We start from the raw sequence: 144,179 nt of genomic DNA on the forward strand, positions 1-144,179 counted from the left end.
TTGATCCCTCGACCGCCACACCTATGCAGTGGAACCCCACTTCCCCACCATGTACCAACCACCAAGACCATACCACACAGCAACTGTCAAACGACCCTGCACTAATTCATGACATACATCCTACAACATTACAGGAAGGCAATATGGACGGAATTCTACCCCCAGCGAGAATAACGAAAGGACGACTCCCTGCCCGCTTCAAGGACTTTGTCATGAGCTAAAGACATTCTACAGATATAGTTTGCAAATCTGATTGAGATCTGAGGGGGCCTTTGTTATATAACAGATCTCACTCAATTACGGTATGATCCGCTCGGCTAAAAAGTGCAATTACGGGCGCATTTCACCGGACATTAAAAATTTCAATCATGCACACAATGTCGATTACGCCTATGCACGCTATGCAAAGAACAAAAGCAAAACTGCATTATCCAGGCAGACGTAGTAGGCGGCATACCATGTGATCAGAAGATGCGACTTACTGGCCAATCAGAAACACAAAAAATCTAACATTTTTTTGATCCAATTTGAGCCAAAGTGTGATTATAACCCCTTTATCAACCACGAGGCAGTCTTACCGTTCTTGGGGATCATCTCGACAATGCTGTCGCCGCCATCGACCTACTGCGTATACTTTGCTGCCATCGTCGACATTGACCTACCTCATATACTTCGCCGCCAACCCCAACATCAACTGCCTGTGCATCCTTCACTGCCGTCGCCGATATTGACCAGACTCATTGCTACTAATGACGACAACATCAACAATATTAAGAATACATCGCTGGCGACAACAACATCAATGTACTGTGAATACCATCGTTGTCATCGTGACCAACCTCCTGTGTATACATTGCCACCAATGCCAACAACGTCATTAACTTACTGCAAGTAACTCACCGAGATTCAACCAAACTCAGTGCTGATAATGACGTCACCTTGCCACTATAAATCTCTGATTTGGTGAGAATAAAATATATATATATGTTTTATTCTATATATATATATTTATTAAAATAAAATATATATATATATATTTAATTTTATTCAGTCATTTGTATTTTTCCTGCAACCATATGCTTATTTATAACAAGATCGTAAAACCATGCGTAATCACTTAAAAAAGTAGACACTCTCTAAAATACAAAGAATTTAACTCCCATAGAAAAATTTGGTTAATTGCTCTGAAACACTAGAATACCTCGGAAATAGCTCATTTTACATTAAATTTATGTTTAGAAATGGTCTCCTACTCTCAATTCTCAAAGAAATAGTTTTATATTTAATTTCTCTATGTTCATCAGTATTACATTTTCATGACAAAACTGTTTTTATTTCATTTGGAAACATTTTTCCTGCATTTTTGTAAATATTACATTATGAAATTATTGGTACACGTTTTCTTTTGTTTTTTTCTCACCAATTTGCTATTATAAATTTATAATAAGGTATTATTAAATCTCTGCACCCTATGTGAATTCACCAAAAAAAGAAAAAATGTGATTCCCCAATTTGTAAGCAATTACATGTAAACAGCTTGAAAAACTTAGTGGTAAAAACTAAACATCAGTTTCACATATAAATATAAGTTAAAATAATCCTGGTTTCGGAACAGTGTTGTAAGGATATGTAAACAATTTTGTTTATTTTAAATCTTTGTCATGTACCTGATCAAACTTTAGTAAAATGTATGTCATTGTTAAATCATATAAAAACATGCCACTTTCCTACTTCTACCTATAAGTTTGGGTGATAATATGAAAAATTTTCAAGTCGTGCTTAAAGTTAGTGGTAAAAATTTAGTTAACACCCCCCAAAAAATTTAGTTAACACCCAAAAAATTTAGAATAGCAGGAAATGGGGATCAGATTAATATGTGTAACTAATCATCCCCCTCTCGTTTCTTTTTTCAATGTGTTCATGCATAATTTCCTAAAAAAAAGTAGTATCTCATTCTTTTCAAAGGATACTTTTAAATGTAGATATAATTGCTTTTTTAATCTGACAAAATTCTAAATTGTTTCCCTTTCTGTATTGTATCCAAGAATTTGATAAACTCAAAGTGAGATATTCATCTCCATTTTTAACTTGTGCCAAAACTGAAAAATACAACAAAATATTATTTCGGATATCAGACACTGATTAAAATCAGAGTGATGGCAGCAAAATAAAAAGCAAAACTTGTTTTAGCATTATAAATCTCATAACATTAATAATGATCTCTCTGAGAGGCTCATATAGAAGTTTAGCAAATGGGTACAAAAAGAAATTTGAATATTTTAAAAGATTTGATAAGGGAGTAGGCAAATGAACTCTAGAATATTTACTTTGTTTGCCATAATTTACTATTTAAAAAAAATTACATTTAAGTTTGAGAGTTTAATATTAAATTTGGGAATTTATCTCACTTAGCTAAAAGAAATGTTATATACTCTTAAAAATGCTACTAGTTGGCAGATCGGCATTGTCTGATCATACAATATGCTTAAACATGATATTTTAATTTATGCAGATTGTGTATATATTATTATAGAGTCAATCCTCTATTGATTATTATAGATTACGAGGAATAATTTGCCCGGTGGACTAATTTGCAAAAAAAAAAAAATTTTTTAAATAAAAAAAATAATGATAATGTCGTTCATCAAATTCCACCTGTGTTTGTTTACAATATCACGTCAACTGATATTTGGGCTTGATGATGAATGCCCTGGAAAAGTCACTTCTGATTAATATTCAGTTTTAAAATATGCAAACAAAGAAATGATTTGTGGTGATTTACAATGGTACCTCTTCTTTTATCATAAATTGAACTCATTAATAAGATAAAAATAAAATAAAATGGTGAGGTACATCCGGGCTTGAACAGGGTATCATTCGATGTATAGTCGAATGCTCTACTGCTAAGCTATATCTACATCTTTATATATAAAAGTCAAAAGCGGCGCTCGCATTTTTGTATCTCCAGCAAAGGCTTTTTTTGCTGGAGTTCTCCTGGGGTGGGGGAGTACTATTTCTTATATACTCCCTATATCATAATCTCTATATAAATAAAATGAACTCATTTTTTCCCGTCTGATTTTGACATTAATAGGATTAAAAATCAAGATATTTCATGCAAATATAATATGCACAAACGACAGAACAATATCTGAGGTGTGTTATAGGCTTATTATTTCTCAAATTCCTCAATACTTTTTCTGCTGAGAAGTCACGGCCAAAATCGGTTAAGATCAATGGAAGTGGTAAAATATTTTCTCTCTAATAAATTCCTCCTCCCCCTGCCACCACTTAACACCGTTTGGGGATCGTTCACAAGGAACAGTTGAGAAGAGAACACCGGTTTGGCTTCGTAGTTCTTTCATGTGAAGTTATTTAAAATCACTAAACTAAGCTGCAGTGCTCTGTGGCGTAGTGGTTAGCGTGCTGGACAATTCACATTATATTTTCACGTTCGCGCCGACCTACCGTAGTCGTTTTTTTTTTTTTTTTTTTTTTTTTTCCTAAACAACTGGAATGGACTTTTCTTGGTGGCCGAACTGTTAACGTTGCAGATGTTTTTTTTTCACACTTTATTTTCCTACTTTTACTCATGACTCTGGGTTTGATCCTTCCTACTTACCTACCATAACATTTTTTAAAACTCCCCCCCCCCGTCCCGGAAACAAACACTCGGGCAACACCGGGTACCCCCGCTAGTATTATATAAAATTCGCACTATTTTGTTGCGTTGCCTGTTTGTTCGGCTTTTTAGTATAAATAAAGTGAAACTAATGGAGCAAAGTCATTCCTCGGCTTTCCTGCCGGAACATCCAGAAAGCAATATCAGGTTTGATCAATGCAGTGAAATCCATCATATAAGACAATTGCTATTCATTTGGACACTCCCCTTTTTTATGTGGAGCTGGTTTTCCCCTAACATCCAAAGTTAAGTGCGGGATTTCATTTCCCCTACGGCGTGATGTTTGACTTCATTAAATTTACACACCTGTCACATCCGCAAATTTATCAACAATTTTTAAATACAACACTTTCAAATATTCTTTAAAAAGACTTTCAAATATTCTTAAAAAAAAATTTCAAATATTCTTTAAAAAGACTTTCAAATATTCTTTAAAGAGATTTTTGGCTTACCAAACAGATAATGTCAAGAATTGTAAGTGTCAACTGAAGTAAAGGAATAAATTGTAAGATGGTCAGCATCATAAAATTTGGAATATAGACTTTTGTCATTTATTCATTATATGCTCTGTAATTACATTGAGCTTCTTCAATAAGGATTGGAATATATATATAAAAAATATAAGTGTGTAAAGAATATTTCCACTGAAATATATATATATATATATTATTAAGGAAATTAACAATTAAATTAAATTATTATTATTACTATTATTATTATTATTGTTATACTGGCCTTCCTTGAACAGAGGAATTTACACTGATTAGCACTATAAATAGCGCTAGTAATTCCAACACTGGTGAGAGAGATGCGACTGCACTTCAACTGCTAGCCGAGTGCCCAGCAGATATACACGCTTTCCTATCTTTGTACATTATTGTTAATACACTTGTTCCTTAACCAAACCTCGACTTGATTGTTCTTATTTTCACTGTTGTTCAACGACACAACAGATTGGCGACAAGCAATCGAAACGGCCATCACTGCAGAGAATTACTAAAAGTGATTGAAATAAAGATTCGTAAAATCTTTACGGCAAAACACCTTCATCATTTCAACAGATATTTGGATACGCAAGGATTAACAGCGAATTAATTACTACAATAGTAATTTGGTGACAGGAAAAAACTTGCTACCAAAATCTACAGCGATAAACGCGAATATTGTCAATTATTTAATAATTGAACACGCTTACCAAGTGTTTTAGAAAGGGAAAAAGGGTTTATTTTTTCTTCACCAGAAGCCATTTTTCCTACGGTAAGAATTTTCTTCTGCAAAGTTAAATGTCCAAAACTAACTAGCAAATACTGTGAAAGCTTATCATTATTTTAATAACATCTGGTATTTAAAAAAAAAAAACATGAGAAAAAGAGACAGACCGTGAAAAATAATTATTCGCATATGTCATTTATGCTTAGCAAACACATAAAGAATCAAGTCATTTTTTTCAAAAGGCAAAGAGGGTAAAAAAACAAAAAAAGCGACAGATTTTATTTTTGCTACGTAAAAACGCATGCAAATAAAAAAATGTTCAACAAATTAAGTTACAAAAGGACTGCTAAACTGTTGTTCTTCAAACAAAAGAATTGGGAAAGAAAACTTGGTTGATTTTTTTTTTACTAAGGAATATTTATTCAATACAAGCATAAATTGTAAACTGAATTCGTATGATGGATGCGAAATTTAAAGATTCACTGTTGGAACTGTTTCAATTCCAGGCAGAGCAAAATCTTGCGTTGCAAAAGCAGTAAATTCAACAACAAGTAGAAAGAGAAGAGAGATTTAAACAAGCATTTGAAAAAAAAATGCTTCAACAACAGAAATGCTTCGAGAAAATATTGATGAAAACACAGGAAGAACAAAAAAAATTTAGGAGACGACAAAACTTTAACTAAAGCGGATGATAATCATAACACATTTTCTCAAACAACTGTGTGGGCCGCTATTGAAAATTTCAATTATAATCCAGAAGATGATGCCACTTTCGTCCAGTACTATAGATGATATGAGGATATTTTTATATTGGAGTGTAGTACCTGGTCAGACACAAAAAAAGTTAGGCTTTTTCTAAGGAAATTGGGAACAGCCGAAAATACAAAGTTTGTGGATTTTATTCTCTCAAAACAGACCAGTGAGTTGAGCTTCCAAGAAACAGTAATGCTACTTACAGAACTGTTTTCTGCAAAAATGTATCTTTTCCATCGGCAATATAAATGTATGAATGTTTTAAATGAACTCGAAAACGAACCGAATTTAAAACTACAAAACTTAGCGGAAGACTGAACAGTTTAATGTGTTGAAACAGGACAGTTGTGACATAGAGGAAAGCGGAGTGTCGCATATTAAAAAGATCCATCAAAAGAAAAATTCGACTTCAAAAAATAACCAGAAAAAGAAACAGAGATTCACCTGGACCATGTTGGAGGTGTGGAAATAAACATTGGTACAATAAGTGTCCCTACAAATTCAAACAACATAGGCATGGAAGAGGCTTGGGAGACCCACTATGATTAAATCACATGAAATGGCGAGAAGCATTAGTGGTGAAAAAATTACCTTTGAAGAATTATTGACGAATATTTTTTCCAGAACAGGGCCGAAAAAGCAAGAATTTTGTCATGCGAAAATCAAACAACATCTTTGGAACTGATCTGTTCGAAAAGTTTAGACTATGGGATCTGCCTTTAAGCTCATTTTGCCAAAAAGTTGAGGATTCGAATGTGGAGGCAGAAAAACTTAAGAGGGAATTAAAAGAGAATTTCCCAGACATATTTTCAGGCGGTTTGGGAAGGTGTACAAAAGCGGTAGCAAAATTTGACATAAAAGTAAATGAACAGCTAGTGTTTAGAAAGAAAAGAAATGTTCCATAGGCCGCTATAGAACAGATAGACAGTGAATTAGAAAAACTCGAAAACATGGGTGTCATCGGAAAAATTGATCACAGTGAGTAGGCTGCACCAACAGTTTACATAAAAAAGAAGAGTAAGGAGATTCGGGTTTGCGCTGACTTCATGACAGGCTTAAACAGGGCATTACAAGATCACCATTATCCTCTTCCAAACCCTGAAGAGATATTTGCGAAACTGAGTGGAGGGAAATATTTTTCTAAAGTCGACTTCAGTGACACGTACTTACAAGTTCCAGTCAATGAGGAGTGTTCACAGCTGCTATGCATTAATACCCATAAGGGACTGTACAAGTTTAACAGACTTCCGTTTGGGGTCAAAGTCGCCCTTGCGATTTTTCAGCAAATTATGGACATTATGGGTTGGATTTCGCAGTAGAGTACCTGGACGATGTGTTAATTAAAAGCGCTGGCAAAGAACAACACAAAGCTCATGTAAACCAAGTATTCAAAAGGATCCAGGATTATGGATTTAAAGTAAAACCGGAAAAACGTACATTTTTCATGGAGAAAATAAAATACTTGGGCAAATCATTGATAAACATAGAAGAAAGCCGGTACCAGGTAGATCGAGTGCAATAAAGAATATGCCTGTTCCAGAAAATATTGCGTCTTTACAAAGTTTCTTAGGTTTGGCAAATTACTATAATGTATTTGTGCCAAATATGCATAAACTCAGGTCGCCTTTAAATGAACTGTTAAGGAAAGACAAAAAATGGGTCTGGACGCAAGAGTGCGAAGAAATATTTTGGGAAATTAAAGAGACTTTAATGTCTGACTTGTTTCTGGCACATTATAATCCCAAGCGTGAAATTATAGTTGCAAGCGATGCCAGCTCCTATGGCATAGGAGCATGCATTTTACACAAAATGGATGATGGAAAAGTGAAACCCATAGCACATTTATCCCGATCACTTTTGCCAGCCGAAAGGAACTACTCACAAATTGAAAAAGAGGCGCTAGGCATTATATTCGCGGTAAAGAAATTTTATTGTTTCCTGCATGGTAGGCAATTTCTCTTACAAACAGACCACAAACCATTATTAACGATTTTCGGATCGAAAAAGGGACTACCACAACATACGGCGAATAGACTCCAAAGATGGGGTACCATACTTCTGAATTACAATTTTCAAATGGAGTATGTACCATCTAAAAAATTTGGTCATGTACACGGGTTATCAAGGCTAATACTTAAGCAGACAGAACCATTGGAGAATATTGTAATAGCAGCCATTCAAGCGGAAGTTGAAGTAAAAGATACGTTATGTGACACAATAAGAGAACTTCCAGTAACGCTTGATGAAATTAAGAGTAAGGCAGAGGTGAACGAATTTATTATACGCACGAAAGAAAGGATCAACAATAATGAACTGGATGAAGAAATTTATTCAATTTGCGATAACATCCTGTTATATAGTGACAGGGTCGTAATTCCTGTGACATTACAGAAAAGAATGCTCAAGGAATTCCATGTAGGACATCCAGATATATCAAGAAGGAAAAGCCTTATGCGCTCTTTCGTTTATTGGTCAAACATGGATAAGGATATAGAAGGAAAAATCAGGGAGTGTAGAGGATGCGCATTAGCTATGAAAGCTCCTCCGACTCAGTTCGGATCGTGGGCCAGACCGACCTTGGTCTAGGATTCATTTAGATTTTGCAGAACCGCTAGATGGGTTCTACTATTTCATTGTTGTAGACAGCCTATCTAAATGGCCAGAAGTATTAAAATGTAAGAATCCCACATCCGAGGTAATTATCAACTTCCTGTATGAACTATTCGCTAGGTTTGGAGTAGTAGACTACATTGTTACAGACAATGGAACACAATTTACATCTACTGAATTTAAACATTTTTGTGAGGATCATCTAATCGAGCATATAACCATTCCGCCATACTACACAAGAAGTAATGGACAAGCAGAGAAATTTGTTGACACATTAAAGAGAGCTCTGAAAAAAGCTAGTGGGTTGCCAATGGATAAGTCAATCGAACAGTTTTTACAAGTCTACAGAGTCACTTCGAATGCAAACATCGAAATGTCGAAGATACCTGCTGAGGTTATGTTCGGACGCAAGATTAGATCGATTTTTCACAAGTTGTTACCAAACCAGGATAGGCCAAACATAAAAAAAACTGATAACAAAAAAACACTATAAAGTTGACAAAAGAGTCTTCTACAAGATTCACAAAAATAATAAGACTTTCTGGGAGTCCGGCATTGTTGAGAAACAAATAGGCAACATGGTCTACATGATTAACGGACCAGACTTTGTACACAAATGTCACTAACGAAATTCGGAAAAGATACTCTAACAGTGAGGTGACCAGATCGCCCGAGGAGGACATCATGGACACAGTGTTTGATATTTTTCAGGTGCCATACCAGAGACAGCTCCGGAGAGCAGAAGATCAAACAGAAAACGGAAATCAACAGAATTGATTAGGGTGAACCCAAAACAAAAAGTTATTAATCCCAGACGGGATATTTTCAAAGGGGGGGGGGGTTATACCGGCCTTCCTTGAACAGAGGAATTTACACCGATTAGCACTATAAATAGCGCTAGTAATTCCAACACTGGTGAGAGAGATGTGACTGCACTTCAACTGCTAGCCAAGTGCCCAGCAGATATACACGCTTTCCTATCTTTGTACATTATTGTTAATACACTTGTTCCTTAACCGAACCTCGACTTGATTGTTCTTATTTTCACTGTTGTTCCATGACACAACAATTAAATATACTTTTATTTGTTTACATAAAGTATTTGTTTCATGAGCATGTTTCAGTCAGTTACAAATAACTAGTGACCTCTTTAGGTGATATTGCTTATAGAAAAGTGAAGTCCATATGATTACGGACTTCACTTTTGTATAAGGAAGTTTACAAATAAAAGTATATTTTGCCCTACTTCAGTAATGAGCACTCTTGCATTAACCTCATTAAAACTTCATTTGTTGCTTCACTTCTGGAAAATATTAGAATTATGCATATTATTATTACTTTACTTATTAATATTATCTTTAATTCACAGTTCCGAAATCGTGTTCGATTCTATACTAGGTCTACATAGTAATTGATCATCACTCGTCATATATGCTGCTTCTTTGAGTCATCTTACTCTTCACCGTTTTCTTCATATAATTTTTACTTTGTCTCATAAATGTAGATGGTTTCCCTTTTTCCTTCATATATGGTCAGCCATACCCTACTTTTCAATCTCTTCACATATTACAGCTTTTTTATGTTCTTCTAACATTACTGACATATTTTGGTGGAGGGTTTCTCTTAAGCTGTCATTTCCTCTTGATATGCATCACTATTACTAAAAATTGATTTTGCTCGGTGTTGTAGGTAATGGGCGATTCCTTTCTTTACATTATATGGATGGTAAGAGTTGAAGTTTAGATACTGTCCAGTGAAAGTTGGCTTTCGATATGTAGATGCAGATTCCCAAGTTCAATAGAAACATTTCTGAGTTTGACAAGATACATCTGAAAAAGGTCAGTTACATCGACCGAAACGTTGTGAAAATAACACTGAAGATGAGATTAGTAGTCCAAAGAATCAAAATAATAATTTTACTGTTTTTGTTTTTTTTTTCAATATTGCAAATAAAGTTTTAAAGGACACTTAAATAAAGAGGTTTTCGGAAGTATCTTTAAATGTTTCCAAATTTCTTTCAATTTTTCCTCAAGTTCAGTTTTCAACAACCGCAGTAGATTGCTCAGGTTTTCATTTATTATTTTTCAAAAAACAAATATAAATAATAAATATTTGATTAATTATTTAAAGACAATATATTTTTAAAATTGCATGAAAATAAACATATTTATTAAAAAAAAACAATAATAAAAATAGAACAAATGTTTATTTGCAGTATTAAAAAAACATTAATAAAACAATAAAATCATCTATTATATTTATTTGCAATATATACATAAATAAACGTAAATATTATATTTAAAGTCAATAGTGAACAGAAACAAGTTGAGACTGTTAGGAATGAGGACGATAATCAGTAAGTAACCATGGTGTTCGACTTTTCAATCTTCATAATTGAAGAGTACAAGAAGTTATTCTTCAATATTACCTACGAGTTCAATCATACACTTAAAACGCAAACAAATCGACCCCCTTCCCAGTCACCCCCCCCTAAAAAAAAAAAAAACAGACAACCAATTTAAATAAATCCAGAAGGGAGATTAGTCCAAGTTTTACTATTTTTGTGTTTTAAATTCAAAACAAAAATTTACATTTTCTCATAAGTTATTGGTGATCAATCCCTGTCACAACAACAGGCAACAGCTGGTGAAGAAGATGACAGATCATCCAAATCACCATTATTGTAGGCGCAATCACAAAGGAACATAAGACAAGTAATAATTCAAATCAGCCAAGAATGAGTGATAATGCTACTGAGTTATTGTTTGTTAAAAAGTCATGCTCATGCAAAACATCAACATCACTCTCCAACAACATTTCCGCAACCAAACATTTCTAGACATTCATTCATCAAGTATAAAAATGTCCAGAAATTTGACCACCACTATCATCACTAACAAATCTATGAAAGAAGACACAAAAAGTCTAAAATGAATACAATTGCATATGGCACTATTAAATTACTAAACAACTCAACGTTCGCTAATCAACATCTGCAACATAAGTATCAACTCAAATACACGTCAACACCTGCACAGACCCACTTGTACTCGTCTCTTTAAATCTGCCGATTTGCTTGTAAACCTTGTACTCCAACAACGATGGAGGTCCGCTTGCACACCAGCTTGCACTTCAGCCAGAGCGCACCACTGAGTCTGACAATTGAACACAACAAGTGCAGATGCACTAATCTCTTCAAGTTTGCAAACAATATGCACCAATGACAGTGACGACTCAGACACATTATGCTGATGCACATTATGGATTTCAACAATGATGAAAACTCGCACTACTGACTTCAAATGAACATTAACTTGCATCCTGATTTCATCAAGTACAGAAACACATGTAATACTCCTTCCACAGTTTTATTGGATACACTTTCAACTCATCTACACATTTTATTATCCCCACAACATTTTTAATTGATATAATTAATTATGCTGGCCATTGTTTATGACTCAAAAAATTAAATGTTGTCATATCTTCTCTGTTTATGACTTGGCATGCCTAATAAAACAGAATGTTTAATCCTTCAATGTCTTGTGTGACAGAAACAAACATGGTTTATTTCTCTCTGCAGATTTTGTCACTCCAGGTGATAAAGCAAATCTTGTCAAAGCATTGTTTTGTTTCCAGTGATGTCATTTCCACTCTCCCAGCCTTTCCAGTTACTTTTTTTGTAGCTTTCCAGTGTAATAAAACGATCTCTATTTCTACATTATATTCACCTCTGTTTGTTTTTTCTTCTTTGCCTTGCACTATTTTTTGTCTGTCTTTTTCTTAGTTGTAAGAACAATCATCATTGATTGATCCCTGCAACAGGATTATCATGTTGCAATAATGCATAAATACTAAAAGAAAACACAAAGGAAAAACATTAGTCTTTTTTTTCAACTTGTTTTGCTCATGTTTCATGTTGATGATTAAACTTTCTAATACTTATTGTTTTTAATGCTTCATTTTTTTTTTTCACTAAAACCTGATTTTAAATAAAAATGAATTGTTCAGAAACAATGAAACTGCTTCACTGTAAATAATAATCAACCATAAAGTAAAAGAGAACTTGAATGTCTACTAAATACTATCCTTGTATATCTAACGTCTCTCTATACAGAGATTTATCAGACGCTCTGACATGAGAATACTTTTCATTGGAAGTAAACTCAGACCAAATATTCAATACTGGATGGCTTTCCTCAAGTATGTTTCTCAGTTTGCGAACAGGGACACTTCCTCTATTTATAAGTGGCAGCTTCTAATACCAGTTAAAGTTGTGTAGCCATGGATAATGAGGAACAAACTAACTAATGAAAAACGAGTAAAAATAAACGTACTGGCAATCTGTTAGGCGGGAAGAGGTAAGTAATGGTGTAAACTTTCTCTCCATTGGATGTGACATGATACTCATGGCAGAGGCTAACCAGGGTCAGACATCACGCCTTGATAAAAAAAAGCTCTGACCCCCTATCACCACCAATTCTAGTAACCGAAAAACACAACATTAGAGAATTAAAAACCCACTCATGGTCAGTTGCAGTAGCAAAAATATTGGAGATTCAAAGCAGGAAGCTTTAAAAATAGATAAAATCATCGGTTGAATGCCAGAAGTTGAATGTGGATACCTGTTAAAGTTCATCCTCTACTCTGATGGACACTTCTTAATTTTCATCAACTCTGGACTTTCACAATTTATGATAATGGCAACAAATCCAATGCTAGCTTCCAAAATTCGTTTAATGATTGTACCACCTAATACCAGTGAAGGATCTGTTCTGTTAAGAAGCTATAAATATTAGGAAGAAGAAAAATTTGGATACTCTAACATTCTTAGAAATCTGGATTGGCAATTAAGTGTGAAGGGAAAATTTGAGATCATGCTAAGTGATGGTTGAATTCAGAGGTGAAGAGTGAATGTTTTTTGCCTGGGTTAATGGGTAAGTAGATAAAGCAGGGAGTGCGCTGAGCAAAGAGTTTTTTTTTTATTTTAACGTCACACTGTAAAATTATTACTAAATAATTTCTGGATGTTGTTGCCCTTTTATATACTTGGTAAATTCAAATCAGCTCACAAAAACACAACTCAAGCAGAGACACCTTTGACTGAGTTAAAATATAAAATATTATTGTTTTTATTTTTACCAAAAGTTGTGTATGCAGCCATACATACACACAAACCATTTTATACAATTTTTATTTCAACATCGCAAAATGGGTCTAGCGTTTAGAATTTATGTATTTGACATTGTTTTAAAACGTTCACAAATTAATTGAAAAATAAAAAAAATTGTGAAATAGAATCAAAGAGCAAATGTTGAGGTTTTAAAATTTGTTGCAAGAGAATGGTGGTGTTTATGATAAAATAAATAAAAATGGAATTGGCTCATTACTAAAGATTTTCTCTTCACAAAATAGGAAAGAAAGAAAAACTGAAAAAATAGAGAATAAATCAAAATTATAATTTAACAAAACAATCATTTATTCTTGAATTCACACAATAAAATCATATAAAAATTCTGTGGGGTGGAGGGTGGAGTAAAAGAAAAGAGTTCAACTGCATAATTATAGTAGGAATTGTTAGGTTGCTTGTATCTTACTTTACCAACATAACACAAAAAATAAATATTAGTTCAACTCGGAAACATACGAGACAAGGGAGACAACCGTGCATACAATTCAAATTTTAATCTTGCTGGGGTGTTTTATGAAGATTAAAATATTAATGCAACAATCTCTCAGATTGTCAGTCAATCTGTGAAATGTTCTAATTCTTTAATCCATTCAGTTATAAACGTTTCTTTGTCACCATTTTCACCAACACTCAGATGCTCCTCATTCACAAGATTGGGTGCATTATCTGTTTTACAAAGGACTTCAGACACCAGCTTACTTCACTGAGACTAACAGATTCTTTGCTACCTGATCAAGTTGTTTTTGGATGACTAATATATAAAAAGCTTCCTGTTTATCTTGGCACTCTGTGAAGATCCATCTTCTAAAAGTCATCAGATATGGCATCTGAACTGCAAACAATATCCAGATCCAAAGGTTTTCTCAGCTGTGGAAAAGAGATTGAACCTACCTTCGATTGCTTATTTTTAACTGATAAAGACATGACCACATTAGAATTTGAAAAAAAAAAAAATGTTATTGCAAACATGATTTTTCTTCAGCTGCTTCCATGTTTATAAAAACATGAGATCTTTTGAAATTTTTGTCAGAAATAAAAATATCAAATCAATCAGTTTTCTGTGGAGAAAGTGCTATTAATGTAAGATGATACTGACTTTAATCCTCAAGTTCAAAAATGTTGTGCTTGTATCAGACTTGGCTCTATCATAATGAGAAATAAATCGACTGAATGATCCTTATAAGGAATATCAACTCCTAAATAAATTGTTTCGATCATTTATTAATCACAGATCCATGTTTTTATGCTGTAAAGCTTTTGTTGGTTGGCATACACTAAGATGATTCTATTAAACGTTGTATAACGTCGAAATATTGATCTTCTGGGCAATGGAAAATTTCCAAGAAGTCAGTTTTCATTTTTCTGAAAATAAATTAAATAAATTCAGAATTTAATACGTGAATTAAAATTAAAAACAATTTTTGTCATACAGCAAATGTATACTAAGAGAAAATGGTGGTAAAATATAAGTTTATGCATTGAATGATATTCAGGTAGAACAAGTTATAACTTTTAACCAACATTTACATATTTTGGAATTAATTAGTTTTAAGACAATTTTTAAAGTTACTATTCATTCCTTATGTTAAAAAATTATTCAAGAAAAATTTGATAACTTTTTATATTTTCTCATTTTAAATTTAATAGCGGTAAATCGCAATGGATAGCTGTTTCTATATAATTAGGTCATTTCTAGGATACATCTGAGAAGTTTGAAATTTTAATGGATTCAACACAAATTACGGTACTTGTACAGTTTAGTCAAGACAATAAAAAATGAAAATATCGAAAAAAGGTTATATTCCATGTATCTGTTATGGAATGAAGTTCCCCGAAAAATAATTTCACTTAATTTCATCAAGTATTTTATTTTTACAGTGAAAAAACAATTTGTTATGATACCGAGCAAAAGGTTCGATTTTTAGGAAGAAAAACTAGAATTAAAGATGGAGTGGGAGTATCGGCGCTTTACATGGAGTTATCTCCTCATGGCATGTTCAGCAAATTTCACAATGGCTGACTTCAATGCGCTTTCATAAGAACGTGATTTTCCGCTGTAAAAAAAAAAAAAACTACTCGATCAAATTAAATGAAATTTTTCTTTCGGAGATCTTCAGTCTAAAACAGATACGTACAATATAACCTTTTTTTTTTTTTTTTTTCGATATTTTCATTTTTAATGTTTTGACTAAACTGTACAAGTACCCAAATTACAGATCATTCCTGTTGAAAGAAATCTATTTCCTTTAATGATCTGAATACAGATGATACTTTTCATTAAAAGATCATAACATATACGAGAAAACTAAAAAAACGAAATTCTTTAAACAATATTAGCATCACTATAGACATTAACTAAAACATCCTAAATTTCCTAGATATGTTAGATCATGATAATACTTTCTTGCCATTCAATAAACTCAATCAAACTCTGTATTATGTGTACAGCAAATCTAATGGTCTCAATTCTATCATTAAATCAATTATTTCTAGAAACTAGAAGTTACAATGCTATGAATTTGGTATATACAAATGAAGTGAAATTTGATAAAGTAAAATAGTTAATATTATCTTTCATAATATGTTGTAGAAAATAAGATAGATTGGATACTAATAATCATATTGCACTATTAACTAATAACATGAACATACAGTTTCTAAAAATAAAAACATACTAAACAAGAAAAAATGATTTAAGGTTAAATAACAAATAAACAGTGATGATACAGAAAAATAGAAGAAATGCTAATTTTCAATTAATGTTCAAACAAATATCCACAGAGAATTTTAAATAATTGAAAATAACTTCCAACCCATTGATACAGTAAAGTCATAAATTATATTATTATATATATGATCTTTTATTCTACAGTTCGATATTTAGGCTAAAACATAATTACATCTAATTACAATTAGATTAAAAAATTTCAAAACAAATAAAGTCTCTATAACAGCAGATGCATCAAATAATTGCAGTTGTAAGACTAAAAGTAATTGCCCTCTAAATAATAATTACATAAAATATGACACAATGCACATGTGTATTGTTAAATCCAGTAATAATAATTATATTAATAACTAGCTGTACCCGCCTGGCCACGCGTTGCCATGGCTGAGTCTGGTTGACGCAAGTATTAGATTGATTTGTATCGCACAGACACACGCACACACACCAATGCACACACACACCCACACACAACCAAACAAACAGGTACACGCACACAGACATGCACAAACACGTACACACATACACACTTTGCAAATAGTTAGGAATAGACAGTTTAAAGGCTTCAAAATCACACAATAGGATATTTTGAAGTAGATGAACTGTCAATTTCTGGTTATGATTAAATGCTAGAGTCAAGCAAATATAGGCCACTGTGTAAGTTTTCAGCAAAATCCGGGTCTCAGCTATATTATTCGTTTAGAAAGAATTTTAGTCAAATAGTCAATTATAGACAGTTTAAAGGCTTCAAAAGTATACATAAGGAGATTTTTGTAGTAAATAAACTGTGAGTTTCTGGTTAGTTGAAATCCGGATTTTGGCCATATTATTCGCTTAATCCATTTTATTTATTTATTTTTTTATTTAGCGTAAAAAGAAAGAATTTCCGTCAAACAGTGAGAAATAGACTGTTTAAAAGCTTCCAAAACATACATAAGGAGATTTTTTAAGTAAGTAAACTGTCAATTTCTGGTTCATGAAAATCCTGGTGCTGACTGTATTAATCGCTTAATCCGTTTTATTTGTTTTTTATTTATTGTAATTAACGAAAGTACTAAAACAAAAATAAATATTAGAGTCAAGCAATATGTAAGTTTTCTGCAAAATCTAGGTTGCATCTATATTATTTGCTTAATCCATTGGATCTTTTTTTTTATTTAGCATAAAAAGAAAGAATTTTAGTCAAATAGTAAGTTATAGACAGTTTAAAGGCTTCAAAAGCATACATAAGGAGATTTTTTAAGAAAATAAACCATCAGTTTCTGGTGTGTCAAATTCCGGGTCTTGGCTATATTAATTGATTAGTCTGTTTTATTTTTTTTTTATTTTATAGAAAGAATTTTAGTAAATCTTACTTTAAAAAAAAGAAAGATTCATGCAGCTGAATAAAAAAAAAGATGAAATTGATTATCAGCATGTGCAAATGTGTCAGAAAACAGGATTTTATAAGTGACACCATATTTGAAAATTTCTGGAGTGTTTGTTTTTGTAATAAGATTAAGATTCTGGAATGAACAAATTGTCAGCTCTCAGCCAATGAGATTTGGCAGAATGTGAGAAGGTAGAATTTATCATTTTTTAATTTGGAAATGGAAAAATCATGGTATGTCTATAAGTATAGGATCCAGTTAATAAGAGTGCAACCCCAGATCTGTCAAAACTGCAGAATTCCTTCCGGTGATGAGTGGGGGTCTGTAGGAGGACTTGTTATTTAGAGGGAAAAACAGGAACTATTTTCTCTAAAGATGGTTGTGATTATGATGATGTTGCTCCTATGCTCCTACGATGGAATGTAGGATTTTATTATAACGACTAAATGTGTATAAAATGGCGTTCTAAAGTTACATAAGATAGTGACTAATACTCTAGACATAATAAATTTGTATGTGGTATCTGTTGTTGCAAAACTATGTTAATTTGGTCTAGTGGGGAATTTCTGCAATCAACATATTATATATAGGAGGTAACAATATGCTCTGGAAACTAAAAGGTTTCAAAGTGAATGCTACAACACAAAAATGATGATTAGTAGTTGTAGTATTGGAAACCCCCAGAAAAAAGCTCTGTTTACGGAAAGGGAATTAGGTGCAACTCATTTTTTTTTTCTAGATATAATGATTATCATCGCTCCAAATTTGGCAATTTTGTTTTTTGACATTTAAACAAAAGTGTGCTTCATCACTGAAGAAAATTTTAAAAGGAAATTGTAGATCAATGGCAATGTTTCCTTGAACCTATTCACCAAATGTTCGGCATAAACGAAGACTATTTGGCTTTACCTCCTGCACAAGTTTCAATCTTTACACCAAATTTTTCATTAAGTAAAACAAAAGTTTAATTATTGAACATGTTGATGAATCGACACATTTGCAGCATCAAAATTATGCTGTACAGCAGCAATCATTTGTTTGTGCATTGAATGACATCTTTGATGAATAGGTTTCATCGTTTAGAGTAAACATAGTGCAAAAAACAATTCACAGTTTCTCTAATTAATCGGTTGATGTTGCTCGAACTGAACCGTGATTTTCTAAATAAATTTGCACAATTTGGAAATGCTGCTCGGATATCAGTCTTATGATGAATTTCTAAGTCAAGCTAAACTCCAAATAACTGATAGTTCCCAAGTCTGAAAATAAAGAAAATAGAGTTATCAATTTAAAGTTTGACGCTTTATATATAAGGACTTATTTTATCATCTGACGAACTGGAGCTTCTATTTTTCTTTTGGAAACTAAATTTATCTAGATAGCTCTATGTTGGAATTTTCAAAGTGAAATTTCAATAAATAATTAAAATAATTAAAACTGTATAATATTACAAGTAGCATATCAAATTCTTTGTGTAGGCATGACTTGCCATCTTGAATTGACATTTTGTTTTTGAGAAATTAATTATATATTAAAAATAATATAATAATTATATATAAAGTTAATTTTAGCCTGGAATTTATTTATTTTTTTAATTTTATTTAAGCAAATATTTAAAATTCATGAACAAACCTTTTGGAATCCAACTTCTGTTGCAATTCTCTGGATTTTGCAGCTGCAACTTTGAGTATGTTAGGTGTTATTCCTGCTAAACTTGCAACGTTGAGTCCATAACTGTTACTGGCCTTTCCAGATACCAATTGATAGAGAAATGTGACATCCTCATAATCACTAGAACCTGTATGATAATGATACATACTTTATTATTTCAATCATTCATCGTCATTTAAGACAAAGCTTTTTTCCTTTCCTTTAATAACAATTAAAAGAAACCATCTCAACCACCGATTGTCTAATGACTAATAACACTACCTGAAAATTTATCATTCAAATTCCACAGGTAACATGAATTGGAGCAAATATATAGAAGACATTACCAAGGCTGCTGCAAAGAAGGTGAGATCCTTCTACTGTGCTAGAAAACTACTCACACCAGACAATATTCTGATCTACCGCAAATCAAAAGAATTTTTGATTGATTAAAAGAAAGAAACACCAAGTTCGACATTTGTGTATTTTCTTCCTTTGATTATTGAGTGACTGAGGGCACCAGACATAAAAAATAATCATGCCTGATGGAAGGGGAGCTAGAAGTGGGATGTTAAAAGCATTCAAGGTGTTAAGAATGAAAGAGAATATTAAAAAATAAAAAAAGAAAGAGCATTAAAGTTAAAAAAAAAAATGAAGAAAAAACAGAAAAGAAAAACAGAAAAGAAAAACAGAAAAAAAAAGAAGTCTTCAAATTGGTAGAGAAAGCAGAACGGAAAAATAAAAAAATAAAAGAAAATATTATGGAAATGATTTGTGTTGTTTTTTAGTGGGGAAGTTTTGTACTTGTTAACTTGGGTCAAGATGGATACAAATATTTACAAATACACATTGGTCTTTATTATAGAGTGAAGGATAATATAAAAAAGGATTTTTTCTTTTCATTGTAAAAACATAATTTTAGGAAAAATTTGTCAAGCAAAAAGGATGAATAAAATGTTTGCTGACTCACCGTCATTGTCTTCGTTAATCAAAAAAGCCATGTGGTAATTGCCGACTAACTCTGGGTACAGATGCTGGAAGTGACTCAAAATCTGGTAATGAGTGACAAACAAAGTGATACACTTTGTCTGATCACAAAAAGAACAAAGACATATTTTTGAAAAAGAATCGCAAAAGGCAGGCATTTCTGTTTTGCTGGGCATTTTGGCTATGATCCCAGCATAGTATCTGTGTTATGTTGTGGCAGACAATGCCAAAGATCTGAACAATTATTATTATTGATTTGTTAACTGTTATATAGAAAAAGATATGAACAGAAAATGTTTTGAAAGAAAGGAATGTTTATCTAAAATATTTATGTTAAAATCTAAAAGGAAGCCATGTTTATTGAACCTGTCCCGAATTAATGACTCTTACCTTGTCCATATTATGTGAACTCTTTGATTATGTGCAAACATGCACATACACACCCACAACAAACATTTATAATCACTAGATATGAGCATCGGTTTCATACATACATATATTTATATAGACTAGATGTGCATCAACGCATACACACTAGTTATATACAACTCCACAATACAACATTTCCTCTTCATTTTGGTTAGGTTGTTTTATGGCATATCAACACTTTTTGGGTTATTTAATGTTGAATTCAAAAATTTTGGAAAAAAATGTTTTTATGCTTCAAATTCTTTATATCTTTAAATATTTATTCATAATGATTGGTTTGCTTTATAATGTATAGAGAAATTGTTGTTTTTGTTTTTTACTTTGCAGAACATGATTGAGTTTTGCAAAGGGAAAGGAAAAAAACAATAGCATGATGTTTAGTGTATTTTAAATCGGAAAGCTGATATCTTCAGACATGGTAGCACTAGAATCCTCATTTAGGATTTCAGGTCAAAGGTTATTTTATTTTCCTAATTTTGATGCACTTTTACTTTATCATGTTTACTCCTTTTTTGCCGAAAGTGAGAAACATTGAATTATTTAGGTTTACACTTGTTGTTGTGGTGCCCACCTTACTGAATGAACTTTTCCTATTATGATAAGGACTGGGAGAATATGCCTCTTTATATTATGCACAAGTCATGCACACTTGGCAGTTGGACTGATGTATAGTCACACTCTTCATTTGTTGTATTTGCTTTTCTGTTCAATATATTTTGTTTCCATTAAATACCGAGTTGTGTCTTTCTTATGAATCCACGACACTGGTGACAAGGAATATTAATGAATTGGAACCTTTTGCCACTGACAACACTTATGTATATAAATATATGTACATGTATAAAAAACAATTAGGGGTGATAAGTACATTTAATTAATTGCAAATTATTTAATTAAAGAAAAACTGACTATTTTCTTTTAGCCGAGAGGAAATAGAGGTTTTTGAGTGAGAAAAATTGACTTAAAAACTAATCCATTTTTTGTCAATAATTAATAATTGAAAAGTTACTTGCCTCTTGAAGAAAGAATTTTAAGGTGGCATCAGCAATAGCAAGACCATCATGGGTGCTGGTGCCACGACCAAGTTCATCAAATATCACTAACGACTGCTCCGTTGCATTGTGTATAATCTCTGCTGCCTCTTGCAGTTCGACCATGAATGTGCTTCGTCCTTTGAAGATATCATCTGCAGCTCCCATCCTGAAATGACAGCAAAAAAATGATGAAAAGATAAAGACTGAAAGTCTTTTTGTTTTTATATTTTCGTTCAAAAGACGTAATGTTTTCATAACAAATGAAAAGAAGAAAGTTCAATGATGAAAAATGAATAACATTAAACTAATCTACACAATCAGACAAAGTGGTATACATACAGTGCATGGTCTTTTCACACACACGCGTGTGCTGTTTTTGTGTGCATTTAACAAATGCAACCTCACTGCACATGCTCGTTATTGCCAGTGAGCAATCAAGAACACAAATCAATTAGTAAAGTCTTTTTTACATATGATTTGGTCTTCATTCTTTGATCAGCGCTTCCCATGCGGCCATGTCTTGCATCGTTGATCGTTGAGTGGTTTGATTTCTGTTACTTGAGATGAATAAACTGCATGCACATGTTGCAATTTACAGGTTTTTATTGAGAGAGATAAGTTCTTTCAAAGGAGAGGAGAGTTCAGTAAAATTATTTCTTATTTTAAAAAAGGTAGTCTAAGATTATTTCTTCCTTACAATGTATAAACTACCATTAATTCTTTCTTATTAAACTTAAGAATTTGTTGACAGATGGGGTTGACCGAGATTCACCCAGATTTTTACATTTTTCTTCACCATCTAAAACCTGCATGTGTTTTGTCTACAGAGCTAACTCAATAACTTTATTTCCTGACTTGGGAATACACTGAGTATATTTCGCTCACTGCCAGGCTGTACTGAAAATGCACCTCAATGACATCCTCTCAAAATTTATACTAGTTGACTCAATCTCTACCTGTCAGCATAGGGCCACAATATATAATACTGGTAGTGCTGTCACAGACAGAAAGCCATTAAGCTGATGTGGCAGATGTGAAGAGGAGATCTCTTTCCATTGAATCATCAAAGAAAATGGTTGATAGCCACTTTCTGAGGAGAGAAATCATAATCTAGGTCCTTACCAAAATGGCTTGCAGAGTATTAGAATCTTGAGGTGACTTATTGTTGCTCAAGTTTCACGCAAAGTCAATCGTTATTATTAGTGAGAACTCAATGATTAATAGCTATGACAAAGTGATTAGCAACAGTTATTGAAAGTAATGAAGAGTGCTGAAAATCTACGGAGACTGGTTGTAACTCAGACTCCTGGGAACACCATCTGTTTTTAACAGTGAGTGATCACTTAGTAATGACCTGTGAGTAAATAATAATAGTTTCAGGTTGATATTATTTCCTATTTCTTTAGCTATGAAATATTATATCAACATATCCATGGCTAGATGGAGACAAAGCTTCACGGAGAGCATTCTTCCACAAATAAACATCCTCATCTGCATCTCTCCCTCATATGCTGCAGATAGCCACCTGTTAATATATCTAACTGTAATTTTTATCTTGCTTACCGTGTATAAATGGCATCAAAAATTCCTAATCTTCCTGAGTGAGCTGGAATGTAAGATCCAATTTGAGCCATAATTACAATCAATGCTGCCTGACGAATATAAGAGCTCTTTCCTCCCATGTTTGGACCAGTAATTAGCATCACCCGTTGTTCATCAATCTGAAAGGAAAAACAATGGAATGTTATTTAAATACTTTTCAATTATGCTATCATGAAATATAATCATTTGTAATTTGGAACATTCGTAGCTTTTGAAATAAATTCTAGCCAAAAAAGAAATTGGTGTTTAGAAAAGTACAGTAAGCAAAATAAACAAAGAAATGACAACTATATATATATATATATATATATATATATATATATATATACTGTGTACTTTGTCTTATGGCAGTCATCTGCACCAACAAGGATTAGCAGTAATAGCAAAAAGTGTGGTTGGTTCTACACAAAGCCTTCATCACTATAAACAAATAATCTGTGTAGATTTCTGAACAAATTAGTTGTGGCAGAACCTCATATTGAAATCGACAGAGAAAGAGCCCACTATATATATATATATATATATATATATATATATATATATATATATATATATATATATATATATATTTATATCTATATCTATCTATCTATATCTATATCTATCTATCTATATCTATATATCTATAAAAACAGAGATGTGTGTGCCACAGACGATTTCTGATTGGTTAATCCAATAATCACATCTCCTAAAAAACTATGGTTCGTAGGCTCTTAACTTTACCATAAAATATTATGGCTTTATTTATTGTCCATCTTGGAAGGGTTTAATTTTTTCCTAACTTGCGATTTACAAATTACAAAAATACGAAACTAACTTACAATCTAACAATCGAACCTCCGACATCACGGCCGCCATTATGAAACTAAACTAAAAAAAAAAAAAACGCGCGTTCACTCGTGGTCTTTACATTTCGGGTTTGGGTACTTGTGCAGTTTTCCATTGACATTAAAAAATGGAAATATTTTTTAAAAAAATATATTGTACGTACTCGTCATGGGATAAAGTTTTCCTACAGAAAAAATCACGTAATTTCATCAAGTAGTTATTTTTTTATAGCGAAAAAAGAAAAAAATCAACGCTACAAGCGAAATTAAACAGAAAGTTCAAGTAGGGGGATTTCCCTTTTTTTTTATAGCGAGGCCAAATTTCGCGAATTTGGCCTTTTTTTAAAGCAGTTTGGCCTTCAAAATTTCTGTTTGGCCATTTTCTTCACCGATGAAATAAAAAAAGCAAATAAAAACAACGCAATAAAACTTTTAAAAATACGGCACACTTTTGTTGTTCTTGTTTGTTTTTTTTGGTAATTTTCCTTATTTTTTTATTTTTTCAAGATAATACTATTAAATGGACACTATTATGCCAAATTAGCCCCCCCCCCAAAAAAAAATGCACAAAAATTCGAGATTTAAGGTTTTGACGAGATAATTTAGCGAATTGTCCGGACTATTGCGAGATAACCATCCATTAGTTTTTCCTGAAATTTTGCCACAAATTGTATTTCATTACATAGATGTGCATAGTAACAACATTTTTTTGCCGAAAATTCCCGTTGCATCTCCAGATTTCATCGGTGAAGAAAAAGGCCAAACAGAAATTTTGAAGGCCAAACTGCTTAAAAAAAAGGCCAAATTCGCGAAATTTGGCCTCGCTATCAAAAAAAAGGGAACTCCCCCTACTTGAACTTTCTGTTTGGTTAAGAATCAAGATGGCTGAATTATTAATTACTCGCTTATAAGACTATCATTACACACAAAAAAAATATAGATTTATTTTTGGGTAAAGTTCCCCCGGGTTTTCCTTTCACTTGAGTAAATAATGGTCTTTTGTTATATATATGGCGTACTATTATCCTTATATATATGATGTTTATGTTTATAACAACATCTTAATACGGCGCTGCTGATCCATAGTCGTTTCGACTGACGGATGCCACACACATGTTATATATATATATATATATATATATATATATATATATATATATATATATAAAGTGTCTGTGTGTGTCTGTGTGTCTGTGTGCATTTCCCTACGCTAAAACTCTGTCAATTTTAAGCCTAGAGATTCGAAATTTGATATACAGGGTACTGAGATTTGGGAAAATCGATGTGATAGGTTTTCGACAGAAATTTGGCGATTAAGTGGTCAATATTCAACGATTTGACCTTTGAGAACTCTACCAAACTCCTCCTACAATTTTGGGTCTAAACAGTAAACACGTGATATTTTAGATATAGATTCCTTGGACATGGATCTAACTTATTAACTTTACTTGATCCCTAAATAATAAATGTTAAGAGGTCATAATAGGGGTCAAAGTTTTAAAAAATTGACCGTTTTTTTTTTTTTCTCAGCATTAACCTCAAAACACCTGGGCAACGCCGGGCACCGATTGCTAGTATATATATATAATGCAGTTTCAATTTATGCCAGTACCAGCAAATTCATAGCTTCTCCAAAATGCATTCATTGAAACTCCATGGATTAATTTTTAATTCTTGATTTTATATATATATATATATATAAAATCAAGAAGAATTAAGTTTACAAGCCAAAAGCTTGTGTAAACTTAAAGAGAATATAAATATTAATTTTTATATACTAATTCCAAATAAATAAAAAAACTCAATAAAGACCAAAATAGAAAATAAAGCTTGTCATAAAAGAACACAATTAAAGACTGTAAATTATATTTTACCAGAATTTATTGTTCAATGGGATACTAAAAGGGAAATATAAAGATTTCCTTAATCCATGGAGTTTCAAAGAATGCATTCTTTTCATCAGAGGAACGATAACAAATAATTATTATGGAGAAGCTATGAATTTGCTGGTACTGGCATAAATTGAAACTGCATTATATATATATATATATATATATATATATATATATGTGTGTGTGTGTGGATGAGCGCCTATATGCATTCACTGCACAGGTCATATTCATCCGCTTGTTGTGCTGGTCTGAAGTCAGTGTTAAATTTTTACACAAGTCATAGTGTCAATTGTGTGGTCTCTGTTAGTGCTGCAACTACAGTTTAAAACAAGTAACAAACATTTTATTTTGAAGGCTATTACAATGATACTCGTTTTCCTTCAACTGAACAACAGAATTGTAATCTCTTGCTTGGATAAACACACGAATTTCAACTGACTGTGAGATGCCCAGAACCCCCCTCCCTTGCGTATCTGTTTGGAGATATACAGATATTCAGGTCTTTTCTGATAGACCACTATTATCAACTCAAAAAAGAAGATAACCTGCTGCCACTCTATGGACATAAAAAAACTACTATTTCAGAAGTCCTTTATCTAGTTGGACATTATTTTTTCCAAAGACTGTGTATTCAGTATGATCACTCATTTAAAGAGAAACTAATTTTTTCAAGAAGTCAAATTCTGCGTGATTAAAACTCCAAACCAAACCTAATTTCAATTTCTTGTGTGGTTTCTGGTCCTTTGGTAAAGTATTTCTCATCTGCAGCGTATCATATGCATTACAAACATTAGAAACCACTAAACATGCAGCCAAGTGCATGTTTACAAAAGTTTAATATTTTGATAGATGTTATTGTTATCATATTTGGAATGCTTGTTTCTATTTCACAATATTGTAGTGTGTCCACTAAACAAGGAGACAAGTTATACAGCCAGATTGTCCATAGCTAACTAACAAACATAACAGACTTTTTATATAATGAACATAACCATGATTCATTTGGTCACAACCACAACCATTATTTGAATTCATTTGAAAATTCATAAACTGCAACATATTTGCCAGATATTCTTCTTACATCACTAAAATAATCAATCTCTTTGCTTCTATATTATCCTTATAAATCACAGAAACTTGTTATTTTGCTAATTTACATGTTTACTGTAACATACCATGTAAATTCAATGGCAAAATAAAGCAATTAAGAAGCAATGCTGAAAAAAGAGAATCACTTTCTCTAAATGCTTACAGAGATATTGAAAATATAAAAAAATGGTTGAATTGATGACATGTGAAAAAAGTAGATTGCTAAGTGAGGGATGTTTAATTACAAATTACAGCTAATTTTATCTTTTATATTTTTAACCATAACTAAATCCCAGAACTAAAGAATATTTTAGTATGTATTTTGTGTAATTAAAGTATATATAAAAAAAGATCTTTAGGAAATAAAAGACTATTCACTCAGCTTTATAATAAACTAGCAGGGATACCCAGTGTTGTCCAGGGCCATTATAAAACCAAAATAGATGTAGTGTGTGTAACATTTGTGCCTCCAAAGCAAATGCAGCAATGCAACCCACCTTCTTTAGAAAAGAAATTTTGTTTCTTATGTAATTTCAGGATATTATGAATACTGGGTAACACCAACAAAACGAAAGAGAAATTTTGTTATTCTGGGCAACACTGTGTTTAGGGTTACTACTTCCTCTATCTAGAATATTGAGTACTTATAAAATAAACACTACTAACCCTTCTCCCATAGAAGAGGAAGCTAATGTTTAAACTTCAATCTGAAAAAATGTTAACTGAATGATAACATAAAACAATCATGTTTACTTGATAACAATTTTTTATTATATAAAGGGCAAATGTGTGTGTTTGTATGTCCATTAAAAAATTTTGTCATGCGCATCAGACAGGCATGAATGCGGCATCGTTAGAAAGAGTAATCTCTTGGACAAAAAATATTGAAGAACTTGAAAATATTGTCCATTGTTTTGTGTAGGAATATCCTTTTCTTTGAAGAGGGGTAGATAAAAATCTTGCTTTTGCCATGATTTGCAAACTGTGCATGCGCTAACTGTCCTTATTTTGTGATGTTAACACATCTGCATAATCATGCGCACATTGGTAAAAGTGCTTGGTTACTAAGTTCAATTATTAAAGTTTGTGTCTGGCACGCATCATTTTTTTTACTTACAAAATTTTGCCTTCTGGCTGATTGTACTTGACTAGCATTTAAAAAAAAAATTTTTACGACCAGGCAATTTTTTTGTCCCAGTCAACACCACCACCACCCCTATGCTATCACAATTATTTTGACCAGTCAACACCACCACCATCCCTATGCTATCACAATTTTTGTTGACCAGTCAACACCACCACAACCACCCCTATGCTATCACAATTTTTTTGACCTTCAACACCACCACAACCACCCCTATGCTATCACAAGTTTTTTTGACCAGTCATCACCACCACCACCCCTATGCTATCACAATTTTTTTGGACCAGTCAACACTACCACCACCCCTATGCTATCACAATTTTTTTTGACCAGTCAACACCACCACCACCCCTATGCTATCACAATTTTTATTGACCAGTCAACACCACCACCACCCCTATGCTATCACAATTTTTTTTGACCAGTCAATACCACCACCCCTATGCTATCACAATTTTTTTTGACCGTCAACACCACCACCACCCCTATGCTATCACAATTTTTTTTGACCAGTCAACACCACCACCACCCCTATGCTATCACAAGTTTTTTTGACCGTCAACACCACCACCACCCCTATGCTATCACAATTTTTTTTGACCAGTCAACACCACAACCACCCCTATGCTATCACAATTTTTTTTTACCGTCAACACCACCACCACCCCTATGCTATCACAATTTTTTTTGAACAGTCAACACCACCACCACCCCTATGCTATCACAATTTTTTTTGACCGTCAACACCACCACCGTCCATGTTGTCACAATTTTTGTCCAACCAGTCAACCTCTGTCACAAGGTCATTCCAATATTTTACATCCACACAATTTGCTTTATCAATCCTGTGCACATATCCATATCATGTAGACTTATTATTATTATTATTATTATTATTATTATGATTATTATTATTATTATGATTATGATGATTATGATGATGCTTCGTGTGACTTTTTACTACTTTTCAAGTGAAACATCCATGTCATATTATAGCCACAAATAGCACAATTTTTTTTATTGCATTTTCACCCTAAACAAGGCACAGTGCCACTTTGATGTAGGGGGCTACTATCTGGGACATAATTGCAGGGACATTATGACGGGAGTTGGGCAGCAAGATGACTGTTTACATTACACTTGAACTTCTGCATGTCAGTACAGTTGGGGAAACAAGAACCCTAAAGGAAGTTCCAAAGTCTAGCAGTTGTGGGGAAGAAACTATTAGAGTAGAAGGCTTTCTGACATTTGGGGATCTCTACGGTGTAGGGGTGGGATTTTGCTGCTAGTCGGATTTGTCAGGGGTAATTACATCAAGGGGGTACAAGGGCTTGTAGTTTGTCGGAACATCTACCATCAAAATACTTGTAAGATAGGCAGAGGGATGCAACAGTTCTGGCTTCTAATGCTTAAAGATAAATCCTCTTTTGATTAAAATCCAGAAATGTATTTTGCATAGCCATGAGTATCGGTTCATTTTTTTGTATTAATTTGAATTAGAAGAAATTTTTCCCATTTTAGTGGTGACAGAATTCAATTGCAGGAAATTAGACAAAAAAACAACAAAGAAAAACAATAAAAACATGATCGTTTAGGCCTGTTTAGCACATGGCTCCTTATTTCTTTCTTAAGGAAATCTTCCTCATATAAAAATCTGTAATGTATTTTAAATGATTATGTGCGACATTCCTCTCGGTGGATAAGTATCACAAATCCAATATCTTCATTGAAGAGAATTGCTTGTAACTTGCAAAGGTGTCACATTACATAAAACAGAAAATTGACCCTTCCTATCATTTAACAGCCATTGCATTATTTGGAACATTTTTCTCAAAAACAAACTTTTCTACAGCAGGTTAAAACAAAATGAAGACACAAAGAAAAAGGACTTCACTTTTATTGATGTCTCTCACACTCATTTATCTGTGTACAGTGAACTCCTTGCCAGAGCTCCACTAAGGGAGCAAATAACAGGATGTCCTCAATATCTGCTATATCAATCATTTTCAGATCTGCTCATTGTATTTATCAAAATCTGTTTTTGCTTCATTTAGATCATTCAGACTACTATTCTCATCTTGGTTGTTATTTTCAAAACATTTCAGTCGATGTAACCTTAGACCTTCTTATTGTGACAATAACAACCAACGTGGAAATAGTCTGAATAATCCAAATTATAAATCATCTAAAAAAAATCCAGAAACGAAATAACATCTGTTTTTGTTTTCATACGTTTTTCTAAAAACAACAAAACACAATTTTATACTAATTTTCATAAATTATAAACTATCAAAAGAATCTGCTTTGAATTCCAAATGTGATCCAGATTTGCATTCCAATTGCTAACCTATATTTGTATAACCCACTTCCATAACAAAGACAACCATCATCATGATCTTAATAATCACTATTGTCATTTTTTTTCTTCTCTACCTCCACACAACTAATCTTGTTAAAATTATCTCTCCCTATCATGAATTTTTTTTCAAATGTGTGTAGAATAGAAAAACGAAATAATTTCATGGGAACAGACTTATAGGAAGCATAAATGAACCACACTTACTTTTAAGTGAGTGTCGTTCGGAACATACTGTTGACTTCCATGAAGCAACATGTGTACAATGGGATTCCTGCCTTGTTCAACGTTCAAACCAGTTTCCTTAGCAACCAATTCTGGCCTACAATTAAAAAACAAACTAAGTAAACAATGGACGAAATAAATAAAGAGAAATTTATGCAATAAAAAAAAGTACTTCCTCAAAAATGAAAACATTAGATTCTGATTATTTACTGAAATAAGAAAGAAAGCAAATTTATGCCAATTAATGAATAACTCCCATCCCTGACAAACAAATAAACAAGTTGTCTACTTCATGATTGGATGAACATCCTAATTTTTTACCTAGTCTCAAATTGACAAGATGATTCAGATATTAGCTGTATCTACCCCAGCATTGCTGGGATACTTTTTTCTTTCATTTTTGGTTTATGCAGTGTATTTTTTTTAAATAAATTATTATTTTGGCACTTACACTCATATAAAATACTGCACTTTATAAAATATTTATTACTTTATACTTTAAATATTACACCAAAATTTAAGGAAAATTTCGAAGGATTATAAAGCAATTCATTCTTATTGGTTCAACTATTAAAAAAAGCTTAAAATGACTGACTTGCTTACACAGAAACTGAAATAGTTTCTGATGGATTTAATTTTGTAATTATTTTTTAGATAGGATTTTGTAAAATTTTATTTTAGTAATTTACATTATTACATTTTGGATTTCAATAAATAATTGATTAATAAGAAATAATGTGTAAGTCACAAAGGGGTGATAAGTGGTCACACAATTTTATTAATATAGAAATCATTTATCTATGAGGAACTAAACTTTATCTTCATCCATAAGGAGTTACTTCCCTCTGATTGAAACAAAAGAATAATTTGGGGGGGGGGGGGAATTGTGCATGTCCATTAAAAAACAAAACTACAGAAAAATCTTTATAATATATGCATCTTGTCATGGAACGAAAATGCCATGCTCCAAAATACATAAATTGATCAAATAAATGTATTTTAACTAAGAAAATCAGGTTTTTAGCAAATTTTAGTGATTTTAATAGTACATTGTAGTCATTACAAGGCTAATTTTGATTTCTAATTTCTGAAGAGGTTGTTAAGGGGAAGTAACTAGTAATGAATTTTACCTTTACAGGAATATGCCAGAGCAATATACACCAATTTTGTTTCCTCCTAAAATTTGATTTTTTTAAAATTTGTTGAACACTGGACTTGCACACACACACACACACACACACACACACACACACACACACACACACACACACACACACACACACACACACACACAAAAAATGAGATTTAAAAAGCAAAATATTAAAAGAAACTGCAAGTAAATTCACTGGCAGATAATTCTGAGTTGGTACAACTAATTCTACAAAAACTGAAATAGTTTTTATTCATAAGATAATTTCCATTAAAATCAGAATTTCTCATGATATAAAATGAAAGTAACAACTGAATTGTTTCTTTCAGAACATTTTTATTTACAAAAATAACAAAAGACACCTGTAAATAATGACTTTCCAAATTAAATTTGAGCAAATAAAACTTTATTTAAAGAAAATTAGTTATTTTTTTTTCAACTATTAACAAGTGATTAAAATGGTTGACTTCTTTACTAAATAATCAAAATGCATTCTAGCAGATTTTGTAATTAGATTTTTTTCTCATGATTTTTCAAATTTTATTTTATTTTGCGCTATTCTATTCTTAATTTCAATAAATAATTGATCGATAGTAAAAAAATTATCAAAGTTACATTGAGACAAGAAATATATATACACAAAGACAAAGATATTACATTTTTTCTGTTTTAAACAGTAATAAAAAAGTGACAAGAAGTTGTTGTACCTGACATAATCTCCATTTTGTGCAGCTTTTGCTAATGAGAAAAGACAATCAAGCGTGGCAAGAAGATGGACGGCTTTTTTATAAGGTTGGTATTTCAACTGAAATGAACTGAAGGCAAAAAAAACAAAAACGATTCAAGCAAAATAAAAAACATGCTTCAGAAAGAATAAAATGTTATGCTTTTTATTTTTATTTTTTGCTAATAATTATCCTTCACAACAACAGATAATGAAATGTATGGATAGTTGAAGAAGAATACTTTGAGAGGATTGAAAATGATTAGCATCAACAAAGTTTGATTACTTATGGTGACAATTTATATTAAAAAATTGTTGACATTGGATTTGAAGACAGCCATGTTGTAGTCTGCAAGGAAACAGTCATGTGGTAACATGTTCCACAGATAGGAAGCCTTTGGAAAGAAACTTTTTTATGGAAATTTTGCTTGGCTTTAGGCACATGGAGGAAGAAAGGAAAGTGCTTTGCAATTGTGGTAAGAAAACGAGTTCTTGCTGTAAATGTCTTACAAGGAGGAATCAGAGATTGGTGCTCAGTTAAACCCATTCACTGGAACTAATGATAAAGTAATGTTTCTTCTGTGGGGAAGGGGGTTATAAAGAAGAGGACAGATCAGCCTTGTTATATTTCTAAGTCAATTGTGTAGTCTGCCAAGACAGTATGAACATTGGATTATTATATGATTGTTATTATTATTTGTTTTTTTACAATATTTTCAAATAACATTTCTTTTTCAAGTAAATTGAAGACGGCCTTTTTTATTGTTTCATCTTCCTGTCTCAATATCTGTTTTTACTGGATATTTGGTGTAACATATTCTATTACCATCACATTCTTAAGGTTGATTTTTAAGTTGATTCTTTTTTTATAGCTTTTATCTGTTGTTTATTTATTTCATTAACTAGCTGTACCCGGCCACGCGTTGCTGTGGCTCAGTTTGTTAAAATGGAGCACATGTGAAAGTAGAGAAAAGTTTGATTCTTTTTTTCAAGAGAATGTACAAATTATTTTTTTTTTTAACAGATGTTAAGAAAATAAACAGAAAAATACTTCCGTCATTAATTATGCAAAAAAATAAATAAAATGTTGATTTAGTGTTTCAATATTATGCTTATAAATTACGATAAAACTTGCTGAGTATGCGCTGTTTTACGGTTGTTGTAAAAATGGAATGGAAACTTAAATTTCGCTTCGTTTGAATCTTTCTTAATTTTTTAATTGTGCCCCCACCCCCAAACGAATATAATCAAAACAGTAACATTCAACAATTGTACTTTATGTATATAAAACACAAAATATTTATTAAAAAAAAAATTTAAAAAAAAAAGTTAATAACGAAAGGGAAATAATTCCATTTTTAAATGAAAAAGTCAGTTTGGTATATCTTTTTGTTATTTTTTACATAAGTCCAGCTTACCATTCACATTGGAAATGTCGACATTTATAGGTTGTCGGGTACATTTACAATGAATAAACACTCCAATCTAGTAGATGTATCAGAATTTTTGTAGGAATTTTTTACACCCCTATCATGAAACTGCGAATAAAATATAAAAATCTCGTAATTTCTCTTTTAAAAGTGGGTTGTTTATTTTCTTTATGGATTATACTTCCAAAATAAACTATTAAAGTTGTTTAAAAAGTAATAGAAATAATTTTTTTTATTTTTTAAAAAACAGTAATGAATTTTAGAAACTCATTATTTTTCAATTTTTAAATTTTAAAAATCTATCAAAATTTTTCTATTGATTCTATTTTTACGATATTTTCAGGGTCAATGTGAAATTTTATGCTCTTTCCAATAAACCGAATATAATATTTTAGACAAACGTTTTTTTTTTTAATTCACGGTACCCCCCATTTTCAAGTGTCTAGTTAAAAGTAAATAATTAATTTACTCACCAAAGTTTTATATATCACAAATTGAAAAGAAAAGGTCAATAAGTAATATATTCAAATTTAAAACAAAAAAAGTAGTGTTTTTTAGAAATTTACCTGTAAAGTTCGAAGTTTAAAACCTTTTTTTTTTAAACCACGTTGTTTGTTTTTTCTTTTGTTTTTTTTTATGAAACCTTGGTCCTTGCTCCTTTAATTGAAAAAAAAATTAGGGCTTCAATTACATTTTTCGAGTAGTTATAAGCTTGGAAACACAGGGGGTAGAATAATTCACGCCTCCCATTTTGAAATGTCTATTGAAAAGTAAATAATTTATTCACCAAAGTTTTATATATCACAAAGTGAAGAGAAAAGGTCAGTAAATAATATATGCAAATTTAAAACAAAAAAAGTAGTGTTTTTTAGAAATTTACCTGTAAAGTCCGAAGTTAAAACCTTTTTTTTTAAAAAACATGTTGTTTGTTTTGTTTTTTTTTTGTTTTTTGTTTTTTGTTTTTTGTTTTAATGAAACCTTGGTCCTTGCTCCTTTAATTGGAAAAAAAATTAGGGCTTGAGTTACATTTTTCGAGGAGTTATAAGCTTGGAAAGACGGGGTGGAATTATTCACTATTTTTCACGAAATTTCTGACACACCTACCAATCTACCCATGTTAAGAACGGCTTTCGGAATAGACACCCCTAACCTTGCCAGAATACCCGAAAAGCTATAAAAGTTGACGTGTCGAATGTGAACGATGAGTTGGACGCAATGTAAAAATGTACCGAATTTAAAAGGGAACGAAATTCAAATTTCCGTTCCATTTTTACAACCGTAAAGCAGAGCATTCTATGCAAATTTTACCTAACTTACTGTATTATTGCTATTTTTTTTAAGCAAAAAAAAAAAAAAAAATATTTAGGTTTGGCTATAAATTCCTAAACTCATTTCACCCTAAATAATTTAGGTGACTGAAATAGGAATCTAATTGAATCTTTAATTTCCTGAATAGTATGCGAGAATTCATTTTTCTTCGAGTTATATCGAATTCATTAATACAGACTTTATGAGCTTTTTTCGTAATGTTACTGTAAAAAATTTTTTTTTTGTTACAAATTACGATGCTTTATTTATATAAAAAAAGCAAAAATAAATTCTTGCGTTTTTTATTTACTACTGAAAACCATAACTTTAGTAAAGGTATTTTTTGTTTAAACAAAATAAAACATTTTCACTAAGAGTTAAGTAAAAATAATTAGTTCATTATATTCTGCGATCATTATTTGAAAAATACTGCAATTTTCATTAAAATTCATTAATTTCCTGATTTTTTGTGTGTACCTACCATTTTTCAATGAATATTTGATAGGAAAGCGACCACGTGTGGATAATTTAAATTAAATTTCAATCACATGGTTACATTATCAATAATCATGTGATTAAACCCATTGAAAATTTACCGATATTGTAAACACATTCTGTTTACATTAAGCTTGTAGTGTTTTTTTAGTGATGCAATGTTGGCAACTGAGATTTAAAAAAACCCACGAGATCAGGAGAAAGAAATGTCCAGAAAATTGCTAGATTTTTAACTTTTATCGTCTTAAATTTTCAAAAATCGCTAATCCCCCCCCCCCCCCCAACTCCATATTTTAACTTCCTAGCATAAAAAAAATAGTATATTAAATATATAAAATGTTCCGTGTTTTCTCACTATATGTTTCTGGAATTATATTGAAGCGGTTAGCTCCCCAGAAGGCTTACATATTTTATCAGCTAGTTTTGCCTGTTTTTTTCAGAGAGGGTATTTTTTTTTTTTTGCAGGAAACAAATCATAAACTCAAACTTTTTATAATAAAAGTTAAATTGAAATATACTGCAAATTAAACATCACAATAATGGTGCAACATATTTTGAAATTAGAAAAATAAAAAACAAAAAAACTTTGGTTTAGCATATTAAAAGTATTTAGGTTGGTAGATAATTAAATTCTACTGTATTGGTATAAGTTTTTTTTTTGTTTTTTTTTCTGTTGTTTCTTGCTTTTTACAATTTTCCACTAAATACTTCTAAATAAAGCAGGGTTGCTTAGATCTTATTTTAAACTAAATTTCGGAGGTTGGAATGCCCCTCCCACCTAAAATATACTTGGAAAAATCGATTTTATAGCGAGATTTAAGAATGGTTAGCCGAAAAAAGGTGAAAAACAAAACAAATAATCAATAAATAATTGTTACCAAAGGCAATAAATGCTACTTTTTTTTTACTTACATGAATGAGTTTATTTTATGTTTTAAAGTATTTTCAAGTGCTTTTCTTTATTTTTTAATCTAAAATTGCGGGTGTGTGGGTGCCAAATATCTCCAGATTTTTTAGAATTCCCTGCTAGACTGCAAACGAAATCTCCAGATCTAGCAGGAAAACCGCTAAATTGTAACACTGGTCACGTGACAGGAAGCGGTAATAAATAATTGTCCCTAAATAAAAAAAAATGGCCTATCGGTACAAAGAAAAACACCTATTTATCATAGAAAAATTAAGTATAATGTTATAATTAAAAAGAAATATATAAAAACACACATGGATATAGTAAACATATTATACCAAAACGTGGAAGCCATCCGTCCAGTGGTTTTTTAGACTATTAATTGCGAACGAACCAAGAGTTACATTTTTATATATATAGATTAGAGACATTTTAAAAATTAACATTATTGTATTAAAAAAATTTAACAATGTATAAATTAAAAATAAAACCTGATAATACAGACGTTAAGTAGTTCTTATATTTTTTAACAATATTTATCAGTTTCCTGTCTTTAAAGTAGTGTTTTAACAATGGATGAAAGACAGGAAAACAAAATCAACTTTCATAAAAACACAATATTGATACTGCATTCTTAACAAGCTATCCAGTTACAACAGACACAGGGGAAAAAAAAAATGAATAATTGTAGTGTAAACACGTATAATTGTTTATCTGAAAACCCAACAAGATACTGAATTTTTTTTTTATTAAAGGTTAAGACTGATTAGAGGAGTAAAAGAAAAATGTCACCTTTCATTAATATTATCAAAAAGAAACTAAAGCAAACTAAATTCATGCAAAGAAAATCATGTCAGAAAAAAGCTAGTTAGAATCAAGTATTGATTTCTCCAATGCATTGCTATTTAAGTCTAACTTTGAAAATCTAGACAATTTCATATATAGAATAAGTTAAGATAAAGCATACAGTTACATAGGAACTTTATTACATGATCAAGTCAATAAGGGTTACAGAATGAGGAATAAGGGAGAAACTTCTTTGTAACGTGATTGTTACGCTTAAACCATGTTCGTTACAGTTCAAATCTTCTTCAGACCCCCATGCCATTTGTCAAAAAGGAAAAAACAAACAAAAATAAATAAATTTGACTCTGCTTTTCTTTCTTTCTTAACACAAGTTGTTTATTACTGTTTTTCTTTCTCTCCGTCTCAACACCAGTTTAAAAAGTCTCTTGCTGCCACTGCAAAACCAAATATCCATCTCTTATGGCATGTGTTTTTCTGCTCAACTACACGCCGACCATAGACAGCCATTTCTTGTCTTTGAGTTTATACGTTCATCTTTTTCAACCTCACTTTTTCTTCTCCCGACCACGTGTTGTCCCTTTTTTTCTCTTTCCTGCCAATTTGCATATGTGCATTTTTTGACTGCTGCTAATATCCTCACAAGCCAGCTATCTTACAGCTCCTGTTGATACTTTCCCATTTGCTCATATGCGTTGTTACATCTTTAGGCCATGGCATTTTGAAGTTAAATGCTTCTCTTCAGAAAAGAAAAAGCTGGCATTATACAACACGATAGACATAGAGAGAACCTACCTCAGAAACGGGTGAGAATCTCTCGGCAGTAGGCTGAAAGACAGAAAAAAAAAAGAGGCCCAAGATGGCGGCTGTTGTCTTTTAAAGCCTCCGGTCATGCGTAGATCTCTAGCAGTCTCGTGTGGTATATGCAAATTGGGTGTGCCCGAAACATTATAAAAGGCGAGTCGCTGGGAGGAGTGGGAGAAGCGTTTAAGACATGTGAATAGAGAACGTCGACGTGTATCTCATGTTGTGAACAACAAACTCTACTTGACTCAACTTGTGACTAGCGAACCTCTGCTTGACGTTTTAGTCAAAAAGTTTTGTTGCTTTGCGTTAGACAAAGACTTCTGATACATGCTATTTCGGCTGTATTCTAATCGTGGCTTTAAGACAGTTTGACCTCCAACTCATCCCCGAGTTTAGTGGCGCAGCAATGGACGTTCCAATAGTAGAATGGCTAGAGGATGTAGAATTAACATGTGAGCTGTGCAAGGTAACTAAGGTGGAGTGAGTACTGCCGTTGCGGCTGAAGGGTGCGGCTCGTGAAACGTATCGGCAACTCTTGGACGACCAACAGAGTGACCTCGAGGAAATCAAACGTGCCCTTGTAAAGGCTTACGGGACGGATTCGTTTGCAGCATTGAAACAGTTCACCGCCCGCCGCCTTCGGCCAGGAGAGACCGTAAATGAGTTTTTGACAGATTTGCAGCAGCTAGCATGCCTGGTAGGTGAAATGCCACCAGAGTGTTGGATAAAGGGAGCCTTCATGAATGGATTGCCATGCAAAGGGACTTTTGCACATAAGGCAGGCAACATCTGCATATATTGATGAGGTGTACGTGAATGAAGGGGTTGTATCCGCGACACGTGTAGAGGAGGATCTCCGCAACTTTGGACTTCTCAGTAAGGAGCCAGAGAGACTACAGGCACGGGTGCTTGGTTTACAGGTCCAGGGAGAAGACGGCGTCCTCCATTGGAAACCGGGAAATGAAGTCCCAGACATGCCCCGTGATGTCATGCGAAGAAACATATTTTCTTGGTGCAGAAAATTGGTTGGACATCTCCCTGTGGGTGGCTGGCTTCGTGTTGCGGTGGTGTTCATAAAGAGGAGAGTGTCTGAGGTCACCACTGGATAGGATGATGTGGTACACGATGCCCCTCTCAACACAATGCTGAAGGAAGTCCTCACCAGAGGGCACAAGGAGGACCCTGCACGGGGCAGATGGTGCGTCGACACCTGGGACCTGAGTGTGTGGGTTGATGCGAGCTCTCTTGCCACAGGTGTATCAATAGTCCATGATGGGGCTGTGGTGGAAGATGCCTGCTGGTTACGCCCAGAACAGGACTCCCAGCATATAAACCTGGCAGAGCTTGATGCCGTCATCAAAGGGATAAACTTGGTGATCCTCTGGAAGTTGACTACTCTGCGGCTGTTTACTGAGTCTTGAACCCATACAACCGGCCTGTGCCGCAGCTGCGTGTTCTGCTCAGTTTGATCGAATCAAGGAAGTCCACCACTCAAGTGGACATCCAGGGATCAAACGAACCTAAGTTGGATGTTCCTGAAGTACGAAAAGCAGTCGTTAAAAGAGTGGTTGAGAGCTGCGTGGCTTGCCAATCCATCGACCCGTCATCGGTTTGCTGGGAAAAAGGAAAACTGGACATAAAGAGCCACCGGAGCCGGCTGGCGATAGATGTTACTCACCACAATGGCGAGGATTACCTAATGTTTATTGACTGCAGCCCATCTAGGTTTGTGATATGGTGGCCGCCCCGCCGGCAAGATACAGCAGCAGTCATCCATCAGCTAAATGGCATCTTCCTTGAACGTGGCCCCCCACCAACGGAGATAATAATTGACAACGGCATCACTTTCACCAGCGAACAATTCAGAAAGTTTGCCGATGGGTGGGAAGTACATCTGTGGTTCTGATGTGCCTACGTACCGAACGGGAATGGGATTATTGAGCGGAACCATAGGACTGTCAAAACTATCACTGCCAGAATGAGCTATGCGGTGTCTGAAGCAGTTTATTTATACAACGTGACCCCAAAGGACGCTGTATCAGCCTCTACAGTGCCGGTCGACACATTGTACAGGTATCACGTTAGGGGGAAGAGCATAGAAACGAACCCAGTACCTGACACAAAAGTAACTGGAGGGAGGCTGGATCAAGAACCCACACGGCAAATATACGACTCAGTATGGACGTGAACACATCATTGAAGTGATCAGCAAGCAAGCAGTGTGTGTCGACGAGGTATCCCGTCACATTAAGGACTTACGGCCGACAACACAATCATGGCTACCTGTGAACAACTGGAGCGAGTCTGACTCAGAGTCAGGGACCAATGAGACATCACTCTGGTTCACAGCAGCTCCCTCAGAAAGTGACTCTGATATCAGTAGCGTCCCAGCGGAAGCAGTATTCTTAAACCCTAGTCCACGGACAAGAGCTTAAGTGAAGAAGAGGCATGCATTGTTCCCCTTCGGAGAAGCACTCGGCAACGGCGATCACCACTCCATTGCCATTTCTGTGATCATGAGATCAGGAGGGAGTGTGATAGACATAGAGAGGACCTACCTCAGAAACGGGCGAGAATCTCTTGGCAGTAGGCTGAAAGACAGAAAAAGAAAAGAAAAAAAAGAGGCCCAAGATGGCGACTGTTGTCTTTTAAAGCCTCCGGTCAAGCGTAGATCTCTAGCAGTCTCGTGTGGTATATGCAAATTGGGTGTGCCCGAAACATTATAAAAGTCGAGTCGCTGGGAGGAGTGGGAGAAGCGTTTAAGACATGAGAATAGAGAACGTCGACGTGTATCTCGTGTTGTGAACAACAAACTCTACTCGACTCAACTTGTGACTAGCGAACCTCTGCTTGACGTTTTAACCAAAAAGTTTTGTTGCTTTGCGTTAGACAAAGACTTCCGATACATACAAAAATTAAGGTAAAAAGACAACACCAACTTTGAAAACATTCAGATTGGAAATGGAAAAATCTTTTAGATTAGAACTGAAAAAAAATTATTTTATAGGTAGGCGATATGGTGGGGGTAAAAGAAAGAAGGGGCAGAAGAGAACAATAAATGCTAAAAGAAGATACAAGATAATATATAAGAAAATTAAATACTAATATATAAGAAAATTAAATACTAACTAATAAAAATATTTTAAAATTCTTAAAACCCTAAAAAAATTCTTTAAATATATATATATATATATATATATATATATAAGTGATCTTGTGTGTGTATGGAATGGTCTCTACCAAAGATTTGAAACTTGATATATAGGGGATTTGGATCTGTGAAACAAATACAATTTGGTTTTCAACTGGTAAAAATGGCAGCTAAGGAATCAAAATTGAAAAATTGGAACTTGGCAAGCATAAGTTGATTTAATGTGCTCCTCTATGTATGCACAAATATACATTTATACATTAAACTACATTAATTTTTGAAGTTTTCATATCCATCTGTCACTGGGTCATATTGTAGTGAATACTACTGGAGTGCTAAATGTTTTGGTTTTGATTCTAGCTGATTGCACCCAAGACATATTTTTTGTTTTTTAAACTTTTGAAATCACTACTATATATTGGGTACAATATAATAATCAGTAGAGAATTGGCTTTGTAATATCAAATCTGCATAAATTAAATATCATATGTAACCGGGCAATGTCAGGCAGCATGCTAGAATATATATAGGTATGGAATGGAAAAACAATATAATGTAAAAAAAAATAATAATAATAATCAGAACAAAAAAAATTAACACAGCAGCATGATTCGATTAAATATTTTTCATCCATGTTTTCAAAAATGCATGTTAAAATAACAGAATCAATATTTATACATTTATGAATGTGAAATATAAACGCAATGCAATATGGTAAGAGGTAGTAATTATTAAACCTGAAATATACATTATTTTTGTGAATTTTTCACATATATGCATTTGTTAGTGAAATATATAACTCAATTAACCAGAAAAAAAGTAGTTATCTATGAACTGGAAAGTTCTTATACAAAGGAGATAATAGCCAATATGGAATGTAACTTACGACATTACCTTATTACAATCTTCTTTCATCTTGTAAGATATGGGATAAATATAACAATGATGAAAAAAAAACCCAGAAAAGACAACTTATATAAATCAACAAAACTTACTCTAAAAATTGAGTCCAAGCCGAATTAGAAGCCATTTCTAATTGTTCCTTTCTTTGATTCAACAATTTTATTTTCTCTTCAATAAATGGAGAATGAAAACGAGATACAGTTTTTGTACTGAAAAGAAAGAAAAACAAAGAAAACTATTAACTAAGTGCATATATATATATATATATATATATATATAGCCAGTAGAGTTAGTTTCCTAGAAGTATCTCCAATGAAACAACATGCGTCTACCAAAAAGTACTCAATGAGTAAACAGAGCAGGTATATTAAATTTATTTATACAAACATGACTGTCACACTGATCACAATCTTATTGTCATCATCAACAACAATGGGAGCGTTGTAAACAAACGTTTTCTTTAAAATTTTGAAATGTTTACAATGGATCGGTGATAAAAAATTTGTCTTTGTTGGATATATCAAAATATTACATAAAAATAAACACATGCAATTTACGGCTATATGGTGACCATACACAACGAAAGGAATGTCAGCCAGTTAGAGTATTATACATTACATCAGCATGAATAAATGTCTATGAGATAGGTTACATTACATTTTTATTTCCAAATCCATGATTCGTCAGTCCAGCATCTGGTGGCTAGTGGTGACCTGACCTCTGTGTTTGAAAGTATCTTTCGACAAGTTAGTACTTTTGTGAGAAGGTCACTCAAGAAAACCTGCGGTTGGTACAGTTATCTTGCACTTGCTTGTCATTGGATTTTGACTGTCGATGCTCAGAGAGTGATACATGTGTCGAACAAGCATTTATCATTGAAATCATTTTGTACAGATATCTCTTCTTTACAAGTCCTGTGGTGATAGAAGCGAGGCGATGTGTACAGGCCTAACAAGTTGGAAGTACGACATCACAAATCTGCACATAGGTGGCTTAAAGTCTATCTTAACATCACTGTTAGTTTTGAGGGACGAGATTTGGTGGGGCTTTTTGCGACTGAGCAGCTCTTTTAAGGGACAGCGCTGCTCACCCAAATCATGGGAGAAGTCTAGAAAAGGTGACCTAAAGATTCCTATTTTTAGCTGGTCAGTTACCTGCGGCTGACGGGTGTTCATTTATGCGGGGAAAACAAAAGAAAAAACAATGTGATTTATTCTAAAAAGAAAACTAAATTGAATATTGCTACCTGGAATGTAAGAGCACTTCTTGATATGAAAGATTGGTTAATCCAGAGCAAAGAACAGCTATTGTTGCCAGAGAATTAGCTAGATACAATGTGGATATTGCTGCTCTATCTGAAACCCGTTTTAGTGATGAAGATCAACTTATGAAAAAGGTGCAGGGTTTACTTTTTTCTGGAAAGGCAAATCTAAGAGAGTAAAAAGGGAAGGTGTTGGTTTTGCTATCAGGACAAAGATCACATCTCAGAACAACCTTGTGGAATTAGTGATCGAATCATATTACTGAGGGTATCTTTACCTTGTCATCGTTACATGTCAGTTATCTCAGTATATGCTCCTACTTTGGATAGTAGGAAGGGTTTTATCAAGATCTAGGGAATTGGATCAAAGGGATAATTTTGTTGCTTGGAGACTTTAATGCATGGGTTGGAAGTGACCACAACACCTGGAGTGTATTAGGAATATATGACTGTGCTAAGGCAAATTATAATGGGATTCTTCCTTTGCAGCTGTGCACTGAATATAATCTTGCAGGATGTAACACCTTTTACCAACAAAACCCCATTCACAAGGTAACTTGGATACACCCTAGATCAAAACATGGTCTTATTCTTGATTATATCATCATACACAAGTGTGATCTTAAGGATATGTGTACTGTAAGAGTTATGTGGGGTGCAGACTGTGACACTGATCACAATCTTATTTGTGCAAAACTTAAGGTCAGAGCCAACGGAGTAAAAGTGCCTAAACACATTGACGTCTCCAACTTACAAAATAAGGAAGCATGTGAAACTTTTATGATCTCATTTGACAGATTTTGGGACCAATGGGACACTTGTCATTCGAGATGAGAGAATGCCAATGGCACTATACAAGTATTTTCATTCCCAGTTAAGATTATCTATTTTGGATTCTTTACATTCAAAATAATAAGTTGTGGCTAAGGTTTGTTTATTAACAGACACATGTTAGAGTTTTGGAAATAGAAGACCTTCATTCGCATATCTATTCTAAAACTAGGGTACTTGGATTACTCAACATTATCATAGAGTTTATGTTCATGTTTGACATCCATAAAAAAGAAATACAATGTTTTACATTATTTCATTTTTAGCTTAACAATAATAGAAATATTAATAAGAGGTTCAGAACTTGGAGTTGTAGTACATCAGAATGGATGTTAGAGAAACACTGAGTGTGTACTTGGATCGTTAACAAGTATGAATTTATCAAAATTTATTTCAGTTAATATCACTCTACTTACCCATTAATTTGCAATCAACGCCAAAAATTGACATAATAGCTTACTTAAATGTAAAAGAATACTAAAAGATAAGAATATTATTGACTGGTCAAAAATGGGGAGAATTTCTTATTTAATCCTGTACAATGCTATATCTTCTTGCTAGTTAAAAATAAACCTGCTGTCTAATTTTACCGTTCTGATGAGGTAAGTAAAAAAAAAAAAGACTTCTATTAAATTATGTCATCTTGAAACTGGGAGGAAGGAGAAAGATGTTTTCAAAATGAAGTAAATTCATCAGAATTTGAAAATGTCTTTTTACCTGCTGATTTTGATCCAATCCGATGGAACTTGACTCATCAAATTATTTTTTATTTCGATAAGAAACTAAAAAAAAGAAAGAAAAAAGAAGTTCAAGATGAACAATAATTTTATAAACAATTAAAGAATTACATATGGATACAATTTTTTTATGTTTTATGCTACAATAAGGTTTGCGAATGTTAAATTTTTTTTTTTTTAAATATAAAACATGTCCATCCAGACAGATTTAAGTTTTGTTTGATGGTAAATACTGACACCAAGAACTAGATTTCTAACTTGTATCAGTTTTGGGGATAATTGCAATTAACAATTCAGAGTTTTTCTTTTAAACTAAAAAGTTCCAACAAATGTTGTTGTTGTTATTGAACATCATTCATTTCAAACGAATCAGATGATTATTGTTGGCATTCATTTCCGCTATATCTTTCTAGTTAAAATTATTTCTAGAAAGACATTGAGTACTTATGAGAGGGACCATGTATTAAAGTTGTTGGAAAATAGTTGGATCATTTTACTGTTCCAGATGCAATCCTTTACCTATTTAAGATTCAGATAAGCCCTAAGATGGAATACGGCTCCCACGTTTGGGGAGATGCTGCTCAAAGCATTCTTTCTTGCCTTTAAACAAAAATCGACTTTAACATAAAATGTTTGTTTTAAACAGCTTCTCTACTCTATCATTATTTATCAACTTGATATCATTATCTAACAACTTGATATCATTATTTATCAACTTGATATCATTATCTAGCAATTTGATATCATTATCTAACAACTTGATATCATTATCTAGCAATTTGATATCATTATTTATCAACTTGATATCATTATCTAACAACTTCATATCATTATCTAGCAATTTGATATCATTATTTATCAACTTGATATCATTATCTAGCAACTTGATATCATTATTTATCAACTTAGTATCATTATTTATCAACTTGATATCATTATCTAACAACTTGATATCATTATTTATCAACTTGATATCATTATTTATCAACTTGATATCATTATCTAGCAATTTGATATCATTATCTAACAACTTGATATCATTATTTATCAACTTGATATCATTATCTAGCAATTTGATATCATTATCTAACAATTTGATATCATTATCTAGCAACTTGATATCATTATCTAGCAACTTGATATCATTATCTAGCAACTTGATATCATTATCTAGCAATTTGATATCATTTATCAACTTGATATCATTATCTAGCAATTTGATATCATTATTTATCAACTTGATATCATTATCTAGCAATTTGATATCATTATCTAGCAACTTGATATCATTATCTAGCAATTTGATATCATTATTTATCAACTTGATATCATTATCTAGCAACTCAACCAATTCCCGATGTGAGAAATTCTTTTTTAAGTTCCTTCGAATTTCCATGAACAGAGTTTCTTTTCAAAAACTTCTCATCTGTGTAACATGTTGCTACAAGAATGCTTTCCTGAGGACTACAACATGGTCATCTTCGAATCCAATGTGAATAAACGCTTTGCATAAACTGTCCTAAAAAATCATCAAATGTTATTCATTCAATTCATCATTTTCAATCCTTTCATAGTATTCATCATCATTCAACTGACAATTTATCCTTCTTATTAAATCTTATCCTTTGTAAGTAGGACTTCATAGTAAATAAAAAAAGAATTACCAGATTTAGAGAAGAGTGAGCAACTTTTGCCAAATCCCATTTTATATCTTGAAATTAATGCAGCATTACATCTAAATAGTGCAAATAATTGAATTCAATGTTTTTGGATCACACGTGCAGATGTCGAAAATTGTTGTTAAGTGTGCATGTATCAATTTTGTCTGAGAATGCTAAAATAATCCTCTATTTGTACCCGATACATCACAGTTGTTGATGTGTCCTCTTGATTGCCTGATGTAGCCCTCTCTTTGTCATACTTTTATGAGCCTTCCATGCTGGCTTTGGACAAGTTTAAAAAGAATGCATTTTTTCATGTTTCCTACCACTAGACGATTGCCTTATGAAGCTAATTGATTCCCCTGTTTCAAACTTTACCTGTATTACAGTTTTATCGATCATTTCCTCATTACCTTGATGTGAGAAATTCATAAACGAAAACTCAAACATTGAAAAGAACAGTTGTCTTACTAGACATTCTAGACAGACAAAACTTTGTTCATTCATTTTTTTTCTTAAAATATTCCATATTTATATTTTGTGTATCATAAATTTTTTGTGTCTCCTCCTTCTCCCAAATTTAAAATAATTTCATCTTGTGGCAAATATCTCATGCCCTTAGTTGAAAAATCTTAATCTACAGCAACCTTTTGAAAAGAAAGAGCCACTTGGCTATGCAGTTTTTTGTGAAGAGCAATGATATTAAATATGATGCAAATAAACTTTCTTTAGCTCAAACTGTTCTGTCCAAAAGTTTATCTTTTTTGAAGGTTTAAACAAAAAATAAGGAATTTAATCGGATTTTATTTCAATAATTTATCTTATTGTGTTACAGGAATAATAGTAAAAGAACAACTATATTTAATAACTAGGACAACAGCATATTCTTTTCATTGTTTTTACACTAAAGTATATATCCGACACAGAAACAATTACTTAACCGAGAACCACATCACTTTTTCTTAAATAACCTTTTTTTATATAAAAAGTTTCTAGTATCCAATAGCAAATACCATTTGTAGGGAAAAGAAAAATACTTCTCACATTTGTTACTAGTGATAAAAACAGGATAAAAATATTAAAATATTTAAGAATACGTGCTGGTTATCATTGATATTATCAAACCACATTTTTTGTGCCTGTGTGGTGATATTATTGATGCAGATAAATTCCTTTCTAGGATTAGCTGGTAATAAGTACCCTGCGTAGCCATATGGCGTTTTTGCGCGTTCTGCTTTCATGTATGTCGTGATTGCTTTGTGGTCCCCGGCTTCCAATAGCCCTTTTTTTAACTCTTTGAATGTATAGAGTTCCGCTGGGTGCCTGCCATGAAAAGACACAATATGAAAGTGCTGTCTGCCTTGTATTTTCGTGCATCCGCTATCATATATAACAATGCAGGGGTGTCCGTTTAATATATTCATGAACTGCTTGTTATTGTTATCTGGGTTTGAGTTCTAGGTTTGGTGCATCCCAGTGGTACTCATCCTGATATCTGAACCAGTATACCCAGTTATATTCTTTTAACATTGTGTCTTGTAATGCTGTTTGATACGCCTGATTGAACTGGTGGTACTTTGGTTCTTTGCTGCTGTTATCGAATCTGAATGTTGCTAATTTGGTTGTCATTTTGCCTGACGTGGAGTTGTCTGGCTGTTGCATGTATTTGGTGCTGGTTGAAGATTTGCTTGGTTTATATGGAATTTTTCTGTTGGCATTGACATCATAAAGGTTAAGTGGTTCTTGAACTGTCCATTTACATCCTGTTAATCCGTTAATGTATGCAATGTCATTTTGTCTAGCATAATACCAGCATCCTTTTGGAAGTGATTTGTTGTTGCATGCACTCATCATTTGACTGTTGTTCCTGTTAAGTGTCGGTTAGGTTGGGTTAATAGGTTAATCGGCATTCGTTCATCTTTCATTGACATTGTTTAAGTGCGGTACTTGAGCATGTTATTATTGTTTGCGGATGTTCAAATTGTTCATATAGTAAGTGCACATCCATTTCATACGTGATATTGAAAGTGAAGAAGTTTGGCCTTGATCCTTCAGCTTCTATTACCATGGGTGCGTGTAGTAGAAGGAGAGGTGGGGGTTCCTCTGAGGTGAAGATTTCGTTGTTTAGTATGTTTCTTCCGCCCACCATTGTTATTTCTGTTGTTTTTTTTACCTGGACCTCCATCCAGTTTCCAAGTAAGTGAGGCATTTGAAGTCAGGTCAGACCGTTCAATGAGATGTATGTCCATGTCATGTTTTCGCATTACTTTTCTTGTGTCCTCGTGATTTGTTCATATCAATCTTCCCAATTAGTGTATAGTTGTTCAGATCTAGTTGATATATCTAGACTGCCATCCCAAGAGATTTCTAAGTGGTTGTCGCCCGACGTTCCGGCTGATCTTAATGTTGCGTTGTTCACTATGACTCCTTTGTTCACGTATGTATTCACTAGAGGTTTGTATTGCAGACTTTTATTTTTCCATTCAAAAGTATATAATCACCTTGTCGTAATTCATGGAAGTTTGGACTCATCCACATTCTTCTCCAATCGTGTAGTTCTTTTGCGTCTGAAGTCTTCTTTTCCGGGTGATATATCTTTATTGAATGTCTTTTTCTAGTTCAGCTGGCATCCAGTAACGGTAAGTGTATGTTGGTAATTTGGCTGCTTCATAATCTACTGGTTCGCATTCTACCCAGTTTCTGTTTGGTATATGTGATATCTCTAATAAGTTTCTGAATCCTACATATTTTCCGTAGTCTTCGTATAGATAGAATGGTGACGGTATGTGTCTGGTTTTTCCTTTGCTGTCTGTTATTTCTTGACATACTATGTCATCGATGAATACTCGTATTGCTTCTACTCTGTATGCTGCTGCCATTGTGAATGCCACCTTTGATTCTATTTGTTTTATTCATGTTGTTAAGTGGTATGGTATCATATGATGTCGGAATAATAGTATTTGGTTCCAATTTGTTTGATTATTTCGTTGTGTAATTTTTTTAGGTGCTTCAAATTGTATTGCTTGATCATTCATATTGTCCGATTTGAGTATGTTTCGAAATCTGTTTCTGAAGGTATATTTATTTGGTTTTAATAGTCCCCGATCGCTGTTGCATTGAACATTCCACCTCCTCCTGATGCTGTATCCTCTGAAACTGTTTATGCTTCCATCGTCGGTATATCATTTTCCATCTTCTTTTGCTAGCAGGCTCAGTGTTACTAGTATTTCTGCTCGTACTTGATTCTTCTCTAGGTCTTTTAGTTTTACGAAAGTACTTGTTGAGACCGAGTAGTTGCTTTCCACATATTGTTCCAGTTGCCAGGTTGCCAAGTATGTATTGCTTATGTATTGCTCCTTTTATGAATTTGTCGTCAGCGTCTCATGTACTTATGTTTGGGTCGGCGTATCCGTAATCGTGTATTTTAGCTATTTCATCGAGTTTGTTGACTGGTTTGGTGTCTTTTTTCTTTTCTAGATCCATTACTGGGCTGAGGAAATTGTAACCAGGTAATGTCCAGTCTGTTGGTTTAGTTAATTTCTTCTCCTGGGTTGTGCTTTCATTCATTGCGGTTGACATTATGCATGTATATGAATCACCGGTCCTTATATAAGCACTATCTTCCACAGACGATTTCGCCTGTCCAATCAAATGAGTACATGTCACAACCTGACTCCGCCCAAATTGAATTGAATTGTATGTCAGATTGTGACGTGTACTCATTTGACTGGACAGGCGAAATTGTCTGTGGAAGATAGTGCTTATATAAGGACTGGTGATTCATATTATTCGAATTAAAATCTTAAAATAAAGGTAATGGTGTCATAAAAACCAGCTTAACCTCACAGCAAACATATTTGCTATTCACTAATCAGACACAAAAAAGTATAAGAAAATAAAATACTAAATTCAGTAAAGAACAGTAATATGGGTGTAGAATTGATTATGAGATTTGTAAGTTTAACTTTGAATGTATTGATGTTTTATAGATCCAGTGGCAAATATCTTTTCCAGGCAATTTTTCATTTGTTTCAATTTATTTCTGAAGCAGCAAAATCTTTGTTGCTGACCTTTAATGGATTAGCCTGACTCAAATAATTGCATTTTTATTCAGTAGCAATTGGATAGTTAGAATCCAGCTGTTAAGTTGATGGGCGGGAAGAAAACTACATGACGGTCAGATATGGCCTGCAGTCCAGGAGTTGTCAATCTACATTAGTATTTAACTGGTGAATTGCACTCACCAACTTACAAAATTGCAAGGTAAAAGATTCGATGGCTTGATAAACAAAAAGGGCTGCCTATGCAATGATAAATACAAACTTGGTAGATTGATAACTCTTGATGTGAGTAAGGTGCATGAAACCGAACAACTGATCACATTCTTGAAAAGTATGCTCCGTATGTCATATGAAACATACATCTATTATATGGAAAAATGCGCGCATGAAAAGTAATATTCTTAAGATTTTATTAAACCTGGAAAAGTAAAGGACAAGAAATTCAACCTGGAAATGTAAAGAACAAGATATTCTAGTAAAGTAAAAAATAAGAATTTTTAAGACTTAAAATATTGCAGCTAAAAATAAAATTTGAATATTGATAAATATTTTATTTATTATTTGCATATGTTGTTGTTTATTGTTGAGTTAGAAAGGGTGTCAGTCGCTGGATTGAACTTATTTCCCCCCTATTATTTGCATATATTTATGTAGTGAAAATTGTTTGAATAAAATTAATTCATTAGTTAGTTAGTTAGTAGATGGAATTAATAATTTTATAATTTACATAAAAATTAATAATTTTATTATATCATAATTAGGATCATTTAATTCTTTCTAACTCAACAATAAACAACAACATATGCAAATAATAAATAAAATATTTATCAATATTCAAATTTTATTTTTAGCTGCAATATTTTAAGTCTTAAAAATTCTTATTTTTTACTTTACTAGAATATCTTGTTCTTTACTTTTCCAGGTTGAATTTCTTGTCCTTTACTTTTCCAGGTTTAATAAAATCTTAAGAATATTACTTTTCATGCGCGCATTTTTCCATATAATCCATGATTTTTCCAGGCATTGCTATTGTATTAATATATAAATTTATAATATTTATTAATGATTGTCAAAAAAAATTAGCTCTCAAACACACATTTATGCAATATTTATCATTCAATCGCAGTAGTTCCGAGCCAGGGTCTCTACCGAGACTGCGGTTCATGAATTCGTGATCTGTATAGAGCGTAAACTAACAAAAAAGAAGATGGCACTCGGTGTCTTTTTAGATATCGTTGGAGCTTTTGACAACATACCCTTCAGTAGTATGTTCAAGTCGCTACGAGAACTCAATGTACCACCAGTACTCATCCGATGGATTGAGTATATGGTGAGGCAAAGATCAGTTCAAGTAGAACTACTGAGGGTAACTGTTAAAAGGGAAGTAGTTAAATGAAACCCCCAAAGTGGGATTTTATCACCTTTACTATGGAACTGTATCCTGAATCCTCTTTTAAAGGAGTTTAAAAATAGGAATATTCATGCCCAGGCTGATGCTGATGACATCGCAGTGCTGGTCGCGGGTTCAAAAGCATCATTGGTCAGACGTATTGCCAAAATGGGACTACATTTTTCATCAAATGCGATAACGAAATATTTGAGTTAATTCAAAGAATATGTATATCATAGAATTCACTAATATTTTTAATCGATAAATTCACCATTTTTTGCTATAAAATCATAAGGAGAGTTAAAAAAAATTAGTCATTAAAAAAAAGTTCGGTTTTTTAATTTAAAAAAAATAACGATACACGGGATTGAACCTAAAATCTTTCCACCAACCCCGGTACTCTAACCATTACGCTAACATGTCATATTGGCAAAATCGCAGTAAAAATATTTATATACAAAAAAAGTTATGCAAAATAAAAAAAGCGTTAGTCACTTATGTACTTACTCTCCTGCTTGTGAACCCACATATTTTGTTGTAACTTTTTTTCTACTGAACCAATTTTCGAAATTTTTTTTTACAAAATGTAGCTAATGAGGTGTTCCATCCAAGTATATAACCTGTCTGAAATTTATTGCGAACGGAATTAGTGGTGGGGGTTTGAATGTGTCTCGATTCATTCAATTTCAGACTTAAGCATATATTCAACCACTACCGTGGTTGAATGATACAGAGCTTGATTCATTACACTTGAATGGTTTTAAAACTCCCCATTGCAAGCTGTGAACCTCATAAGTTTTCATTTAATGAGATTTTTTCAGAATATCAAAGCGCAAAAACAAAATAAACTTGGCTAATTTTGATCTTTTTTTAAATTCAAATAAAATTTTCTAATATAAACAAGCTTGAGACAGACTCGATGTGTAGTAAACTGCAAGCTGAATGCGCACAACAGAATCCGAGAAAAGAGGGGGGGGGCGAACGACAGGCATAGAAAAAGAACAGTTGTGAACAGAAGAGAAATAGCAGACGACCGAGAAAAGAGGGGGGGGGCGAACGACAGGCATAGAAAGAAGACCAGTTGTGAAAAAAAAAAGAGAAAAAAAAAATAAAACAAAAGAAATGTAGATAGGGCAAGAATGCAGGGATACTTCTTTTGGTCAAGAAAGCTGTAAACACTAATTGACCATGACAGCCCGCTGAGCGCGTGGGTGGCGGAAGATACCAATGAAATCCCAATTAACAAAGCGACTATTGTTGACTGCCCTGGGCGATAAGTGACCCCTATTGAAAAGACACGTGGCCTTTGTGGAATTGGATTCAGCGGCTTTTATGTTCTCTCAAAAATAATTAAGTAAGACATTTCTGTTTTTACGACATGTCAAGTTCCATTAGGCCCGCGCCGGCCGAGATTGAGAACGCCCGAATGCCAACAGAGGAAGAAAGATAGCTCCTTTTTTGGGTATAGGCCGCCTGGCGAAGATTTGAGTGACAGCGGTTCCAACATCCTGATTGGCTAAAGGGCCGAATGAGAGAAAAAGAAGAAGATTTAGCTCCCGCCCCCACAATATAAGCAGCGAGCTTTGAGAGACTGAAACTCAGAGACCGACAGACACGGAGTGACATCTGCTCCCCTGAGCTCGAACGAGAGAAAAAGCACCTCATCGATTGACCTGCCACATATTTTAGTCTTTATCGAAAACGAAAGAACTTTGCAGTTAACAAACGGCCAGTCCCTAACTTAACAGCGAATTACGATTGTACCCGTAATTGAAATACAAGGAATTTTGAACAAAAGAAGACAACTATTGACTTGGTCTTTTCAACTGTTTTGCATGAAGAGTCTCTTTCAGGTACGGGCCGCTGACATACTCATCAGAAGACACGAGGAACAATCGGGGAACATCCACCACTAGGCGACACGCGGGTGACGTAAGTGTCACAAGCTAACTAGTGGCTTTTTAGCAATCAGAAAATTGGTAGCATCATGGCAGTCCTATTGGTCTTTAGAATCAAGTACAATACAAAAATTGTTCTTCTTTTATGGTCATTTCAGGTACAACTTACCTCAACTCCTGAAACTGTGGCATATGTAAATGACGGCCTTTTCAGAATCTGCTCAATTGTCTTTCTGTATTCGTCAATTTCTTTTCTGATAATTTTTATTGCTGACTTTTGTTCAACAATAGCAGGAAACTGTGACTCGTTTACAAAAAGATTACTTTTATCATTTGACCTTAAAATCACAAAAAGAAAAATCATGTTTACACAAAAATATTACAATAATCATCATCAGTCAAAATGAATGCAAAGCAAGAAAATAAAGGAAAAACAATTTCTCAAATACCAAGCAAAACTTGTAATAACTATTATATGACAACTATAGGTCTGGTCAAAAGTGTATTTAGGTTTACATTGAAAATAGTAATCAGTTAGTAATCTAGTATCCAAGTTTCTTTTTTTAAACTTTTATCTTGGAAGACAGATGGACACCATTTACAATTCAGTTTTCCCGGTTTTTTTTTTGTTCTTCTTATAAAATCAATCAATTAAGTCATCATCATAGTGATAATGATGTTATAGCAGAAGTTTCTGCCTCTCCTTTTCTTTACTTCTCTAAGAAATAAGATGTCAACAATATGACTTGTTTAATGGCGTCATGTTCTTTAAAGAGCTTTGAACCCAACCAGCTCATCAGCTAAAGAGAAGGATTTCCATCCATTATGTCATGTTCTAACACATTAACTATAATTCTAATCTTTTAACATCTAATGGAATTTTCCATTTTTCTGCTTAATCTAACCTGATGTGGAAAATTCCATTTTCAACACTATTTTTAAAAACCTGGATAACCTTGCTAGAAAGAAATAATAAAATAAAATAATAAAACCAGTAAATTTTTTCAGACGATTTCTGCAAGATAATTTCAATTATCACTTGTTGGGTCATCTTTATGCATTTCAGGGGGAAAATTGACAGGAAAATAAATTATCACTCAAAATAGTTATAAAAAATGGTTAAATTGGCAAATAATTTTGACTACTATTCTAATCTTGGACAACATTTTGGCGAATGTAAACTTGGGAATTTTCTTATTAAATTTGGAAATCTTTATTTTGAACTTAGGAACCTGTTCAATAACAAAATCCACAAGTTCAAAAAGATGTACCCGAAGCAGATTAAAGGTTGTGTCATGGTGCTGGGCAAAACTAGGTACACTTAGAAATAGCATTTTCTGCCACCATAGGAAAAAAGTATTGGTGTCACATAAGTAAAAAAAAAAAAAGAACAAACATGCGGACACGATTTAGTTTGATTGATGTGTGTGCGTGGGCATGCCCCTGTTCGATAAAAACCATGGGCAACTTGAAAAAGAAAAAAGATTTTGTCACTTCTTGAATTGTTTTCAATGGTAATATATGCTAGTCGGATAACATGGCTGAAACGAACAGAGATAACAGAATGACCATGTATGTAATCCTGAAGAAGTTGGCTCCCTAAGTGGATGACACAAAGCCATCAGATTGGGGTACTGAAACGATGGAAAGAGGAGGGAGAGACATGGAACAATATCTTCAATCAAAATAGATTAAAGGAATGGATTCGTTGTACTTTGAAATGATAAACCCGACTCCCCATGAGGATTATCGAACATCCGTGATTGTCGGATTTTTATTGTTTTGAACCAGGAATCCTGTTGGACTGATTTTACAAGGTGGACCAGATTTACCCGAAAAGGCATAAGGTCTGATGCCTTCTATGAACTATATATATATATATATATATATATATATATATATATATATGTAATGGATAAATGTCTCCTATGTAGATTTATATGATGTATCCAATCAAACAGGTTTATGCCTTGTTATTCTTTGTTATGTATTTTTATCTTTAAAAAAAAAAAGATAATCCTGTATTATATTGCCTATTAAACAGATTTAAATAACTTTTAAATTAATATATTCATGCAGTACGGTTGATCCACATGTTGTATTCCTCCTTGTAACTAGGCTCAGTAAGAAATTCTTCCAACTGAGGAAGTCATTGATTGTCTGTTTCCTTCTTGTGACTTTAAACCTCAATGGGCCTTCCAATGAGCTTTAGCCTGAGGGGTCCTCTTGTGAATTTAAGCCCCAGTGGACTTTCCGATGAACTTTAGTTGCTGATGGACCTTTCTGATACTGAAAATTCTGAAGGACACTCTTCTATCATATTCATTTCAGTATCATATGAGGATCTTCCCCTACCCCCCATGGGTCTGACATTTGATGAGATACAGTTGGGTGGCGTGTTTCCGATGGTGGACTCCCCTGCCCTTGATCAAGCTGGAGCAGAGAGAAACTAACCCTAAATCCAAGTGCTAGTTCTGAAGTTAATCCAAATACTTGAAACCGGATCGGAGATATAATAGTTGCATAAGTTGAAGCATGAATATAACAACCAAGATGAGAATAGTCATCCGAATAATCCAAATTATTAACGCTCATCCAAACGAGATGTGGATTATCTGCAAAAAAATATTTGTACATTTCATTCATAAAAATTAAAAATGGTGTATGAAATTTAAGTGCTTCATAAATTTATGATTAAATAAAAACTTACTTCATGGCTTCAAGTGAGAGGGCTTTGCTAAAGACATGGATGTCGCAAAGCAATTCTGGAATTTCCTCCAGGATTTCTTTAATTATTTGACTTTTGACATCTTTTATAAACATTTCTTTCTGAATGTGAAATTCTTCTGAAATCTTCTGTAAAGAACGGCTAATCGATACAAATTCCAAAGGCGTGCACTGTAAAATGGATGAAGATGAAATGTCAGATAAAAAGAAAAAAAGATGACTAAGCATTTCTTAATGTCAACAAATAATAAGTAACAAAATCCATTGTCTTTAATCCTCTCATAATGTTTCAAGTAACTATAATTCTACCTCATTATCGCTTCTCCTAAAGTGGCTCTCAGCTTTGATAAGTGATAGCTTTTCAGTTAAAAAAAAAAAAATAAATAAATAAAAAATATTTTGTTTTAGATGCAGACACCTTGAGTCAACAAGTATACTTTGTTTGGAACTAAAAAAAAAATATTGGGTTGGGGCGTAAGTTGTGTGTGATTTTTTCAATTAAAAAATATTTGGGAAGCAAACCATTTGGCAAATTTGTTAGAACGGCAATTCCTTATTGTTATTCTAATATTTAAGTACATTTATGATTCTTGTTAATTTCATTACTTTTGCTGCTATTTCAGAACCCTAAAAGAGGATGTCAAGAAAACAAAATTTTTGACACCATTTGCTTTTTTGCTTATAATGAAGTTATGGCGATGATACAATGTCACCAAGTTCATTTATTTTCACAATTGAGTTTGATGAAGCATGATTCACAAAAAAGTCAAACAAGACGACCAGAGAATCAATAGAAGAGATGAATTGCAATCACAAAACTGCAGCAAATTATATTTATTCAAAGTTCAGAAATTTGGTTCATGGGTATCACATGCTGAATGACTATAACAAGAATCAACATGTAATAATTTCAACCACTTTGTTGGCTCAACATTGATACCAGCTGAGATTCTGTATCTAGCCAGCCATTATTTTGAAAAAAAAACTCATAAGCACAGCAAGGAACTTTATATCTGTAGAACTATTACTTTGTTTTTAGGCTTCATCTCTCATCATGAACTCTCGTTTAAAGAGACAATACGTTTTCTCAAGGGGAAATCAAGTTCTCAACATCAATACCATCATAAGCAACGTTTCCTTTATCACAACGTATGAACCCATGTCTGTATGCATCAGCTATACTGGTTATGATCATCTGCTTGTTGTATTGGTTCAAAGTCATGGTATCAATGTGACCTCAATCAGTGCCTGAACAGATAAATTCTCCCTTCAAATAAAATCACAACTCCTGTTTAAAACAAGTAAAAATGCTTATTTTCTTTGGATGTTACAATGATACTCGCTTTCCTCTACTGACCAAAAAATGAGAATTTTTAGCCCAAACAAATCAAAATGGAAGTCAAAACAAACATCAACAGACCATCTGTTTCTGAGTCACAAAAAAAAAAAAAGAAGCTAAGAAAACCAAACTGGCTGTGTAGCTAAGAATACCAACTAACTGAATCCTTTACCGTCTTCTGGAATATATATATATATATATATATATATATATATATATATATATATATATATATATCACTAGCAGGACCTGTGGAAATTCCACGGAATGAGAAATATATTTAATCAACAAATATTATTTGGTAAAGCCGATATTTTTTTGGATAGTGCAAAATTTTCTGCGTTGCTTCTTCACAGGATGTCTGCTTTTTGCATGCATTACATTTAACCTGTAACCACCTCATGCATGGTTACAAATGATATCTCAAGCAAAACAAAGCTTCATCCTTGAACAACTATGTTGTATGCATAGTGAAACTGGAAAATCATAGTTCATTATGAATTGCTTGAACGAAACCAAACGGAAAATACTGTTTTATATTCAACAATTCTCTGTGAAGCATAAAGATTCCATGCTTTGAGAATTTTTTTCCATGGCGCTGTTCTTTTCAGGCAAATCTATTTAGAAACACTTTTTAGTGTTTTTACTCTCGCAAAACACACAAAGCTGACTTCTATTGGGTAATACTAGAGATTTCATATATTCTGCTGACATTGTTTGACCTGTTCACAGTACTTGGTTTTATTCCTCTTTTTCACTTGGACCTTTGATAACTAGCATGGCCAAACAGAAGAAGACAGCAGAGATGGTGCAACCTGTAATAACAACTTTTCTCAGAGTTTGCCATTCTTACATTGTTATTCTTGAAATTACTTTCACCCCGAAATTATCATCATAGTCTATGATCAGGTTGTATACTAATAGACGCATATGTTACCTTTAAGTTTTCTTCCTCTAGTTTATGAGGCATGGACCTGTAGGTATTCGTGAGATATAATTGCAGTACCATCAAGTGTCCTCTGCTTTCTTTCACATCTGTCAGTAATTGAATCAAAACTCCAGAATGTTCAAAGTAGCCAAGCACATGAGCAACCATTTTGGATGGAAATATATCAATGTAGCCATTTATGAGTATATATTTTGAATGGCATCTTGATGAGAAATGGAAAAATATGTTGGTATTCAACAGGAAATTTTGATATTTCCTCCCTTGTAATCCATTCTCTTCTCGTCTATCTCAACTGATCAATTGTAAATATGGCCGTGCATTCATTCATCACCATGATTGTCTGACACATTGTTTTGGATCAAAGTTGCTCATCGATCTGTAACTGCAACAAATAATTCTCATACCAAGCGAAACCACAAGTCCAGCTTATAAATAAATAATCAATATCTATTATTTTTTGAAGATTACAACTACTACCCAGATATTTCATTGAATGACAGACTTGCTCGGTCAGACCAAAATATGACTCATTAACGTGGTTCTTTACTAAGAGTTTTAATGGAAGCCACCTGGCATGGAGTGGCATACTTGCTCAACTGCTTGATCGCTTTCCCAAAAACCAACTGCCCTCTCTCCAATGTTCAACTCTAAATCCCACTCTTGCTGCTCACCTTTTGTTGATGGTTATTGTTCAGCTGCCTAAAGGAAACATTCACTGAAAATAACATCTAGCCTATCTCTGGACATTGTTTCTCTCACAAAGCTGATCTAAGTGGCTCTTGAAGATCTTATTTTTTTCAAACAAAAGGAATATCTGACTCTGGTCAGAGATATTTTCAGTTTACTGTGCCCCCCTTCTGCCTTTGATCAAGTATCCAACAACTACATGTCATTTGTATGCAAAACATGCAGGACATGTTTACACAATGACCCCCCCCCCGCCTCCCTCCAGATGCCTCTTAATATTGACCACAATCTATGGAGGATGCGTGTAAACAATGTATGGTGCCTCACTTGGGTCGGATGCTGAAGTAGATCTAATTGCTTTCATTCCCTGAATGTTTTCCAGATTTGCATGTCCATGTCAAATGTGAATACTGATGCCTACCGAGATATCAATAGATCATTTATACCCAATTTGATGCAGTTTTTGAGATGTAAATTTCTTATTAAGAACATTCCAGATGACCACTCTTCTTATCCTCTAGCAGAGTTTTCAAAGCCAAAAGTGTTGGATAAGAAGTTAGAACACTTTTTTCATCACTTTTGTCCTCCTTCCATGCCACATACATAAAAAAATAAAAATAGAGAAAAACTGTATAATGTATGTACCCATGACGGAAAAAAAAAATCATATTCCAAAAATTACGTAAATTGATCAAGTAGTTTTATTTTTGTAAAGAAAATAATTTTTAAGTGATTAATGGAAAGTCATAGGGATTACAATATAAACTCACAAGTTTGGATTTGAGTTAACTTCCTTTGTAGATTGTTTTCAAAATGGTAGGCAAGAGATCCACTATTCAGTTACTGATAAAATTTGATTTTCTTATTTAAAAATAAAAGTACTTGGTAAATTTACATAATTTTTGGAATATGATATTTTTGTTTCATGACAGATGCATGCATCATAGAGAGTTTTACTTTTATTTTTTAAATATAGAAGAAATTCTGGACAAAAACTGACAGAATTTCTACAATGCTTTCCACTTACCTTTTTATAAAGAATTCTTACAAGTCCTTTTTCAAGGTCTGGCAACTTTACCAAACTTGCCTTCATCGCCGAGAAACAATCACAATGATTTGACAATACTTCGTCGATGGCGTCTTGTCTGTCTTCAATAAGACTAAAAGAAAGAAAAAATATATGAAGGAAAATCGCTTTTTTTTTTTTAAGTCGATGCGTTTTATGTGGTTGAATCATCATTTTCTGTACATATAAAATACAAAATTTATCCATTTTTTTTCTGGCCTGATTACTTTTTATACAATTGTTGGTGAGAAAACGCGAGACATCTGAATGATTTTGATCAGCCATTGTAGTTATTTAATCGGCTGTGCATTCTTATGAAAGATGCTGAGTTGATGTTTGTTATTTGTTATTTTTTCAGATCTCTTCATAGCAAAAGTTGGAAGTATTTGACAAAAACCCATGCACCGATAAATCCTTTTTCACAGAGTCTACAACTCAAACAAATGATGCAACTCAAAGTTTGAGGCATGATTTAAAAAAATTTCTTTGGTCCGGTTTTTACTTCTTTCTTTTTTTTTCAGAACAATGTATATATATATATATCTCAAAATGTTGTCTCTAAATCTTATTAATAATATTAATAAATATGTAATTTGTCTATGTGCCACAAAAGCATTTGGATATATATCATGTTCTCTGTGATAGACCACAAATCTATAGAAATTAATTCAATTGAGTCATTCTCTGACAGTAGTTGTAGATGAAATATTGACAAATTCTAAGCTTCTGTTACTTTGTCATCTTTTTTCTAATGGCTGGTTATATATATGGATTGTCACATCTGTATTTCAGTGATCTAATGAGTACCAATGTGTCAGCATAATAATGTCATAGAAATTAAATAGATAATGAGTAAAAAATTATTCATTATCTGTTGTTGTTGTTGTTGGCTTCTTTCAAAGAGTTGCTTAAAATTGTATTTTTTGTTTATTATGTTTATCATAAAATTAAATATTTTAACCTACTATTATGATGATGTTTTACATAATTCCTGTAATGGGTTGGGAAAAATGAACAAGACCATACTTTCATAATATACATTTTTAAACTAAAATAAAATTGTTGCTGTTCAATGATATACTTCAAATGTGTTCCCCAACATTTTTGATTTTGGCTGTAATGGCATTCTTTAATTCAAGAATAGTTTGAGGATTGTTTTGGTACATTTTAACTTGAAATAATCTCACAACAGAAAAAATGTCTAAGAAAACCTTTTATTAAGATGAGGCAAAAAGAAAAATGTTTTTATTAAAATGTGCAAAAAATGATGAAAAAACTAAAACATCATTTTTACCTGATATTTAATAAAGGATGTCCGATCCATGAATGCAACATCCTTTTGCCAAAACTGGTTGTGGTGTGATCAAGTACCCAGAACAAACTGCCTTTTGTCTTGTGAGTGGTTAAATTTTGAAATAATTCCAGGTTCTGCACTGTTTTGGCAGGAAGTTTCAAATAAGAAGATTCCAAAGAGAAAGGCTTGAAACAACTGTGAAAAGAAAATGATTTAAAAAGCTTGAATTAATTCTTTGCATTTTGGAGACAAATCATTTTATGTTGATTTACTCACTTGGTGTTTTAAGAAATTTTCTGCATTTTGAAGTGACATCCATTGTAGACATGATGTATGTTAGATACTTGATAATAAATATTCAAAACAAGAACTTGTCTTCTTACCCCAACTGAAAAGAACTTTCTTTTCTCTATGTACATATCATCAGGAAGAATTTCCATGAACAGAGTTTTTTTTCCAAGAACTTACAAAATGCTTCTAAGCAGACTACAATATGATTGCATGTAAATCTAATGTCAATAAATACTTGTCATAAACCCTAATATTATTTGGATTATTCAGATTACTATTTTAATTTTGGCCGTTATAGTCACAATGTTTTGACCAATGTGACTTCCTTCAAGTTCACTATTTTTAAAACTTGGTAGCCTTCTAGTGAAATTTGGGAATCTATATGGAATTCAGCAGAATAAAAACAATGTACTCCTATGGATTAAATTAGTGGTTCAGTTCGAAATTCCCTGTAGAAGTTTCTCAAGTTCGAAAAAAAAAAAAAATTCTTGAAGAAATTGGAGAAATTTCCTTGAACACCTGAAACATAAGAACTAAGATGGAAATGGTGATTTGAATAAAATGAAGCTCAATTATTTTCTAAAGCTGTGTCATTCTATTTTATAAATGACAAAAGATTCATGAATGAGAAGATATTGAACATACAAATGTTAGCATATAACTTTTACACTTACATATTTATTGTTATAATTTGGAAATATGATAATCTATTGACCATTTATGATGTCCTTGGAGTGCAGCAGGATTGAATGTGTAAAAATAATGTAAAAACTGGTATTTTCTACATAAGGTTAGAGTACCTATTTACTATGCCTCCCCACGGGACAGAGTTAGACACCAGGGTCGTTTTTTAACGTGGAGAAAAGGTACAAAAATAAAAATTGTCTCAGTCGTGAACGATTTCTCCTCCACCGAAAGAGAACAAGAAATAGAAGTGCAGCATCTGCCGGAACAGATACTACACTTTGATCTTGTCCCGAGGGCCAAGAAAAAGAAATGAAAACTCTCATCAGAAGTTAAAGATTAGAAAAAAATGTGTGTCAGTATATGATGTCCAAAATGAGCTATAGAGAAGAAGAAAGATCTTCCTCCTTGGCAGGTTAATTGATTGGCTTCAGAAGCCTTTTTTGAAACTTCTCTCTGGAGATAGGTGATAGGAAGCTTCCATAATGTTTAACTTTGCTCTGAACAAATAAAATATTAAGTATTTCTTTTTATTATAAAAACAAAGAAAAACATCTTCACTACAACTATGACAACAACTTAATAACAGTAAAGAAAAGAAAGAGAGAGATATCATTACACATTGAGTCAGCTACTTACAATTATAAGCAAACTACAGGCAATGAGTTGGGGGAGGGTAGAAAAGATTTCTGATCACGTGTTACAAATGAATTATTAGTGTCATGTAAGGTTACATGAGAAGTATGTAACAACAATTAAAACTAAAGGTCAATACGTGAATGGTGAAATTGATGAATTTTTAGTTCAAGGTCCAAAACTGCCATGAATATCTAAAAACAAACAAAAAAAAAATTTCAAAGTAAATTGAATTCCTTCTTTGATGCATCTTGGATATCATTCGAACTGAGGTAAATATTAATTGACTCACCTGGTTATTTGAAGAATAGTCTGCAATTTAAAGTCAGATAGGTATCCAATCAGTGCTGACAGACAGCAGATGACAGCAGGAGGAAGACTGATTACTTCCTGGAGGTGATTGACTCCATCTGCAGATTTAGAAAATGAAATCATAGTAGTTGACAAGAACATTTGCATTATAATAAAATCACAGAATTGAAAAAAAATTGCTCTGTTTCTCTAACTGTACCAACATTCAGAAATTTAAATGTAATGTGAACAAACATCTTGTTGTTCAACTTCCCACTCAGTTTGTGTCTTTGCATTTTTGCCCCTATCACAGTAGCCCCTATCACAGTAGCCTCTTACATTTCAATGATAATATTCCTTGTTTGTGGTGAAAAGTAAGAAAAAATAAATTAAAATATCCATTGACAGAACAAAGATTCTTTATAAAAAGATTCGTGTTCACAAATCAAAGCAACTTTTTTGAAGCAATTAAGATTTCTGCATTCAATTTTTTATTGTTTATTGATTTCCACGTGGACATTTTGGCAGAGATTCTTATTTTAGAATAAATAAATGAGTTAATCTGGTGTGGCCTATTCGTAAGTCTCTGTGAAATCTCTTCTCTTCAAGTAAGGATCAATTTTTTTGTTTAGTAAAATTTCTATAAACATTTATCAAACACAAATTTTAATAAAGAAAGTTCTAATCTGCTTCCCTTAAAAAAAAAGAACAAGATGGCAATATTTCTTTTCCTTTTCTTAAACCTACCTAGATCATACTTGTTTTAACATCTGAAAAACGTTAAATATTTAACCAATTACAAGCAATTATTTATTAATAGTTAGTTATTTAGTTATTTATTAAATATTTAACCAATCGCAGCTAGTTATCCTGAAAGACGTTTTACTTTGTAGAGATTTGATTTGAATGCATTAAAATTTATGTATATATTCATGGAAGTAAATGAGGGAAGATACTTTACAAACTTTAAAAAGGTTGCAGTAATAAAAATATATAAATAGCAAAATTTTGATCTGAGTATTTAAAAATAGTATTAAATATGGTATTTACTACTTAGGACTAAAAGAGGCAAAAGCAATGGAAAGTTTCATTAGAATTGAAAAATTAGAATCTGGGTATTGCATTACAGACAGGAAAAAGAAAAGAAAAAGTTCTTTCATTTTTGGATCATGAATTGAAACTAATCAGTTATTTTTGCAGAGCTCTGAAATACCCCACACTACACGTTTTCAATCGATTCACTTTTTTAATAAATTTTTTAAATTGATATCTGGTTTTCAGATTAAAGATGTATAGAAATGGCATGAAACACTTTTAACTTGGAAACAATAAAAAAAAATGCTTTGTATTTAAGCAGGAGGTTTTCAAATTTTTTCAAAGTTAAAAATGTTTCAGATATAAATTTTAATTTGTAAATGTTTTTTCTTCTTCACTGCCATCACCATTTTTTTTATAATCTTATTTTCTTTGCTCATGGGTTTAACATTTAAGAGTAAATTATGTGTGGATATGCTTTTAACATCCATTTTACAGATACCTTTTGTTTCTTGATTGCCATAAAACGTAGTCATATTCTCAAATGCTGTTTGGTAAACAAACTTTTCATCGTTCAAATTTTCTATTCGCATCCGATCATCATCTGAAAAACTAGATCAAAAACAGTTTGAGTTTTTCACAGAACTGAATAATTTTAGAGTGAAATTCATAAAACAAAATATGGTAAAAATTGGTATTTATTTCTAATAATATATCATGCCCTGTTTTGTTGACACTGTTTGCATGAATAATACCCTTAAATAAACAATTAATTTGAATCACAAAGCTGGAATAAAAACATAAAAATTTGCACAAGATTCAAACTTGTGCTACCTAAAAATGGACCATCCGTCGAGATAAGTTATACGTACAAATTTAACTTTTTACTGATTGTTGGGTTTGTTAGTGAAGTGTTTAAAGACATATCCATGAAGTGATCCCTCTTTTTTGATTCACAGAGCATATTCAATCAAATAATAGATTGCAAAGAAAATAAGCATTAATATTTTTTTTTTGTATTAGAAAATATAGTTGGTTTGCCAGGTTAACGATATATTTAAGCTATTTGATGTTGAAGCACAATTGTAACTGATTCATTGGACACCATTTGTTATTTTGACCATTTTTGCAGAAAAATGGTGTGTTATCATATTCCCTATAGTGTGTGCGTGCTCAGATAAACACAAAAGATCCGAGGATTTGAAGTCATCATTGCTGATGCCATATTCTATAGTGGCATCCATTACACCAATCACACATATTGATTCTGGATTATTTAAAGTCAGAATATAAAAAATTGTTGTAGACAACTGCGAGAAATGTTTTTAGGATTAATAGAAAGAACAGATTATTAAGGAAAGAAGACATGGAAAATAAAAATATAACATTATTCATTTTATTAAAATTAAGATTCATATCATTTTGTGTGTGTATCAATTGCTGTGTTTGTGCAAGTTACAATGTGTGTAGGTGTGTGTTATCTTTGTCATTGTGTGGTTGTGGTGTTAGCATACGTGTGCATGTGACTATTGTAATTTGGATCATTTTGGTCTGTTATGATTTTGGTTTCACAACTGTATCGTGTCTTTGCATCCTTTGAATTGAACTCTGGTCAACATATTCAAAATAAAATTAATTTCATAACATTTCATTTTAAAATTAATAAAACAAAAAAGTTTTAATCTGATCATTTTAATACTTTTCATTAAAAATACTAAAATACTTTTCTCACTTCCCTATATATCAACAATTTTTTCTTCCATCCTTTTTCTAAATGCATCCCTCTTGTAGCATATTTCATACTTTCTTTTATGATCCACATGGATGTGTTGGACAAGAAGTTGGACAAGTAGGTGGCTGCTTCTGCATGCTGAGAGTGACAATTTCTTCTGTTCATAAATTATTGTAAAGAAAATTGTTATACACTTTTCCTTATGCAATGAATTATTCTGAGGAACATATTAATGATGCTGATGATAGCCTTGAATGAGTATGATAGAGTAACGGTACAGTTGAACCGTTTCCGTTACATCAAAACCAGTTACCCAACTTGTAATTACCTATCACATTATTCACTTTTATATTTGCAGATTGGTCATTCAAATTATTATTAAGTATGTGAGACCACTTGTCCTCTGCCCGACAGCGCCGCCGACCTCAACATTGTTTCCATAGTCTTCTTTTCTTATGGTTGTGTCATCGTCTCTTACGCATTGGCGGTTGCCAAGAAGGTATGCATGGGTTCACAAGTATATATAAACAATGCAAAACTCAACTCCAAAGGAAAGCGCAAATTCCGACACATTCTGAATATATCCGTTGCACTCTAGGTACACACCTAGCGTGACACCATCATGGGAAACTACCATCTAAGTGCTAAGCTACATCTACTGTTGAGGTTGTGTTTGTCAGTTGCTGTCAGTTTATCTTAATCTCCTGAAGCTCTTCTAACCTGGTCAAACCCATGATTTGACTTCGACTGTGTCAATGTTACAACTATCCTCAAGTGTGTCCCACTGGTCACTCCTAACAGCCATCAACCAGACACTGTCATCAAATCATTACAAAAAACACTAGACTCCACAAATCGCTCCCCACTGCCATAAAACTCCTCGCCAGTTCTAAATGTATCTCACAACCATTTTGTTCCCATAATTTGTCACACCTTAATTACAACCGCACGTTAGCCCTCCTTGTTCTATCTCGATAAACCCATTTCCATCTTATATATTTGTTTGCCCCATTATCCCACATTCCCCCCAAAATTGAGAGTGGGGTGGGGGTGTCTATAGTATCACAAATACCTTCAGATAAAATTGCAAAATCTATGAACATGGAACAGCAGTTGTGCTTATTAAAGTAATACATTTCAAAAGTTTATTGAACTGCATACAATAATTTTCATTAAAATTGTTTTAAAAGAAAGGAAGACATTAACAATGCTAAGAATTTTCTTACAAGAAAAGTGAACCTCACCTGATTGAAGTTAAATGTCGAAAAAGATCTTCCGTTGGTTTGGATAGAGTAACAGGTCGAATCACCTCCACTGGTCGGAGGTGGGTAATCCTTGTCTCAAGTCCGCTACGTGTGATATTATCATCAAAAGAATCATAAGTCACTTCTCCCGTTGCTGGTTGGATTGCCTGTAAAAATAGTGAATATTATCTGTATTATACCTGGTGTTTTCCGGGAGTTTTTAAAATTTTTGTTTTGCATTTTTTAAAATGAGATTTTGAAAATAAAATTGAAGTCTTATGATATTGCTTGGTCATTAAATTATTAATTGAACCAAATTGTTAGAAAACTATAATTTTGTTAAAGTAATGTTGTTTATTATTATAATAAGCTTCCAAAATGTTCAATATTTTAATACATAAAGATTTGCTAAGAATTTTAAAGCTAGAAATAATTTTCTATTCAGGTGCTTTTTTACATATTTTTAAAAATTAAATTTCAACCCCAAACAAGGCACAATGCCACTTTGATGTAGGGGACTATTTGGGAAATAAATTGCAGGGATGCTATGTAGGGAGTTGAGCAGCAAGATGTCTGTTTACATTACACTTGAACTTCTGCATATCAGTACAATCAGGGAAACAGGAAGGGAATTACAAAGTCTAGCAATTCTGGGGAATAAACTATTAGAGTAGAAGGCTTTCTGACATCTGGGGATCTCGACTTAGTAAGCAAGTAGGAAGTAGGTAATTAAAAGTAAGTAGGAAGTAGGTAATTAAAAGTAAGTAGGAAGTAGGTAATTAAAAGTAAAAGGCTTTCTTTCCATGAAAGTTTCGACTACACGTTGTGCTCAGTTAGGTTTCTATTTGTTTTCAACCTATGGTCAGCACTTCAGCAGGGGATGAGTGCGTGTCTTTTTTGTGGATTTTTGGAAATTTATATTTTATTTTTATTTAATATATCTTAGCAGAAAATAAAGATGGGAAGTTAAAATTAAGTACATTATGCAACAACTTTACAATAATGGTCTAAAACAACTGGAAATTTAGTATGAACATGTGATCCCGACAGTGGTACATGGTAGTATCAATACATGAATTAATTTGTGTAGACCAATATATAAAATGCATTGTGTGTGTGTGTGTGTGTGTGTGTGTGTGTGTGTGTGTGTGTGTGTGTGTGTGTGTGTGTGTGTGTGTGTGTGTGTGTGTGTACACACACATATATATGCTGTTTTGTTGTACCAGAGTAATGACTAGACAAGCAATACTTTGGTAAAACTTGTAAACTATCATCAAATTTTGAACCACATTCTTTATTGAAACCCTGCTGTTTGCATTTCATTCTCCAAAGCTTAAAACAATCTTTCAGCTATTTTGTTAAATTGTCTTTGCTCTGGATCGACTTCATAACTTGAAGATAATTCACATACTTTAACCAATGTCCTAGTTTTCTCAGCCATCTCTCTCTCATATATATATATATATATATATAGTAAGTTAAGAATTCTGATAAGAGAGATAAATCAAAGCACTTCATAAAAGAACTGAGCACTCTTGGCAGCTAATAATGCATTTATATTATCCTTGTCTCATAGCTTGTGCTAATGGTGCAGTGAGTAAGAAGTTCAACTGCTGATAAATCGACCAGGTTTCAATCTCAGCTTGAAGTACTTTGGTACAGCAAAACAGTCTATATATGTACACACACACACACACATAATGTACTTTATATATAGGTCTACACAAATCAATTCATGAGTTGGTACTACCATGTACTCTGTCGGGATAACATGTTCATACTAAATTTAAAATTGTCAAAAAAAAATAAATAATCAGATGTCGAGGGTTCAGAGTCAAGCTCAAAACAATAGATATCATATGGCTATTCATTTTGTATTACCTAAAAGCAAATATCCATACCAGATGGCTAAGATGACTGTATGTAGCAGTGATTCAGTTTTCTGATCTATCACCAGGCAGTTCTAGATAAATCGACAGAGAAATATTGTGTAATGGTGGCTTCTGTTATTAACATGGGTTTGACTTCTACTTTACTTCTTTACAGGCATTTTGTATTTTATTTGCCACAACTGACACTATTTTTGTAATTCATGCAAATTGTTTGAAATAAAAAAATTAAAATTAACATTCGTTTTAAATCATATCTGCAATTTTAATTGTTTGAAAAAGAAAAGTAAAAAAAGTAGGATTGCATTTAAAAAAGATTTTTTTATTTACCACAACTCCAATATGGATGAGGTTCTTTTCTTTGACTTTGACCTGTTCAGGTAATTCACAAACACACATCAAATATTGAGAACAATCAACAGAATTGCTACCAAAATTCTCTTCATGGTCCAGAATATCTAACAACAAAAGAGGGACAAAAGTAAGGAAGATATGATGTATAATATAACTACAATATTATTATACTAGCAGTACCCGCTAACTGATGTTGCCTAGTAAAGCATCCCCCCCCCTTGAATAAATTAAATTACGGTTGTTGTTGTTGCTGCTGCTGCCCAACCCTCTACCTCCTCATGTTCCTCATGGCTTTCAGAAGACCCCCCCCCCAATTCCTCGTGTTGTGTATAATACGTGAGCGTTCGTTTTTATTTAAAATCTGGAATAAGAAAATTACAGCTGGCATCCAGTGAGAAAGGGTGGAATTAGCATTGGGAGAAATCATTATTTTCTGAATCTGCAAATCAAAAGTGAACATTATTTCTATGAGTTTATGATTCAGTTAATAAGGGTGACGGGACAATACAAGTGTGTAATTTTACGCAGTGTAGAGTGGGGGTGGTGAGAACAGTTATGAATTAAAGGGAAAAATAGGAACTACTCCCTCTAATGGTATTGGCGATAGTGATGATTTCTCTCACTAGGATGAATTGTATGATTTTATCATAAGGCCTAAATCTGTCTGTAATGAAGTTGTAAAGTTACTTAATGTAGTGGCTAATATTCTAGGCACAATAAATTTGTATGTGGCATTTGTTGTTGCAAACCTACGGTAATTTGGTCCAGAGACAGATTTCTGCAATCAAAATATTATTTATATACAGGATTATAATCTGACGCTGCCTAGGAGTTTTTGTTTTCATTTTTGTTTTTTTAAGCTATGCTATTATATATATATATATATATATATTGTTCTGTCTTCAGACCGAGCTCTTTTTTAACAAGGGACACACGCTTTAAGAGCACCGGTGCCTCGTGCCTCGTTCTCATTCATCTCTGTGCGAGCTTTTTCTTATATAGTTTTCTTTCTTATTTCTTCCCTTCCTGATCTTTCTTTATTGAAAAAACTTAACTGTTTAGGCATTCAAAAAAAAAAAAAAAAGGGATATAAGGTAAAGGAAAAGACTCCATGTCGCCATCTTTCGAGAACTCCGAGTTCCCACGCGATCTCGTCTTAGTCTCGTTTTGCGATTCTGTCCTTCCTCCTTTTTAACCGCGGAATTTGAAACAATACGCACGGACTTTAATCGACTCCATGAACTGGGCTTCCCCCGTTCTAAACCATGAGGTACGTTCAGAACATCCTATTATTCCTTTACCTGCCTATTCCTTCTATGAAGAACTTGAAACCCTATTCCTGTTTAATTAATCTAGTGTGTGACTTCTATATTCAATTTGGAGAAATTCTAATTTATTCTCTCCTTCTTCGCTCGCACAGAACTTATATCTTTTCTCAGACTTCTATTTCTATTCTTTATTTCGTGGGCATTTGTGTAGTTTAGGCACCGTACTAGAATAACAACTTTTGTAGAAAAAGAAAAGACATTTTCTAACCACTCCATACTTTCACCTAACGATTTAATAAAAAAAAAAGACATTTTCTAACCACTCCATATTTTCACCTAACGATTTAATAAAAAAAAAAAAGAAAAGACATTTTTAGCTGCTCCAGACTTTCACCTAACAATTTAATGGAGAAAAGACACTTTTCTAACTGTTATGGACTTTCACGTTGATTGAAAAAGATAAGATATCCCAGAATCTATTAATTTGGAAGCCTGTCCAAAACAATTATTTTCATGTATTATTTCCCTTTGTTTAATTATGTTTTCTCCTTTTAAGTATTTGTTTTGTTTTTGTTTCAGATTTTTTTACCTAATTAATAAAACGTTTTCAACGTAACAGTTGTTTTCGTTATGTTAATTTGAGTTTATCTGTCTTCCCAACGCACGCTTTCTGAAGTTTGACTGCTGGATGGTATTGTAGGTACCTGAAAGCAAGATTCTGAGGAATAACTGCCGCGAGTTCCAGAACATATATATATATATATATATATATATACACTGACATGACATAAAAGAATAGACACTAAGATAAATATATTTCCTAAGATTAATACGTATGCTTATTTATATTTACGGATAAGAACAGTGCTGAAATAACTTAGAATATCACATCTAATAACATTGAAGTATGCCACAAACTAAAGGAACATGAGAATTTCTACAAGGACGAATTGTGGATCAACATGAAGGAGGTTTTAGTCAATGCAAAATATCAGGAAATCTTTCAATACTACTATTTACTGTTAAAAGTGTGATCGTACAATTCACAAGAGAGGACAAAGAGTACACAAAATCTCATCCAGGTCGTCCTTAGCTCTCTGAAAGAACCTTGCATCTTGTGAAAAGAAATGTTGAAGAGAATCCTCAGTGCAAAGTCTCTGACACTGCAACACAAGCTGGTGTCAGTCCCAGAACAGCTATCAGGTATCTTCCCAAGCTGGGCTACAATGTTAGAGCTGCAAGAAGGAAACCTCTTCTTTGTCCTGCCAATATCAAGCGCAGAAAAGATTGGTCCTGGGAGATGGTGGACAGACCTATAATCTTTTGGACCAATGATTTGCACGGTTTTTATGGGTGTCTATTCTTTTCTGTTGTCTGTGTATGCATATATATATATATATATATATGTTAGAGTAGTGAGACAGCACTACTGCCAAAGGAAAAGTAAGACGTCTCCTTTCCTCCGAGAGACCCTTGAGCATGGTTGATCAGGGTAACATGAGGTCATAGAAAGCAGGTGACTGATGTTATATGAAAGCAAACAGAAATAATTCTGTTCATGGTTGTATTTCGTTGTGCTGAGCAGGATACCTCTGCATACAATGGCCAGAACAATCACGCAGTATAGGAATTGTTTGGACAGAAAGAAACTGCAACCTACTGTCTGTACAACTGTAAAGAAAGCTATGGCAATATATCAAACTCTTTATTCGAGAAACAGCGTGAATAGGGTTCTGAATTAGAACACCTCGCACGGTAATGATTATTATTATAGACAGGTGGCACCTGATCGTCTACTCTGACACTCAACAAAGAATAGCAGGAAGACTGCAAGAAACATACATTGACACCTGGGCACCATCAAAAAATGATGAACAACAATAAATCTCAGGAGAGAGATATATGGAGAGCCATAACCGTCAATGCCTGTATCAGGCAACACACCACTTGAATATATATATTCTGAATGGTGGCAGCAAGCATCAAAACATGCAAAGTTTTTCTACATAATTTTTTTGGCTTGATGAACGACATGCCTGTTTTTTTCTTTCTAAGGTAAATAAATTCCTGCTTTTTAAAGAGTCCACGATGAATATATTCAGTATTGACATGCTAATAACATTGATTCTACTTAACGAAACAGCTGCTGTAGAAAAAAATATATTGAATTTTGACACATTGAAAAAAATAAAAAATAAGATGAATAAAACTTTGGAATGTAGCTGTATTGTTATCTATCTATCTATCTATCTATATTTATATAAATATTCCATGTTTTTGTATTTCCAAATTCGTCAACATTTAAATTTTATTTTTAAATATACTACTATGTATATTTTAGATCTTTTTCTCATTTTGATTTTTGGAAATACAAAAAAATGAATAATCATTCTGTCCTATGCTATGTGACCAAGAACTGACTGATCAATGCTCTCTGGTCAGGAAGTTGATGATCATTTTATAATTATATAGCAAGGTGAACCTCAGTTTAAAATTTAAAATACTTTACTTTTTATTACTGAGTGATAGGTGGCTATGTTTTGTATATTTTTAATATTTGTTACGATTGTGAAATACATTTTTGACATTATGGAAATACCTTGTTCAATAAAAGTCGATTTTGTGTAGAGATCAGTTAAGCATCGGGTAAATACGGAACTTTTATTATCACTGGCGGCTTTCAGAGCAGCAGTTTCCATTTGTTTTACAATGCCAACCTAGAAAAGAGAGAAGAGAAAATATCAAATGTTACATCCCGCAGCCTATGATCGAAGATGGATCAAGCTAGTGAGTCTATGCGTGCATGTTCCCTGCCTAGGCATGGTGTGCACGGTTCTGTTCTTAGCTAGCTGAGTGAATGGGACCCTCCAACCCTGATAGGAAACCTCCAAGATGCCCACACCGATTTTTTCTTTTTCATCCCCGGCTACCCCAATAAGTGATTTTAGAGCAACTTCATATATCCCCCACAACCCCAGTTTCTTTGATCCTACCCAGAATTCAGCTCCATGAAGAGGGCGACCTGCTTGTTTTTGGCTCATACTAAGCCAGAAAACAGTGGGTGTTCTACCATTTAGAGGGGGTTAGGAGAGTCTTACTAATATTTTGTATTTACTTTTTAAACTCCCCCCCCCCATCCCAAAGCCAAGAAATAAAACAAATGATTTTTGTATAATTGTATGTTTACAAATTCTATTGTCTGTTTTAATAATAAAAAAAAAAAAACACGATATGATTCAGGAATCTTAACTAGGACAACCCCCAGTGTGCTTGAGGTCTTGTGGTGAATGAAAACTATGGCTAGGATCAAACATAGACCAACAAAAAGTACAGTGACGAGGATGACCATAGGCACTCCCCTCCCCAATTTTTGAGTGGTCTTGTGCCTAATTTTTTTGTTTTTCTTAATGTTTCTTGTACATTTCAGAAAATTAAAAATATATAACTCAAATGTGACAGAATCTAACCATGAGAAATGGTGAATGGGATTTTCCAAACCAGGAATGAAAAACAAGAACAACAAATTGCAAGAAATGAATTTTGTCTACTTTTATGATGGTTAATCACACAAATTTTACCAATGATTGACTGCTAAAATAACTCGCGTGCGGAAGGCGGAGATTTACGCTTGTTATGTGAAGTCATTTTAGTTTTAAACTTATTTGCTTTCACATTTTTAAACTTAAGGTAGATAACTTCTATTATGTTCTTCAATTTAAAATGAGTCGATCCCCTTGCTGATTTTTTATTTTTAAGTGTTTATTTTAAAAATACTTCATATTACCAGTCATCTGAGTCAGACTAAATCATTTTGTAAATAGATTGTAATTAACTATATTATATTATCAATAATATAGCACAACAATAAAAAATGATGGTCAAATTAAACTTTGCTTCTATTATGTTAGATAATTAGCATGTCAGAAGGGCGACATACCAGATGTGATCACAAGTTTACAATTACATTAAATGATTTTTGGCCTTTTGGTCAAGATCAAAGTGTAGTATCTGTTCCGGCAGATACTGCAAGCAAAGACCATATGTGGGGGCAACTCCACATATAAGACCTTGGTCAATGTAGGGCAACCCTTCATACCAATTGTCACTATCCAGCTCCCCTACTCCCCGGGGAGTTGGTCCCCATTTCCCCTTCACTCCTCACTTTAAAAATCGGCCTTGTGCCTAATTTGCTCAGTGGGGGAGCAAATAAATACCATCTGTTCTTCAGATGCTGCACTTAAGATAATTTGTACCAGTCAATGGAGGGGAAACCCTCTATACTGGGACAATTATTATTTTTGGTAACCAGAGTGCCCCCTTTTTGCCTACTTTTAGGGGAGCTGGTTTTTACCTCACATTAAAAACGGCCTTGTGCCTAATTTGCTCAGTGGGGGAGCAAATAAATACCATCTGTTCTTCAGATGCTGCACTTAAGATAATTTGTACCAGTCAATGGAGGGGAAACCCTCTATACTGGGACAATTATTATTTTTGGTAACCAGAGTGACCCCTTTTAGGGGAGCTGGTTTTTACCTCACATTAAAAACGGCCTTGTGCCTAATTTGCTCGGTGGGGGAGCAAATGGATGCCATCTGTTCCGGCAGATATTGCAAGCTATGACTAGCTATGACTAGCAAAGACCAGATGTGGGGGCGGCCCCACATGCCTGACCTTTAACCAGCTCCCATTTCCCACCTCTCGAGAGCTGGTCCCCTTTTTCCCTTCCCCTCCCTTCACTCCTCACATTAAAAATTGGCCTTGTGCCTAATTTGCTCGGTGGGGGAGCAAATAAATACCATCTGTTCTTCAGATGCTGCACTTCCATTTCTTGTTCTCTTTCGGTGGAGGAGCAGTCCTTCACGACTGAGACAATTTTTTATTTTTGTACCTTTTCTCCACGTTAAAAAAACGACCCTGGTGTCTAACTCTGTCCCGTGGGGAGGCATTGTAAATAGGTACATTAAATGATTTTTGTTTGCTTTTTCTTCTTTAGAAATGCATTAGGTTAACATGATCCTAAAAAATGTTACCCTGTAATATTTCATAGAATCATTATATTTCATGTTGAATCTTACATGTGTAATGATGAACGTTTTAATATAACATTCAATGACATTTTTAATATGATTTAATATAAGGTATAAATGGTGTAAGATGGAAGTTTAAAATGTGCCACAAGGAATATACAGATGTCTCTTAAACCATGTTTTTATTTTTTCATCTTGTTAAAAACGTGTGTGTGTTTTTAACAAGATAAAAAATATATATTATAAGAGTATTTTACAAATATATTTTCTAAAGTTTCATAAAAAAACATAGATTTTATATAAATTCTATAACTTTTCTTTCTACACAACACAAACATCACACAGACATTTAGTATATATATATGTGTGTGTGTGTGTATACATGTGCACAAACAAATAATGACAATGACAGACTCAAGCAAAGCGTACTCATATTTACAAACAACCACATATATAAACACATAAAAGATCAAAACTGTTATTACCTTATATCCAGCTGACACAAGACGTTTAACATGTATAAGTAAGCGATGTGTTGGGATGCTGGCTGTCATGAAATTGTGATCAGGGTTGCAAGTAATCTTTAAAACTTTAGCTGCAATCTGGAAGAAAAGAAAGTATATGTATTGCATTTTCATCCCAAACAAGGCACAGAACAACTTTGAATTAAAATTGAATACTATCTGGGACATAATTTGTAGGAGTACCATGTAGGGAGTTGAGCAGCATGATATGACATTACACTTGAACTTCTGCATGTCAGTACAGTCAGGGAAACAGGAATCCGCAAGGAAATTCCAAAGACTAGTAGTACTAGGGATGAAACTATTAGAGTAGAAGGCTTTCTTACATCTACGGATTTTTATTGCGTAGGGGTGGGATTTTGCTGCTTGTCGAGTTTGTCGGGGGTATTTACATTGAGAGGGTACAAGGGCTTGTAGTTTATCGGTGAATCCACGATTAAAATACTTGTAAAACAGGCAGAGGGATGCAATATTACGTCGGTCGGACAGTAATTGAAGCCTACCTGATAGTGCGGGACGTATTAAGTTGGTGACTCTCTTTTGAACCATGTCTAAGTGCGAGAGACTAGTAGCAGATGCACCAGCCCAAATGTGACAACAACACTCAACATGGGTGAATTGTGGCCATGTGAAAGTACAGGATACACTCAGGCATAAGTAACTTTCTAGCACAGTAGAGAGAGCCCACCTTCTTTGTAGCACCTTGGCAATGCACTTGATGTATCAGTTCCAACTCATGTTCCCCATGAACGTTAAGCTGAGGAGATTGAATGAAGTACTTTCAGGTAATGTATCATTAGCCATAGCTATTAGTGGTTGAGAAAGTTTCTTGTAATTATTGAAGGAAAGGAGATTAGTCTTGGCAACATTGAATGTGATCATCCATTCCACCCGAGACCAGAGGTCTTCTTCTAGGGTTTCTTCCATTGCCTTGTATACGTGTTCATTCATTTTCCCCTCATGCCTCTTATAGAGTATGGTGTCATCAGCAAATATGTCCATCTCAGATAATTTTTTCAGGAAGGTCATTTATGAATATCAGGAATAATAAAGGTCCAAGGATCGACCCCTGAGGTACACCCGCATTTATATCATTATTTTGATGTAGGATCATCAAGGACAATCTGGATTCTTCTCTTATTTAAGAAGGATTTAATTATGTTAAGTATTTGTCCAGTAATACCATATGATCTGATTTTCATGAGAAGACCATTGTGCCATACCCTGTTAAAGGCTTTAGATATGTTTATATTATTGCATTTTCATGCCATGGCCTCCCCTTCCTTATCCAATGCATGGTATACGTTTAGAGATTACAGTTAGGATATATGCAGGCTTGTCTAAACTATACTGTTGGTTGGACAGAAGTTAAGCATCTGTGAGGTGGTTGACTAGAGCTTGATTGATTATGGACTCAAATATTTTGGCAAAAAAGAGGGAGAAGACTAATGGGGCCATAATTTAATGAGTCAGTTCTTTTGCCAGAATTCTTGTAAACTGGTACTACAGAAGTGGAAAAAGCTTCATTAAGGCATTTGTTGGAGAGTAGACAATGCATTGTGGATGTGTTGTCAGCAGCTCCTATAACTCTCGCTTTTCCTAATTTGTCTCTCAATCCTCGTTTAGAATGAGTGATTTTTCTGAGAATAAACGCTATATTCTAGGTCGGCAGTATTTTTGCTGGGAATTCTGTTTCTTTGTCTATCCTTGTAACCATGTCACTAATAAGGGTGCTGGAGGTAAACATTTTTCTGGGCTGATGTTATCCGCTTGATAATTAAGGACCCAAACCTTGGACTACCCACTAAGGAGGCTGTCCTATCAGCAGGTGTAAAGTACTGGGGTATTGCCATTTGGTGAATGGATTCTGGACCATGCAGTAGCTTCTGGTTGGACTTCTCAATGCCATATTCATGAGTAATTGTTACAGCTTTATCTTATCTACAAAAAAAATATATGTATATGCACTTCTTTTTCTCCCTTACGTTCCCGCTCTGCTCTGCTCTAACCAAGTCTGTTGACTTATTCCACAAATCTTAAACCTCCATCATGTAATGTTTCCAGAAAGAATACACAATTAAACTCAGAACTCCAACTTCCAACGTAGACCCCCACTACCATGTCTCCTTCTTTAACATCAGGGGTCTACATTCGAACCTTCCAGAGGTTGAAATTCAATTACAGGAGACTAAACCAGACTTATTCTTCCTAAACGAAACTGGCATTTAACCGATTATTTCTCTAAATGTGTTCATAATTAAAGGATATTTTAATTTAACATCCAAACCCGACCCCCAAGATCGCCATGTTCATGGAATATGTGCCTACATTAAAGATGGGTTCCATGTGGTAGAGACATCTCCAGAGAAGATCCTAAATAACCCTATATGTTCTTTCAGATTGCATTTGCTCACACTACTGCGTTTACATTTGCCTTCCATTGCTCCCATAACAGCGGATTTACTATCTTTAAGAGCATATTTGAGAAAATTGACCATATCCTGTCTGCTCAGCCTTCAGCTAACATTCATATCTGTGGAAACTTCAATGTTCACAATGTAGAATGGTTAACTCACTCAAACAAGAGAGATGATGAGGGGAGGTTCTGTCACGATTTCTCCATTGCTTATGACCTTACTCAGATTGTTCCTGAGCCCACCCGTGTGCTTGACACTGATGGTCAGTATGCAAGTCTTCTAGACCTTTTTCTCACAACTTGCCCATAGCTATGTTCATCTTCCGTTCTGTCTCCACTGGGATCTTCCAACCACTTGGTTGTCTCAGTTAAGATAAAAACAAAATGTAATAAGTCCTTCGACATACATTTCCATCGATACTCTATGCCTGACGGAGATAGCTTTCATACATTTATATCAGATCTACCTCAGCGTTCCATGTTTAAAAAGAACATAGTATCAGACCTGACAGAATGGTTAATTGTAGGTATAGACTGCTTCATATCCTGAAAAAAATTCCAGCAAAAACCTAACAGCCAGCCATGGTTCTCTCTGGAATGTGCTCCTGCCACTGCGCACAGAAATCACTCTTTCCATTGTTTCCAACGTAACAGATGTACTGAGACTAAAGCCACATTCAGAACTGTCAGAAACCACTGTAAAAGAGTAGTAAAGAATGGGCTCAAATCAAGTTATTAAGTTAGATTTATGTCTGAGGAACCTATACCTAAAATTTCAAGTGTTTAGACCCAAAATTGGCGGAGAAGTTTGATAGAGTTCTCAAAGGACAAATTGTTGAACTTTGACCACTTAACAGCCAAATTTCTGGCCAAAAACCAATCACAAAGCTTTTCCCAAATCTCAGTACCCTGTATATCAAATTTCGAGTCTGTATGCTTAAAATTAACAGAGTTATTGCGTAGAGAATGGTACACAGACACACACACACAGACACGTTCACTTTTATAGATATTAAATAGCACAGACAACTCTTGCTTGTTTTTCTTGTAATCCTCCTTTTCTCTTTGTCGGACCATTTTCCGAATGTTTTTTTCGAGTGAAAAAAGAAATTTCCCAAAATTGCGAACGTGTTCAACCTCCATTGAGTTGTCTGTGCTATTTAATGAAACGTGCATAAAAGAAAAAAAGCTGCCTAAAAATACTAATTTTATATATATATATATATATATATATATATATATATATACACACACATGAGCAAAAAAAAAAATGGGCCAAGAGTGAAAGAAGCAAGAAATCGATTTTTCAATATTTTTCCATGAATTTTTGTTAATTTTAACTGAAAATTTCTATTTTGTAGATCATTATTATTATAGCATATAATAATAAGTGCAAAAATTAATCCTAAAATTGTTAAGACCACATCTTGGCGAGGATATGAAAAACCGCATTGCAAGATTTAGGCGGTCCAAAATGATTTACAAGCAGATTTTTGATATTTAAAGAAAAGAAAAGGTGAAAACATCTCTTTCTGCAGTGAATCGAATTAGTAAAAGATGCGAAGTCGAATGCTTGGTAAAAGCAAAATCTGGATCTGGTCGCCCTAGAGCATCCACTTTTAAGGATGACCACAGGCTTAAATTAACTGTTTTAAGGGATTGAAAGAAAACTTATGTTGACCATAGTAAAAAATTCAAAACAGGGGCTGGAAATTCTCTTTCTAGATATACAATATCTAGACGAATGAAAGAAATGGGATTTTCTTCTAAAAGGTGTGCAAAGAAGCCATTTTTATCTAAGAAGAATATCAATGATAGAAAGAGATTTTTCTTGTGTTATGGCAAGAAAGATACAGACTGGTTCAGGAATGGTTTCCAGTTAGATAGAATTAAGAATTTGTCTTGTTATTGATGTTCCCGATTCCCGAATGGTGCAATCGACGGTGCAATCGAAGAACTGGAGAAAGATTTTCGATTTAAACCCAATTGAGAATATTTGGTCCATAATATCTCGAGCATTGGCTGAAAGAACTTTTTCGAACAATGACAAACTGTGGGAACTGTGCAAAGCGAATGGAATAGCATCTCCTCTTCACAGTGTTCCACTTTGGTTGAGAGCTTGTCTAAAATGTTGATCTTATAAAGAAATCAAAAGGGAATGCGATTCCATCCTAAGCATTTATTAAAGTAAATGTCTTGTTCTATGTGATTAGTCTTGTTTAAGTTTCCCTGTTCAATTGTTCTTTATTCAATATAGATTTTAGTGCTATATATATATATATATATATATATATATATATATATATATATATATAACTACTTCATTTACTCACATAAGATTAATATACGAAAGTATAGATTTATGCGTAAACTTAAAGTATTTACTTCAAAAATGCTCAATGCGTAGGTAGAGCTAGTTAGTAATTTATAAAATACATATGGCGACTAAGCCACACTGAACACTCGGCGTTTCATCCACTATAGGATTCGTCTACACCCTATTTGCGAAAGTCAGTGAGACATGGAAAATCATTATGTTTCATATAGATTTTGGATTTCTGTAAAAGATGGAAATACCTATAGTTGACCAGAACTTATGCATTTTGGGACCAGTCCAATTTTCAATTTTGTAAATCCTCTCTATCTGACCCAAAGTATACCCCTATTTTCTGAGATGCAACTATAAATCGTACTCTATATGAATTCTCGATGTAGCTTTCATAGAACAAGGATACCAGGAATCCTGATAAGCAACAACTATATATTCACCAGTTGATGGTAATTTTTGTCATTTCTATTCTGTTGTTTTACTGAAAATTCAATTATGTAAACAAAGAAATAAAACAGTAATTTTTTACCTTGTTTCCATCTTAACATTTAAAATGTTTACTTCTATAGGTTTTAGGGTATGCTGAAAACGAATATCGCATTTAAATTTTCTGCAGATGAGTAGTTTTCAGGATATTAAGCAATGTCATTGCTGGTGGCCATCTTAGTACGCACGAGCGTGCAAACGCACTCCCGAGAAACTATGTGCAAATGTGCATACCAAGATGGCCACCAGACATAACCTAAGAAATGACATTGCTTAATATCCTGAAAACTACTCATTTGCAGAAAATTTAAATGTGATATTCGTTTTAAGCATAATATCTGGAAAGCTACTTATTATTATTTAAATGCGATATTCGTTTTCAGCATACCTGAAAACCTTCAGAGGTAGTCATTTTAAAGAAAAATGTTTAGTTGGAAACAAGGTAAAAATTTACAAAATGCATCACAATGAAATTCTTTGTCGAACTGCCTAATTATTATCGTTATTTAGATATCCTTAGCTAAAAAAAATTACAGATTTGAAAAAATGGTTCTGGCAATGAGTTAAAAAATATTTTTAAATTATACAAAATATTACTAGAAACCCACCCAATAAATGTCACGCGAAAATTTATTGGTTGTGTTTCTAACATTATTTTGTATATTTTTAAGTCATTGTCGAGATTTCAAAGACATGAGATACCATGTGGCTATTTTTCTTGTGCTTGTGTAACACCTGACATTAATTTTCCAAATAAACATTTTACATTAAATAAATACACTAAAATCTATCCAACTAGGTAGAAGAGTAACTTATTTTGCCTTTGGTAATATTTATTTGGGTGCTTATGCACTTATGATACTGTGCTATTTTTTCAAGTAGTATTTACAAGTTAAATTCCAGTTTCACAATATCTTTTTTTTTTATTTAATTGTTAGGTGAAAGTACAGAATAGCTAACAAAACACCCTTCCATACCCATGTTAAGAATGGGTTTCTATGGTTTCCGTTCTGCTAGATCTACAGCAGATGTGCTTACAGTTATATCTTATAGGATTAGCAAATCTCTCGACAGAGGCAACCTTTCTAGGGCAATTGCTCTTGACATATCTAAGGCCTTTGATAGGGTATGGCATAAAGGTTTACTTCACAAGATCTCTAGCTATGGTATAGCTGGAAATGTCTTCTCAATTATTAAATCATTTCTTTCTGATAGGTTCATAAGAGTAGTAGTTGAGGGGCAAAAATCAGAAGTTCACAGTATTAATGCTGGTGTCTCTCAGGGGTCCATCCTGGGCCCAACTCTTTTCCTGATCTACATTAATGATCTTTCAAATCACATCCTTACATCATTTGTAGACATCTATGCTGACGACACTACCATTTATGGTAGCACATCTAAGACAGTAAATGACCAAGTTCTTTCTGATTCTCTCTCCTCTGATCTTGAGTACGTGGTACAATGGGGAAAGGAGTGGCTGGTTACTTTTAGTGCATCTAAAACCAAGCTTCTCTCTTTACATCATCAACATTCTGATCCACATCTGGAATAAATTGAAATGAATGGCTCTTGTATTGGGGAGGCTTCATGTTTTGACAAACTTCTGGGCTTGACCTTTACTCCCAATCTGAAATGGAACACATATATTAAATCTATTGCCAATGTAGCTGGGAAAATGGTAGGATCCTTCTACCGCCCCAGTAGATGTCTCACTCCTAATGCAATTCTCTACCTATATAAAAGCCAGGTACGGCCAATGATGGAGTACTGCTGCCACATCTGGGGTGGAGCTGTTAGAAGAAGCTTATCCTGCTTTGATAGAGTTCAAAATATGTGGCTTAGTGGGGGATGCCCTTTTCTCTTCCATAAAACCACTTTCTCACAGAAGAGACATTGCGAGCCTGACTCTGTTTTATCATTATTTCCATGGCAGGTGCTCGTCTGAGCTTCAATTTATGCCCCCCCCCAAACTTTCACAAAAAACACTCGTCTAGCCAAAACCACTATCAATCATTTCCCACATTTTTTATCTGTGCCTAAACCTAGATGCAGATTCCATGAACAAAGCTTCTTTCTTAAAACTGCACACCTGTGGAACTCTCTTCCGTTTACTTGCTTTCCAGCTGACTACAATCTGATTGTCTTCAAGACCAATGTAAACAAGTTCTTGATGAACCGTCCCCCTAAGTAATCCAATTAATAAATTCTACTATTTATGTTTACTACGCCATAATCACATTGACTTATGTATACCCATTAACCTCTATCTTTGAGTGGCCTCTTGGCCTTGGTAAGTGGTGATACCTGTGTCAAAAAAAAAAAAAGTAATAACATTATTATTTCAGCATGGTAGCATAAGTGCATAAATACCTTTCGTTATATTTTTGTTTTTTTTTACCACAAAAAACACAATCCTACCTTAAGTACAAGTAAGAAGTTATAAATAGCATGATAACAAAAACGCATGTACTTAGTATTTTTTGTTGTTTTTTAACGCTTTTTTTTAGTACATGTGTACCAAAAATGTTAAAAACAACAAAATAGTATTGTTTGAAAATAAAATTTGAAAAACTTGAAAATAATTTTTTTAAATTGACAAACTCAGAATAAAAAATGACTAGTCTAGTAAAACGAACGCAGAAAAACAGTTTTCTATTTTTAAGAGAATACAAATGAAACTCATTAATGCACTGGCTATAGTCAGCTCAGCGCTGGTCAACGCATTAGCAAGCCGTTTTTCTATTAAGCGGATTTAAATTTCCAGAAAAGATAACATTTTAAAGAAATTTCCACATTCTTTTCCCTTCAGACTCTTTTGGTATTCTCCTCGATTTTATATATTCTTATATCTCGGCACATTTCTTTCAGGACTTTAGGCAAATTTTTATTTTATCTGTGTTTGCGATCCCAAAGTACACTCCTCCCATATTGTATATATACATTTGTTTTTTTTTTGTGTGTTGATATTTATATTATAAACCCTTTTTTTTTTATTTATTTAAAAATAAAATACAACTTTGTTATATATGGATTATGGAATTTCATTGATCTGAAAAAGGTCTAGCTAATTTGCATATTCTTTTAAACGTTCATCTAATATATAAAAGGTAAAATGGGCGTTTTTGTTCATGAAAGACTTTTTGCGTTGGGGTTCTCGTGTCGGTTAGATTCTAAGAGAAGTTTTCTTATACTTCCTAGATTATAATATCTCAGATTTGAAAACAGACGTCGTCTCTTTTTTTTTTTTTTTTGATCGACTTTTAAAAAATTCTCTCCATCCTGTTCTTTCCTGTGTGTGTTTATCTTTTTCGTATAAATAAAGCGAAACTGATCAAAGGAAATATGAGCGCCTCTTAGTCTTCCGGGCTGGGATGTTTTGAAGGCAATTATGTTTGATCAATGTGAGGGAAACCCTTCATATCAGACAATTGCTATTCATTTGGACACTGCCAAAGTTCCCCCTTTTTGGGAGGAGCTGGTTTTCCCCAACATCGTGGGAAACAAATATGGCAGAAAACTGAAAGCTTCACTGGCCTACAGCCAGATTTAAGTGATTTTGCTATCCGTTATGGCATAATAATTGACACTGCTAAATTTGAACGCTTTGCACTTTCGTTCGCGTCACGGGTTTGAGCTTGCCTGCATACTACCACATTTTTTTTTTTTTTGCTCAACACACACCTCAAAACAACCGAGCAACGCCGAAACCCAGGTTAGTTTTAATTAATTCCCTATTAGTTTTTTCGGTTTTCTAATGGGATGATCATCTTTAGTTAACTATTACGTGTAATTATATTCATGCAGATATTTTACATGATTTATACTTGCGTAATATTTGTGTAAAAAGTTTATAGTAAACACAAACCTCTTTCTATATATATATTTATGTATGTATATATATATTTGTTTAAAAAATTTTACCTACCAAACTCCTATCAGTTTTTAGTCTACAGACATGAAACTTAATATATAGGATATTCGAACCCATGCAAAACTTTATATTTGGGTTTTAGCCGGGGAAAATCGGTGCAAAAGTGTGAAAATTATAAAAATGGAATTTGCCAGGTAATGGTCGAATGATGGCATTATGAATATGCATGCATAACGTAATAGCTATTGGTTCATGTTTTAATTTTTAGTCTTGCAGCAAACATGTCTTCATAGCTCAGGTATTAACGTCACAGGAAAAAGTAAATCGTAAGCTAAACATTTTGGTTTCGATTCTCGGTGATGGCACTCAAGTCATTTTTTTTCTTTTAACTTTTAAATTATTACTATACAATGAGTCCAATATAATATGATAATAAATACGAAATCTGCATTAATCATATTTAAGCATATTTTATGACCAAACAATACTGGGCGGCCTGCTAATATATATATAGTATGGTATGAAATATGAAAATATATTCATGCAATTAGCTACACAGAGGCGTTCATGATTCATCCTTGTAGGGAATCATCAAACTAAGTGCATACACTTAGCTTGATGATTCCCAATGGGCATGTAACACGGATGCCTCTGTGTAGCTTAATTGCCATATCTATATTTTCATACCTTACTACCTGTCTCTACTCACATATTGAGCACAGTTGAAGCAAATATTGAAAATCTATACATATCATATCTCCTTATAATATTATAAGAGTATACATGAAATAATATAAAGACCAATTCCTAAGATATTCACAAATGAGGCTACAGTTGCACTGAAAGATCCAAAGTTTCGGTACCACCTGGGGTCTCTTGCCTATCTCGTATTTAATGTCAACAAGGAGGTGGTGTTATAGGTAATGAACTTTTTTTCTGATGTTTTTGAATGTTGGTTTCAAACGTGGCAGCAATTCCTACATATTTTCGAAGAATTTTTTAGTACAGTTGGATGATTTTTAACAATTAAATTCATGAGAAAGACATGTAGTGGTACTTGTATAGTTTAATCAAGACATTAAGAAATGAAAATATCAAAAAAAAAAAAAAGGTTATATTGCACGTATTCATTATGGAACGAAGTTCTCCAAAAAAAAATTTCACTTAATTTCATCAAGTAGTTTTTTTTGTTTTTTTTTACAGCGAAAAAACAATTTGTTATGATACCGAGCAAAATGTTTGATTTTTAGGAAGAAAAGCTAGTATTAAAGATGGGGAAGGAGTGTCGGTGCTTTACATTGAGTTATGTCTCTGTGGTGTGTTCAACAAATTCCATAATGGCTGACTTCAACGCGCTCTCATAAGAACGTGTTTTTCCGCTGTAAAAACAAAACTACTTGATCAAATTAAATTAAATTCTTTTTCTCGGAGATCTTCAGTCCAAAACGGATACATACAATATAACCTTTTTTGCTATTTTCATTTTTGAATGTTTTAATTAAACTGTACAAGTACCCGTGTAGTTTTTATCAAAGGATGTCATATAGCAAAAGATCAAGTACATAGGGCCCGAGCAAAGCCGAACTGAACTGCTAGTATAAACTACAAAATAAACGAAAAAATAACAACAAACCTAATTAAAAGGTACCTAAACCTATCAAACAGAACAAAAGATTAAACTAATAATATCTATATATCTATAAAAGTGAAATTGTGTGTGTGTGTGTGTGTGCATTTCTCTATCAAACTACTCTGTCAATTTTCAGTCTACAGACTTGAGATTTGATATAAGGGATATTAAGATTTGGGACAATCTTTTTAATTGGTTTTTGGCCAGAAATTTGGCTGTTAAGGGGTCAAAGTTCAACGATTTGACCTTTGAAAACTCTACTAAACTCCTCAGCCAATTTTGGGTCTAAACACTTAAAAGTTTAGATGCAGCTTACTTGAACATGGATCAAACTTTTTAATTTGATTTGAGCCCAAAACAATAATGGTTAAGGAGTCAAAATTGAGGTCAAGCCAATTTATGGTGTAAAGATTTGAAATTTTACATAAAGTGTATTCAGACACAGGGCAAGCTTTTTAATCGGCTTTTGGCTGAAAATTTGGCTGCCAAGGAGTCAAAGTTCACAAGACTTGACCTTTGCAGTCTCTAGCAAACTATTCAGCTAATTTTGGGTTTGAACTTTTGAAATTTTACATAAAGAGTATTCAGACATGTAGCAAGCTTTTTAATCAGTTTTTGGGAGAAAATTTGCCTGCGAAGAGGTTAAAGTTGAAAGAGTTGACCTTTGCAGAGTCTACCAAACTTCTCCACCAATTTTGGGTCTAAACACTTAAAATTTTAGATGTAGGTTACCTAGACATTAGTCAAAATTTTAACTATATATATATATATACATATGCACATAAAATTATGAACAGTACTTACGGCCTGAGCAAAGCCGGGCTGAACTGCTAGTATTATACTAAATTTAAAACCTCCAATCTAATAATTAAACTAATAACACCACACTAAACCAAACTAATTTAGTATTTGAATTTAAATGCCCCTTTGAAGAATGTCTCCAAACTCACTTAAAGATCATATAATGCATACATCGGCCACACGATAACAACACTCTCCCAACGATTAACTTACCACTTAGTAGATAATAGAGCCATCAAACGACACTTAACCTCTCACAACAAAAACCTACAATCATCCAAGATAAGAAATATTCTAACAATACCAAAATTAGATATCTTAACAACTGCACACGACGACTTAAATTACTCAAAGCTATACTAATTAAAACACTACAGCTTCTTATAAACTATATACTAACTATATTCAACATTTAATAATAAATAAATAAATAAAATATAAACAAAAACATAAAATAAGAAAATAAAATTGAAAAGTATTCAACCCTACTCACCAACCTACCTATATAACCAATATAAAATAAAATAGAATGAACTATAAATACAACCAAGCCTCGATAAAGAACAACAACAACTACTCCTGAGGATGATCAGAAGTACCAATGGAAAGTGCTAGAGAATATGGCTGAACAACAACCACTGAGTGTCATATTATATAACCTACCAGTCGAAATAAGAAAGACCACTAGGCGAAAAGAAAAGATTACCAACAAAATTGGAAAAAAACAAACTCAGCCATGTTTAATCAGACATGCATATATATATACATATATATATATTAAAACTGATAATCTTTCTTGCTCATTACATTGCCCTATTTGCAATTCCTTGGGTAGAAAGGTTTTCAATGCATTGTACAAGAAACCTCAATATTTTTTATATATAACCATTGGCTTAAAAGTTTGCTTTCTTTTATTTAATGGTCATTTGAATTAGCAGTTCAAAACGTTTTTGAAGCAATTCATTATTTTTGGAATTGGAGACAGAGTTTGATCATTTGACTATCAACTCTACTGAGACATTTTCATTGTGTATATCACCTTTTTAATTGAATTCTGTAGATTTCTTTCATTAAAACAAAACAAAAATGGCTGAATTCACAAAGTCTTAAAAAACACACTTTTGTCTTTAAAATCAAAATGCTATAAATAATACAGAGTGACCCCTCCTCCTCCTCAAAGAAATGACACTCATAGAATCGTTAATAAAATCAAATTCATAATCATTTCTGCAATTCAACCATATTTAGGACAAATAAAATTCCATCAATGATTGACTTGTCAACCAAGTTTCAGTTATAAATGTCCAACATTCTTTGATTTATTGTCATTCAATGTGGTGATTGTTTCATCAGTAGGAGTGAGAATAAACGAACTTCACATTCATCAGACTTTCACTTTTCAGAATTTTATCTCAAAGAAAATATAAAAAAATCCCCAGACTATTCCTGAACTGAAGACGGCTATCACATCCAAAATCATGGCAATGCCAAAGCAGAAGAGTGTGTCAGAATTATTGACACATTTTGTATGCAGATTGAATGTGTTAATCATTGAATGGTGATAAAACAAAAATGGACTTTCATAACTGATTTTGTACCAAGTTGGATTGAAGAACGAATTGTGAATTTTATTAATGATTCCATGAGTCAAATTTTCACCGATATAAACACAAAAAATTGTTGAATTTTCAAACTTGAAAATTCAACAAACTAACTTAATTCTAAACTAAAACTTTATTAGTCAATTTTCAGGTTTTTTGTTGTACTATTTAGAGATTTTCTAGAATCAAAATCATGTAATGGATTTTTATCCAAATTAGAATATAAATATATATAAATCAATCAAATTCTAAAAATTGAAGTTTAATAGTTTCATATCTTGATTTTAATGATTTTAAAGAGGCATAAAAGTGGTGCAAAACTGCTTTGCTTGCCCTGAGACTTGCATTCTTCTAGTTATAAATAAATTATTTCTAGTGGAAAAATATTTCTTAAGAATATTTTAAAATATCAGAAATCGAAGATGAATGTTTTGTCTACCGATTCCACAGTTCTGTTTAGAACTCACCTCAGCATCATCTCCAAAAAATCGATACTTATAACCACATTCTATAAAAAGTATTGTGTTGGGATGTTCAGCCTTGAGAGTGACCACTTGCTGTTCTAAAGGCGTATATTTAACGCTAGTTGTCAGCTTTTTGCTCTGTGATACACCATCAGCTGATGATTGGGTTGATTTCCTGAAAGGCTTTTCTTCAGTTTTTTTTGTGCACACAACTTCCTCAGACTCCATTTCGCAATCAGATTCCTGAGTTGTGTTCTCCTCTGATTTGTAGCAGACATTAAAATCTTCCGAAATTTTTGTTTGAAACTTTGTCTTTAGATCTTCCAGGTCAAAATCTCTTTCCTGCAATGAACAAACTGAAAAGCCATCCAATCTCAAACGGGTAGCATCACTGAGACCAATGTTGAAATTGTGTTTGGAACTTGATCTTGGTTTTTTGCTCTCACTTGATGGTGATCGGGTGACATCTTTAGATTGTGATGTGGGAGGTATTTTCCTTTTCTTATCATTCTTTGCACATCCATCATCTTTTTCCTGTGAATATATATAATGATCAATTTGAGGAAGCAGACAACAAAATTGGAAAATGTCTTCAAACAAAAAAAATATTTGCAAAGATAATCGTAAAGAATGAAACAAAATCCAATAAAAAATAACTTTGTTAATATGTCCATTTCAAATGAACTTTGTTAATATGTCCATTTCAAATGAACTTTGTTAATATGTCCATTTCAAATGAACTTTGTTAATATGTCCATTTCAAATGAACTTTGTTAATATGTCCATTTCAAATGAACTTTTTTAATATGTCCATTTCAAATGAACTTTTTTAATATGTCCATTTCAAATGAACTTTTTTAATATGTCCATTTCAAATGAACTTTTTCAGCTACTGAATAATTCCAACATTAAAAACTAATTTTAAATGATATTTTGAAAAAGAAATGTCTTAAATAGAAGAACTTAGTCACACATTTGAAAATATTTTTTCATAAGTTTAATTTAAAAATTTAGAAAATAAATAATTTTAATAATCTTTCATTAAATGTTTAAACTCATTTTTTTTTTTTAGACTTCCGTTATTAAAGCAACTTTCTCGAAGAAGACTGTGTTTTTTCTTTTTATTTTGCTTGCAGTATTAACCCTGAATGGTTGACCCCTTGCAATGAGAAAAAAGGTATACATACACCAGATGTCTTCTTTGAAAAAATTGTTTTAACAACAAATATTCTCAGAAAAAAAAATTTATAATATTTGGTTTTCTAAATTTTCAAATTAAATGGCTCAAATGTTTTAACGGGGAGTACAATCTTCAATGTGAATATTCAGTGTCAAGTTGATTAGCATTAAACCATAAACAGAGGATTAAGTAGCTCTAAAGGATTTGTTTTTTGCTAATAAATGTTGCTTTTTCAACGAAACTATTTTTACTTCTTATAAAGAATGTTGCTTTTTCAACAAAACTACTTTTACTTTTTATAAAAAATGTTGCTTTTTAAACAAAACTACTTTTACTTTTTATAAAATTGTTGTTCTTTCAACAAAACTTTTTACTTTTTATAAAAAATGTTGCTTTTTCAACAAAACTACTTTTACTTTTTATAAAATTGTTGTTCTTTCAACAAAACTATTTTTATTTTTTATAAAAAATGTTGCTTTTTCAACAAAACTATTTTTACTTTTTATAAAAAATGTTGCTTTTTCAACAAAGCTACTTTTACTTTTTATAAAATTGTTCTTTCAACAAAACTTTTACTTTTTATAAAAAATGTTGCTTTTTCAACAAAACTATTTTTACTTTTTATAAAAACTTTTGCTCTTTCAACAAAACTACTTTTACTTTTTATAAAAAATGTTGCTTTTTCAACAAAGCTACTTTTACTTTTTATAAAATTGTTGCTTTTTCAACAAAACTACTTTTACTTTTTATAAAAAATGTTGCTTTTTCAACAAAACTTTACTTTTTATAAAAAATATTGCTTTTTCTACAAAACTACTTTTACTTTTTATAAAAAATGTTGCTTTTTCAACAAAACTATTTTTACTTTTTATAAAGAATGTTGCTTTTTCAACAAAACTACTTTTACTTTTTATAAAAAATGTTGCTTTTTCAACAAAACTTTTACTTTTTATAAAATTGTTGTTCTTTCAACAAAACTTTTTACTTTTATAAAAAATGTTGCTTTTTCAACAATACTACTTTTACTTTTTATAAAATTGTTGTTCTTTCAACAAAACTATTTTTATTTTTTATAAAAAATGTTGCTTTTTCAACAAAACTATTTTTACTTTTTATAAAAAATGTTGCTTTTTCAACAAAGCTACTTTTACTTTTTATAAAATTGTTCTTTCAACAAAACTTTTACTTTTTATAAAAAATGTTGCTTTTTCAACAAAACTATTTTTACTTTTTATAAAAACTTTTGCTCTTTCAACAAAACTACTTTTACTTTTTATAAAAAATGTTGCTTTTTCAACAAAGCTACTTTTACTTTTTATAAAATTGTTGCTTTTTCAACAAAACTACTTTTACTTTTTATAAAAAATGTTGCTTTTCAATGAAACTTTTTACTTTTTATAAAAAATGTTGCTTTTTCAACAAAACTTTACTTTTTATAAAAAATATTGCTTTTTCTACAAAACTATTTTTACTTTTTATAAAAACTTTTGCTCTTTCAACAAAACTACTTTTACTTTTTATAAAAACTGAAAAAAGAATCTTTTTAAAATTAAAAAAAATGCTTAAAAGGAGAAAAATTAGAATCTCCTTTTCATTGTCGAAGTAAAAGCCAAATGAAATTGTTTTTAATAAATATTTAAGGAATATTATTTCATATATAATACTTTAACATAGAAGAATTAGTAATTTTCATTTAAAATTCATTACAGTATTAATTCAACAAAATTAAAAAATCATTTAATGATTTTTAATAAAAGAAATTTTTTTAGAATTACAATCACTATTTGTTACAATTTGAAGATTTTCAAGAGGAGCATTTCTTGTTTCGCTGTAGACAGATGCATCATGCAAAAATTAGTTATTTTCAAATAATAGCAAGTAGGATTTCCCTTAAATGTTGAACAAAATTTTATTTCTGTACTTATGAGGAGACTTGTTAAACTCTAGAAGTGTTTATAAAAAAATCACTTCAAAAAATAGACTTTGGCTAAAATATTTAAATAAAATGTTCAAATTTTTAGAATTTGATTGATTTATATATAGTATGAATAAATAGAATTTAAAGAATTCTTTATGCTTTTTTGACATTATAATCACCACAACTGATAATTATGGTTGATGATTTTATGGAATTTACTTGATGATGATGATGATGATGATGATGATGATGATGATGATGAGGAGGAGGAGGAGGAGGAGGAGGAGGAGGACAAAAACATACCCTACATTAATCTGTGGAATAAATGATAGTCACAAGGGCATATTCACAGCATGATGGGTACCGTGCAGTATGATGGGTAGCATCCTCTAATCCCCTTCCAACATTTTTTGACATCTTCTTTACCTTGTTCCTGTGCTATGCATTCCATGAGTCAGAGGACAGTATCTTCTTCCACACTAGGAGTGACAGCAGCCTATTCAACCCTGTCCATCTCTAAGTGAAGACGAAGCTCCATCAAGTGCTCATTAGAGAGATGCAGATGATGCAGCTCTCACTGATCACTCTGAGAAAGGTCTTTAACAAATTATCTCCTACTTTGTGAACGCATGCACAGAGTTTGCCTTTATAACTACCTGAAGAAAACCAACATTATGAACCAAGATGTCTGAACACCACCTCTACAATCACCATTGACAACAACTCCTTGAAAGTGATAGACAAGTTCAGTGCCACCATCTTCAACAGCTTGTTGTTTCTTGATGCAAACCTCAAAGTGAGGATAGGCAAAGAAGCTGCTGCCATAGTCCATCTCGCCAAGAGAGTGTAGGACAACATCTTGCTGACACTCAACACAAAGATGAGAGTGTACCAGGCCTGTGTGCTGAGCATTCTTCTTTATGGTAATTCTAGAAGTGTAAGCCATGTTTAGTTTCATAAAAGTTTCAGATGGTTCATTGTTCTAAACAAGTTTTAAGAGGTGACTTGTTTGCAGTAGACAGTTCCACAGAGCAAAATATTCTTACCGCAGCGAGACGGGGGAGGGGGGGGGGGCAACATGTGAAATTGCACCAGAAAAGGTTTAATATTTATGAAGTAATTCTGGTTTCTGATTAGTTGGTAGCAGAACGTGAATTAATTCGATTCGTCAGTTCCTAGCAGCATTGTTTATAAATAGAATCGTCCGACTGTGTGGGATCATACCCCATTACAAGTCCAAAATATTGCAACATCCTCCCTATTTTTTATAATGGGTAAATCCCTTGTGTTCGTTTCGCTCAAAAATAAATATATATATTTTTATATTCAATTATACATAACAAAAAATTAGAAATCATTTGGATCTTAGAATTTTAGCATGTAAAAAGACGCCATTTTTAATTGTGTTCAAATGTCAAAACAGATATATGTGAACAGAGAAGAGAAATAAAAGAAATGGAAGGTATTTCAACCTTAAAAAGGGGTGGGTATGTGAAAAAGAAGCCATTTCTTAAATTTGATTATGCAGTTTTGTAAAAAAAAGAAAAGAAAAGAAAAACGCATACATATAAATAAACATAAGCAATATGTACCCGTTTAAAGAGTTTTTTTTTTGTTTTTGTTAATGAAAACAATCCAAAAAAAGATAGGACATTTTTGAAAAATAAGAAAGAAAACTAATGTGCACAAAAAAAAAATCAATTGTAATTTCTGCGCGCCTTAAAATAAGCATGCAAAAAGTATTTTGTCGAAAAGGAAAATTACAAAGAGTTTTTTTTTTTATTTCAGCAAAAGTATTAGTTACGCATTAGTAGGTTAAAGTGTTAATACAAATAAAATGGATACAGTTTAACGTCTTGTCCAGGACTATTTTTTTTTTTTTTGATATATAGAAATCTATATACATACAGGGCCGTGAAAAAAAAAAAAAAAAAAAATTAGTCGAATCCCCCAACAAGTTTTGAGAAAAAAACGATGTAACTTTATTCTTGTTGCGGGTTTCGTGAATACATCAGCGATATTTTGTTCTGATGATATGTAATTCAAAATAATGGATTCCTTTTTCACCTCGTTTTTTATGAAATGGTATTTTATCTCTATATGCTTAGATCTTTGGTTGATTATCGTGTTCTGTGCTAAGACTATACTGGCTTGATTATCACAATTAATTACTACGGGGCTTTTAGTTAATTCTGGCTCTAAAATAGTCTTTAGGATATTTTTAAGGTAGAGTGCTTCCTGGGTCGTGTGTGTGATCGCGATAAATTCTGCTTCACACGTAGAGAGAGATACAATCTGTTGCTTTTTAGATTTCCATGAAATAATAGGCCCATTTTCTGAGAGTCTGAAACAATATCCAGATATACTCTTGCGATCTTCGTTGTTTCCCCAGACTGAATCCGAAAAACCTTCTAATCTTAGGGGATTTCTTGATTTTCTAAATACTAACTTCTGTTCTTTAGTTCCTTTTAATTAATGCAGGACTTGTTTAGCTCTGTTTAAATCCTTCATTGTCGGTCGTGTTAATTTTTGTGACAGTTTTGTTACTGTATAGCATATGTCGGGCCTGGTTGCAGTCATTAAATATATAAGACTACCTATAATTTCGCGATATTGTGTGTCATTTATTATTTCAGATTCTGTGTGTATATTTTTATTAATATCATTTTCGACCGGTGTAGAGCGTTTCTTGCACTCTCCCATTTCAAATTTTAATAGTATTTTGTCGATGTATCTCGATTGATTCATTGTAACAAGTCCTTTGCTTTGAGTAAATTCTATTCCCAGAAACCAGGATATTTTGCCAAGAACGGTCATTTTGAATCTTTTACTTAATTTGTTCTTAACATAGGTTAACATTATGTCACAATTTGATGCGATTAAAATATCATCGACCCACAAAACCAAAATCAGTAGTTTATCGTCTTTGTGTTGGGTATATAAACAGGGGTCTACAGCGCATTGTCTAAATTGTTGTTTAATAATATAATCATGAAATACTATATTCCAACACTGAGCACTTTGCTTTAGACCATATAATGACTTGTTAAGTCGCCACACGCTATTTTTATTTTTCATTATAAATCCCTCTAGAGGGGTTAATATAAATTTCACAGTCTATTGGGGCATTCAAATAAACATTTTTTACGTCCATTTGATGGATGTTTAGGTCATATTGTGATGCGACTTGCAGTAAAATTCTGATTGTCGTTAGGTTTGTGGTTGGTGAAAACGTAGGAAAATATTCTATACCGTAAATCTGAGAGTACCCTTTAGCAACAAATCTAGCTTTGTACTGTTCTACGCCTGATGCTGTAGTCTTTTTTGTAAAGACCCATCTTGTAGAAATAACATGTTTATCTTTTGGGAGAGGCACTACCGTCTAGGTATCATTTTCGGTTAAGGCATCTATTTCTTTTTTCATGGCAATTTTCCATTCATCACAATGTTCTGAATTAATTGCTTCGTTAAAGCTTTTTGCCGCATTTTTCATTTAATAGCAATAGTCGATTTGATAATCTTTTATATTGTCGACCACAAAAAAATCGGGTCGCCTTCTATTTCTTTTGGGATATCTTTCGACTTTATCATCATCATGGACACTCTTGTCTCCGTCATTTTTATTGACTTCATTTGTTTTAATTATTTGAGGCAATATAATTTCATCTTCTTCATATGACGGGTTTTCGTCTGTAAAATTAAACGTGTCTGTGAATTTTACACATCGGATTCTTTTTATTTTATTTTTTTCTGGAAAAAATACTAAATTGGCTGGACTGTTTTTATCGTATCCAATAAATATACCTCTGTCGGCTTTAATATTCAATTTACTCTTTTTACCTATATATGCGAAACAAGTTGAACCAAATATATGCATTCTGCTTAAATTTGTTTTTTTACCACAGAAAGATTCATATGGAGTTTTAGATAGTGTTTTCTTAAAGCACCTGTTGCGTATATAGGCTGCCGCCATAAGTGCGTACATCCAGAGGTTTTTAGGGAGTTTGGATTCAATGAGTAGGCATTTTGCCATTTCAAAAAGTGTCCGCCACGCACGTTTAGCAGTCCCGTTTTGGTGTGGCGATCTAGGAGCTGATGTTTCATGCTTGATATGATGGTTAATTAGTAAAAGTTCAAAGTCTTTATTGGTGAATTCCGTACTGTTGTCAGAGCGAATACACTTGACTTCACCATAGGGAGCCATGTTGGCTAGATATTTTTTTTAGTTGCTAGCAGGGTATCAGATTTGTTCTTTAAAAAGTAAACCATTATTAAACCTGAATGGTTGGTCATCTACGAAATTCAACATATATCTATAATGTTCTCTGGCCATCGGTTCCACAGGACCGTTCAAGTCACAATGCACCATTGATAGGATTTTTTTGGCCTTTTTCTCTGGTATCTTGCTTTGATAGTTTGTCATTTTCCCTTGCGTACAGACGTCGCAGTTGAAGTTTTTTGATGTTTGTATTTTCATTCCATCAACTACAGTCGGCAACTTTTTGATATCAGGAATATTGCAGTGTCCAAGAATTTTATGCCATGTCTGTAGATCATGGAAGGTGGTTTTTGATGGGACTACGCTATTTAAATAATATAGTCTTTCATTTTCTTTAATGTCGAATACAGTTCCATTCGGGTATACCAGTTTTGATTTATTGGGGCTAAAATTTATATTTGCACCTTGTTTTGTGGCAGCTTGTACAGAAAATATATTTTGTTTAAATTTTGGGATTAGAAGAGCGTTTTCTAAAATACAGAAACATAGTTCACCTTTATTGTTCTTTAGCGAGATTTTCGCATTGCCTCTTTTCAAAACGATATCATTTACTAATGAATTCTGGATTCTGTACTCGCAAACAAGAATGAAGACCGAATGCCTTCTACATGGGCAACCTCAGATGTCTCTTAGGCATCACCTGACAGGATCAGGTCACAATCGCAAGTGTTTAGTCTCAGGCTGGCATGCAAAGCATGTTTGTCATTCTCACTCAAAGATGCCCATGCTACCTCGGTGATGCATGCAGGATGGAAGACAGTAGCACTCCAAAGGACATCCTGTATGGCGAGCTTGCCTTTAGAACACAGTGAACCAGATGACCAACTCTGCACTACAAGAGCATCTGTAAGAGACTTGTAGCATTCAACCAACAGATCTTGAGTCAGAGATATCCAATCGCACCATCTGGCAAGCAAAGGTCAAGAATGGCATCAAATCAGTAGAAAAGAAAGGAGAAAGACAAAGAAAAGAGAACCCACAGGTGACAGAAGATACAATCCATCCCTGCACCCCCACCATCTCTGCCATTGACTACACCTGCAGCAATTGCCAACAAAGCTACAAATCCAAAATTAGACTATACAGCCACAGCAGATGCTGTAGTGTACTAGACTAGGTGCAGGACACCATAGTCTCATATGACAAAAGGCTGCCATCATCATCATCATCACATGATGGTCGTCAGCCTCTTGAGATTCAAAGAGAGACAAACATCTACATGAGTAATTATCAGATGATGTATTAGAGATAGTGAAGCTGAAGGCCAAAAGGGATGAAACATGGTTAACAATAACAACATTTGTTTGGTGTGTGAGAGAAGATGTTGTATGCATGATTATAAAGAATTTAAAGCAAGAGTGTATTACATGCAGTTTGGTTTGGACTAATTGCAAAGAAATGTTTATTTTGGAGATGTCAAACAGTTTCCGATGAAAGTGTTGAACGAATGTTCATTTGAATGTATGTGTGAAAGAGAGAGATTACATAACTTAAATTACGCATTCAGAGCTAGGCATGTGATATTCAAGCTTATGCATCTTTTTGTATAATCTGCAACAACTGTTGGTTGAGAATATCAGGTCTTAACCCTGTAATTCGACTGCCTCATAATTCAGATATTTTGTTTCCAATTTAAAATATAACTTTTTGAGGAGTTGTTTTTTCCTACATTAAACACCGAGTTTTTGTTTAACTTTGCCCTTGTGAGGAGACAAGTAAATTATTTTTATTTACATACACAGAGGAGTATCAGTGTATTGGTGGAGGAGTAAAAAATTTTAAAAATTGATTAAAAATTGTAATTTATGTCAATCTGATAATCAATATTTATTTTAGCAAACATGGCAACCAGTTGAAGTAACAAGAAATAGAAATCAGAGTTATCTCATTTTTCCACTTTCCTTTCTTCAGAAATGTGAATTAATTTGTGTAATTGTGATAAGTTCTGCAATTTTCAAGTTCATATGCTGTTTGAAAAGAGAAGATAGGTGCAAAGCGAGTGAAGTGAAATTTCTACTTTAAAATGGATTTGAATGTTACCAAAAAGTCTTGTTCAACCAAAAAAATATTAATTGAAAAAGTTGTTTACTTAATTTTCCAAAAATTTTTTCTTAAAAAATACCTTTTTTTTTCAAGTTTTGTAAAAAAAAAAAGATGAGTTATCTCCCTTATGTTCATATCCTACCAAAAAGGTGTCTGAAAATTTTTGGATTAGTGACACAACTTTCAGAACAACCGATAGAACGCCATTTCCGCATTTTTTATGTACAAATGAAAGATTTCAAGTTATAAACAGAGTAAAATGCTGTCTGTCTATGAAAATACATCTTTATTTTTTTTAATTAATCTCAAACATTGCCACTGAGATGTAAGAGCTTCTGAGCAACCAGATTTATAAGGGATACTCTAAGTGAGGAGTTGTGCAATAATATGTTTGTTCACATTACATTGATATTTCTGCATGTTGTTAATCAGGAAAAAAGGGAGCATAGAGGAAATTCCAAAGGTTAATAGTTTGAGCAACAAAGAATAGAAAACGTTCTGGCATCTGAAGGAACTCTACAGTGAAGGAGTGAGATTTAGCTGATTGTCAAGAGTATTTACACCGAGGGAATACCAGAGCAGCAAGTTTTTCAGAGAACATTCCATTTTAGTACTTGTAAAAATCAGCACAGGAATGCAATAATGCAGGGATGAGACAGGGGTTGGAGCTTGGTGGACAGTTTGGGACCTAATAGGTTAAAAACTCTGTTTTTGGACGTTAAGAGGGAGAAACTAGTGGTAAATGCACCAGGCCAGATGTGATAATAATACTTCATACATAGGCGGATGGCAACTTTGTAACGATATTGGATACTGACAAGTCTGAAAAGTTTTCTAACACTGTAGCAGACTTGGCAGTATCTTATATGTATTTGTTCCAATTCATGTTACCTGTGAATGTTAAGATGAGTTTGAATTTTGGATTATTAGTTAGGCAATCAGTGGTTGAAAAGGCTAAAAGAAAATTGGACAACCAAAAGAAACGCTGTTATGAAGTGTCATCTTTCCTTCTTTTATGAAAAAGAACAACCCGTTTTTCCTGCCTGGGTTGTGACTTGTGATGAAAAGTGGATTCTTTATGACAATCAGAAATGCTCAGCTCAGTGGACAGAGCTCCATGACACTTCCCAAAGTTGCACCAAAAGAAGATCATGCTGACTGTTTGGTGTTGCGCGACTGGTCTCATCCATTACAGTTTTTTAATGCAGGCGAAACCATTACAGCAGAGAAGTGAAGTGCTGTCAACAAATGGATGAAATGCATCAGAAACTTTGACAAGTCAACAGAAAAGTCCTAATTCTCCTCCACAACAATGCAGAAGTTGAACGAATTGAGTTACAAAACTCTGCCTCATTCTCTATACTCCTTAGACCTCTTACCTACCAACTACCACTTTTTCAAGCATCTCGACAACTTTTTTCGTGAGAAATGCTTCAAAAACTTAAGTGATATCAAAAACGCGTTCAGTGACTTCATCAGTATCACCACCAGAACGCAAGATTTTTATGTTACTAACATAAATACACTTGTTTTGCATTGGCAAAAATGTATTGATTCTGATGGTGCTTACTTCGATGAATAAATTTTTGTTTGTAATGAAATATGTTCATCTGAATTTAAAAGTTAAAAACCCCAAAAACTTTTTTGTCAACCTGATAAATTGTTAGGTGAAAGTACAGAACAGTTACAAAACACCAACCATCCTGTTAAGAATGGAGTTTTAAATAATAATGTTATTATTTCAGCACGGTAACACAGATGCACAAATACGAATAATATATATTTAAAAAAAAACAAAAAAAAACATAAAACTACTTATAATACCGATACAATTTTTTTCTAGTGTTCTTCCACCATAATTGCGATATTTGTTTTATATTTGTCTGTCAAAAAGTTGGCGCTTCTACACTACAGAGACGAAATCTCGGAAATCGTAAAACTGAATTTCACATAAAAAAACAATGGTATCTACGTATTCCTCATATTTTTAAGATGATTATATCCAAAAATTACGAAAATCGATTAGGTAGAAAATTATTTATTAAAGAAGATGAAAATAGAATTTGATGAAAACGATCGTAAAGGAGAATTCAAAAGGAAGTAATTTTCAGTTTTGATTTAAAAAAGATGGCGGCAATTTTTTCACCTGCTAACACGATTAAAGTTGTTTTGTTTAATTATTCAGTAATATTCAGGTAATTTCGACTGCATAACTAGGAAGCTAACATTGTAATTTATCAGAATTGACAAAACAAAAAAACAAAAAAAAACAGTCGAATCATTGTTTTTAAACTGAAAACTCCATTTATCGACTACAAAATCTCGTCCCAATTCTGTAGAAGCGCCAAAAAGTTTAATTATCGATGAACATACTTCTCATTATACTTTTTAGTTGATTACCTCGACCCTATCCAATATGTTTTCTAGGAAATAAGCCGACATTATTATTATTATTATTATTTATTATTATTATTATTATTATTACGATAATACTATTGTTTTTTAAGTGCTTTCTTTTCTTCAGATACTAAGTTGATTTTAACTCCAAAATGTTCATCATGTCATAATTTAAAAAAAAAACAATTTTTCTCGCATTTCAAAAAAATCTTAACGATGCTCTTCATTCAAATGAAGTAATTAGAAAAGAAAGTTCGGTATTGCATAAAATATAATAAATATATAAAAACTGTCAAATCAAAAATAATTTTAGAAATATTGTTTTCCATTTCATTTTTACCTTTGTGCTGTCGCTATTTTTTGACTTGTCGGCATCGAAGACTTTCTTAAAGAATTTCGAAATGGTAACTTGCCGTTTGATAGCTTGTGTAGACTTGTTAATCGCATCATTTCCTTTAAGATCCATGCAAGACAAGAAACAAAACACTAATTTGACAGTAAATAAAACACGTGTAGTAAATATCAAAACGCCGGCCTCTGACATTAATTTAAGGGGAGATCACTCTATTAGATTAGTCGTATTACTTCAGTTACACCGACTTCGCAATCTATGATACTAGCAGAGCTACCCAACGTTTTCTGATTGAATGAACACTTCAAAGCGTATTGATGTTATATGAGAAAATAAAGCTGTGTACACATTATAAATGTTTCTTCTGTGTGTCTTATGTTATACATTAGTACATTAGGGGTCATTTCGAATTAAAAGTTTATTTACTGTACCCATCTGAACTAGAGAAAATCATGATTAAAATGTGTATGTCTCGTGTAAATATGAAGACAATGAAATATGGCGGATATATGGCGGACCGACAGGTGATCAAAAAGTCAGATCGAGCGTACCAGAAAAAGAAATGAGACCAAATTGACAGCTCGGAAATTCTAAAATGAAAAACTTTAATCGTTAATATTTTTTTTATTATTTTTTACTTATGTAGAATAAATAAATAAATTTAAGTTACATTTGAAGTAAAACGTATTTTTAATTTAAAATGAAAAATAAGTTAGACAACTTTTAATGCAACTGAAACAACAACAAAAAAAAAAATTTAGACAATTGTCTAAATTATTTTCCCCCGTTTTAGTTGCATTAAAAGTTGTCTAAATTAAAAAAAAAAAATTGGAAAAATAAAAAAAATTAATTTGTTTAAATTATTTTTGATGTTTTCTTTTGTTGTTTTTGTTATATTTATTCTACATAAGTATAAAATAAATTTGTTTAAATTGTTTCTTTTAGAATTTACAGAAACAAGTAGTTTTGCGAGATGTAGATTTGTTTCTGGCGCAAATTTAATTATTTTACAAAGATTCCAAAATTATCTGGTTTTGTTGGGAGTCTTAATAAGTACTATCTCTCCAACAGATAACTTTTTTTTACTTCTACAGAATTTGAACCGAAGTTTTTTTTTGTTGTTTTTTTTTTCTCCAATTTAGTCACGTAAATGATTCATGTGGGATCTTAAATCGAAAAAAAAAATGCAATTATAATACACTAGTAACTTACGACCCCAATTTCAAGGTCGAATTAAATTATTATCTAACGAACTTTCAAATGTAAGAATTCCAATTTTTTTTTTTTCTTATTTACTTTTTTATGAGTGCAAACATATCGTCAATCGAAACTTATCAAAGTCTTATTCGGTTTTAGCGACAGAAGTTAACATTAACGAAATTCTGATTCAACGAAACAGAAAAAAATATATTTTATCTCTCCTTCTTTCTTTTGAGTTAACAAACTACGGTTTCTAAGAATTGCGTTAAAACTTATCAACAATAATTTGCTCAAATTATGGAAAAAAATCTGCTCGTCTTAAATCAAGAATTTGCACAAATTATATAAAAACTGATCATGTGCACAAATTATATAAAAACTAATCATGTGCACAAATTATATAAAAACTAATCATGTGCACAAATTATATAAAAACTAATCATGTGCACATATTATATAAAAACTAATCATGTGCACAAATTATATAAAAACTAATCATGTGCACAAATTATATAAAAACTAATCATGTCACAAATTATATAAAAACTAATCATGTGCACAAATTATATAAAAACTAATCATGTGCACATATTATATAAAAACTAATCATGTGCACAAATTATATAAAAACTAATCATGTGCACAAATTATATAAAAACTAATCATGTCACAAATTATATAAAAACTAATCATGTGCACATATTATATAAAAACTAATCATGTGCACAAATTATATAAAAACTAATCATGTCACAAATTATATAAAAACTAATCATGTGCACAAATTATATAAAAACTAATCATGTGCACAAATTATATAAAAACTAATCATGTGCACAAATTATATAAAAACTAATCATGTGCACAAATTATATAAAAACTAATCATGTGCACAAATTATATAAAAACTAATCATGTGCACAAATTATATAAAAACTAATCATGTCACAAATTATATAAAAACTAATCATGTGCACAAATTATATAAAAACTAATCATGTCACAAATTATATAAAAACTAATCATGTGCACAAATTATATAAAAACTAATCATGTGCACAAATTATATAAAAACTAATCATGTGCACAAATTATATAAAAACTAATCATGTCACAAATTATATAAAAACTAATCATGTGCACAAATTATATAAAAACTAATCATGTGCACAAATTATATAAAAACTAATCATGTCACAAATTATATAAAAACTAATCATTACGTTTTGACAAAAAAAGGAAAATGTGAGAAATTTATTTTTCACATCTCAATTTCCTGCCTGCAGAGGCAAAAGAATCCACAAATACAAAAGCCATGCCTTTCAAACTCAAAATTTATTCAAATGTAACAGCAATGAAAGTTTATTGGTTCTGATAATGTTCCTTTGCAAAATGGTGGCCTGATTTGCCCCCATACGCATGGAGCCTTTAGTTCGAATTCCTGTTGTCGGAATGTTAGTTCGTTGTTCCTTTGGAAGGATCCATGAATGTTCATGGTAAACTCGGCAGGAGTGATGGCGCCTATAATTAGGCATAATGTGAGCCCCTTGGGACTCAAGATGAATTGAGATAAGATCTAATATTTGGTAAATAAACATGAAGAACTGTTCTTGAATGTCATCCTCAATTAGGATAAATTCAGCAGTATAAGTAGTCTCTGCGTGTAGAGATGTGGTCCTTCGTTCACTAACTGTTTGGTGTTCATGAAGGAATTGTCTTAGCTCCCTCCAGTTGCAGCTGCTGGTTTTTGAGTTTATCCCGATGCTGAGCTTTGTCTAGACTGAAAAAGAAAGCATGATACAAAAGCGTGCCAAGTCAATCACCTGACACATTCAAGTTTAAACCAATGACAGCCGACCACAATGCGTGGGCGGACAAACAAGAAAAGATGGCTGCCGTATATGGAATTTCTCACATAATACAGCTTTTTGTATCTTGATCACTATTTATTTCTGCAAAATTTCAATGAGATTTTTGTATTCAGCATAGTCGAATACCCTAAGAAGTCGTCATTTTAAAGAAAATTGTGGAGGTGGACCTAAGGTAAAAAAATACCATTAACTGTTATAGGACAATCGAAAATTTGGCTTTTGTTAAGATCGGACCTTCTTTGTTTACAAAGCCATTAGGCGAAAGTGGCGTCTAACAAATTTTAAAGTGCGGATGACCAACACTATATAATGTAGTATTTTTTTTTTTTAAACAAATATAAAAACAGAAGTTTTATTCAAACAGTCTTTATTTGAACTTTTATAACAAAAATATGCTTATGCGCTGTTTTTTTTTTTTTTAAATCAAACCTCAGGTCTTGGTATTTTTTCCACATCAAACATCGAAATAGAACCCTGATGTTTGATTAAAAAATAATGCATAAACATATTTTTCTTTAAAGATTATAATTTTGTTATAAAAGGCCAAATAAAGACTGTTTGAATAAAACTTTTATTTTTATATTTGCTTTTTAAAAAAAGCTGCATTATAAACAGTGTTTGATCATGGCTACCGAGAGAGCTCAGTGGCTGTGGTTTGGTCATCTATATATAAAATTTGTCTGACGTCACTTCTGCCAAATGGCTTTGTAAACAAAGAAATGCCAATCATAACTAAAGCCAAAAATTTTATATTTTACTAGACTACCCGTGACCCATTGAGTGAGTATGTTATATTAGCTATGGAATTAATGTATGAGCGTGACACTTGTGACGTAAAGAAAATAGTTTTTTGTGACATAACAGAAACATTTCTATGAAAATATATTAAAATGAAAAAGAATATCGGTAGATTTCTATGAGTCATTCTGTTTATAATTGTTTATTTTTGAAAAAAAAAAAAACTTACAGCCATTGAATTATAAGTGGTTTGCCATACTTATAGGTAAATGTTCACTCAACAGATACCGTAATACTTAAAGTTAAATTTAAATTTTGATATATTTTTTAATTCAAATGCGAAAAAAAAACAAAAAACAATTGGGATGCTGAAAACGTACACAGTAAAACAATACGAAGAAAATGGAAGGTTTGGTGAGATTGTTGAGTTTATTGGTAGAAGATGTATTGCCCTCTGTCGTGTCCAAGAAACACGTTGGAGAGAGAAAATTGCAAGAAAGAATTCAAGATATAAGATGCATTGGATTGGGAATTAAAAAGATTGTGTGAGTATTTTTATTGCAGAGAAATGGATAGATAAAATGATTGAAGTTAATTGTGTAAGTGAGTGAATCGTATTGATGAAGATGATGTTGAGAAAATGTTTACAGCTTTATCTGTTTATGCCCCACAATTTATTTTGTGAAAAAGGAGTTTTATGTCAAGTTTATTGCAATAACTTGAAAAGTTGATGAGAAGAAAATACTTGCTGTAGTTGGAAATTTGAATAACGTTGCAACATGTTCGAAAGAACCCTGGTGATTTTGAGGATGTGCATGGATGACATGGATATGGTGACAGGAATACAGAAAAAGAATATTTAAGTTTGGCTTTGCAATTGATATGTTGATTACAAACACCTCTTTTAAGAAAGGGAATGCCATCTGGTAACATATGGATCTGATACCACAAAGATTCAAGTAATTATCTGCTCGAAAAGGACAAAAAGCTTTTAAATGATGTGAATATAATAAGTGCAGAAGAAATTATGGCAGAACACAATTTCACATCGAAGAAAACTCATGAGAAAGTTTATCCCCAGCAGAAATGTGTGGAGGTTGAATGAAAAACATGTGAAACGTGAGTTTAGAGACCAATCAATCAAAGTGATAGAGCGTTTGACTACTAGATCAACTACAGGAAGTGTGGAAGAGCAGTGTTGGATGTAACAGACCAGACTTATGGATGGAAACGCCCACAAGGCATAGAGTAACTTGTTGTGAAATGAAGAAGTTGACAAGTGCATCCAAGAAAAGTGGGATGGAGTTAATGGATAAAAGGTTTTCTGAAGAAGCGTATCTGGAGTCAAAGAAGAAAGCAATATACAAAGTCAAGACAGAGGTTGAAAAACTCAGGTTTCCATATGAAGTGATGACTAATAGAAGGAAGTATTCAGAATAGTTAAACAGATATCAAGGACAAATATGGATATGTTGGAGAGAAGTGCATTTGAAATGACAATGGAGTATAAGCAAATGTAAGAGGGATGCTTGAAAATGCCACTATGAGAAATTATTGAATACTGAGTTCCTATGGAATCGTGAATATCTAAAAGTTGCTGAAGCAGTATCTGATTCAGCTATAAGAGTTGAGAAAGAAATGGGAAACTGCGATTAAAATAAAGGCTTTTCAGACATTGTTGCAGGAATGCCGAAGAATGTGAATAAAATATAACGGCATTGAGATGATCACAAATTTGACAAATTTGATCGTAAAAGAAGAATATCCTGAAAGTCTGAGAACTTAATACAATTGTGAATTGTTACAACGATAAAGGGAAAGCACTAGATAGAAGTAATTACAGAGGTTATGGTTAGAAAATGATTGAGAGAATACTTGAGTAGCATGTTTGCTGCTCAGTTATTCTTGTAATCACATACATGATGATTATGGACAGAGAGTACTGAGGATATATATTACATGGAAAGAGATGATCCCAAAATAATGCGATGGATGTGTAATGTGGGTCTTAAAGAGAGGATTAGATCTGCTGATTTAAGAGGAAGATGAAATCTGGACAGTAAAGGAAGATGTCTACAGAAGAGTAAATTTTGATGGCATGATGAAAGAATGGGTGAGAGTTGTTGGGTAAATGTAGAACAGTTGAGGTAGCAGATTCACTTTATAGGGAAGGACCAAGAAAAACATGGAAGGAAGTGATAAAAATGAAAGATAAAACCTGGCCAGAGCTAGGTTACTTTGGAAGTTGATTTCTTAAAGTTGTCCAACAGATGCCAGCATGTAAAACAGACATTAAACTGATGATGATGATGATGATGATGATGACAACGCATGTTTGATAGACTCTTCCTTTATTCAACATTGGTAATTCCCTGCGGGTTAGTAATGGCAGAAGTTTCTTGAATTTATTTTACCGACTTCTAACTTTTACATTGACATGAACACCTTTCTGCGCTTCAATGTTATCACATAGCAAACAAAACTGTCAAACAAACTCAGTAACTTCATCATCCAAATAAACTTTCTCCACATTTGAATTCTCATCCATCTCCATCGTCTTACACTTCTTGAACACAAATTGTCTCTCAAACTAGCTGCATAAAAAAAGAATTTAGGAAAGTTTGAGAGTTTTATTTGACTTTTTCTTTTTTTCAAAGAAATAATTGTATTAACTTATTCTTTTTACTTTATAAAATGACTACTTCAAGGCTGGTTCAGAAAATCATATTTTCTTTGAATAAGTGTGGTTAAGTTTAGTTTTCGGTTTTTTGAGAAATCTCGGATCTGACTGGAAAGATGATCAATTTTTGTAATATTGTTCAAAAGTTCATAATAATAATAATTTGGATCATTCAGATTACTATGTGTTGTTATTATTTTCACGTTTCTTCCCAAGCGTCATGAGTTCACCGAATTCTTGTTTTAATGTCAAGAATTTGGTTTGTTCGACCATAACAAATTTTTTTTCTGGCTGAATATTTTTCAACACAATTTCTTTAATTTTGCTAAATGCCAGCTTTTCGATTTCAGTCTTTAATGAAATCTTCCCAATTGGTTTGCATTCCACAGTGGTCAAAAATAGGCCCATGATTTATCTTTTTTCTTGGATATTTTATCATATGGCAATTTCTTTATTCTGGCATGTACTTCAAAGTATTTTATTCATAGTTCTGCCAGTTCAGGTTCTTTAATATTTAATGAAGATCCTATTGGCAGTAACATCTTTTTGATGATATTCAAATTCAATCAAAGTTGATTCTTGTAGCTGTTTTAGTTTACTTATCGATGTAATTTAACCCTGGTTTATGTCATTACAGAATATATAAAGCCCGTGGTGTTTGTGACATGTTTTCTTTGGACTGGTTGTATGAATGCAAATCGCACAATATTTAATCGAAAGTCAAAACTAAAAATACTCACTCTATGTAATTTAGTTTCAAAATATTTATAGTTATGTCAATTTATCTCATCTAGGATGAATTTATAACGTTTTATTTTCTGGTCCTGCATAAACGAAAACCCTATATTATTGCAGTCTTTATGTTAAAAAATGAAACATACTCATCCAAGTTAATGTATATATAAAAAAAAAGACAAAGCCCATTTTTAACATTTACAATTTTATTTAATAACTTTTTTTTTTTTTACTCATTTAGTCATCTTCGTTAACATGTAATAATGCAGAGAAAGGATTAGTGACATTTATTAATCATATCATGGACTCTCCAATTTTTTTTTTATCATCCAGATTTTAATATGTCCATGAATCTGGATGATAAAAAAAATTGGAGAGTCCATGATATGATTAATAAATGTCCAGTTTTTAGAGAACGGAGATGAATTCATAACAGGAGAATATTCTTAGGAGAAAGTTTATACAAATGTATTAGTTCATAGCAGACTTGAGGCCATATCTGTTTTGTTTGAGAGATCGTTTCTGAGTTTCCAAAGTAGAATCGAAGTTAAAATCTTATGCCAATTAGCAACCAGTTTAGAAATCAAATGAATTTTTCAAACAATACTAAAAACGCTTGCTGCTGTTTGTTGTTACTCTTGTTCTTCCGCTATTTGCTACATAAATTTATTTAATAAAATAAATCTCAAACGTCTGTGTGTGTTTGTATGTCCACTAAAACCTTTTCTTATCTGCATCGTACAGCAGCATTGTTAGAAAGAGCGATCTCTCAGACAAAAAATTGGAAAAATCATACATTATTTTGTGTAGAAATATCGCTTTCTTTGAAGGGGTGTCAGATAGAAAGCTTGCTTTCAGCACGATTTGCAAACTGCGCATCATGTTCTTCCATTTAAAAAAAATAAATTTGTAACATGAAAACAACGTCTGTGTTCTCCTGGGCGCATCGAGAAAGCATTCGCTTACTAAGTTGAGTTATGCGTGTTCACATGTTTTTTTTTGCTTACAAAATTTGATTTTGGTTTCGCTTCTGGCTGATGCCACCAGAGTCCCTATTTTTTATTTATTTTTTTAACAACTCGGCAACGTTGTTGTTCTGATCCAGTGCTCCTTATTGTAGTTTTTTTTTTCACAAAAAAGTGGAAGTAGGCAGGCAGGCTCGAACCCGTACCAAGAAGGAGGAAAAGAACATGAAAAAAGACCTAACGTCCTTGCTGTTGCACCCATTGCCAAGCCGGAAGTGACATAGGTTTAAATTAACACTAGTCAATCGAAAAGAGGGGATGACTTTAGAAAATATCGGCGCAAAAAGCGACCTCTTCCTGTAGAAAAGTGCCCAGTTGAGAGTGAATGAATTAATGTTTTTAGCCAATTTATAGATATTTGTTGGCCGAAGGGTCAAGCTTCAAAATGATTCCAATCTCATGAAAATCCGTCGCCTCTGTCGAAAATTTTAGGCAAACATACATACATATATACATACATTTATTGTGATATTTATATTATAGAAAATAAACTCAGTGATTCCGTGTTTTCCTGAATTTATTTTTATTTCTTTATGGGATGTAAATAGGTTACCCTTTCTATAAATTGGCGACCCCATTTAATTTATCTTTAAGGGTCCCCAAAAAGCCTTTTATAGGACGAATGACTATTTCAAGGCTGGCTCAGAAAATCATATTTTCTTTAAATTTCGGTTAAGTATATAGTTCTCATCTCACAGTTTTCACTCTTTTACAAAACCTCCGGCTTGTCTGGAAAGATAATCAACTTTGTAATATTGGTTTCTTGTTTATAACAATAATAATTTGGATCATTCGGATTACTATGGGTTGTTACTTTCTTACAAGTAATTAACACAGATGACGATTATGATAATAACATCTTCTTCCTTATGTGAAAACATGTGCTCTTCCACTCGATCACCGATCTCAATATATTTTTCTTCTCTGTCTTCATTTCTTCTTTTGGTTCTTGTTCTGGCTGTGTCGTCATCTCTAACAGATAGGCGACTGCTGGTCCGCAAGTAATTGGAAGGAGACGTGTATTTTATGACTTTTAACAACGGCATATTTTATACTAAAGTTTGATCAAGAACATTAATATAAACAAAATTTAAAAAAAAATAAATAAATAAATAAATAAATAAATAAAGAATTGGTTACATGTCCTTAAAACATTGTCTCGTCTGAAATAGGTGATTATTTAATTCATATGTGAAATTGTTTTTATTTTTTTATTTTTTTTTTTTCACCACTAAGTTTTTCAAGCTGTTTATATATAATCACCTAAAAAATTGAAGATTGCATTTTTCTTTTTATGTGAATTAGTACTGCTGCAGTAGCAGTGTCAGAAACCGATCTTAAGAATGCATGAAAAAAAATTGAATAATTCGACCTCCTATTTTTACAAGCTTATAACTACTTGAAAAATGTAATTCAAACCCGAATTTTTTTCAACTAAAAGAGCAAAGACCAAATTTTAAAAAAAGTAACAGGTTTAATAGCAAATCATGCAATATTTGTTTTTTTAAATCGGTTTTCTTTAAAAAAGATTTGAAGAAAATCAACGAAATTTTACTTACTTCGGTTATAAAAAATTGATATAAATTCTAAAAAATCACTTACCTATAAAAAAATACTATTGAATGTTTAGTTCCATTCTTCATTGTTCAGAATTTATCCATATTTATATTTTAAATTCCATTTATTTTTTAAATAAAAGAATTTTTTAAACGACTATTTGAAAAAAGCATGATTACGTAAGCATTTTTACGCCTTTATCGAAAAACCGGAAGTAGCAGCTTGTCCTTGTTTAGAACTACGGATGGACAGAAGGCAGTAAAAACCACACGTTCGCATTAGTCATCTAGCCTTGTGCCTGAAGAAATATGTGTTCCCATAGTTTAAAAATAGTCAAATTTTACTTATAAGTTTTTACCTTTAAAAAAAAAATAGTCAAGGATTTTTTTTTTCTTTTCTCAAAGAAATACATAAATTTTTTATTTATTATATTTTCATTCTTCTTTATCGAGTGAAATTTTTTGTAAATATCTAAAAAAAAGAAAACAATGAATGAAATAGAAAAAATTGTTGTCAGCGTCCATCACTTATTGGACAATATAAGCAGAACATAGGCTTCCAACTAACAAAAAAAAAATCAACGTGGTTTTTAAAAAAAATGGTTTTACACTTTGGACTTTACAGGTAAATTTCCAAAACACTCCTTTTTTTCTTTTTTTTAATTTACAATATATTATTTATTGATTTTTATCTTCAATTTGTGATATATAAAACTTTGGTGAGTAAATTAATTATTAAGATTTTAATAGATATTTCAAAATGGCGGGGGGGGGGGGTCAATTTAAAAAAACCGTTGTCTAAAATATTATATTTGGTTTATTGGAAAGAGCATAAGATTTCACATTGACCCTGAAAATATCGTAAGAATTTAACCAATAGAAAAATTTTGAGAGATTTTTAAAGTTTAAAAATTGAAAAAAAAAATTAACTCGTAAAATTCAATTGATTTCATTACGTAAAAAAAATGGTTGCTTGAAGGCGCGCCAGCACTTTGTAAACACTGTTTTTTAAAAAATAAAAAATAATATTTTTATTATTTTTTAAATAGTTTATTTTGGAAGTATATTCCATAAAAGAAATAAACAACCCACTTTTAAAAGAGAAATTACGAGTTTTTTATATTTTATTCACAGTTTCGTGTTAGGGATACTTGTGCATTTAACGAACCAGACGGAACTCAGCATTTGCTCGGCTTTGTCCGACGCATGACGTCAACAGCTCGAGTTTTGCTACTGTCTGACGAAACATGGTCATTAGCCAATCAAAATGCTGCGTGCTTAGTTTCAACTCAACGCGCGTGCGCGTGCGTCGAGCAGCAGACGAGAATTCCGATATGGGCATTCGAGATGGCGGTGACTAGGAATCTGCAGCGTGAATCTGGGTTGCGGTCACGCCACACAATTGTGGACTGGAAGAATTTCCTGCGAGATGTAATATGCCGGGATTACTTTCTCAGGAATCCCCGGCAGAAAAATTTCATCCAAATTCTGATACACTTACTGCTGCAGAGTGTTGAAAAGGTGAAGGTACAAATTAGCCAAACAACTAAGAAAGTAGACACAAAGTAAAATGGTAACAACAATTGTAAAGAGATGTGTGGGGGCCTTTTCTAGTCTCACACAAAAACACGCGTTCACATCTCAAGCCATATTTTTTGTCATATACATACGCACACACAAACATGCGCGCACATGTACACACAAGTAGATATATTAACGTTCACGTACATACACTCACATTCACGTGTATACACACACACGCTAACTCACATACGCGCACACATACGCACACAAGGACAACGTCACTTCCCCTTTCAAAGGAAACCCACACATGTGCAAAAGACCACCGGAAACAATTATAAAAGCAAGAGCATCTTTCTTTGCAGACCAGCTCTCAAGCTGAGAAGTTCGGCTGACCAGCCGTCGCCCTTTTGTCACTTCCCCTGCTACTATGTATGGGGCACGAGCTAACAGACAGTATGTACACTTTATACGTTTTCTATCTCCATGGCCTGGATTGACTTTTTCTCATTCTCTCTTTATACTACAATAGACTTTCCTCCTCACCAGTTAACAGCGAGAGACGCACAGCAAACTGGATTGACTTGCTCTCTTTCTCTCTCTACGACAATAGACTTTCCTTCTCACCAGTAAACAGCGAGAGACGGACGCCAAACTAAACACGTGTTGTACCCTTTTCTTTCACTTGTTTCTTCACGAAATAAATCCTAGTTCGTTTAATTCAAGTAAACGCGTTGTTCGTTCCTTCCTCAAAGCAATTCATTTTTCCTTTCCCAATTCAAATCATTTATTCCTAATTTGCACCACCTCAACAAATTGATTAACTGTATGCATAATGGGAACAATATATTTAAAATTTTGAAATTAAGAAAAAAGTTTCCTTATCTTAAATATATAACAATAAACAAGTCCGTTTGTTGTTTAAGATTAAGAAACTTTCAAATGTCGAAATAAGGATTTATTTCTTTGCAATTTAAAAAAAAATAATCTGGTTAATTTATGTCCAATCAATAATAATCCAGTGAAAAAAATGTTGAAAAAACCTATCAGTATACAAATTACGCACGAGGTGATGGTTGTTGTACAAGTCCGCTGAAGAAACATTTTAAAAAAATGAAATTGTTTATCCAGAGACTGGAAAAAAGCTGAATGCAAAGAAATATTTCCCAATCTGACACTTGGCCTTCGGGACAAGATCAAAGTGTAGTATCTGTTCCGGCAGATACTGCACTTAAGATAATTTGTACCAGTCAATGGAGGGGAAACCCTCTATACTGGGACAATTATTATTTTTGGTAACCAGAGTGCCCCTTTTTGGAGAGCTGGTTTTTACCTCACATTAAAAACGGCCTTGTGCCTAATTTGCTCAGTGGGGGAGCAAATAAATACCATCTGTTCCGGCAGATGCTGCAAGCTATGACTAGCTATGACTAGCAAAGACCAGATGTGGGGGCAACCCCACATGTCTGACCTTTAACCAGCTCCCATTTCCCACCTTTCGGGAGCTGGTCCCCTTTTCCCTTCCCCCTCCCTTGACTCCTCACATTAAAAATTGGCCTTGTGCCTAATTTGCTCGGTGGGGGAGCAAATAAATACCATCTGTTCCGGCAGATACTGCAGGCAAAGACCAGATGTGGGGGCAACCCCACATGCCTGACCTTTAACCAGCTCCCATTTCCCACCTATCGGGAACTGGTCCCCTTTTCCCCTTCCCCCTCCCTTCACTCCTCACATTAAAAATCGGCCTTGTGCCTAATTTGCTCGGTGGGGGAGCAAATAAATACCATCTGTTCCGGCAGATACTGCAAGCTATGACTAGCTATGACTAGCAAAGACCAGATGTGGGGGCAACCCCACATGCTTGACCTTTAACCAGCTCCCATTTCCCACCTCTCGGGAGCTGGTCCCCTCTTTCCCTTCCCCCTCCCTTCACTCCTCACATTAAAAATTGGCCTTGTGCCTAATTTGCTCGGTGGGGGAGCAAATAAATACCATCTGTTCTTCAGATGCACTTCTATTTCTTGTTCTCTTTCGGTGGAGGAGAAATCCTTCACGACTGAGACAATTTTTATTTTTGTACCTTTTCTCCACGTTAAAAAACGACCCTGGTGTCTAACTCTGTCCCGTGGGGAGGCATAGTAAATAGGTACATCACGTGACCCAAAACAGCCAATGAGAAGGCCCCCAAAAGATCTGCCCAAAATCACAATCTCGATAAATCCGTTAAAAAATAAATTTTACAAACTTTTCTTTTCTTTTTTTTTTTTTTTTTTTGCTTTTTCTATTTTAAATGAAGTAAAGACATTTCAAATAAGGGCAGGATTGGAGTTTAGCTGGCGATTAACCTCGAAGCCAAAACAACCCAAACCAAAAACGAAAGGGACACAAATATGGATTCACCGGTTTGTATCCATGGAAACAGTGACCCTCTCGTTCAATTTTCAAAATTAAACAATATAAGCATAATTTTTTTCTTTTTTTTTAAACAATATTCTGAATTTCTTTTGAAATTGACCTATTTTAATATGAATCTTTTTCTTTATTGAAAATGCATCACTTAAAGGCAATAATATTAATTTTAATTCAATTTTAGTTATATTTGTTTACTTCGTTGACGTCGCGCATGCACGGGTGTCGGCGATACTATTTTAAAAAATATTGCGATACAGTGTATATCGCCGATACACTGTATCGCAATATTTTTTAAAATAGTATTTTGAATTTAAATTCTATTTTAGTGATAAAAAACCGCTGAAAATAAAAAAACAACAAAAAAAAAACGAAAACACACAAAAAAAAACAATATAAACAGATTTTTTAAATAAAAAACGAAATAATTTTTATTTACATTGTAAACATATAGAAATAGAACTTTTTATGATTTAAACAATTTTAAACGATACGAACAGAATTGTTCTGGTACTTTTGCAGAATTCATGGGGCTGTTTTGCAAATATTCACCTAACAATTTAATTTTTTTTTTTACAAAAACATTTTTTTTTTATATAAAAACTATTGAAAAAGAGAAATCGAAAAACTGACACGCGTGTAAGGTTTATTTTGGCAGTCTTGCCTTGCAGTTAAGTCCCGGCAAAGTTCGACAACTCTAGAAGGGTCACATCAGTATTTTACACGGTCAAATCAAGACTATTACGAATTATTAGTTTTTAAATAAAAAATAAAAATTAACAAAGTTTAAAAAAAAATGTAATTAATATAAGAAAAAAAAAAAAAAAAAAAAACGTTAACCTGTGCGGATAGGGTCCCGCTTCGTTCTGAGTTTGGGAAAAAGCCGTCTGACGTAGACGGTGTCGAGGCAGAACATTACCCTAACCTTAAAACCCCTTCAGCATGGATTTGGCAAGCATGAGAAAATTTTGGAGTTGTTACAATGAGGCGAAAATTTTCTTTTGAGAAAATAACATTTTACGAAAGGAAGGACCTATGTGGCACATAGGCTATGTGCGTCATTTGTCTTTGATAAATGACAGAAGTAAAAAGGAACAAAAATTATTGTTGGAGGTGCCCTACTGCCCTACACATAAAAAAAATTATTAGCAACCCCAACAAAATTAAGGGGCCCCGGAATAATTGTGGAGATAGATGAAAGTCAGTGTCGTAACGAAAAGAAAATGCAACCGAGGGCGCATGATACGACAGAAGTTTTTTTTTTTTTTTTTTTTTTAATTCTAATTATTTGAACTGTTGAATTAAAATAAATTCGGTATACCAAAAATTCTAATTATTTGTGGAATTGGTAATCTGGAAGAAAGAGAGAGCCTGTTTCCTCCTGTATGGGGAATAAATAAGAGCACCGGATTACCGGTGTAGGGTAAGGAGTGAGGTCCCTTGAAAAAAGAAGAGGAGAGTCCGTACACATGAGGCACGGACGCAAAAAGTTCTTCTCCTAAAAGACAATGTTGGACAGGCAGAGTACAACTCTAGAATACAGTCCTCACTCCTCCCGTAAACCCCACTATTGAAGTGAGTAATCTTTTTACCTTAATGTTCTGAATTGCAGTGTTGTCATGTTTTCATGTTTGTTAATAAATTCTTGTCGTTTATACTTGTTGTACGTTTAGTAATTATTAAAGCTGGTCGGTAGTCTTGGGACTTGGAAGAACCTAAACCCGTACCAACACTCCGTTTAACTATAGGTGGCGTTACTGTCTGTCCACCCAGTTACGGAAGCACAAAATGTATATAATGGCACCCTTGAAATAAAAATAAATGTTTTTGTTTTATTTTAATTTTAAATATGTTTTTTTTTTGCAAACATATTTACTTCTTTTTTTTTTTTTTCTTGCAAACATATTTAAGTTTTATTTTTCCAAACATTTACGTTTTGTCGCTTGTTTATTTTCAAACATTTACGTTTTTTTTTTGTTTTTACGTTTTTTTTTTTTTTTTTGTTGTTTTTTTGCAAGCATAAACTAAATGTTTTTGCTATATTTTTCTTTTAAACATATTTATGGGTACAACCGTTTTTCCGCGAGTATTTTTTACTCTCTTATAATAAAAAAGAAATCAACGTTTTTTCTTTTATCTTTTTTATGGCCCCCCTTTTTCTTAATTTTTCTGCACTTAGTTTACCTTTTCCGCGAGTATATATATATATATGCGCTTGATCAAAGAAACACACACACACAAAAAAAACGTAAATGTTTGATAAAATAAAACTTAAATATGTTTGCAAAAAAAAAAAAAACATGTTTAAAATTAAAATATAACAAAAACATTTATTTTTATTTCAAGGGTGCCATTATATACATTTTGTGCTTCCATAACTGGGTGGACAAACATTAACGCCAGCTATAGTTAAACGGAGGAAACAGGCTCTCTCTTTCTTCCAGATTACCGTGGAATTTATAAGGGGGGGGGGGGTAAAAATACTATTTGAATTGTTTTTTGTTTTTTTTTTAATTCTAATTATTTGAACTGTGAAAATAAAAATATAAAGGTAATCGTGAAGAAAGAGAGAGCCTGTTTCCTCGGTTTGACGTGTGTGGCGTTACTGTCTGTCCACCCCGTTACGGAAGCACAAAATGTATATAATGCCTTGAAATAAAAAATAAATGTTTTGTTATATTTTAATTTTAAACGTTTTTTTTGTTTGTTTTTTTGTTTTTTGCAAACATATTTACGTTTTATTTTTTTTTTCAAATATGTTTACGTTTTTTGTTTTGTTTTTGCAAACATGTTTTATTTTTTTCAAACATTTACGTTTTGTTGCTTGTTTATTTTCAAACATTTACGATTTTTTTTTGTTTTTACGGTTTTTTTTTTTGCAAGCATAAACTAAATGTTTTTGCTATATTTTTCTTTTAAACATATTTATGAGTACAACCGTTTTTCCGCGAGTATTTTTTACGCTCTCATGATAAAAAAAAAAAAAAAAAAAAATCAACGTTTTTTTTTTCTTTTATCTTTTTTTATGGACCCCTCCCTTTTTTTCTTAATTTTTCTGCACTTATTTTTCCTTTTCCGCGAGTATTTATATATATATTTGAAAAAGGATATTGTAAAACCTGAATCTTACTTGAAACTACTATTAAAAAATAACGCGGTACAATAAGTGCATAAGCAAACTTTTCAAACAGAAAAATATTTCAAAAATATTTAGTTTATGCTTGCAAAAAAACAAACAAAAAAAAACGTAAATGTTTGAAAATAAACAAGCAACAACACGTAAATGTTTGGAAAAATAAAACTTAAATATGTTTGCAAAAACAAAAAAAAAACAAAAAAAAACGTAAACATGTTTGAAAAAAAAAACTTAAATATGTTTGCAAAAAAAAAACAAAAAACAAAAAAACATGTTTAAAATTAAAATATAACAAAAACATTTATTTTTATTTCACGGGTGGCATTATATACATTTTGTGCTTCCGTAACTGGGGGACAGACAGTAACGCCACCTATAGTCAAACGGAGGAAACAGGCTCTCTCTTTTTTAGGGAATTTCCCTAATAAAATAAAATAACACAATTCTATGAACAATGACAAACAACTTCTTCAACTTAACAAGGGAAAGGTTTATTTGCAAAGCGTACTGAAGAAGAAAGTAGAGTCGGGTCTCCACTGCCTTACGAGGTAGTTACAACCCGCGGGCGCGGCTGTCGTCAATACCTTTAGTAGGAGCAGCGAAGAGAACAGGCGTCTAACCCCGACGAAGGCTGGTAGCGTAAGAGAGAGTTTTCTTCTGGGACCGGAAGCTGTCTGGTCCCTAGGGGTCAATTTGTATTCGTGCGCAAGTCCTCAGATTGGACAGTCTAGCGCCTCATCACTCACTCAGAGGAAGCGAATGCGCGAGAAGAAAAGGGGTCCATTTGTGTCTGCTACATAACCCCCTGCTTAGGCTGAAAGCCGACAGAGAGAAAGGTAGCATAACAAATAGCAGAAAGAAAAATACAATAAGAAATGTCCGTCTCTTTAGGTTATTTTCTTGCAGAAAAAAATGTTCTTACTTTTCTGTGAAAAGTTGGAATATTTGCAGAAAACGTTCTGCTCTAAAAAGGAGAGAAGAAAAAATGTTCTTTTTCAACAGAAATACACTGTTTTGCAAAGTCTCTTCGGCCAATGTACCCGTCGACCACTACGTGTAGTGGTCACATAATTGTTCTCACGTGGAACATTTACCTCAGGTGTATGATTATGCTGTGTGTATGTTGGAGGAATGTGTGGCTCAGGTGTTAATGTGTCCAGAAAGGCTCTTTTTACCCTATCTACCGATACTGTCTCTTTTTTACCACTAATGTCTAGGATAAAAGTTTTATCAGTGCGTGAAAGCACGCGATAAGGGCCAGTGTAAGGTGGAGTTAGGGGGGCTTTTACTGCGTCCTTTCTAAGGAATACGTGAGTCCATGTCGCTATGTCCTTCGGAACCAAAGATTTAATGGTCTGTTCCCTAGGGTGCATCGGCGGTAGCTTACTGAGATAAGCTCGTAGTCTGTTGACATATAGAGCTGTGTCAGTTGATATATCCTCTATCGGGGTCAGCATCTGACCTGGCAACGATAGAGGTGCTCCATAGACCAGTTCGGCTGCGGAATATCCCAGGTCCTCCTTGATTGATGCCCGACAGCCAAGAAGGATGACCGGTATGTACTCGCTCCATCGCTGTTGATCAGGGTAAGCGCGTAATGCAGCTTTCAATTGGCGATGGAAGCGTTCTATCATCCCATTTGAAGCAGGGTGATAGCTTGTTGTCCGAATGCGAGTGATCCCGAGGATCTTGGACAGTTCCCGGAATAGGTGGGATTCGAATTGTGCACCACGATCAGTGGTGATTGTAGTGGGAACTCCGTAGCGCGATATCCAGCCTGATATAAGGGCTCGCGCTACAGATTCAGCCGAAATGTCACTAAGTGGGATGGCTTCTGGCCACCGTGTGAAACGGTCTATGCAGGTCAGGAGATAAGTGAATCCCTGACTGACCGGCCATGGTCCAACCAAGTCAATGTGAACATGGCTAAACCGAGCGTCTGGGGTGCTGAATGTTCCAAGGGGTGCGCGGATATGCTCGTGCACCTTTGACTTTTGGCAGGATACACAGGAACGTGACCAAGCAATGATGTCACGCCTCATGTTAGGCCAGAAAAATCTAGCTGTAATCAGCTTTACTGTGGCTTTGCGTCCGGGGTGTGCCAGGTTGTGTAGAGTGTCGAAAACAACTCTACGGTGGGTCGTTGGAACGAATGGTCGAGGTGAATCCGTTGAGGTGTCACAGATGATCTGCGTGTCAGAAGTAGGCACGGGCAGATATGCGAATTTGCAAGTCCCGAATTCAGGTGACGATGGATCCAACGTGTCCAGACTTGGCTGGTCTAAGGCCATCTGTTGCAAATCGATATCCGATGGTGAGGACAGAGAATTGATGGGCAGGCGAGACAATGCGTCTGCTGCTGCGTTCTGCTCACCCGCGATATGTCGGATATCACTAGTAAACTGCGAAACAAAGTCCAAATGACGTGTTTCGCGGGGAGAATATTTGTCCGGCTTAGCACGCAGTGCGTATGTAAGCGGACGGTGATCGGTGTAGATCACAAATTGTCGGCCCTCGAGTGAATGTTGGAAGTGTTTCACTGCGAGGTACATTGCCAGTAGTTCGCGGCCAAACGTGCTGTAACGTTGTTCGGCCGGTTTCAGCTGTCGCGAAAAGTATGCTAGAGGTTGTAACTGTTGTTGGTGCTGCTGTTGCAGCACTGCACCTACAGCTGTGCCCGATGCATCAACGACCAGTGAAAACTGGGCATCGGGTACAGGATGTGCCAGCAAAGATGTCGTCGCTAGTTTATTTTTCACTTCCGCAAATGCTTTAAGTTGGATCTCATTAAGTGAGATCTGCTCGTTTTTCTTCTTCCTGTTACGTAACAGGTCGGAAAGAGGAGCTAAGAGATCCGCACAGTGTGGGATAAAGCGTCTGTAGTAATTCAACAGACCAAGGAAGTGCCTAAGTTGGCGAAGTGAAGTGGGCGGTTGAAGGTCTTGTAGAGCCTTCACCTTTTCCGGCAACGGAGATATACCGTCTGGGCTGATAATGTGGCCCAGGAAAACTAGTGACGTAACACCGAAAACACATTTACCAGGGTTAATCCTCACTTGGTATTGCTGAAACCGTTCAAAAAGTAGGCGGAGGTGAGTGACGTGTTCCTCAGGTGAGGCACTAGCCACGAGAATGTCATCTATATAGTTATAGACGAAATCTAAATCACGCACTACTTCATCCATAAAGCGCTGAAAAGTACTGGCAGCGTTACGTAGGCCGAAAGGCATAGTAAGAAATTCAAACGCTCCAAATGGGGTTGTAACCGCAGTCTTGGGTATGTCGGCCGGATTCACCGGGATCTGATGGTAAGCCTTAACCAGATCTAGCTTAGAGAAAGTCTTACAGCCATGCAGAGAGGAAGCAAAGTCCTGAATATGCGGGATTGGGTAACGATCAGGTACCGTCATGGCATTGAGTCGTCTATAGTCCCCAGTTGGACGCCAATCTCCGTCTCGTTTTGGAACCATATGCAGAGGGGAAGCCCAAGGACTGGACGAGGGGCGTATAATTCCCAACTGTAGCATATGATTAAATTCCGCCTTCGCTGCTTTAAGTTTATCCACAGGAAGGCGACGAGGGCGTGAGAACACAGGAGCACCTGTGGTCTCAATATGATGTTTTGTGGTGTGCGTGGGTTTGCTCACCACAAAATTTAAATTGGTTAACTCCGGGTAGGAGTGTAGCACCTCATGGTATGGGTCATTTGCAGCGGCAATGAAAAATACCGGGCTGATAGATGGGGCATTAGATAACGAGCCAGGGACGGAAAGTTCCGTGCTAGCGTCTATCAGCCGGCGTCTGCGCATGTCGACCATTAAGCGCACGAATACAAATTGACCCCTAGGGACCAGACAGCTTCCGGTCCCAGAAGAAAACTCTCTCTTACGCTACCAGCCTTCGTCGGGGTTAGACGCCTGTTCTCTTCGCTGCTCCTACTAAAGGTATTGACGACAGCCGCGCCCGCGGGTTGTAACTACCTCGTAAGGCAGTGGAGACCCGACTCTACTTTCTTCCTTCAGTACGCTTTGCAAATAAACCTTTCCCTTGTTAAGTTGAAGAAGTTGTTTGTTCGGAAATGTGTTATCACGACGGAGTCACCATTTTTAGGGAATTTCCCTAATAAAATAAAATAACACAATTCTATGAACAATGACAAACAACTTCTTCAACTTAACAAGGGAAAGGTTTATTTGCAAAGCGTACTGAAGGAAGAAAGTAGAGTCGGGTCTCCACTGCCTTACGAGGTAGTTACAACCCGCGGGCGCGGCTGTCGTCAATACCTTTAGTAGGAGCAGCGAAGAGAACAGGCGTCTAACCCCGACGAAGGCTGGTAGCGTAAGAGAGAGTTTTCTTCTGGGACCGGAAGCTGTCTGGTCCCTAGGGGTCAATTTGTATTCGTGCGCAAGTCCTCAGATTGGACAGTCTAGCGCCTCATCACTCACTCAGAGGAAGCGAATGCGCGAGAAGAAAAGGGGTCCATTTGTGTCTGCTACACTTTCTTCACGATTACCAATATAAAAATCTAATTATTTGAATTGTTTTGTTTTGTTTTTTTCTTAAGTTAACAATTCGGCACTTTATTGAAGGGGTAATTGTTCACCTCAACATCGCTACCTCAACCAAACTCAGAACAGAACTGGACGTCGGGACCCTATCCGTACAGGTTAACCAAAAAAAAATTTTTCTATTGGAAGTAAGCATTTGATTAAATAAAGTAACCGAACAAAATATACATTTTTATATATTTATATAACTATTTATTTAACAGAAAAATGAAACAATTTTTAGAAACTATTATTGTCTTAACAGAATTTCCACGAATTATGAAAAGCATAAGACAACACTACATTCCATGAAAGTATTTCATGAAAGGAAAAAATAAATATACACTGTGGTTTGAATACTGAAAGAGAAGTTTATTTACGTATTTACATAGAGACAAATACAGCATGTTAACGTTCAGGGAGTAAGTTTCTGTTTTTCAAGGGTCCGGTAAAAACCGGTGACTCGGTTCCTTATGTAGAATGTTCCGGTTGATTACCTATCTCCACATAACACCTTTCCCCAAGCCAATTTCTCCTTGGAGAATTTTGCTTAATACCGTTTGTTTTTAGGTCTGAGGCTCAGTCGGTTAACTTTTCTTTTTACCCTTGTACTTTTTCTCCTCAACACCGTTTGAGGGGGTGGAGCTGGTGGTGAAACTGGTACTCTCTGATCTGGAGCAGAAGATACTACTCTCAGAGTAGGTTGTGCTATGGGTAGAGGAATATTAAAGAGTCATACAATACCTCTAAGGGCAGTTCATTATCTTCTGCCTGTTTGTAGTCATTAGTATATCAAGATCTTAGCTGATTCATATGCCTGCGACAGTCAAATTTACTACTTCTTACCGAATATAACATGTGCCCAATTCTTTTCATAATCATCCCCTCCTCTCAAAAGCTTTTCCCAGTCCTATAATTCAAGAAGAATATTTTGTCACCAGGTTTGTAGAACCTTGTCGAGTGATTTTCTCTTGTTGCTGTTGTCTTGGTTGCATTTGGTAAAATCCTGTCAAATACGGATCTGATTTTCTGTGCAAACATTAGTTCAGCTGGTGACAAACCGGCATTCATGTTTGGGTTAGGAGTGATCCTGTATACAGAAAAAATTTTCAAGACTCTTCTCATCAGTGTACATGCCTTGTTGTTTTCTTAAAGCTCTTTTGAATGTGTTAACAAATCTCTCTGCGAGGCCGTTTGACCTTCGATGGTATATTGCAGTTGTTAAATGTTCAATGGATAGGGCCTTGCAGAATTCTTCAAACTCTTTGCTGATAAATTGGGTGCCATTGTCACAGACAATAATTTTAGGTACTCCAAAACGACTCAAGAGATGTCTTAATGCATCTATAGTACTAGTCGATGTCAGATGTTTACACTTAAGCACTTCCGGCCATTTTGTAAAGCTGTCGACAACCACTAAGAAGTAATGTCCATTCAATGGACCTGCATAGTCAATGTGTAACCGCATCCATGCTGCATCCGTCTTCGGCCACGGTTGCATCTGTACAGGGTGATGCCTTTGCTGCTTGCTGACACCCTCGATACTCTCTTACCATTTTTTCGATGTCCCGGTCCATATTAGGCCAATATGTATATCCGCACGTCAAGGCCTTCATTCTGGACATGACTGGATGACCGCTATGGAATTCTTTTAACATTCTCTTTTGTAGTGCGGTCGGTATGACGACTCTGTCTGCATATAATAAAGTCTCTGAGCAAATCGAAAATGGCAAAATTTTTTAGTCTTTCTTTGACTTGTCATTTAGCTGGTTTTTCGTTCTTACAATGAATTCATCTGTTTCTGCTGCCTTATTGATGTTGTCCAGAGTCACTGGTAGCTCTCGAATCGTGCTTAATGTGTCCTCTAAAGGTTCTGCACACTTTTGAATCAATCTGGATAGTCCATCAGCATGTCCGATATTTTTGGATGAAATGTACTCCATTTTAAAATTATAATTCAACAGAATTATGCTCCATTTTAAAATTATAATTCAACAAAATTATGCTCCATCATTGAAGTCTGTTTGCAATGTGAGTGGGTATGCCTTTTTTAGATCCAAAAATAGTCAACAAGGGCTTGTGGTCAGTCTGCAACGTAAAAATCCTGCCATGAATAAATCTATGGAATTTTCTAATTGCATAAATTATTGCTAAACTTTCTTTTTCAATTTGAAAATAGTTTCTCTCTGCAGACAAAAGTGATCTGGAAGCATGAACTATTGGCTTTGTTGATCCGTCTTCCAGTCTATGGAGAAGTACTGCACCGATACCATAATCACTTGCATCTGATGCCACAATCAATTTCTTCTGTGAATCGAAGTGTGCCAGTGCTAAATCAGATAGCAGGCATTTCTTAATCTTTTCAAATGCACTTTGGCACTCCTTTGACCAAATCCACTTTCGTCCTTTTTTTAATAATTCGTTCAATGGTGCTCTCAACTTATGCATTTTTAGGATATAGATAACATAATATTGTGCTAAACCCCAAAAAGATTGTAACTGGGCAACATTGCTAGGTGCTGGCATCCTCTCAATGGCTTCTGTTCTCTGAGGATCCGGTCTTCTGCCTTGGCTGTCAAAGATTTGACCCAGATATTTTATCTGTTTAAAAAAAAAAAATTCACATTTTTCGGTACTCAATTTGGAGCCAAATTCCTCAATTCTTTGGAAAACTATTCCGATATGCTCCTTATGTTCCTGCCCATTTCTACTCTTTACAAAAATGTCATCCAAATAAGCGATTGCAAAACTTAAATCGGCAAACATTGTGTCCATTATTTGCTGAAATAATGCTGGAGCTACTTTCAAACCAAAAGGGAGCTTTTGAGTCTGAAGAGTCCTAAATGGGTATTGATACAAAAATACTTCGAACATTCTTCACTGACTTTTACCTGAAGGTAACCCGCAGATAAATCAATTTTGGAGAAAATTTTCCCTCCATTCAGCTTTGTAAAAATGTCTTCAGGGGATAGGAGTGGATAACTATGATCCATAAGACAGTCATTGAGGCCTGTAGAAAAATTGGCACATACCCGAATCCTCTTATTTTTCTTTTTAACATATACAGTGGGGCTTGCTCACTCAGAAGAGTCAATTTTTTCAACTACACCATTTTCCTGCAGTCTCTGCAGTTCAATTTCAATATCTTCTTTTGAAAAAAAAGGCACATTTCTTTTTGGCTTAAAAACATGTCTCACATTTTGCTTTAGTTCAAAATTCACTTCGGTCTTAGTACACATACCTAACTCCTCAGAATTCACTTTTCAAGATCGTAAGAAAATCCTCGTTTTGTTTGAAATTTTTATTTTCAGTTACACTCACACTGTTACAAAATTAATTTATGGGTAGCTCCCATAAATCAAACAAAATGATCCAATCAATTCCGAAAATACAAGAATTTATACCTGGAACAACTGACACTTTTGTAGAAAAAGTTTTCGATCCAAGGGATACACTGCAATTAAATTCTCCCATGGATGTTAATCTCTTGCCGGATACTCCTTTGGCAATTTTAAATGTTTTTTCTAGTTTTGGACACCCAATCCACTTCGTCGATAATTGAAATATCGTTACCTGTATCCAAAAGTAGTTTCACTACATAACCATTTATTTTGGTATTGACAAATTTTCTTTTACCACCTTGTCTCACTTCTTTTGACATCACATTTACTTTAGACTTAAATTTTTGTCTTTGTTTATTTTTTTTAGTTTGGCACTGGGAAGCCTGGTGTCCAACTAAACCACATTTGACACAAGGTTGATCTTTAAAAGGGCAATTTTTTCTTAAGTGCAAACCCGCACAGCTCCAACATTCAAAATTGTTTCCTTTGTTCTTGGGAAATTTTATTTGTTTTACCATTAGGACGTGAGATGTAGTTTTTCCCTCTATCCTAGTGGTATCCCTTTTCACAGTTATCAATTTCTGACATTTTTCTGTCACTTTTTGCAAGTTAATTTCTGGATCTTGCTCCATAATCGATAAAATCCTTAATCTTAAATCCTTGTCCTTCGGTGCTGTCAGTCCCTGAACAAATATATAACACTTAAACATGTCAACTGACAAATGTTTTAATTTAAATCGTTCACACTGGTCGTTGACTTTACCCTCATATGTAACAATATCATCAGTTTCTTCTTTTTGCATGTTCAAGCACTTATACGTTGTATCAAAAAGGCTGTCTCTTTCACCAAATATTGAGTACAAAATTCAAACAATTTTCGAAAAAGAAATATCTTCTGGTTTCTTTGGTAAAATCAAATTCGTAAATTTTGTGTTTTCCTCTATACCCAATTTCTGAAGAAGGAGTGTGATTCTTTCCTCGTCCGACCATTTCTCACATCTTTTTGTAAAAATCGTCTCGAACCTATGATAAATAAGCAGGGAATGTATCACCTCATTCTGGGTTGTATTTGAACTCTGCTAGATAGTTGGCTTTACTCTCTGCCGAAAAAAATCCAGATGCGCCAACACAGTTTCACATAATAGATGATTCTCTGTAGTTTGCTGCATGACGAGTGAATCAACATCCGTTTTTGAAATTCAATTTGAGCTTTTTGCTGAGCGATCAACTTTCAGTTAACATTTTCGTTAACTCTGTTATTTGTTCTGAAGAGATATATATATTTTTTAAATGCACAATGCAAAGTCAACATATACACAATTTTGTTCCAAAAAATAAGATGGTCTCCTTCAGATCTCGTCACGAAAAAAAAAAATTGTCAACACTTGAAAAATGTTTGAGGAGAAAAAAAAAATTCACCATAAAAAATATTAATAGTTTACAAATTTTCAGAGATCCTTTTTGTCTTTTTCAAATACACGTAAACTTCTTTTAAGAATTTCTTTATGACAGAAAAACAATTTCAACATTACAATTCATTTTAGCAAATTAACCAAAAACAAAACACTTTCGAATTGCTTTTCAACACGAGACGATATGACGTCAACTTTTCAGAAAGTTGAAAGAAAAACGGCAATAAAAATATAAAAATTCTTTGTACTTGCGTGAATACTTGTCTTTCGCTTTCTAGAAGTATTTCCTTAATCGGATATAAACTCTTTGAGAAATTGTTTTCTTTTTTTTTGCGTTCACCACGTGCTCACTTTTTTTTCCTTTTTTTTACTGAGTTCGGATCTCGTCTCCATCGCCAATTTGATATGTCCGAAGGTGGCCTATTATTCGGACAATCAAAGATAAAGTATTCCGTGAAAGGAATAAATAAGGTGCTTGTCTATAATTGGGCCTAAAAAAATTTTTTTTTCAAGAAAAATCTTTAAGAATCTTTATGATGTATGTACCTGTCACCGTACGAAGATGTCATATTCCAAAAATTATGTAAATCGATCAAGTAGATGTTTTTATTTAAAAAATTTAAATATGATAAATTCTATCGGAGAAAAACTTGATGCCATGCTTATTTTAAATGATACGCTACTAGCGACATCTTTTGGTAATTACAAGAATGCGGTGACATTACATCAAAGATTTTTTTTAAAAATTTTTTTTAGGCCCAATCATAGACAAGCACCAAAAATAAATATACACTGTGGTTTGAATACTAAAAGAGAAGTTTATTTACATATTTACATAGAGACAAATACAGCATGTTAACGTTCAGGCGGAAGTCTCTGTGTTTTGGTTCTTTATGTAGAATGTTCCGGGTTGGTTACCTCCACATAACATTTACTAAAACAAAATATCACTTAAATTGAATTAAAAAAATATTGCGGCACAATAAGTGCATTAATATGAAAAAATATGTAACTCAGCGTAACCATAGACCTAGACCATAAGTTACATGTGGTCCAGTCTCTGCATGTGCACCAAAAAGGTAATTATTACAAGAAATCCCATGCCTTTTAGTGGTACATTTTCAATAAAAGAAAAAGATGAATATTTAAAAAATCTGTAGAAGACTAAGATATAAATACCCTGGCTCGCCACAAGAAAAAATAATGAAACGAATTGAATGAAGGAAACAAAGAACTCAAATGCTGGAATAAAATAAACATGTCGTTTATTTTCTGTTGAGAAATGAAAGTCTTGAGTGTACATGTGTTCATTCGGCCGTTGACGACTACGCACGTGGAAGGAAAGGGGAATGCAATAGAGAAACGCAAAGTGGCAAGCTGGCCTGTAGAAAGAGAGGTTTAAGCTCAGTAGAGAGTTGCGCACATGTCTGTTGATGGACCAAAGCCAAAGAGGAGACAGAGTGAGAATGTCAATCCAGTTAATGGAGAGAGAAAGAGTATAAAGTGTACATACGATCTGTTAGCTTTTTGTCCCACATAGTAGCAAGTGGTGTGAGGCATGCGCGTGCACGCACATGCCGAAAAGGCACGCTGTCGGTCCGTAGACCGACCAGCTAGGAGGCTGGTCTGAAAAGGGGGAAGCTGTTTATTGCTCTTGCTTTTATAGGTGTTTCCGCTGGTCTTTTGCGCATGTGTGGATTTCCTTTGAAAGGGGTAGTAACATTGTCCATACGTGTGTGCATGTGAGTACATGTGTGTACATTAGCGTGTGTGTATATACACGTGAATGTGAGTGTATGTACGCGAATGTGAATATATGTACGTGTGTGGACGTGGGCACGTATGTTTGTGTGCGCGTATGTATATGACAAGTAATATAGCTTGAAATGTGAACGTGTGTTTTTGTGTGAGACTAGAAAAGGCTCGCACAAATCTCATTATTAAAAGATTTTTTTCTTCCATTTGTTTATTGAAGAAATTTAAACAATTTATATACCAGTAGCTAAAAATTTTGAAATATAATTTAAGCTTATTTGTAAACTAAACGATATGGTCATTGTTTCCATGGATACAAAACGGTGAATAAAGATTTGTGTCCCTTTCCTTTTTGGTTTGGGTTGTTTTGGCTTCGAGGTTAATCGCCACCTAAACTCCAATCCTGCCCAAATAAATTCTGAAGATATTAAAATATTCAATTATTACAAAAAAAAACGAAAACAAAACCAGCAAAATCTTCTCACAATATTTAAAAAACTGCAAACATTAATCAGAAGTAACCCTTCGAGGGGCATCCTAAATGTAATAAGCCACTGTTTATTTATTATTTATTGTTTAAATTATTGTTTATTTATTATTATTTAGTCAGTATTTATTCATTGCTTATTTATTTTTTATTTATTATTTATTGTTTAAATTATTGTTTATTTATTATCTATTTATTGTTTTTTATTGTTTAAATCATTGTTTATTTATAATTTATTTATTGTTTATTTATTGTTTAAATTTTTGTTTACTATTTATTTGTTATTTATTTATTGTTTAAATTATCGTTTATTTATAATTTATTTATTGTTTATTTATTGTTTAAATTATTGTTTATTTATAATTTATTTATTGTTTATTTATTGTTTAAATTATTGGTTCTTTATTATCCATTTATTGTTTATTTATTGCTTCAGTTAATAATTTATTGTTTAAATTATTGTTTATTTCTTATTTATTTATTGTTTAAATATTTGTTTATTTATTATTTATTTAATGTTTATTTATTGTTTAAATTATTGTTTATTTCTTATTTATTTAATGTTTATTTATTGTTTATTTCTTATTTATTTAATGTTTATTTATTGTTTAAATTATTGTTTATTTCTTATTCATTTAATGTTTATTGTTTAAATTATTGTTTATTTCTTATTTATTTAATGTTTATTTATTGTTTAAATTATTGTTTATTTCTTATTCATTTAATGTTTATTTATTGTTGAAATTATTGTTTATTTCTTATTCATTTAATGTTTATTTATTGTTGAAATTATTGTTTATTTCTTATTTATTTAATGTTTATTTATTGTTTAAATTATTGTTTATTTCTTATTTATTTAATGTTTATTTATTGTTGAAATTATTGTTTATTTCTTATTTATTAATTGTTTATTTATTGTTTAAATTATTGTTTATTTCTTATTTGTTTAATGTTTATTTATTGTTTAAATTATTGTTTATTTCTTATTTATTTAATGTTTATTTATTGTTTAAATTATTGTTTATTTCTTATTTATTAATTGTTTATTTATTGTTTAAATTATTGTTTTTTTATTATCTATTTATTGTTTGTTTATTTTTTGAATTATTTTTTATTATTTATTTATTCTTTATTTATTTTTTAAAATCATTGTTTCTTTATTATTTATTTATTGTTTATATTATTTTTTATTTGTATCTATTTATTGTTTATTTATTTTTTATATTATTTTTTATTTGTTATCTATTTATTTATTTATTGTTTATATTATTTTTATTTGTTATCTATTTATTTATTGTTTAAATTATTGTTTATTTATTATTTATTTATTATCTATTTACTGTTTATTTATTATTTAAACTAAATTCTGAAATGCATTTTATTTACGAAGAGAAAACAGTAAATCTTATGGAAATAGGGATTGTGCATCAGGATTATTTAGAGCAAGAATGGGTGTCTCCCATGGTTGAAATTTATATGTGCTTGAAGTAGAATGATGTGCCTAAGGTTAGTCCAAGTCGTGTAGATGGCTTCTGATGTAGGATACTGGTAGCCAAATGTCATGTTAAATATTGACTGGAAAACACTGAAAAGTGTTCTAATCGACGATTACTATGATTATTCAAGCCAAAAAAGTTTTTCAGCTAAAATATGTTTTAAAATAATCAAAATATTTAGGATAAATATTTATTTACATTAATTTAGGAAAGTAACTTAAAATGTTATAATAATTTAGCTGACAACTTAGAAATAATGACATGTAAAAACAGCAGAAGATTATCTTAGTAACTAATGACGTCATTTAGAGAGGGAGATGGTCTTTTTGAGAAAAGTGGAAATTAGTGTTTAGAATTTGAAAGAGACAGTTTTGAAGGAGAGTTGAGGAACCAAGCAGTCATTATGGCTTGAAGCACCCAGGGAAGCGATAGGCCCAATGCCTTTCAAATGTAAGAATCTAGAATCAGCATTGCAACTTCCCAAAAAGGGGGAAAAAGTTGGTGAAAATAAAACCTGAGGCTCTGTCATTCTTAGGATGAATCTTCTTTGCAACTTCCCATCAAACAAGACTAAAGATGGGGAAGATATGTTCCTGATTGGTCAGATGCTGAAACCACAAATAGATGTTATTTGTTCTTTGTGCTGTAAAGATATTTATATATATTATTGTTCTGTCATGAACTGAATTTAAATGTATACACACACACAACGAACTTTAGAGTAAAACATCATAATGCTAGACAGTCATAGATATACGTATATATATACTTGCATACAATCACACACTAGACGATAATGAAACTCATAAATATACATGTCATACAGATGACTGAAAATTAGTTATATATATATATACATGCATACATACATACACTGAAAAAATTTGTATACACACCCACCGATTATATTACAGTCAGTGGGCACCGGAACAGGTAGCTAGATGTCAATGGACACTGAAGCTGGTAGCTGGACATCAGTAGGCACTGGAATAGGTAGTTGGATTCAGTGGGCACTGAAATGGGTAACTGGACATTGACGGACACTGGAGTTGGAGGTTGAAAGTGCTTGAGCTGCAGAAGTGAACAAGAGCTGCTGGGAGCTAGTGACTATAAATGCTTGAAGCTGCAGGAATGAGCTGGAGAAGCTGGAGCTGCTAGAATAGAGGGGAGTCTCAGAGGGTAGGCAGTAGCAGAGAACCAGATATTCCACCGATTAATACTCACAACATTAATAGCAATTAACCTAATAAATCCCACAATAGCAGTTTCTATATCCCCCCACCCCGATTACCGACTATGATCCTCACCCCCACTACACTAACCAGTACTAGTCATAATTACCCTAACTTAATTTGTTACTCTATTCCTAATCTTAACAGAAATCTCCACATCAATAGAATACAGGCACCTTCCAAATCCTACACCTACATTGGTGCTCTCTGTACTTTAATAAATGTACACATTTCAAACCACATATATTGTTTTAACAATAAAAATATTGATAATTAATAAGGGACTTCTTTAACTACTTTAATCAGAAATTTTAAGTCTAATAACATTCCTTTCTCCATTAATTAAGCTTTACTTAACAAGTCAAAATCCTACACCAGAGCTCAGAATCCCGTCATCTTTGCATTTCAGAGACTGTAAGGATAATTACTTCCCCTCAAAATAAAAATATAATTAACTCGAAAAATGAACTTATTTTGCAATGGAAACACACACACACACACAAAGAAATAAATAAAATAAAATACAACTAGTTTGAAATAACTTAATCAACCTATGCATCCCCTAAACTACATAAACACGAATTATAAATAAGTATTTTTATCAATCCCCTGCTTTGTTATCAATTCACTCGTTACAATAGCCACCACATTTAGATTTATCCCAATAGCCTTGTTTGGGTTTTATCAAATTTGCATTTAAAATCTTATGAAAATCCCTCTTAATATACTAATTAGTTTGAATTACTATAATTTATATAATCCTCTTATTTCAAAACTAAAATAGGATCTAAACCACTGAACATCCCCTAATAATTTGTATATCACCTCCCTGACAAAATTGTCTGTGAGATGGGTATATATGCTGATGACACCACGCTCTATAACTGACACGACAGGAAAACAAATGAACACATATCTAAAGAAATGGCAGAAATACTAGAGGATGCCTTCCAATCTGTAGTGGAATGGGGACAAAAATGGATGGTCACATTCAATGCTGCCAAGACTAAACTTGTTTCCTTCAATAATTACAAGAAACCTTCTCTACCACTAATATCAATGGCCAAAGACTCTTTATCTGAGAGTATATCTTTTAAACTCCTTGGCCTAACGTTCACAGGAAACACGAGTTGGAACAATTACATTGAGAGCATTGCCAGGACCACTGCGAAAAAGGTAGGTTCTCTCTACCATGCTAGAAAGCTACTAACGCCCGAAAGTATCCTGTACCTCTATAAGGCCACCATTCACCCATGTATGGAGTATTGTTGTCATATTTGGGCTGGTGCATCTGCTACTAGTCTCTCACTCCTAGACAAGGTTCAAAAGAGAGTCGCCAACCTAATAGGTCCTGAACTGTCATCTAAGCTTCAGCCTCTGTCCCATCGATGAAATGTAGCATCCCTCTGCTTGTTCTACAAGTACTTTAACGGTGAATGCTCTGAAGAACTGTAAGCACTTTTACCCCCTTGATGTAAATACCCCCAACAAACCTGACAAGCAGCAAAATCCCACCCCTTCACAGTAGAGATCCCTAGATTTAAGAGAGCCTTCTACTCCAGTAGTTTCTTCCCCAGAACCGGTAGACTTTAGAATTCCCTTCCGGGTTCCTGCTTCCCCAACTGTACTGACATGCAGAAGTTCAAGTGTAATGTGAACCGACATCTTGCTGTCCAACTCCCCACATAGTACCCCTGTAGCTTATGTACCTTGCTTGGGGTGAAAATGTTAAAAAAAAAAAGAAAGAAATAGTTTTAAATTCTCACTATAAAATACCGTCAAAACCAATTAAATTAATTCTATTCCTCACCCTATCTCAATTTATTAAGCTCATAGACACAATTTCTGTCCATTTCAACTTTGCTAAACGATCCCGTATTTGAAATATATTTTTAAGTAAACACAAAATTCTTTGTTTCCTTAACATGTTTACTATAATAATCCCATTAATATAGCAAGATTCTTGAATTTATTGTCACAATTTTATTTCTAATTTAATGTGTAGTTGTGTGTATGTATGCCTGAGTATTTTGACAATTTGTCTATCCATACGTATATGCATACATAGATGTGAACAAAAATATTTTTTTAAACTTAAATACAAAGATAAATAAAAGCCAGCAATTCTTAAAAAAACAAAAAACAAAACAAAGCAAAACTAAGCAAATTGCACAAAATTGGTTCATAAATGTTAAGCTGATTAAATATTAGTGTAAACTTATTTTTAGCTGCAAGGAAAATGTTTACAAAAAAAAGAATTTTTTTTATTATTATTAAAGTTATTAACAGGAAATGATTTTATTGAAATCCATATTTCAAAAAACAATAACAAAAACATAAATTTTGAAATTTTCTTGTCAAATAAGAATCTGAAAATTCTTTTTTATTAATTACATGTTAACAGCTAGAAAAAATATCTGCAGAATACAAAAACAAGTGAAGCATGCATGGTCCCCCGTGAGTGCACAGTGAATGAGGCATAAAAAAATGACTAAGTTCAGCATTTGTCCCCCACCCCATTTAGCCCCGAAAGTCCCATGGGACGTAAAATCCTGGTGAAAATGAACAAACTGCAGTTTTAGGCCTTAACATATGTAAATTTGAGTTCTGCACTATGCAAAAAAGAAATGACCAAGTCCATCATTTGCACCCCTCCCCCCTCCATTTAGCCCCAAAAGTCCCTAAGGCCTTAACATATTTAAATTTGAGTTCAGGACCATGCAAAACTGCTAAATAGACATACACAGAAAATAAGGCAGGGGAGGGAAGGGCAGTAGCCCTTGAAATATCTAAGGATTTTGACAGAGTATGGCACGATGGTCCTCTGATGAAAATAAAATCCTATGGTATTACTGGACGAATGCTTAGCATAATTAAATCCTTCTTAAATGAGAGAAGAATCCAGGTTGTCCTCGATGGGTGTACGTCCAAAAAATTTGATATAAATGCAGGTGTGCCTCAGGGATCGATTCTTGGACCTTTGTTATTTCTGATATTCATAAATGACTTACCTGATAAAATTGTCTCTGAGACAACACCACGCTCTATAGCAGGCATGTGGGGAAAACTAATGAGCAAATATCTAAGGTAATGGCCGAAACCCTAGGGGAAGACCTTCAGTCTAATGGAATGGGATCCAAAATGGATGGTAACGTTCAACGCTACCAAGACAAAGCTCGTTTCCTTTAATAATTACATGAAATCTTACCAACCACTAATAGCTATGGCTAAAGATACTTTACCTGAGAGCTTTGTTCACGCTCCTTGGCTTAACGTTCACAGGAAACATGAGTTGGAATAGATACATTGAGATTATTGCTAAGGCTACTGCAAAGAAGGTGGGCTCTTTCTATCGTGCGAGAAAGTTACTTATCCTGTACCTCTACAAAGCCATTACTCGCCCATGTATGGAGTACTGCTGCTGGTGCATCTGCTACTAGTGTCTCGCTCCTGGACAGGGTTCAAAAGAGAGTCACCAACCTAATAGGTCCCAAACTGTCATCTAAACTTCAGCCCCTGTCCCATCGACGAAATGTTGCATCCCTCTGCCTGTTTTACAAGTATTTTAATGGCAGATGCTCTGACAAGCTACAAGTCTTTGTACCCTCCTCAACGAAAATACCGACAAACCCGACATGCAGCAAAATCCCACCCCTACATAGTTGAGATCCCTAGATGTAAGAAAGCCTTTTACTCTAATACCTTCTTCCCCAGAACTGCAGGACTTTGGAAGTCTCTTCTGGTTTCCTGCTTTCTCAGCTGTACTGACATGCAGAAGTTCAAGTGTAATGTGAACAGGCATTTTGCTGCTAAACTCCCTACATAGTACCCCTGCAACTTAGGTCCCTGATAGTAGCTCCCTACATCAAAGTGGTAACGTGCCTTGTTTGGGGTGAAAATGTAATAAAAAAAAGAAAAAAAAAAGTCTCAAAAATGGAGTGTTTTTATTAACCCCAAAAGAACTCTTGGGGCACACCCAAGAGTTATCGCGAAGTATAGACAAAAAAAATTATATAGAAATCAGTTAGTTACAACTTTTCAGAAAGTTTTATAAAAATCCAAAGCATCAATTTTTTTAATAAGCACAAAAGTGTCAATTTTAGCCATTTTACCCAAAAGGCATCCCTAAGGGGTGCAATTGGAGTTTTCCCAGAAAATCTGTTCTGCTACTTTTTTACTCATATCATGTTTAATGTTTATGCAAAATTTCAAAAACTTCCAAGGTGTAATTTTTTTTTTTTTTTTTTTTACACGGTGGTCACCACTTATCAAGGCCCGGAAGCCACTCAGGGATAAGGGTTATTGCAAGTACATTACGTTAGTGTGGAGATTTAATGAAGTGTTTACTTAAGAGGGCGGTTCATTAGGAATTTGTTAACGTTGGATTTAAAGACATCCAAGTTGTAGTCAGGTGGGAAGCAGGCAGACGGAACAGAGTCCCACAGGCGTGCAGTTCTAAGAAAGAAGCTTTGTTCATGGAATCTACGTTTTGATTTAGGCACAGATAAAGAGTGGGGGAAATTTTTCACAGTGAATTCAGCTAGACGGGTGTTTTTCGTGAAGGATTGGCGAGGGAGGACCAGAGATTGGAGTTCAGACGAAATAACGATAAAACAAGGATAGGCTCGCAATGTCTCTTCTGTGGGAGAGAGGTTGCATCCCCCTTTATTTGAAAAAAGTGCAGACGAACAAACGAGAGTGAGTTTATAGGTCCACCCTCCTTTTGTTGGGGGACCAAAAAAAACTAGCATGGACATTTTACCAGTTTATTTACATATAATTGTCTCTTGAAAAAAAAAAAAAATTATTGTCTGCTCTTTTTGAATTTCATTTTCTGCTGTTTATTCAACTGGAAGCAGACAAGAAAGCCATTCTTAACATGGGGAAATGGGTGAAGCTTTCATATATTGCATAAGAGGAAAATAATCATTCATCAGAAAGGATCATATGTTGCTTGTCATCATTGTCTCGTTCAGGGAGCAGAAACCGGAAATCAAAAATAGCAGACAATCTTGACTTTTTATGACCTTTTATGTTTTTGTGAAAAAGCCTAAATGGAAGATTTAGAATTTGCACCAAAAATGTTGAATTGTGCTTTTTATTATTTATTTTATTTAAACTAAAATCCACTGTAAAAAATGCCAGAATTTCACAAAAGTCTGAAAATGAACAAATTTTGATACACTTATTGACTCAAATATTTGTTAAAATTTCCGAAAGTGATTGATAACGATAAAATTAAAAGTTGGGCAGACATATACAACATATTCTACAATTCACATCGTTTAGATTCTTCGGACTTCTTTACTATTGCATGTTATTTTCACAACATTTTGCCTAATGTAACCTGATCTTCAGGTGTATCTTGTCAAACTAAAAATCTTTCTGTATGGAAATTCAAACATAACCCATTACTTAATCAGCAAGGACTGTTACAATATTTTTGCAGTGTAATGGGATATGATCCCGCACAGTCAGGAGATTCTATTTTTAAACGATGCTGCTAGCAACTGATGAATGGAATTAATTCACGTTCTGCTACCAACCAATCAGAAACCAGAATTGCTCCATAAATATTAAACCTTTCTGTAGCAATTTCGCATTTGTTTTCTTCTTCGTCTCAACACGGGAAGAATCTTTTGCTCTTTGGATTCCAATTAGAGAACTGTCTACTGCAAACCAGTCACCTCCAGGACTTGTGTAGAACAACTAACCATCGGAAACTATTCTGAAACTAAACATGGCTTACACTTCTAGAAGTGGCATAATGGATAAAGTACCAATAAAATTCAGTTCCAAGTGACATTCTTCTGGAGGTCAAAAGTACAATCTTCACTGCAAAAGTACAATCTTCACTAAGAATTCAATTGTAAATCACTCAATTTTTTCAATTTGCAATAGCTATTGAATATATAATGAATAAAGAATTGATGAAAAAAGAGCATGTAACAATTCTGTTTGAAATTCCGTCCAGATTCCTAAGATTGACAGAACTTAAATTTTGATTTCATACATAAGAAATAATTGACACTTAGCATAAAGTTATTTATAGCATTGTTTTAATAGAAACATATTTGATTTTTTTTTATCTATTTCAATTGAATATTTTGGCAATCACATTCTGTATTCCATGTAGTTTTCAGAAAATCTTTTCTTGTTTCAAACATATCTGTTGTCACCGTCACATCTATCATTTTAGTCTCATTTTATGTGTTACTTAAAAATATTGTCCATTTTTTATTCTTATGTACTTCTCCTTATATTCATGCCGTTTCTTCCAGTTTTCATATCCGCATATTAAATGTTTCAGAAAATAAAACTCCTTTAAACAAAATTCATGCAGTTTGTCAGTTCCCTCATGCAAAAAAAAAAAGAAAAAAAGGAAACAGTTTTTTTTTTAAAGTTTAATTACATGATGTTATGCATCAATCTTGACCTATAGATGTTTTTAGTTTTTATTCTCTAAAATTTAAAAAAAAAAATTATTCAAACAATAAAAATTAAATCAGACACATCATTTAAGACAGATTTTTTTTTATTTATGGAGAAGTCAAATTTCTCATTTGAGATATGTACATTATTAATCTAATATTATTCAACAAATTCGAGTAGAGACATGGATTTTATACAAGTTTTTAATAATTCACTTTGTTTTTTTCGGTGTTATGGTCTAAAACAGGATGTGCAATACTTATGTGATAAACATGAATTCGTTCATCAGTTGAAATAAATATTAATAAATTTTACTGTGGAGCATGTTACTAATTTTTCAATATAAAAATGTCACATGATTGAAAATCAGCTTTAAAAGATTTTTTTTCACCCGAGATTGCACATTAGTTTTCTGTTGAAAATAATTTTTGTTCATTAAAAAAAAAGTCACTTTTAAGAAATCTTCAGTTTATATTCTTTAGTTAAAAAAAAAAAAAAAAGCTCTATTATTTTCCTATTAATTGAATTGCATTTGGTGAAGGGTCTCTTCCACGAAAGAGTCTAAAAACTTCATTGGCTGGTACAGATCCTCCCAAGGCCAGAAAGGTGTCACGAAACCTAAAAGAGAGAAAATTTTTTTTTAAATCCACATTAGCATTCAATCCGGTCAGAAACATTTAAATGCATTTCTCAAATAAAATTCTTAACGTGTACATTTATAATAATATTGTAATATTATACATGTATAATAATAATAATATTGCAATATTATGTATAATAATATTGTAATATTATACATTTATTATAATAATAATATTGTACTATTATACATGTATAATAATATTGTAGTAATATACATTTATAATATAATATTATACATTATAACAATAATATTGTAATATTATACATGTATAATAATAATACTGTAATATCATACATGTATAATAATAATATTGTAATATCATATTTATAATAATAATATTGTAATATTATACATTTATAATAATAATATTGCGAAATTATAAAGTTGCCAATAAATTTATGTGCTCTTATGATATTAGCAACTTATTCGCTTGTGCCCCTATTTTGGGGACAATAGATATCTGTACTGATTTTTTATATCATAGTCAGATATCACCCCTTCCATTTCTGAAAATATATTTATTGAATTAATGAAATTTGCCACAACATCGGTTGAATTCAGTTTCAACAATATAATGTATCGGGAAATAGATGGCGTGGCAATGGGTTCAGTCCTTGGACCAATAATGGCAAATATATTTATGGGTTTCTATGAAAAGCAACTGTTATGTGGAAAAACCGTGAGTCTACTTTCAATATGTAGATGATACATTTTGCCTATTCAATAATCAAACAGAGGCAAAAAAATTCTTCACATCACTCAACAAAATGTATCCCGTATTAAAGTATATTTATGAGGGTGAAAGCAATTCTAATTTAGCCTTCCTTGATGTATTGATAACAAAAACTCCATTAAATTATCTGACGTCAATTTACCGTAATCTAACGTTTACTGGTCTGTATACAAGATGGGATTTATTTTGCCCTAACAAACGAAAATATAATTTGATTTGAACCTTAACACATCGTGTCCTCATGATTTGTTCACAATCTAAATTGGATGAAGAACTAAAAACCCTTACTAATACTTTGTCCAATACCCTCTTGATGTGATTAACTCTGTCATAAAAAGGAAAATAAATAATTTTTCCCAAATAAAATCTAAGATGGTGGCTGAATGTCCAATTTACATTCGTTTACCTTGGTTAGGGATAGTGAGTGAAAAATTCGCCAAACAGATTAGCTCAGCCGTAGAACATTGCTATTTTGCTTCCAATGTACGTGTGGTGTTTGCGACAAAACCATTATAGCCATCCTCTTGAAAGGATGTTTTGCCCCCCCCCCATCATATGAATAATGTTATTTATCAATTTAAATGTAGTTGCAGTGCCAACTACGTAGGCAGAACAACCCTCAGGTTAGATGGTTGCGTCCAAAAACATGTTTGTTTGTTTGTTTGTTTAACCAGCATATCAACCTTCTTTGGGTCATTTAATGCTGTATACAAGATTTAAATTTTTGATATTTTCAGAATCGATTTTCGCTGGGTATATTCGGCCAATGTTTTGGTGTAGTTTGTTATTTGATGGTTTTTATATTTTATGGTAAAGATTTGCTTGTTTTAAGAAATTTAGAATGGTTTTAGGATTTTCTTTATCAAAGAGTTCTTTTAAACTTGTAGCCTTGTAGTAGTGTTGACAAATTTGTGTGAGATCATGACAGTCAAGTAAAAAGTGTTTCACTGTGTAAGGTTCGTGACATGGTATACATTTGGGGGATTCTTCACTTTTTAGTAGGTGGGAGTGAGTTATGTATGTGTGTCCTATCCGGATACGTGATAAGACTACTTCTTCTTTACGTGATTTTCTGGTATCTAGAGGGTTCTTTTTAAGTATAGTAGTAATTTGGAAGCGTTTGTTGTTTTGTTCCAATTTTCTTGCCATTTCTTTGTGATAAAAATGTTTATTGAATGTTTGTAATCCGTATATGGGACCTTTATGTCGTTTATTTGTAGCTTTAAGGAATTTTTGGCCACCATGTCAGCTTTATCATTTTCACGGAAACCGTAGTGACTGGGAATCCAACAAAAGAAGAAAGTTTTGTGTTGCAGGATAGAATGGATTTTTTGTAAAAGTTTGATGAGTAGGGGATTGTTTAATTTTTGATTTTTTATTGCTTCTAATACTGATAATGAGCCTACAAATATTATGAATTTTTTGGAGTTTTGGTTGATGATAATATCTAGAGCCAGGTTTATGGCTGTAATTTCATGCTCTATAGATAGAGGAGTTATTTGGTAACCTTTTCTGCTGAATAGTGTTTTCTGAAATAGCGGCACATCCCACTTTGTTTTGATCTTTGGAACCATCAGTGTAAATGTGTGTCCAATTTGGGTAAGTATCCAGAATGTTGCTTAGTTTTTCTCTATAGTCTGCAGGGTGAGTATTGGATTTAGGATATATTGGCAAGTCTAGTATGACTTTAGGTTGATTTAACAGCCAGGGTGGGAGTTCTGGGAGATTTTCCTCGTGGATGCTGGTTTGATCTATTGAGTTGTCTGTAAGTGGTTTTATTGTTTCTTCCATGTAGAGACCAAAGGGTTTAATTGCATTTTCTTTTTGTTTGAATAGATGTGTGTAGTTGGGATTGAAAGTGCATTGATAGGCAGAATTTTGGGGGTTTGATTTTAGTTTTAGATAATATTGTAAGCCTAATTTTTCACGTCTCAATTTTAGTGGAGGTTCATAGGCTTCAGCATATAAGCTTTCTGTCGGAAAGGTTTTGAATGCACCCAGGGCAAGTCTTAATCCTGTGTGATGGATAGAATCTAGAGTTTTAAGGTAACCTTTTCTGGGTAAACCATATATGAAGCTTCCATAATCTAGTTTGGTTCTTATCAGAGTTCTATATAATTTTAAGAGTGA

General features: G+C 33.2%; 2 protein-coding genes across 3 annotated transcripts in view; both read right to left on the reverse strand.

Moving 5' to 3' along the window:
* Positions 1 to 13,712: 13,712 nt before the first annotated feature.
* LOC145246801 (DNA mismatch repair protein Msh3-like) lies at positions 13,713 to 103,571 on the reverse strand. 2 transcript variants are annotated; one of them, XM_080108601.1, is made up of 21 exons: positions 103,089 to 103,570; positions 90,935 to 91,465; positions 77,295 to 77,411; positions 74,382 to 74,499; positions 70,491 to 70,618; positions 68,272 to 68,438; positions 65,798 to 65,907; positions 64,262 to 64,379; positions 62,359 to 62,553; positions 61,026 to 61,158; positions 57,007 to 57,194; positions 54,466 to 54,634; positions 45,267 to 45,331; positions 42,550 to 42,666; positions 32,636 to 32,743; positions 30,761 to 30,875; positions 23,207 to 23,364; positions 21,623 to 21,809; positions 20,164 to 20,281; positions 19,176 to 19,341; positions 13,713 to 14,810 (listed from the first exon to the last, which is right to left on the reverse strand). In XM_080108601.1, exons 1-21 carry the CDS (start codon positions 103,290 to 103,292, stop codon positions 14,723 to 14,725), a joined length of 3,300 nt encoding a protein of 1,099 aa, XP_079964727.1. In that variant the 5' UTR covers positions 103,293 to 103,570; the 3' UTR covers positions 13,713 to 14,722. The 2 variants fall into 2 exon arrangements, with proteins under 2 accessions (XP_079964727.1, XP_079964728.1); XM_080108602.1 differs by lacking the exon at positions 42,550 to 42,666 and having other exon boundaries at positions 103,089 to 103,571.
* Positions 103,572 to 140,758: 37,187 nt separating this feature from the next.
* The window catches only part of LOC145246803 (uncharacterized), an 86,952-nt gene continuing 83,531 nt past the window's right edge, over positions 140,759 to 144,179 (reverse strand). The window contains exon 17 of the mRNA XM_080108603.1: positions 140,759 to 141,291. Within this exon, the coding sequence (XP_079964729.1) occupies positions 141,180 to 141,291 (112 nt within the window). The 3' untranslated portion in view covers positions 140,759 to 141,179. The remainder of the gene's footprint in view (positions 141,292 to 144,179) is intronic.

Source organism: Euprymna scolopes, chromosome 24 (genome assembly GCF_053919585.1).
Source record: "Euprymna scolopes isolate OS-2025 chromosome 24, ASM5391958v1, whole genome shotgun sequence".
In the NCBI taxonomy this organism is placed as follows: domain Eukaryota; kingdom Metazoa; phylum Mollusca; class Cephalopoda; order Sepiida; family Sepiolidae; genus Euprymna; species Euprymna scolopes.

Coding starts and splice junctions, on each gene's coding strand:
- LOC145246801 (XM_080108601.1), bottom strand. CDS start 103,292: ATGTCAGAGGCCGGCGTTTTGATATTTACTACACGTGTTTTATTTACT. Junction 61,159..62,358: donor CATCCTTTATTAAATATCAG/GTAAAAATGATG, acceptor TCTTTCTTTTAG/TCTTATTGAAGACAGACAAG. Junction 32,744..42,549: donor GCTTGGACTCAATTTTTAGA/GTAAGTTTTGTT, acceptor TTTTGCCTTCAG/TTCATTTCAGTTGAAATACC.